The following is a 128,623-nucleotide window of genomic DNA, read 5'->3' as shown; positions in this document are numbered from 1 at the left end:
GCGTAGTGAGAGTCAGAAGTGTCACAAATCACTGTTTTATAAAATGCGGGAGAGATTGCTCCTTGTTTTGCATTTGAAGAATACCCCCTCCCCCGAAAGTATCATATACTAGTAATATATTGAATTTCTTCATTTTGTACCTCAAGGATACCACAAATTGTGTTAAAGAACAAGGGTACCAATGATTTTAGTAAGGGTAAAACGAGGTATCTGGACTTGCAGCCTCCCATTTAAAATTTATATAGCATAGTCTTCCAGGGTGTCTCCTTTCGTAATGCTTTTTGGGGGTGTGGTATTAACTCTTGCCCCAAAGATATATCCTCTACCAGCAACAGCAAGAGTTAATACTACACTTCACAAATTCATTACCAAAGGAGACACTCTGGGAAGCTACCCTATATAAATCTATAGAAGGCTACTGGTTCATTTTATTTCCTACTGATTTCATTATACGGAGTATTCAATATGATACGGTGGGCTGGAGGAGAAAGGGGAGGAAAGAGAGCGGGGAACGGGGGGAAGATAAGAGCGTAATGGAGACGGAAAAGGAAAAAGGATCCTGTGAGTGGGAGTAGTGGAACACCAGAACACCACACACCCCAAATCTATGTACAACCTTCAATACGACAAAGAAAATTCATTTAGAATATTTCTCAAAGAAATACCACAACTCGAACTGCGTTTAGGCTGATGATGTTATTGAGGTATTCCAATAAGTGACAGAATTCTAGACGCCTGAGAGAAAAAACAACAACCGCAAATAATGATAATGAAACAGGATTCATCGCATAAGCATGCAGATTAACTTGTGTAATGATGTTTAGTCATGGTTCTTATAATGGCAACATATCGTGCTAGTTTCATTTTTGTAAAGAAAATGAGCCTGAGGCAGGATTAGTTCATTACGGAAGCCCTGCATGGACATCTTACGTATTATACATTTCGTTTTTATCATTTTCTTATTAATTATTGCATATTTGATATCCATTATTTGGAACTAATCAATTTCCATATCGGAAAGTTGTCCATCGAATGGGTAATTGAGAGAAGCAGGGGTATTGCAAATGTGATCAGTTTATGTTTACAGTATTGTATGCTCCGTGGCCGAGTGGTTAGAGCATCGCGCTCAAAATCACACGGCCTCTTACCTCTGTCGGCGCGGGTTCGAATCCTGCTCGCGCCGGTAAGAGAGAAAGTTTCCCAGTTTACTTTCGGATGGTCGGTGATCTCTTCCCAGGTGCATATAACTGAAAAATTGGTGAGTGTGGCGGAAAACATCAAAAATCATTCAATCAGTATTGTATGGTTTTGAACATATTGACTTTGTCAGGAACATTTCATGTTGCACACACGGGTAGTTTTATTAGAACAAGATAGTTGTAAAACCGATTGAAGTGGCTCAAGACCACCCCAAATGGGTAATACTGGTTCTTAATATCAGATCAGATTCCATGTCTTGCTCTGTTTACACTGATTTTGACTGTGGATAACTCCGTTTACCTGATCAGGATATGGGGCTCACGGCGGTTGTGAGCGGTCGACAGGGGATGCTTACTACTTCAAGGCACCTGATCCCACCTCTGGTATGTCCAACTCTTTATTTTGTATTCCGTGTGGGAGTTATGAGATTGATTACTGTTCATTATCTTCGCCTTTCATAACAGTCTTCTCCCCAACAGCAAATAGGAAATATAAATGAAAGTGAACTAATCAAATGATAAAATACTTTGGTTTGTTAAACGGGAGATGAAGGTCGCAAACATTGCAGAACAAATAACCAACGTTATGCTGATTCTTCTACAATGTTTGCGACCTTCATATTCGTTCAACAAACCAAAGAAAGACAATTTATCATTTACATTTTCTGCATTCTTTTAGATATAAATATAAATACTTTCAGGTACGTAAAATATAATTCTTGACCATTACGTTATTCAAACCTAGCGGCTAAAAATCTCCTGAAGTTGACCTGTCTCCATATTTGGAAATAATTTGCATAATAAGAAAAGCAAAGGGTCCAAGAAAAACAAACTCTACCAGCATAAAATAAGCCATCATAACAACATACATCGTCGGTTGATTTTTAACAAAAATAATTAACTATGATCAGCATTTAATCGCTGGATAAAATTAAAAATTTAAACAGTGGTTCATAATTCAGGTGTTCAGTGTCCCAGTCTAAAGAATCAGAAAATCTATCTGTGGTCATGGAACCAGATGTTAATCACGTTAGCAGGTTAAACGCAGAACTACTACAACCTACTATTGGGATAATCTGCTTGTTTCACGTGAGGACGATCACAGACTGTTGGAAGACCGTTCACCAAAGACCACGAAGATATGTCAATCAGGAAATCTAGCATATTTTTTTTTTCAACTTCAGAGTGCTTGTGCGTGGAATCAAAGTGGTGTTTAACAAAGTAAGTTTTTGAATGACTGATCACTAGATATGTATATTTGCGTTTTCCATATTTGTTAAGGAAGCAAATGTCTATGATGTCAAAAAGTCTAGTCTTTAATTCATCATCAGTAATGGTTGTGTAAAGTGTTAAAAAGTCATAGGTTTTGATGTTGATTTAAGAAATGTTTTGCGATTTCAAATTTAATAAAAGTGTTTTAGAACTTTTTAGATCCACATTTGATTTACATCACTGGCATATGTAGTCGCACAGTAAGTTTTGAGTTTCCTTCACAGCTGTTGATATTTTCGTAAGGAGCAAAGATAGGGGCTTGGTAGAGCACTTTCTGGATCCAGCAATGTATCCTTGTTTGTAAGGGTTTTTATGTAAATTATGAATCCAGTATAGGTACGGTAACTCATATTCATTCGACCCTTAGTCTAAATCTGAAGGATGGTTTTGAAGAATTTCATCTTTTGAAAGGGCAGTTGGAGAAAATGTACGATTACTAAAAGTGAAATTAATGTCAAGTTCGTTTAAAATGCAGTTGTAATAATGAGCCTTACAAAAAAAGACAATGTTGCTACAAGCTTTGTCAGCTGGATCCAAAACATATTTCTCATGTAACCTATCTAATTCTTTTAGGAGTTATGAGATTGATCGCTGTTCGTTATCTTCACCTTTCATCACTTCTGGTTTACTAACCACAGAAGGATAGATGGTACGTTCTTTTGTTTTAATATGTCTAAAGCGGGATTTTAATATTCCACTAATACTTTTGATCTATTCTGACAATGTATCAAGTTATCGAATCATGATCGTTTTGTAATGGTTGTATGAGGACTAAAATAAGTTCGATTTCTCTTCCTGTCGATATCGACAATATCGTGTCGATATTGAATCACCATGTTTTAAACGTAGTATTAGAACTGAATTAAAATTTATTTCTCTTTCTGTCGATATCATCGATATCAACGATATCATATCGACAATATTGACAGAAAGAGAAATCAAACCTAATTTAGTCTTCACACAACCATTACAAAAACGATCACGATTTGATATCGATCGTTTTGCTTAACGTAGTGTTTACATTATGCTGTGTAGATGAAGACTATTAATTCAAGCACATTTAAAATAGAAAGTGTCGATATCGACACGATATCATTATAAGAATGTTGATATAGAAATCGTAGGCAGACATTATGCTGTGTATACTAAGACTATTAATTCCAACGCATTTAAAATAGGAATTGTCCATACCTATACGATATCGTTGTGTGAATGTCGATATCGACAATGTAATCAGGCACGACGATATCGACTGGATATCAATTTGATATTGGACATGTATGGAATGCTGAATCGGTAGCAATATCGGAATCGTTTAAATATTTCATCAATTAATTCATGGGATTGAGCTGCAGGCTTGGTCTATCAGGCATCGAACGGGACACATAAAACAGTGCATAACATTTGTAATTAATTTGAAATCTCTATAAATAAATAATTATAAAGCTGAATAATATTTCCACATCTATAAAAGCTTAACTATAGTACTGATGGTACCGGTTATATACATTCTTAAAAAACATATATTATATATTTGATGATCATTATAATCTTTTGGCGAGTGCAAATAAAAAAAAAGATCAGTGGCTACATATGTATCAATGAGAAAAATTGAAAATAACACACGGTGATCAATCTCATAATTCCTATAAAGAACACAAAATTCAGAGTACGACAAACACAGACCCCTAGACACACCAGAGCTGGGATCAGGTGCCTAAAAGAGTAAACATCCCTGGTACCCTCCATCTTCATCAAGTAAACGGAGTAATCCGTAGTAAGAACTTTGGAACCTGGAGAAATGATGCTTTCCTTCACATAAGGATACATGGAGTCTAAAAAACTTATGCTTACCTTTACAAAAGATCCCTGGAAATAAAAAAATAAAAACTTATGCTTACCTTTATAAAAGATCCCTGGAAATAAAAAAAATTATGTTTACCTTTATAAAAGATCCCTGGAAATAAAAAAAAAAATGATGTTTACCTATACAGAATGATCCATGGGACCTGGGTAAACGATACTTACCTTTATAGTGCGAGTCCTGAGGCCTTGGTAAATTAGGCTTACCTTCACACTGTTCTATCTGGCCTGAAGAAATGTTTACTTTTACAGAGTGATTTCTGGGGCCTGGAAAATTGATGCTTATCACTGGACCAGGAGAAAGTAGGCTTACCTTCACAACGTGATCCATGGGACTGAAGAAATGCGGCTTACCTTAAAATCTTGGTCACCATTGTAGGAAGGGATCGTATTTCACAGCTAGCCCAGTGACTTGATCCATTATTTTTTATAGTGTAACACGATATGATGAAGAAACAGAGTCAGAAATTGTATCCACCTGAATATTTTACGTCGAAACTTCGAAGTGAAATAAAGATTTCTAAAAACTGCATAAATGTATTTTTAAATGGTCTGCATCCCATGCTTTGTAGGCGAATCCTACTGTCTCATAGGAATTTCTACTTTTTTTTTTTTTTTTTAGAACATCCTACTTTCTCGTAACAGATTTAACTATCTCGTGGGAATTCCTACTTTCTCAAAGGACAACTTCTTCCTCATAGGAATTCCAACTTTCGCATAGAAAATCCTATTTTCTTATAGGACATTCTATTTTCTATTTGCGTTTGAATTCCCCTACCCAGAATTTAACCTGACCATAAGATGGTGCAGAAGACCCATCAACATCCGCCAACTCGCCGTGTATTTATTTGCCTGTTCTACCTTTTAAATACAAGTACCGAATTATAGCACGGTACTCAACTTTTGATGAAAAGCATGCCTTTGCATCACTAGCCATGTTTGACATTCAATATCTTATTAAAGAATGACTCGATACGCGTGCAATTTTGTACCCAGGTATAAAACATGTATTGAAACAAGGCATGAAAATTGTGACTGTCTCGGTCAATCGGAAATGGGATAGACTGGTTACTTATTGACTCGCCGTCGTACAAAATCTGCACTGATAGTATAAGGGTTCGGAGAGAATACAAACCGAACTTGCATCCAGAAATATTGCCTCAGGTTCTACAACCTTGCACGTCTGTTCACAGTTCTTGTATTTTGAAACCCAGTCAATTGGACTCACCCACTGTTCATTTCCTAAGTATTTTGTCTGGTAGTTCTGGGGAAATACTTTAACATCATAGGTCATTATCATAGTTTACCCTACTATATATATATATATATGTCTGCCACTGTCATTCTGTTTAACAGTTCAAAATACAGCACATGTTCATGAACGACCATGCACAATTGAACACAGTAAGGCATTTACTTTATGAAGTACATGTAGTATACCATTGCCTTTCTTTTTTTTTCCTTTTTAGCTTGATATCGGGATGCACTTTCTTGCAGGTAAAGTATATAAACTTCCTTGTTTATAAGGAATAGATTGGGAAATTTTCAGTCTATTATTCAAAGTTTTCAAAACTTGACATGGACGGATGTCGCTTGAAATTTGATCGTGTTTATGGGTCGATGTAATTTTTATTTTAATTCATAAAACCTTATTCACACCCAGAGATCTTGTACATAAACTGTAAAAGTTCTCTAACCAAACATTCCTCTGTGACAGGGTTTGACGTCCTTCACAAGGTCAAAGTTGCTTAATATTGAATGTGCATATACATATATTTACAAATGTTCTTCCCACTAGACAAATAGCCAGTATACATATACATTATGTAATAGAGAAATGCGTTAAATAGTCCATTCTGTGGAGGAGGAGAAGCTATGGCCGTTAAATAGTTCCTCCGCTCACAAAATGGACAATTTGAGAAGTTTCTCGTACATAGAACTATTGTCTCCTTTGTTAACATAAACATGTCCTACAGGGTCAGTTGAAGTTCTTTTTTCATTGATATCGTTATTTTATATAAAGAAAGTATAGTTCCGGGTAATTGTATTTAGATAACAACCTCAAGTAAAGAGTTGAACAGATCATATTACCAAAGCTCTTAAAGAGTAAACAGTTTTTCTGCACATACGTATACATTTGAGTATTGAATAACAAGACGAATCTATAAAAAATACAGTAATTTAATACTGAAAAGCTTTCTTCCCTAACAACACCTCTTTCTTCTGAATTATATGATCGAGTTAATCCTACATATATGCGAAACTTTTGTGGTCCTGAATCTTACAAAACGTTAGTCGATCTAATTGGCCAGGTCTGGCCATCATTTACAAGATATTTGTCCATTAATCCTAGCCTGTCCTATCACACTACATTTCTTAAAAACGCCATGGTGTTTATAAAGAATTCATAAAATCATGAAAGTGCATGGTTCCTTTACTTAGGACGTTGATTCTTGTGAACAGATGTATGTGTTCATACAATAGATGCATGTGTTCATACATTCATGATTACGGAAACCTCGTACAGAGGAATTGTTCACGGTCCTACTCTCCACAGGGAGAGAAGGAATAAGTCAACAGTCATGATGAGTGGTTTAAAGTTAATTCTGGGTAATACTAGTCATTGCATACTTAAAAAATGGATGTAAACTTTACATGTATATACTAAGATAGATATTTATAATTTTAAATATATAGAAGTATTTCATACGCTGGTTATGTAAATCAGATTGATAACACAGAATATTAGTGAAGATAATTTCTTTGATATTTTTTTCTCTCCATTTCTGTAAACCATAACATTCCATCACGACGTCCGCGGGAACCTGCCTTTCAGTGTCACACTGTCCTTTATCTATTTGGATTTTATCGCTGCGAGCATTCAGAGAGTCATCGTATAATATGTTTAAAAAAAGATTTAATATTCCTCAAAATGTTATTGTAAGTTATGATTTAAAACTTGCTCGTCTCGTGTTAATTACATGTACAGTAATTACTGTTTATGTTAACATTTCTATACAGAAAAAAATAATTGGATGTTTTCGATAATTTTGATCACAGTTACCAAATCGAATCGAGCGATCATAAGTATATAGAACGAAATGCAGATTTTGAAAAATGCCGAAAAATAACGGATATAATTCAGACCAAAGGACAAGGGATGGCGCCCAGTGGAATACAATTAGATTACCATAGTAGCATTGAAATTTCGTACAAAAGAAATTTTGATAGTAATTTTCACACACGTCCCCTTTGAGTACTTCAACATGTACATCCAGATAGATAAAGAACAGAATACTTTATATTCATGTTAATTTGTTCTGAGTACCCTTAAATGGGTTCAAAATTGAAAATGAATGATATTCTATTCTATAGCCATGACTACCAGGGGGAGGGGGGGGGGGTATGTCATTATTAGAGACTATGTGTAAGGCTAATCTTCAGATGAGACGCAAAGTTTGGAAATAAGGAGAGGGTTGCATGTAGGGGTCTTGAGGACCCCCCCCCCCCCTTCCCAGAAAATTTGCAATTCTTTAACAGCATTCCATCACGACGTCCGCGGGCACCTGGCTTTCGGTGTCACGTGCACTGTCCTTTATCTATCTGGATTTTATCACTGTGTGCAGTTGGGAAAAATATATATGATTATGCATTCAGACAGGTGACATGGCATTCCGGTTAAAATTTCACCCAGTTTAAAGTGAAAATAAACAGGTAGTGAAAAATCGATCATGGGACATTTGGTGTGAAGACTATGTAAAATTTTACATTTCTAACATTGAATTGTTAAAATGTTATCTACAATACTTTGAAGAAAATAGCTGGTGTATACATTTATATATATGCATTTTATTCAGACTGTGTCAGGGCCGTAAATTAACCTTCAATTTGGAGGAGGCAGGAAATTAGGCGGGGGCCTGGGCGCCAGGCCCCCAGACGCTGAGCACATTTTGTGCACACTGAACACGTTTCATGCAAAATCCTTGATTCTAGGGCCTTCTAAGATGTTACTTGACTAACTCATTCTAAAAGAAAGATTTGGAATGCTTTTTAAGGGAGGTATCATGTTCTTAGTTATTGGAAACAACATAAATTCTAATGAACTTTAAATTTTAATTTTTTTTGGCTCAAAAGTTGGAGGAGGCAGCTGCCTCCTCCGCCTCCATGTAATTTACGGCCCTGTGTGTATTTAGGCTACAATATCTATACCTCTATCTTCGAATAAACGCCATTATAAAAACATAAGACAATTCTAAAAATGACCAATGCTTCGTGAAATTTGAAAGGGGTAGAAAAAATATTCTTCGTTTTATTAATAGGCGGTAGAAATATCAAAGGTATGATCAATAAACTAAAAGATATATACCAAATAGGGCCATATATAAGGCCTAATATTTGTACATTTTTATCACTACCACAATTTACAGTTTAAAAAGCTCATCTAGTTTCATTTTTCGATGCTGTTGGCATTTACTGTGTTTCCTCCAAATAAACAAGAAAATGTATAATTTTCATCTTCTTTTCTATTGAATAATAATGTTTACAACATTGTCTAAATAATTTAGACTTTAGATAAAACAGATGAAATGGTTGAGACAGAATTATCTTTCTTAAAATCCAGCAGTTATCTCCCGTAACGCGTTGTTTACACTCACCAGGGTGCGCGTTGAAGAAGAGCGATGGTCTGCTACTTCAGTCTCTGAAATGGATTTTAATGATCGGCGTGGTTTTCACACTCCCACCAGAGAATGAGGTAATATTTTGCAGGTCGAGGACCAGCATTCTTCTTGTACATGAGGATTTTCTGGTTTGTATCGTGTTGTCTGGGAACGATTCAGGCTAATATTGTGTTGCATTCAATTGTTTCATTCATGAAATAAAAAATGTATCGGGTTTTATTTCTCGAAGAAAGGCCATTGATTCCAAATGACTTCATCATCATAGGAAACTGATTATAATTTTCTACATTTATGTGTAATTTTACGCCTGGGTCTTCGCTATTGTGGCAACCAGCTTCTTGCATCTATGAAATTGATGACCAAACTTGCTCGTCTTTGTCAAAGGGTCATGTCAACATCTCCAAAGATTGTGCGATCGCTGACACTAATGTCGTTCTGGTGATATACATGTATTGTAGGCCTACCCAAATACAAGATAAATCTCTCTAGGACTGCAGGAAATACTAAAATAGCAGGGAGCAATGTTATACATGTGAAATGAAGTGATGATCTTCGACAAGAAAAAAAATAATTAGTGTACAATATACACACATTGATCTCAGACAGGAAAGGATACATAGTAGAATGGATTTTGTGATGCCATGAAAACATGTTACATCCATTCAGAATTTGAAGTTCATGTGATGCAACTGTGAATGAAGTCGGAATTCAGAAGTTTAAGCAATTGCATGTTCTCAGATACAGTATGAAGCATCACGCATCAAGATGTTATTATTGCATAAATCATGAATGACTTGATGCCCTGACAAAGTGTCAGATTGTGGCATACTGAATGATTCTGACATTATCATTCTGTACTTGGCTTTTTATTGAGCAGGCTGCAAGACTGTCATGTCAAAGAAAAACTGAACTTTTAAAAATTGTATCTGTACAAGCAAGGCTCTTGATTTTGACTTCAACAGGGCTGTAGACTCTATTCCACCCATCCCCCTGGCCCCACCCCTTAAAAGAATAATTTAGTGGTTTTGTTTCTTGATAAAGATTTATAAGTAAACACTTGATTAATCTCGTTGCATGTAAAACTTTCTTTTTAGAATTTAACTATCATGCATAAATATCATGTATATATTGTTGTAACTCTTGGTTTAACGAGTAAATTTAATTCCCATTTTTCACAAAATGTCACCCAAATTTTAGGGCCTTTATTCACAAAAGATCTTATGACTAAGATGAAAAAAATTAACTCTGTCTGATAATCAAATACCGATCACAAGGTCATAAGTATGTATAAAAGTTTTATAAACCATGGATGCACTTTGCATATTAATTAAGAAAGTCTACAAGAGATGAAAAATAAGGAAATTACAGTGTTTGTAAATTTTTATCTTAGTCGTAAGATAGTTTGTGAATAGGTGCCCTTGCCCCAGTTACATAAGATTGTGCTAGATAATGTAGACTTTTAAAAAATACCAAATACATACATGTGTAAGTGATAATACTGTAAATGATTGGTGCAAATAAGTTACATGTATTATTTTTTTTTTTATATCATGTATTTAACAATTATATTTATGTAATGTGTTAAAAAATCTCAAAAGCATGTTGTTGATCATAGGTGTAGTTAAAGTATTGTCTTCTTAAAATGTCACTTTAGGGAGGAATGGTTACTATACATGTAGCTGTGCAGATCAATAGCCTTAGAAAAGTTGAAATATCTAGATACATTCCATGTGCATTATACTCTTGGTGTGAACTGAAGTGAAATAAAGAAATTGGGAAATAATTAGATGCTTGAAAGATTGTAAACTAGCACAGAGATTTTTGGAATACAAAGCTTTATTTTTCCACCCTAACTATTATTAGCTGATAGTATATTTATGCCAAGTCTTTTGATCTTTAGTGTGGCCATGTTTACATTTAAATTACCTTAAGCAGAAGAAGAAACAATTCACAAGTCGAGGGGTAAAAATTTAAAGCATTTACCCGGTAATATTATTCCCAGTCATTCTAGACATTCTTGCAACTAACAGGCAAGTAATTTAAAATAAATGAGTGAAAGCTAATGTACAGGATGTTGTTATATATATTATAATTAGTTTATATATTGTCCATGGTGTTGTGGATGTTTACCTTTTGTTAAAAAGATTCATCTGTCATTTATTTAGGTGAAAAATCACCCCTGGCTTTACACATGGTTTGACTTTTACATAGCCTAAACTTAGTCATGCTTTAAAAAAAACACCTTAAACTGAGAACTTTTATCAAATCTTGAATATTCATGTCCAAACATTATTCATAAAACATTCTTTTGATTGTGTATTGTTTAAAAAACAATATTTTATTCAAAAAGTAATTGAAAAAAATATGATTAGACATGTCATTGTGTATGTGTGTATACTAAGAGAGATTATTACATTTATGGGCAAGATGAAAAGTTCAATGTCTTTAAGACAAAAAACTAAATTCAGATACTCTTCACCAAGACCCCCCACCCTATGATAATTAATGAATGATGATCCAAATTGACCATCAAGTTCAAGTATTAACCATACTCTATACCATTTCTACTGTGCTGTTTATTCACAAAGAAAGTGGGCATTTAGTTTTTAAATGTTATTTTAAAACATTTAGTTGATGTCCGACAACAGAAACTTATGGAAGCTTTGACTCCCTCTCCCACCAACTATTTTTACATGCTGTGAAACATTCATCAGAATGAGCTAGTACATGCATGTATACTGAGAGAGGATATTGTATTTTAGAGATTTAATCTTGTCAGCTGACTATGTCATTTTTCCTTGTTACTACTGCTTGCTAATTATTTGTAGTGTAGTTTTGTCGTGAGATGTGTGTTTATGGTTTGTTGATAACAATTCCTAAATCGTGAAATGTTTCTGTATCTCTATAGTAGGCTGATGTTCTGAGAGTACAATAGTGGCCACAATGCCAGGATGTCCAAGGCTAAAGACAGGACCCATCGACCCCAGTACTACAACATGACCTATAGCAGTAGTTGTAAGTCCATTTATAGAGTTCAATTTATTATGAAAACCTTATCAGAATTTGACCTTAACTCAAATCTTTTTCCTCATAAATTGGTTTTAGTTTTCTCATATTTCTTGTCACTGAGAATCTTTTTAAGGTAGCCCTTGAAAATAACAAAAGCCATATTTGTTAAAATCATGTCTTAGCACGCAATATAGAATTGAAACTGCAGGGCATTCTTAGCAAAAGTTCTGAATAAATATGTTTTTTTAAATTGAAAGATAATACCTTTGTTGGTTGAAGTAGACCTTTGTCACCAAGCATTTAAAATCATAAATGAAGAAATCAACTAAATTCAGACAAATATGTGTAGTGATGAAAATCTGTAAGGATAATTCCACATGTAGCACAAATATATTGTAAAGCATTGCAGATCTAGGTAATCAGGGCAAGTAAGTTTTTTATTTATTTATTTTTTAATTTTAGGGTCTACAAACCCACTTTTTAGGCATTATAGGTACCATCTCTAGGTCACAGCCCCCTCCCCTCCTCCTCCTCCTCCTTTTAAAATTAGGTGGATCTGCCTAGTGTGCTCTGAAAGTTCAGCATTGGATTGGGTGGGTGAGATCTGAAGTAGCCACAGATCTGTAGTAATTAGGGCTATACGGACTGTGGATATCAGCTTCAATAGCTTGAAGTGTTAGAATACATGACTAGTACTGCAGGGGTCCCTGGTTCGATTCCCAGTCCAGCCTAAGATTTTCTCCTCTCCCCTATATACTACATTTTGGTTTTGTCCACATCACAATTATTACAACAGCTAGATCAAAGATTATGAGTGTAACTGAGGATTAATTGTCATTGCACATAATTTTGAGGGTGATGTAAACTGATGTCCCTTCAATGGTCATTGTATGACTACTTTTCCTGCCTTGACAGTTTAAGTGGTCATGATAGTCAGGTGAACTTTGTGGTCAGCATGATCTGACTCACAGATCAGGTATTTAGACACAGCCAGGAGGGCTTATCTGTAGGTGTGTTTATGTTCAAACATATCCTTAGTACTAATCAGCTGATCCATGTTTTTGATAATTATTGAATAATGAAAATGTACTGTTTATCAGCATTGCATGGTAAGACTGAGTAAAAAGGATACCGAGTTTCAAAACCATTGCACAGCTTTGGAGAAAATCTGTTGAATGATTCATACTGGTGTATTGATCCATATGGGGGTATATAATGAAGCATTTCTGTAACCCTTTCCTCACTGTGTATTGTATAAGTGTTATAAGACACAGGACACGTAATGTATTTCTCAGCAGTTGGATGAAGTGTGCGTGAACAAAGTCCAGAGCCAACAGTATAACCTATCATTGACAGTGATATTTATTTGAAGTAAAAGGCAATTTTATGTGATATATGCATCATATGAAGAGGTTGGCTGATGGGCATGAGCAGCTATTGAGATAAAGTGTATTCATCTCCCCTTCCCTGATATGATTAGGTTACTTGGCATGATGAATGAGAACTGGCATATTTAGCTCAGTGCTTTAAACTACAACAGAAAATTGAAGAACCTGCAGGGAAATATGTTGTTTAAGAAATGTATGTGTTTGTAATTAAGATGCAGTCATCCACAGTGTTCATCATTTCTGTTTCAGGTCAATGAAAAAGCAATTAATTGCCATATCAAGAAAAAATTCTCACAAAAAGTACAGAATTGAATTTTTTTAAGAGAGATTTCGATTTATGCTTACCCGACCTTGATGATAAAAAAAATGCACAGGTGCTTCACAAATGAATATACTCAATGCAAGTTATCTTGTGTGAAGTGGTGAGTTATCAACCCTTTATCAATTCAAATTTAAAATTCTTTAAACACCACACACTAAGTACCTTTCCAAATTTAAAATGGAGGGTAAAGCTCAGGAAATGACAAGGGAATCACTAGTTGTAACACCGAGGCTGGTTATTCAACATGTAACTACACAACATTGCTCCTAATATAGAGTCTGAAATAAAAGGAAGTAAATTAGAAGGGAAGTAGAATGATTTGTGATGCCATACAGAGGGAGGGTCTATTGTGCTGGTTTATCGTTAGTCCTCGTTATCACGATCTGCTATAGTCCTTACCTGAGTCAACCCACCGTTATTGAAACGTTTAAAAAATAAGGCAGAGAAAGTGTGACGGTCAACAATAACCTGAGGTGTAAGTGTTTGTATGTTCAACCAGTCGTATCCATAAGGCGGAAGTTGTCATATGAATCAGTGTGGACAGGATTAGTTTTTGCACTATCACTGCAGATCAACAAGTGTCGGATTAAACTCATCAGACAGGTGTTAAGCTGTGTATTGGATTGTGGATTATATGTGGAGTTAAGAATGATAGTACCATACATCTATAATGGATTAAAAATCATACTTTTGTAGGGAAAAGTGTCAGCAGATCTTTGTCATGGAGTGTTGATTTGTGAAACAGTTGTCTCCATCTTTTCAGATAGTGGAGGAATTCAAGGAATTCTGCTTCTCTTTCTAGTGACTATAACATCAGGGGCAACTTTGCAACATGGTGTCAATTCATGAAAAGTAATGAACAGTGAATGATCAATCAATCTCTGCACAAAAACATTCCTAAACTATATAACAGACTGTGTTGTACAGCTTTATCTGTGTTAGAGATTGTTATTTTTTCTTGCCCGTGCACTCAGTTGACAATAGAGAATCCATGTGTTAGAAAAAGGCAGTCCCCAGTTATTGCTATATTTGGTGTTGTGTCAGGGTTGTGGTCAGACATAGGGAGATGATGTACCGATTGGTGGTTGAGGGGGAGGATGAGGGGGAAGACAAGAGACATGATTATATAACTGTACTTGCAGATGGAGGTGAAAGCAAGCCGCTGCCCACATGGAAAACTTATTGTAAGTATAATTCATGAAATAAACCTACTGCAAGTATGCAATGCATTGTGTGTGCAAGAGTTTTTCTGTCATGAATCATGTCTTTTTATTTATGTCTAGTACGTGTGTGTGTGTGTGTGTGTGTGTGTGTATAAACAGGGACTGGACATAAATATGTTTGTTCAGTGTCTATTCAAATATTTTTTTGACCTGATATTGTTTGTTTGGTTGGGGTTTTTTTCTTCTGAACAAGTGATTCATTATGTTTTTTTATCTGTAATTTTGTATATAACAATGTTGCCCATCCTTTTATTAATGGCAATTTAATATCTTAGACCCGTCATACACAGTTACACTTGTGTCAGTGTAGTTTGATATTAAAAGATCCAATTTGTGTTCATTCCATAATAAGAATAGATTTGATACATGATGATTTGTTTACATTGTATAACCTTGGGGGAAAATGAGGTAGATGACTGTTCTGGAAATATTCTGCTTATATGTTACAACAGAGAGAGAGAGAGAGAGAGAGAGAGAGAGAGATGTTTGTGAGACACCAGGATCTTCAAGATGGGAAGCCTTCTTTAACAATAAAGTTAGTGGTACTGGCTTTTAAAATGCAGCCCACATGATCACTGACAGTGCATAAAATGAAGTGTAAAAATTTGGTCATAAAGTTCTGTGTGATCTTTTATTTAGCAAGGTAGCTGACTCATCACGAGAGGAGTGAAATAGTTGAAGGTTTTAGAGAAAATCCACATCAACAAAATGACTAATAGCTCACAACAGAAGCAGATGTTTTCTTTAAGTATTCCTGGTAGACATCCATAAAGTGTAGACAGACTGACATTTACCATGGCCAGAAGACAAATAAATTCACATGTACCGTTTTTTGCAAGCTGTATGATTTTTAGTAAGACATTTTTTCACATCTTAGCATATGCCTGATGGATGCTAACAAAGCATGACAGAATTTTCCTCTTCTGTTTCGATCACGGAAAACAAAATAGACAGGAAATCAGCAAGACTATAGTCTTCCTTCCCATACTGATATTGGGCCAGTTGATTTCTAGCTCATAAGAGGGAATTATCACCCAGATCATTAAAAAAAACTATTTCATCCTGTTTTAGATTTGCCCAAAGCTGTAGTTGGGTTTTTTTTTTTTCATTTGATACTGTTTCAGAACAATGAATAAATGCAAATTCACCCAGCTTTGAATTTTGCCTGCTTAGTATGAATGTGAATTTGACGAAAATGATGTTATAGTAGAGTGTCTCATACCTATTTTAAGTGTAAAAATAACCATTGGCATATTGCAAAAGCTGATAAGTTTAGATAAGACATGTGTCACCAAATTTTTTGGCAGTTTGAATTTTTGTGGTGTTTAAAAATAGTAGCTTGACAAGAGATATCTTCTTTTTGCCTGCCTAAGTCGTGTATCAATGTAAGCCTAATAATATCATGTGTGTGTGTGTGTGTGTGTCTTAATACATTTGTACATTGTAAATTAATTCCTCACTAAATTCAACTGTGCAGCATTTACTTTTGCCCCCTATCATTATTACTGTTTCCCCCATACTTATGTTTGTCAAGCAGATTTCAATCAGGGTTAATATTAGATTGGAATGTACAATGTCTCCAAAGTGGCAAAATGATAGAGTTGAATGAAAGGAAGCAAAATCAGTTTTCAATGCACTTAGGTGAAAATAACAATTGAAGTGAAAATTTCCCAGAATGCAGCAAATAATTTGGACAATCCTGTTAAGTTGTTTTTGTTGTGTCTGTCTTGTCTAATAGTTTGTGTACATTATTTTCAGAGGTGACTCAGTATAGTACTCTGTCATTATATAAACAAACACACAATGAAGAAGTCACAACTAAAATACTCTGCTGTCACAATGATACCATGATGTGTGTATGATCTGAATAATCATCCGCTGACCATATGATAAAACTAACATGTAGATCAAATTCTTATTATTATCATTTAAGAGGTTGAATCACTTGGATTTGGAAGTGTATGAATTGTGTAGATTAGGTACTCTAAGGAAGTATGCTACACCGGAGAAATTTGATCTGGATGAAAAGTGGAGAATATGTACAACACTAATTTGAAATTGAAAACTTTCAAATTTACTTTATTTAGTCAAAAAAAAATGCAGTTTTAGTAGAAACCAATCTGAAAAAAATTTAAAACCCCTGCTGGACTCAAACCCGCAATCTACAGTTTAGCAGTCGATCAACATATGCTAACCTAATGAGCTACTTGGCTACTATAGGTGCTGATTTTTTAAATGAATAGACAAATATTGCTGATATCTATATTTTTATCCATGTTTTAAAAGGAAGTCAGCCATTATGACGAGGTAGAGTACCTCCTTAATGTGTTGTCCAGAAACTATACAGTTTGAGAATTGCCATCCACATAATAGGTCTGTGTACTGTATTGTCAGGACTTAATCACATGGCTAGTGGTTAACATGCTGTCTTGATGATAAAATGCAGTAATGTGTAGCCACATAATTAATTGTCCACTGTGCATTCACCATACAACTTATATAAACACATTAGTGCAGACAAGCTATGTTTTGGAGCATCTGACCAAAATACAAGTTTATGCTGAAAGAAAATCATTAGATTTTACACTATAAATGGAAAATACATGTAAATGTGCAACATATCATCTGAATTATAAATGAAGATTTGGCAACTATTTAATGATAACTTCCTCCTTTCTTTAAAGTATACACCCTGCAACTCCAGGCACCGAAACCAAAGAAGATTGTTTGTCAACGAGAGGCAAGTTTACATTATCTCATTTTATAATATCCTGTAAGAATAAAGCTGAGTTAACCATTGAACAATGCAGTCAGATGTGCATGACGACAAATTTTTTTTAAAACAGTTTACTAAACATGTAATAAAGATAGTTCTTAAGAGGTAGGCAAATTTTGTGAGTGTATCATAAATCTTTCAGGTATTGCATAACAAAATCTAAAAGTATACATGCATATTGAAGAATAAAGCACTGTCATAAAAAGAAACCCATCTTGACATGTGTTTTATGATGAAATTCTATTTTCAGATTCCAGGCAAGCCTTCATTTTATGGAAAGGAGTAAGTTGATAATCACACAAGATAAAGACTGCTATAGAATAATGGATGTTCTAAAATATCACGCTGGCATAGAGTGGTGGGGTGCATGTTATTACGTAAAGTTATAATTATTTAGTATTGGAAGTAAGATGAAGAATTAATATATATATGTATGTTCACAATAGGAAGCTGTAAACTGCATTTTGTTGTAACACCCAATTAAATTGATTCATTAACATTCATCAAACCAATTCAATATCGTGATATTTTAGTGTGCAACTATAGCAATATATTGCCCTGCTTCACATTAGATTAAAGGGTTTTTGTTGTTGTTGTTATAAATGACATAAATTAGATTAAATATACAAGATACAATTTTTTTGTATACTTCCCCAAACCAATTTATTGCATATAAAATTGTTTAAAAAGTAATTTCACCCTTAAATGATTATTTGTCAATTCCTTAATTAGATTCCATGGCAACGTCACCCGAGAAGAGGCAGACATACTGCTGTCCTTGGAGGGGGACGGAAGTTACTTGGTGAGGAAGAGTGAGAGAGCAGCAGATGCCTACACTTTAGCAATCAGGTAAAGAAGTCTTTTTTTAAGAAATTAGTGTTTTATTATATCAAAGAAATCTGCCTACTCTTTAGCAATCAGGTAAAGAAGTCTTTTTAGGAATATACAGTGTCTTATTTTATCAAAGAAAGTGATAAGACACTTAGATTTATTATAGTTACAGAACAGTAGCTCTCTGAGAAAATATTAGGAAATATCTCTGATCTGTCCCAATATTTTCTCAGAGAGCTACAGTTCTACTGCTAGACTTATTATGTAGTAAAAATTTATGATTATAATGTTTAGGTTTTATCTTATAACAATATATCCTAGTTATACTTAATTTGAAGAAACCACAAAGTTCACACAAAATTGAATGATTTCTCAGGAGAGACTTTTGTGTTCTACATTCAGTGTATTCCCATTTGATTTTGTTAAAACTGTAGAAAAACATTGATTTGATGGTTGATCACTGAGTGGTTAACAAGCCCCCTAGTGTAGTAGAGATTATTCTAAACTGTCAGTAGTTTTGATTTGATGGTTGATCACTGAGTGGTTAACTAGCCCCCTAGTGTAGTAGAGATTATTCTAAACTGTCAGTGTGTCAGTAGTTTTGATTTGACAGTTAATCACTGAGTGGTTAACAAGCCCCCTAGTGTAGTAGAGATTATTCTAAACTGTCAGTGTGTCAGTAGTTTTGATTTGTCCTGGTGTAGAAATGTTTATAGAAAATACAGATAGTAGTGACATAGAGAAGTATGGATGATATGTAGACAGAATTTAGTTTAGTGTAACATTAGATCTGATTAAGCTTAGTCCACTGAGTTATGTAATTGTCATAGAAACAGAGGTAAACAAGTGCTACATGCTAAAGATATGATTTGGAATTTGACTTGGTAAATTCTTCTAAAATCACAGTGCTGTTTATATCGCTTGGGCTCAGGTCACCATGTGTTTCCCTAGTCTTCTGCATAAAAATCTCCATATTCTGCATCTCCCTGTAGCTTTGTGCAAGTATAATTAAATAGTAACACCCACTGTTAGACATTACAGTCCATTACCTGCTGTCTGGACTTTTATCACAGTGTATCACACACTTTTTTTTATAGATTCCTGTCAGAATTCAGACAAATTAAAAGATATGAACCAAATGTGTGTAGATTTTCTTCAATTTGTAAAATATTGGATTCGTGGATGGAGTCGCAATTTTCTGTCTTGCCATTATTGTAATGTCTAACATTAAAGTCTAGTTCAGGGAATTTGAATCATAAGGGACTATATTTTCAGTAGAATCAGTGACTTTGTAAAGTGTCATATTATTCCCGCTGTTGAAAAAAAAGAACATAAAAGTAATGGCTTTTGTTTCCGTTAAGAGCATCTCTGAAACTATAGGAATACGTTTTAATTCGAAAAAAAATAACGGAATATATAAAATTCACTCAATTGATGATGTATTTAATTGATGGCCTTTGTGTGCCATCTTGAATGGTACCATTATCCTTTATGGAAGGGAAAACAATTTGAAAATCATGTTATTCTTAAGTGGTCTTCCATATTGTATTTTATTGTACTACATTATATCAGTGTTATTGTACAAAATGTCAGAGTACTTGAGGTAATCCAAGTATGAAAAAATTACATTTAATGTGCAAAATGTTAAAAATCGGTCTATCTCATAATGTAAGAATTTATTATGTCATTGAATTTGCCAGAGTTTGTTGATTCTGCTTTAGTAAATAGATAGAAATATATTCATAGTCATATTGTTTATGCTGAAAATTGGGACAAAACCAGTTTAATAACCAAATAACCACTAGCAGATACAACTAATATCTGTGGCACCAGAATTTACCTCTGGCATGACAAAATATCAACCATGACACAAAAACAAGAATTGCAATGCTTAATAGTATGTAATGTATTGATTGTATATGTTCTGAAATTTATGCAAAATATCACATCTGATCAAAATGTATTTAGTGAATATGAGAAAATCCCATCCTTTATGTGTCATCCCTGTTAAAGTAGAATGTTTTATTTGAGTCAGATGCAGTTTGTTGTTAAATTGTACTGTGAAAAAAACAACTTTATATAGTTTTGCTGAAACATTTTAAAGTAGTATTTTAACATTTTGAGGAAAATAGACCCTGATTTTGATTAGTTGATATATAGTTAGGATAAATGTTTTTAAAGCTCAAATCACCCCAATCCAAAAATGCAATAATCCATCTTTTCATTAAATCTCACAAAAGAAGTTTGGAGACTTATTTGTTTTGCTCAGTTGTTATTATTTCTTCTTAGAAATGTCCGACACCGTTCTCTGTAAATGAAAGTATTAGATACGCAAGGATATGATAGGCTAATGTATCTAGTTGTGCAGAAGTGTTTTTGTTTTCAGATTGAAGGAGGTAGGGTACATTTTTGAGGGGATCAAATGCGGGTAGGATCTAACATAGAACTTTGTGGAGGAAATTAATTTCAAAATTCAACAGATATAACTTGACAAATATGATGAAGTCCTAAGGTCCTCAGAAATGAGAATAGAATGACAGAGTCTACAAACTAGTATCAAGGTCAAGGGACTCCAGTGACCTTGACCTCTAATCATGAAAACTGGTTTCACTTTAGAACAGGGACTGATATTGACATGAGATCTTCAGAAATGATAAGAGGATGCTGGACTCCAGTGACCTTGACCACTGACCTTGAACATAAAACTGGTTTTACTTTAGAACCAGGCCTGATAGAAGCATGAGATCTCCAGAAATGATGAAAGGATAATGGGACCTACAAATTAGTATATCATGGTGAAGTGACTGTAGTGACCTTAACCTCTGACCTTGTTTATATAATTTTAGAACCGGGATTGATAGAGACATGGAATCTTCAGAAATGATAAGAGGATACAAACTAGTATCAAGGTCAAATGGCCTTGACCTTGATCATAAAACTCATATTACTTTAGATCCAGGACCAATATGGACATAGAATCCTCAGATGCGACAGGGAATGCTAACTCCTCCTATGCACCTGATCCCACCTCTTGTATATTGAGGGTTCTGTGTTTGCCCAATTCTCTATATTGTTTTCCTTATAGGAGTTATAAGATTGATTACTGTTTGTTATCTTCGCCTTAAAATCTTTTCATGTGATAAAAGGATGTTGTGACCTACAAATTAGTATCAAGGTCAAGTGATTTCAGTGACCTTGACCTCATATTCTCATTAAGATAAAAATGTAAATAAACATATTATTCTTCAACGATAGACAGGGTTGATCAAAACTTTATTTTAATGTCTCGTTGGAATGTTATTTTAATGTCTCTAGTTGGAATGTTATTTTAATGTCTCTTGTTAGAGTGGATTTTGCACAAGGGAGTTGTACTCAGAAAAAGCCCACTTTTATACAGCCAATGCTTTGTTTTGGGGGACTTTAAAATCGGCAGATTATAATCATATCTCGTTTTACGTGGAATTTTCCTCAAATTGAGTCAACATTCATCAAGATGAGCTAGCCTGTGTGGTATCGTTGTTGACATTATATATGGATGCATTTATATCCGGTTTAAGATTCACAGAGATGTTAATGATATGTCGGGCATATCTGTTCATCTGTTCCAAATTAGTTATTGAGCAGTTTTCCTTATACTGCCAGTATAGGGTGCAATCTGTTTCTCTTTGTCATTGAGAAGTTCTAGCTGAATGTGTCAATGCATTAGTATCTGTAGCATCAATCACCAATCCATGCTTGCCTGTATAGTACATCGCTGAATGCACTTGACATACACACATAGTAGAGCACTTTATTAGTATTTCTGCACAAAGAGCCCTGAATTTTAGAAGAATATCCTGTTAAAAGGAATTCATAATGTACTAATGATAGGAAGTCTGTACTATTTTACAAATGAAGTATACACACTTACAACATCCTCCGTACCAGGGAGGGATAAAATTCGGCTTCAGATGAAGGTCCAATCGCTTATCCTTGAATAATTCATTATAAGGGTATAATTTTCCTTATTAGGCCACATTTAAAAATATGTTTGTTTCCCCTCTCCCGACCCTAAATTTCAGAGGAAGGTCGGTAGGTAGGTAAAAAGTTTTTTTTTTTTTAGCTAGCAGAATTTTATTTATTATGAAATTCCCATAACCATTAACAATGCCCGATACCAAACGTCGTGAAGCACATCATCCATGTTTCCTCATCAAACTCGTATAGTCAGTTCTCGCGTAAATTCTGCTTTGATTGCCACGTTTTGCAATTAGGGAAGGTGTCGATATTTCGGACAGTACTTCATGTATTTTGGAAATGCTCATTATCTAACCACTAAACTTAGGCATTGGACTACATGTATACATATTGGTTGATTCGACGAACATTGGGTTTCATCAGAATTTTCTCTGCTATTTATGCCACATACTAACACTTAAATAAAGTTAGGGAGAATGTTGCAACTATGGACAATGGTGTTAGTTTTGGACACATGGTGTTATAAAATTGGTAAACTCGGTTGCTGTCTTTTATTTATGGTTCACTGACATTTTATGCTTTTGTTTTTTGCACATTATCTTAATTTGTATATGATAGTGATTTTGATTATATTTTTAAATGATATCGGTAGATCTAGTTTACCAGAAAACGTTTCAACGGGACTTGATTTTGCCGATCAAACAAAATGGATGCTGACATCAACCAATCAGAGCTGAGTTACACATGTGCATATAATTAGGTGTTTTCCAGTTTGTAAATATAGCATTAGTTCAGAAATAAGTTAAATTGAGAATGCTTCTGATTGACTGTCAAAAATATCGCATCCGTCCGAAATATCAACACTTTCCCCTACTGAAGAACACAACTTGCACACTGGATGCCCCGAATTCTCTTGTTTCCTCGCTCCTCGTATAGACAACATTTCTCCATCTCGATCTTGCAGATCACTAGTCCGAATTGCGAGCCGAATTCAATGTTAAACTCACTTGTAACTAATCAATAAAACAATCATGATTCTTGTACTTATTAATATCGATTAAAAGAAAATATCAATCCAAAATTCGATATTAAACAGAAACCAACAGTTGTAGTCAACCAAATTTTCACTGCCATTTGAGCAAACGAGTCTCGTGATTCAAAACAAAGCTCGACAGTTTGATAAAATGTTTTCAAGAGACTGTTTATGTGATGGAAGAACCCATAAAATCGATATTAGTAAGTACAAGAAGAATCGTTTTATTGATTAGTTATGAGCTTAAAATTGAATTCGGCTTGTAAGTATTTGAAATCAGCCAGAGAATGCCGCCTCCAGCTGGAGGCAGCGAAATTTCTAGATTTCGGACCAGAACACCTCCTGTATTCGTATTATTATTTTTTAATTTTGGATCGAAACCAAAGAAGATATAGAAAATTTTTGTCATTATAAAATACTGATCTGCACCAGAAACGACCTTGAAATTTTCTTAAAATTAAAAAAAAAAACTTCACCAGAATGGCGTAATAAAAACTTATGGGTCGGTGTGAATTTTCAGACTCGGTCGGGCGAGGGGAAACAAACAATATTTTTATTTTGGCCTTAGGAATGTATAATTTGAGAATGATTATTAATCCAAGTTGTTTTACTATCTGTTGAGTACATGACCCTGTGAAGGCTGTGATTCAATGTGAAAACTTAGACAGGGACAAAGGCAAATGTTGTGTATATTGTTGGGGTTTTCCCATTAATATTGATGGGTTAGTATTTTACTATACAGATTAATAGCATAAATTTATTAAATTATAAAACAGTTATAAATTTCCTTAAGTTATAAAACAAACTTCATTGATAGGTTTATATTCACAAATCCAGATGATGATTTTATGGTGTATTTATAATCCGAAAAGGAATTGTTTTGTAATTTTGCAATTTATGAAAGATGTGCCTAGCAGTTTCAGGGAGTATTTCCAGTTTATTTCCCAAAATTGAGATGACTATCTGAGGTGGAGTGGAATTGATTTTATCTACTTCTGTAACATTTATTTATTACTGAGCAATGAAGGACAAAGTCTAATTATTACAAATACCAATTATTTGTATTTTTCATTTTAATTGGGAGTATTATAAATTCTGTACTGACATAAATTAATTCCTTGTCAGGCCAGCATATTGTTTCCTGGTATTCACTTGTACTATAACACATCTGGAACAAGTTGTTGCCGTCTGAGATTTGTTGTTCCCAATAAATTAATCTTTAGATTTATTGTGCTCGGTAAGACTGTGTCTGATTTAGAGTGAGCATAAATCACACAAGTTACAGCTATCACAACATATCAACTACGTCATGCAACAACGCATACTGAAAGTCAGGGATATTCTGACAATGTCAAATATTTTTTTAAGGCATCTCTAATGCATGGTCAAATTCTACTATAATGTTGCATACATTGCCAAATTTCTACCATCCAAAGTGAAACTTTGTTTCTTTGATGGTTTCTTTTTTATATGTCAAAATTTTTGCACAGCGAAAAGTTTTCTTTTACCAAACTTTTGATGAATGAAAGTATTTCTGACCTCAAACTACCATCTCAGTCTGGCAGACCTATCAATGTCAACCATTATCTGCAGTATTACCTGTCAAATTCTATCTCCTTGAAATCCAATGCATTAATTGGGACTAACAGGCCTGAAAATTTAACTCAATAATTAATTGCCGATTGTGTCATAATGAGTTCTACAATTAACTTGAATGCACTCTATGCACACAGGAAATAAGGGTCTACAAGCCTCTGTTAAGACAAGGCTGAATTTCATTCCAATAAATCTTGAATCCACCTCTGGATTTCTTCTAAAATTTAATCACCTGTTATCAGTGGTGATCAAAACTATCTTTCATGAAAATTCACATTAATCTAATAACTATTTAAAACTCCTAACAAACAGACCTAAAATAAACTGTGAACAAATCTCTGGCTTTGTAAAACGGGATTATTTGGAGAAAACCATGATTATGTCATTTGATTTACTAAATTGTTGTACCTGCTGTTATATGTATATGTATACATGTAATAAATCATGGTTGTTTGCCCAAACTGGTATTTTGTTTTATTGACCAACAAGTCAAGGCCTACAATATTAAGAGAGTGGAATTAATGTAATATTAAATGTAATTTAATTGTTATTAATTTACGACCGTGGCCATCTTGTATTTGCTTGGGCACCATTATCCATTTTGTTTATTATGTTTTTTGACCAATGAAAACAAAGCCTCGCTTTTTGACCTTTTAATCAAGACCCTCTAAGCCCTGGTAGGGACCCCCTAGGGGCAATTGAGGGCGCCCCCTATTTACGTAATTTACAACCAATCAAATTAGTTGTCCTATTAAGAGCGCCATCTATATACGTAAGTAATAACCTATCAGTTTCTATCTTTGCCAAATTTCAAAAAATAACAAATAATTGACCAATCACAAGCCTGGCATCATTATTCTTTACCTAAGCTATCTCAAGTTAGCGTCACTTTCAAAATAATTTTTGAACCATCAGGCCACGTCAGTTGTAACTTTATTTATTTATTTATTTATTTTTTTTTTTATATATAGTGAGTGTGTGTGTGTAACTGAATATGTGTGTTGTTTAATGTAGTTCAGTTTGTACATCCTCACTTTGAGGATACCAACCACGTTCTGTTTCTTCAGCTATCTTGTCTAGTTTAACAATCTATATTGCACCATGGAGAAAACCATGATTATGTCATTTGATTTACTAAATTGTTGTACCTGCTGTTATATGTATATGTATACATGTAATAAATCATGGTTGTTTGCCCAAACTGGTATTTTGTTTTATTGACCAACAAGTCAAGGCCTACAATATTAAGAGAGTGGAATTAATAGCATAGAATTAGGTCAATAACTAAACTGAACAAGAGCTCTGGCTTCGTAAAACAGTATAGAAGTAGGTCAGTAACTAAACTGAACAAGAGCTCTGGCTTAGTAAAACAGCATAGAAGTAGGTCAGTAACTAAACTGAACAAGAGCTCTGGCTTAGTAAAACAGCATAGAATTAGGTCAATAACTACTGTATTCCGGTTCTACAGTAGCAATATTAAAAGTTTAAAACACAGTTGAAATCAATGCATTTTCCTACAAAATACATGTAGATTGTACTAATTTCTATCATTTGATTATGACACCACTAATAAGGAGTGTTAAGAAAGTTAATTAAATGTTTTTATCCAGTTTATATAGTAACCATTCTGACAAAATCAATGAAGTTTGCTGTGAAAGTGTAATGGTTCAAACCCAATAGAAAAATATATATCGCTTCCATACTACAGAGCAGTGTTCAGCAATGTGATATATAATATGTAGACTTGATTTGAGCATTACAATGATTTATTTTATTCTCAACATAATTATGTTCACCTTAATCTATTAAAAGCAAAACTTGTAATAAAATTATTTAATAATTTCTTGTTGCTCTAAATAAAGATTAAGAATATCCTGCTGAATTACAATGTCATGCACAGAAACTATTTACATCATAGTGTGATTACACAATTTCCAGTTATGGTAACTCAGTGGTACAGCATTCGCTTTGTGACTGGGAGGTCGTGAGTTTGAGCCCCATTTGTGCCATGGCTAAATCAAACCCAAGACGTTAACATAGGTAGTGATTGCTCCTTTGCCAAATGCTCAGCATGCAGAAAAGAAAGTCGTGGGCCTTTCGGATATGACCTTAAAAACGGAGGTCCCATTGTTTAAGATCAGGGCTCGAAATTAATATATGTCCGTCAGTCTGTGACTGGTTAAAAGTCTGGCGGACTGACATACATTTGTTTTAGTCAGTCGGATAGGACTGGTTAATCTTCTAAAGCATCATTTTGGAAATATACTTATGGAATCTTATACATGCATTTGGCATTCCTCTGTAGATATCAAACAAAGTCAAACCCAGTTAGTAAATATAGATTTCATAAGTGTTACAATATTGTCTGAGGTATATTGAGTTAGATTCCATTACTCAGTATTTCATTAAATAACATCAACGAAATATGTTTAATTACTTCTGGAAAATTCCGATAGACAGGTAAATTTTTCTGCGGACTGGTTGAAATTATACCCTATCAGTCCAGCTGGACTGGTGACATAAAATGTTAGCTTCGAGCCCTGAAGATTGAACAGATGCTATCAGTACTAATCATGCTTTATTCTCCATTACAGATTTGACAATCAAACCAAAAATTATAAGTTGTACAATGATGGACAGCATTATGTTGGTGATAAGCGATTTGACACTGTCCACGACCTGGTGGCTGATGGCCTCATCCACTTTTACGTGGAACTCAAGGCGTCGGATTACATAGCATCTCTTTCAAATGAATCAAATTACGCAGAATCTCCATACCTAGCATACACGGACAAACGCAAACGTCTGCATCGCTCCAGGAAGTCCGTCAACAGTAAGCGGCTAGACTTTGGTGAACGCTCAGGGGAAGGAAGTAGTGGGAATGCCAATGGGAGTATACAGCAACAGGTAAGGGGTCATCTCAATACTTGATATTGTATAACAACAGGTCAGGGAGCAGTTCCTGAGAAGTAATTCATTGCTGATGTACAAGTACTTTGAAATGGTAGATTTTTTCTCCCCTATTAAAACTAGTGGTAATCAGTGTTTCCTTTGTCTTCAGTATTTAGATGATGATCTTGATAGTGTTGATGATGTGGAGAAATATGAAAAAGCTCACAATTTTAAGGTATGTTTTCGGTTTCTATTGTATTTTATGCCCATATGATGGGCCATATTTATTGTGGTAGGAAAAGGGCATTTATCTATTAATTTTCTATGCTCTTCTTCTAACTTGGACCACATGCAATTGTTTCGCTTGGGTTCGATTTTTCTTTAATAATAAATTCAAACCCAAGCGATATAATTGCCTGTGACTTAACATGGTTAAGTTTATGCATCTTAGGAGGAAGGTGTGCTTCATGACCTCGAACTAGATCTCAGCAACCTCAATTTAGAATGATATGACCAAACGTGTCATTTCATTAAGACACTTTGAGATGGAGTTCATGATGTCTAGAATCATCAAACCATGTCAGCTGATGCATCTAGGGGGAGGGGTCATAGTAATGTCAGTTTAGAATAATATGACAAAATTAGTCCCTCGGACACTTTATCAATGGTGGACACCATCTCTACATTAGGTCACTAGTATCAAAGTAGTTTAACTTAGTCCTTTAGATTTTTGCATGACTTTATTTTAAAACTGTTGAAATTTGAATATGTAACCAATTAAATTACAGACTCAGAACTTTATTGGATTACATTGGTGTGACTTTTGTGCCAACTTTATGTGGGGTCTCATTGCCCAGGGAGTCAAATGTTTAGGTATGTAATTACAGTACATGATGTTCTTCTTAATAACATGGTGTCTTTGAATCAAATCTTCCCAAATGTAAGTTTTTTTAGATACTTGGGCTAAGACAGAATTGAAATTAAGATTCTTTCATTGTAAAACAGTATAAAGCTCAATTCTGGAAGAAGAAAAAAGAATGTTCACCAAAGCAAAAATTCAGTATGGAAATTTGTGAATTTTGATGTATCACATGATAAGACGAGGACCTCCACTTTATTGCAGATTGTGGTTTTGAGGCACACAAAAAGTGCTCAGAAAAAGTACCAAATGACTGCATGCCTGATATCAAGTTTGTGAAGAATCTGTTTGGTGCTGATCTGACAACGGTGGTGAAGGCCAGAAACACACCAATACCAGTGGTGGTGGAAAAATGTATCAAAGAAATCGAACAAAGAGGTGGGTGGATCCAAGTTTATATGTGTACATGTTGTACAGGTAGTGATATAGAAGGAAAAAATGTGTCACGTAGTGAAAAATGAGTGAAGTTGTATACTACATTTAGATTAACTTTCAGTTTTAAAAATAAAACATTTCTCAATGTTCTATTAAATAGATGCAATTACATCAATATTGCATTTGATGTATGAAATAATGTATTTGTTGAGTATCAATGACTAGTTGGTGATACAATGAGATTTATTTCAAATTCATTAGGTTTAGAAGCAGAAGGGTTGTACAGGATTGCGGGGCTTCATGATGAGGTGGAAAGTATCAGAATGGCTTTTGATAAAGGTAAAATTCTGTTTGTGAATCAGAGCTAAAAACGTTTATAGAAAATGCTTCCTTGTTGTCAAATGACACATGTTAAATCCTGAATGATAAATTGTACATGATATAAGAGTTTCTTGCAATGTTTCTTGATATTTTCGTATCAATGATTTAGCAGCTTATAAAAAAATTTCATCATCTGTATATTGACATGGTCAATCTCGTGAAAATAAGGTCTCACAAAAATTATCAAATTCACAGTAGTCTGCATGCAGAGATGAAGTGTGTGGGATTTTGTAGAATGTAGTACTTTTCAGGATGATAATTATGTATGCTTTTGTTGTAGATGGAGAACACACCGCGATTAGTGAGGCTAAATACGATGACATTAACAGCATCACCAGTGTACTCAAGTTGTACTTCAGATTACTCCCCATACCCCTCATCACGTTCGAAGCCTATAAAATCATCATAGACACCATGAGTTAGTAGTACACAAACTTTCACTTACCAATCATGGCTCTGTTCAGATGAAATCATGCAGGAACTATATTTTGTTATTATCCTATTGAGGCATGAATGAGCACTTGATATTTGTTTCTTTCCAGAGCAAGATGAGCCTCGCTCGAGAACCCAAATATTAAAGATAAAGGAGGGCATGAGTAAACTCCCGCCAGCTCATTATCAAACCCTTCGATTCCTTCTGGCTCATCTAAACAGGTTTGTCAGGATTTTCTTAAGCATTGATAATCATTTTAGCTCACCTGAGATGAAAGCTCAAGTAAGCTTTTCTGATCGCTTTTTGTCCGTCGTCTGTCCATCTGTCTGTTAAACTTTTCACATTTTCGACTTCTTCTCCAGAACCACTGGGCCAATTTCAACCAAACATGGCCAAAAGCATCCTTGGGTGAAGGGCTTTCAAGTTTGTTCAAATGAAGGGCCATGTCCCTTTCAAAGGGGAGATAATCACAAAAATGCAAAAATAGGGTGGGGTCATTTTAAAATCTTCTCAAGAACCACTGGGCCAGAAGAGCTGAAATTTACCTGAAAGCTTCCTGACATATTGCAGATTCAAGATTGTTCAAATCATGGCCCCCCAGTGGTAGGATGGGGCCACAAGAGGGGATCAAAGTTTTACATACAAATATATAGGGAAAAACTTTAAAATTCTTCTTCTCAAGAACCACTGAGCCAGAAAAGCTGAGATTTACATGAAAGCTTCCTGACATAATGCAGATTCAAGTTTGTTCAAATCATGGGCCCCGGGGGTTGGATGGGGCCACAATAGGGGATCAAAGTTTTACATACAAATACATAGGAAAAATCTTTAAAAATCTTCTTCTTAAGAACCACTGAGCCAGAAAAGCTGATTTTTACATGAAAACTTTCTGACATAGTGCAGATTCAAGTTTGTTCAAATCATGGCCCCCGGGGGTAGGATGGGGCCACAAAGGGGGATCAAAGTTTTACATACAAATATATAGGGAAAAACTTTAAAATTCTTCTTCTCAAGAACCACTGAGCCAGAAAAGCTGAGATTTACATGAAAGCTTCCTGACATATTGCAGATTCAAGTTTGTTCAAATCATGGGCTCCGGGGGTTGGATGGGGCCACAATAGGGGATCAAAGTTTTACATACAAATATATAGGAAAAATCTTCTTCTCAAGAACCACTGAGCCAGAAAAGCTGATTTTTACATGAAAACTTTCTGACATAGTGCAGATTCAAGTTTGTTCAAATCATGGCCCCCGGGGGTAGGATGGGGCCACAAAGGGGGATCAAAGTTTTACATACAAATATATAGGGAAAAACTTTAAAATTCTTCTTCTCAAGAACCACTGAGCCAGAAAAGCTGAGATTTACATGAAAGCTTCCTGACATATTGCAGATTCAAGTTTGTTCAAATCATGGGCTCCGGGGGTTGGATGGGGCCACAATAGGGGATCAAAGTTTTACGTACAAATATATAGGAAAAATCTTCTTCTCAAGAACCACTGAGCCAGAAAAGCTGATTTTTACATGAAAACTTTCTGACATAGTGCAGATTCAAGTTTGTTCAAATCATGGCCCCCGGGGGTAGGATGGGACCACAAGGGGGATCAAAGTTTTACATACAAATATATAGTTAAAATCTTTTTCTCAATAACCACTGAGAAAAGCTGATATTTACAAGAAAACTTTCTGACATAGTGCAGATTCAAGTTTGTTCAAATCATGGCCCCCGGGGGGTAGGATGGGGCCACAAGTGGGGGGGGGGTCAAAGTTTTACATACAAATATAGGAAAAAACTTTAAAAATCTTCTTCTTAAGAACCATTGGGCCAAAGAAGTTGACATTTACATGAAAGCTTTCTGACGTAGTGTAGATTCAAGTTTGCAAAGGGTAGTTTGGGCCATAATAGGGACTAAGGTTTTACATGCAAATATATATGGAAAGTCTTCAGATATGGGCCAAGGTGACTCAGGTGAGCGATGTGGCCCATGGGCCTCTTGTTATTCATTGCAACTTCATTTGTGATACAAGAAATTCACAGAGACAAAAAATTGCAGATTTTTTCATGGGTTAGTTTTATAACATAAGGATTGTTAGCGTGTTGTCGCCTGACAATTCATTGCTAGAGGGAATAATAGTACTGGATCGTTAGTGTGTAGGTGAATGTGTGTGTTTTAACGCTGAGTTTGTAGACATTCTAGAGGCTGCATTTTTGCTCGTTTTGATTTGATATTTCACTTATGACTTTGTTATCAAGAAAGGAAGGACCCTATTGATTTTTGGGTATAAAGGTCCAAGGCCAAGGTCATTATGGGACTTAATAGTTGCGTTTAGTTTGAAAATATTGTATTAAACTTCAAATGAACAATTGGAATTGGGCATAAGTCAGATATTAGAGTCAGAATGCCCTGTCTGTGTGTTTAACAATAAAATAAAATTGGATTATTATGTCTCCCCTCTTTCAGGGAGAGACATTGTTTTTGTACTTTCTGTCCGTCAGTCTGTCTGTCATAAAATCTTGTGAATGCTTCTCCTCCTCTATAACTTATCTGGGATTTAAAATTTGCACAATGCTTCATTGCCATTTATAGATCTGCATATCGTTTGGACTGGAGGGTCCAGTTATTTTCCTAAAAGTTATAGTGGATCTAAGAGGGGTGATGGATGTTAAAATAGCTTGTAAACACTTCTCCTCCTGTATGGCTTATCCAATAGACTTGAAATTTTGTATGCTTCAATGCCATTTGCAGATGTGGATATTGAAGGGACAGGAAGATTCAATTGTTTTCCTTAAAGTTATAGTGGATATGAGGGGTGGAGGGTGTAAAATAGTTTGTGAACACTTCTCCTACATGGCTTATTGGAGTTCATAATGTCTATGTTCCTGCTCATGCTTTCTCCTCGATACCATGCAGTACATTAAGGGGAGGAGGTTTCATTTGGAGTACTTACAATTTGGGGAGCTGGGGAGACCTTTATTTTTCATAAAAACAATCTCTAGTTAATTTGATGGGTTGGTGTGGTGACATAAAGATGATTAGATTGCTGTCAGGTTGGGTTAGTTTATTCACATATAAAGGATTGTTAGATTGCTGTCAGGTTGGGTTAGTTTATTCACATATAAAGGATTGTTAGATTGCTGGTCAGGTTGGGTTAGTTTATTCACATATAAAGGATTGTAGCAGGATTAGTGACATAAGGATTGTTAAACTTATGGATTAGTTCTATAACATTGGAACTGTTAGCTCGTTGGACAGATAGGTTAGTCTGACAACATAAGGAATGTTAGCTTTTGAGACTGATGGGTTAGTGTGGTGACTTACAGAGCTTTTGAGACTGATGGGTTAGTGTGATGACATACATAGCTTTTGAGACTGATGGGTTAGTGTGATGACACACCTGGTAAGGGTTGTAATTTCTTGGTTAGATAGCTTGCTGAATGATGGATTGGATTAGTTTGATAACAAAGGGATTATCTTCATGCATGACATATGGTTTGAATGATAAAATAAGGGTTGTTTCACTATGCTAAAGCTTTAACAATCATTATGAGACTGATGGGTTAGTGTGATGACATACATAGCTTTTGAGACTGATGGGTTAGTGTGATGACACACCTGGTAAGGGTTGTAATTTCTTGGTTAGATAGCTTGCTGAATGATGGATTGGATTAGTTTGATAACAAAGGGATTATCTTCATGCATGACATATGGTTTGAATGATAAAATAAGGGTTGTTTCACTATGCTAAAGCTTTAACAATCATTATGAATTGGTTCATTTGATAGTCATTTAGAAAAATAAAAAGTTTATTGAACTGTTCACAACCACTGATAAAGAGAACTTTGTGATTTTAGGGTGACAGAGAAAAAACCCTCCAACATGATGGGACCAGACAACCTGGCCATAGTGTTTGCACCGACACTAATGCGATGTCCGGAGCCAGATCCCATGATGAGTCTAATGAATGCTCAGTTTGAACAGAAAGCTTTAGAGACACTGATTGTGAAGTTCCGAGAGTTATTCTCAAGAATGAGTACAACTCAGAGTTTTGAAGCTAGTGCCAAAAGACCTAGTTTTGATGCTCTTCGAATAGCAGATCAACCTCATTTTGATAAAGTCTGAGGCTTTCATGTGATGTAACAGTGTTTGTATGCCCCCCGCCATTAGATGGATGGGACATATAATGTTATCCTTTTCCATCCTTCTGTCATGATTCAGTTTGCATACATTATTTCTGCTACAGATACACACATTTAACTGAAATTTGGTATATAGATGTATCATGAGAATGTCCAGGTCAAGTTCTTCAATGATTTTTGATAGAGTTGTACCCTTTGGGCTTAGAAAATGTAAAGTAATTCATAGTTTTGCTCATTATCTCAGTAATTCTTGGACATTTTGAATTAAAATTCAGAATTTAAATATGTCATGAGAATACATAGGTTATTAAAGATGATCGTTGAGTCCAGGCAAACAAAATTTGGCAGAGTTATGCCTTTTGGACTTAGAAACCAGTTTCTGCTCTTTTATCTCATCTTTCTCTTACATTGACATTTTGAATTGAAATTTGGGATATGGATATATCATGAGAATACAATGGTCAAATTACTTTGGGTTCCAGTCAGATAATTTATTTGCAAAGTTCTGTCCCTTGAATTTAGAAAATTTTAAACAATTCAGATTTCACTCAAATGGATATTATGAATCAAATTTGGAATATAGATATGTCATCAGAATATGCAGGTCATTTACTGATATGGCTCCAGTCCGATATTATTTTGGCAGAATTATGGTCCTTGGGTTGGGGCATTTGTGTCACTCCAACACGTCTATTTTTTTTTTTTTTTTTTTTTTTTTTTTTTACATGATTTTAGACATCAACTTCTTATTGTGCATTTATTTGGATCCTGCAACAGATATGTCGTTGCTTGTTACCTCATCATATGTATACGTATAAGTACATATGTATACGTATAAGTACTTTTGGCAGTATTGAGCTATATATATCAATCATGTTTTTGACAAGTCTTGTTTGGACCAAAAGTTGCAATAACAGTGTAATTATACACATTTACGTGAACTTTAATACTATAAACCCTTTATGTTTTGATGTATGTAGATCATCATTAATGCAAAGTGACATGCAAGTACTGCTTCCTATTAAAAATTCATTACTTTAAAATCATGAGGAAAGACTGAAATTTTATAGATGTACATGTAAGTATTAGCATCCTTTGTTGAATGGTGTACAATGTAAATTGCTGTGCATAATGCATATTAAAATAGATGTCGTTCGAATACCAGTAAAGATTTGTTGTTAACATGTGTGTCCAAATATCACAATTCTTGCACATATATCTTGTTTATTTTTTAAGTTAATACAATAGAAATATTTCCAAGAAATACAACACTAATATATTTAGAATCAGATAAAGCAGTATTCTGTGTTAGTGATATGCTTGGATTACATGTTACTAGTTTGTGTTTTAATGGTATAATATTCATGTGCTGGCCGATAACTTCATGACCACCCTACAGGTTGTAATAGATCTATGTACATCCCGATCATCTCTTTCATCTCAAAATACATTACATCTATAGCAAAAGAACTACCACACTGTAAATCTGTGTCAATACCTGTATAACAGGTCGCTGTAAGAACTCCGAATAACAAAGTTAAAACAATTTTATTTGTTGTGAAATGACGAATTTAAGGATGAAATCAGCTGATAATACTTGTGTGGTGACTTCATACAAGATTTATCTGGGAAGGAATATTATGTAGGTCAGTGGTAGGCTCGGTTTTCACGATACATTTATTGTTTTTATGACCTTCAAGAGCTCGATTGTGTACATGTACCAAGGATATCTTCATGTCAATCAAAATTTGTTAACTAGTGATTTCATTTGCAATTTTAGCTCATAGTGACTTGTAATTCTAATCTTATGATTGCTCATTCAGAGTTTGAAAGAAACAATAGTGTATACCATATGATTTCGAGAATAAGCAGATGTCTACATTTAAAACAAGAGTTCAAATATCATGTTGCATATCATTAAAGTTACGTCTCCAGCACGTTGTTAAAATGAACCCATTCACTTGTGTGACGTTTAGCATCATTTCTTTTTTGTACTATTTTATTAGTTTTGTACAATATTTTTATTCATTAGATATTAAATATGATGAACGTACACAGGGTGAACTAACAGAACATTCTTATTTCTTTATTGTGAGACATGTGCTGTACAATAACAAAAAAGGATGTTATTTTTTATTTGTGTGAATAGTTCATGTTTTCTTCCCATCATGTAAAGAATTAGTTAATATACATGGCTAGAGCTACACAGACAATGGGAATCCATTTACTTTATACTCCTCCATGTATTGAATTTTTTAAATGTACTTTGTAAATGTATTCTAGTGCCCTTGTAATTTTTCTGTATTTGACTGAAACTCAATAAATGTGAATCAAATTTTTAAATCGGTTAGTTTCACTTCCTGCAGCCAAGAGCTGTATTCAGTTCTCTTCCAGCGTATACACCTTTGATCATATAGGACACATGTATATTCAGGTCTCTCAAGGAGGAGATTTAACAAGTGGAAACTTAAATTGGCAAATGATCATAGTTGTCATGGAAACAGTTCCATCCCAACATACTGGTTAGTTTGCTATATAAGTGAATATATCTTGAGTGACCTTTGGGTCAGAATATTGATTTATCCTTCTTGACCAGAGGGGCCTCCGTGGCCGAGCATCGCACTCAAAATCACACGACCTCTCACTTTTGGTCGGCGTGGGTTCGAATCCCACTTGTGCCGGTAAGTGAGAAAGTTTCCCAGTTTACTTTCAGAAGGTCGGTGGTCTCCTCCCAGGTACATTGTATCTGGGTTCTCTCTTCCACCAATGAAAACTGGGTGCCACCACAGAACTGAAAAATGTTTGAGTGTTGCAGAAAACAGCAAAACAATCAATCAATCTTGACCAGATATCAAGCGTACCCCAACACTGCAGCTTGGTGCACATGAGGAATCTCGAGACCAAACACAAGGTACGTAAATACAGACGTCCGCTGATTCAGACCAAGATCGAGCTACAAAGTAAACAAACTTAAATTGCTGGTCATTTGGTCATTTTCTGTAGAACTACAATGAAGCATTCTGATTGACTAGCAAGGCAAGGGCAAATAACCATAACGATGTCTGAAGCTCAATCTGATTGTCTGACGCTCAACGTTTAAAAATAATAAGCAAAATCAAAATGGCTTTTTCATGTGTGTACCGTTACGTTTCGATGTCACCTGTATACATACACGTGTATAGAGTAATATGCATGCTGTAATTTCTGGGGATGTATATTGTATCTGTATACGTATAGAGTAATATGCTGTAATTTCCGAGAATGTATATTGCATCATGTATATAACATAACTGGGGAAATGGGGTTACATGGGGCAGGAATTCATTCCTAATTAATATCGGATAACTTTTCTACCAGAATATATAATGAATTTACCAGAATATAATGAAATAAACTTTGTAATCATAGGATTTTATCTACATTCGTACAATGTTTCAGACAGTGACATATTCCAAGCAGTGTTTGTGGAGAAAAATCGAGTTCCCTATCGACAGTGCAGTCAGAGCATGTGCAATATCCACTTTGCAAGTGTTGTACATGTGTAGTGTTTTCTTCTCACTTATGTAAATACATTCACGAGGCAGCTCGCAGGTAGGTTATTTCTCACTAGTCAAACGTGTGTGTAGCAGGTAACTGATGGATATAAAATACCAGATGGGGAAATCCCCTCTTTAATCATCATACTATTACAACACACTCTGTCAATAATCAGGTCCACTGGTTTCATCAGTCACCTGTGTATTAATTAAAAGTATAAATAGCCCCAATGGCCTATACTGATGAAAGACTTTACATAATAACAATGTATTTAAATAACTATATGACAATTTTTGACCCGCCCTAGAGCTAGAACACTTGTGTTGCGAAATTCACTATTTTGGTAAAAGTCCCTTTCTGCTTTTCCTAAATATACATTTAGTTTTTATACAGTATCAGCAAAATAAGTATTTCAAATGATGAAGACATTTGATCACTATGACCATTTTGGTCCCACCCCAATACCAAAACCCCTACCCCTGGGGTCATGAAATTTACTATTTTGGTAAAGGGCTACCTGCATGCTCCTTCTAAATAATATCCATTTAGTTTCAATTCAGTATCAATAGCATAAAATATGTTAATTGTTTTACACAACACTCTTTGCCAATTTTGACCTTGCCCCGAGTCAGAGCCTCTACCCAGGGGATCATGAAATTCACATTTCTGGTAAAAACCTTCCTGCTGTACATGGCTATATTTAGTTTTTCTTACAGATGTTAGTTGTAGAGAAAACTTTTGAAAATCTGTCAATTTATGCCCCTCTCACCAATGCCCCAGGGGTGCAAGTCCTGAAATTTAAAATTTACTTCCCCCTTGTCCCAAAGATGCTTGATTGGAATGGTAGTTATCAAGAAGTTAAAAATGTGCAACTGTTAATGGACGGATAAGGACACAGATAAATAGCAATACATGTAGGTCACTCGGGCAACTTAGGCGACATAATTTTTTTTTAGACCTTTACTTCCTAAATATCCATTAATTTTCAGTCTTTTGCAATGCCTTGAGGTGTAATCATATATAAAAATGGAAAGCTTGAAATTTTCTGAAGGAGTTATTTCATTGGCTAAGAAAAAGATCACCCCGACATGACCCCCTAATGGGATGTTGTTAGATCCCCATATAGTGAACTGTTTGAATGGATTAAAGAACTAATTATAATTATCAGAACCTAACTTTAACATATCCCCGATCTGGAACTCACTAATACAAAACTACACACCAAAACTATGCTCAGTATCTGCAATTACAGATATAGAACATTATTTTATGTCATAAATTGTTACATTGGAGAGGGCGTTCTAAGTTTTAAGAACTTGTGCCCAATCCTTTTGTTGTAATCATCAAAACAATAAAATATGTTCAAACCACACCAATTATAGTAAAAATAAAGTTTGGTAAAAGAACTGTGATAGAAAGAAAGAATAGATGGAAAGAGGCAATACTATGTGTCGTATCCATTTCATGACAAGGTATAAAACCCATAACACATTATATACATGTGTATAAGCAATTTATTGAAATATTAAGCAGTAACAAAGTATAGTTTTAAAAAATGAATGAAGCATAAATTAGTATAATTTTCAGTCCACAAACTTGGGGTTCAAGACAACCTATTTGTAACCATAGAACCAGCACTTCTATTCCCCTGATTAAAATAACAACCATTTTTCCAGAAAATCTGAGGACATGAATTCATAATTGTGGTATACTTAAATAAACAACCCTTATCAACAACAAATTAACAGTGGTGTGTATAAAAACAAGTCTCGTCCACACTTCCTTTGAGCTATATTTGAAAACACGAAAAAAAAATTTTTTTAACAAAATGATCACAAAATGAGGTGGAATGGTGGAGAAGAAGAAAAAAAACAAGTAACAGAACAAGATAACATGAAACAGCTCGAGGAAGTCACGCCTCACTAGCTAGTAGAAACAGCTCGAGGAAGTCACACCTCACTAGCTAGTAGAAACAGCTCGAGGAAGTCACACCTCACTAGCTAGTAGAAACAGCTCGAAGAAGTCACGCCTCGCTAGCTAGATGGTCAAGTCTGGGATATAGTTTTTCTAAATCCCTTCTAACATGTACTCTTGGTGACAAGCGACAGTTTTAAAATATTCAAAGAAATATTTGATTGCATTTGGTTTCATGTCTTCAAAGAAAACCTCTGAAGTAGTAAGAAGAAAAGGTTATCTCAGAACACCACTAACATCAGTATAAATACAGCGAATGTAAATGCTATGAATGTACAACCTTATATCTATGAAATATATAATATTCATTCAAAAGATCAACAAAAAATCAAGAACAGATATTGATACATCTAAATATTTAACTTACTGTATGAAAAATTTAATTCACAACCAAAAAGAATCACATCTATATTTGAAAAACATCTCTGAAAAATAAAGCTTTCTAAAAATTAAACATCAAAATAAATCAAACTATAGATTAAACAGTTGCTCAAAACAATTTAACTCTTTCTTAAAAATTTGCTAATCTACCCGGCAGTGTTTTCCCTACATCAATATACAAAGCACAAAAAATAAACCAACCACAAGTAAATATAAATATGCCTGTTAATTCTTTCTAAATCAATACATTCTCTGTAAAACGGAATTAATGTTTAATTTTAAAAACTTATGTTCAGATAACTTGAATTAATTCTATGATATATATAGTAACTGGAAAATGTATCAATGAACTGCATGAAAAATCTCTGCTTCACATGTCGTTTTGAAACATACATGAACAAATGAACAATCTAATTGTGTATTTGATAGAATGAAACCCTCTAAATTCTTGTGATATGACATTGCATGCAGTAACTTGTTTCAATGTACAGTGAAAACTTGTCATTGTGCCATTTCAGACTTTCATCCAATAAAATCTGGCAGCTTTTTTCTCTCTCATCTCATCCATTTGATTAAACACCTGAGACAAAATGAATTCATATTTGGGACAATTTAGCAAATCATATTTCATTCAGTTGTACCTTTGCAATTGTACAGTGGATATTTAACTCTTAAAAAGTTATCAAAATTCAAAATTTTGCTTACATATTCTACGTGTACTCCATATTGCCATAAGACACACCCTACACACTTCAATTAGCACCTGGTGTTTACAAAGTGTCTCGATTCAACTGCTTCCTCTTAATTTGTACATAGTATCAAAATATTATGTCCGTTATACAGATTCAAAAAGGATTTTTTCAACAATCACACAGAAGCTGCCTCCTCAACAAATCTTAAAATTTAGAATATAGCAACCCAAGTAAACCACATCCAAAATACTTGTATACTGCAATAGATGCATAAAAGATCTTATCTCCATCTTTTGTATAAAACAGTCCTTGCAATGTGTAACAACTTACGCTTCATCTAGTACATGCATTTTATTTGAGAACAATGCTCCATCATCAAGACTTTAACAGTCTTCATTAGTCATCGTCTTCGCTGAGGTATGGATTGGAGATCATCTTGACAATGGTTTTCATCATAGCAGCTGCAGCAAGCGAGGCATAGGGCTGCCATTCTTTGTTCTTAGATCCGTCGTTATAATCCGCTATTCCCCTAATAAACATGAAGCTGTCCTTTCTATTGCCAACAATGGATTCTATAACTTGGTCATACTCTGAATCAAAGCAGGTAATGCCATAGTTGTGTGCAAATTCTAGTCTAGTGTTGTCGTATCGTGTGATTGGTCGGCCGGACCCTACAACCCCAAACCTGACCGTGGGTGCCTCCTCCCTCTGTTGGGCCTCATCTGGACGCTCTGGGTGCTGCACCTCAATGACATTCTCCTCCCCTATGGACATGTACAGTCTGTCAGACTCCTGGGATGGTCTGTTGAAATTTGCCTCTTGTTTCTCCAACAGATCTAAACCCTCTTTGATGTAACGTTCCCAAGGTGCCTTTTCAGGTTTCCTCAAGCACCTCTCCTCCAGTTTTTCCGCCAAACGCTGCATAGACAGATCCCGGGGAGACCAGGTCCTCATTTTATACTGAATATTGCCGTCCTTGTCCTGCAGAATTTTGTCCACGTGGTAGTAGAAGTAGCCCCTGTCGTTACAGCAGGACACTACAATGTCCCCCAGTCTGACGTGCTTGTAGTAGTTGGTGTAGTGAGGAACACCTCCGGCTATGCCCACCACAAACACATGTTCAATATTCTGGAATGTTCCTGCAAGATATCAGCAACAAATTCAATCTTCTCTTTGAAATTAATGTATAAATCAAGGTCAGTGGTTCTTTACACATTTAAACTACATAGCACATAAATTATTATCCCTGTTCAATGGAGTTGGTGGGGATAAAATAGCACGACTATGTGCACAATGTTTTCGGGTATGTGAATAACACATGTTCTATGAATTTGCCCATCCCTTCAGAAAACATGTACCGCAGAAAAGAAAAACCAAGAGGTAATAGTGAACAAGAGGCCCATGGGCCACATCGCTCACCTGAGTAACCTTGGTCCATATCAGAAGACTTTCTATATATATTTGCATGTAAAACCGTAGTCCCTATTATGGCCCCAAACCTACCCCTGGAGGCCATGGTTTTTGCAAACTTGAATCTACACTATGTCAGAAAGTTTTCATGTAAATGTGAACTTCTTTGGCCCAATGGTTCTTGAGAAGAAGATTTTTAAAGATTTTCCCTATATATTTGTATGTAAAACTTTGATCCCCTATTGTGGCCCCATCCTACCCCAGGGGGGCATGATTTTAACAAACCTGAATCTGCACTATATCAGAAAGCTTTCATATAAATCTCAGCTTTTCTGGCTTAGTGGTTCTGGGAAGAAGATTTTTAAAGATTTTTCCTATATATTTGTATTTCCTATTGTGGCCCCATCCGACCCCCGGGGGCCATGATTTTAACAATTTAGAATCTGCACTACCTAATAAAGCTTATCTATAAATTTCATCTTTTCTGGCCCAGTGATTCTTGAGAAGAAGATTTTTTAATGACCCTACCCTATTTTTACCTTTTCTTGATTATCTCCCCTTGGAAGGTGGCCTGGCCCTTTATTTTAACAATTTATAATTCCCTTTACCTAAGGATGTTTTGTGCCAACTTTGGTTGAAATTGGCCCAGTGGTTGTTGAGAAGAAGTTGAAAATGTGAAAAGTTTACAGACGGACGGACGGACGCCGGAATACGGGTGATCAGAAAAGCTCACTTGAGCTTTCAGCTCAGGTGAGCTAAAAACTATGTCCCCCAAGCATTTAAATGTGACAAAATCCCCAAGCATTTAAATGTGACAAAATCGACCTTGACTTTTCATCATTCACATAGTTTTGACCCTGACCTCTCAGTTCAGTGTGTATGAGGTCTCTGTCTTGTATACTGGGTAGATCAAAATGTTATGACCAAGCCAAAATAAAAAGTGGAAGACAAAGAGACATGGACCAAAAACAGTGTCAATCTTGGATCTTAAGGGCATAAATTTCTAAGGCATACAATACCTGTCAGGAAATGTACAGGTATTTGTAGTACATTTATACTTTAATACAAGCAGCTACTGTGAATCTGTCATTTAAACTTGAAACCCTCCCCAACAATGGATGTTATCATTATCATACAGCTTAAAATAATCCAACATATCATCCCTCCCCAACAATGAATGTTAATATCATTATTATCATACAGCTTTTAAAAATACCCCATATTACAAACAATCTACACCTTTACTCCTTAAATAAAGCAGCATGGATAGGCAGACATAGACTTAAAACCAAAACACAAAATGTACTCATCAAATTCCCAGAGTACAACCATAAAGCTTAAACCTGTCTAAAACTCAATATATGCTTATTTGATCGGCACAAAAATTATCAAAGTATCGAAAATTAAATTTAGTGATAAATAACCATTTCATAGAATGTGTTCAGGAGTCAAAATTATTTGGTATTATTATTGATGAAACTTTGTCCTGGAAAAGTCATATAGAATCACTTATGAACAAGATTTCCAAGAGAATTGGCATTTTAAGAAGAATAAGATATTTTATGTCAAATGATGCACTGCTGGAGATTTTTAATACTATGATTTTTCCACATTTTACATATTGTTGTACTATATGGAGCAATCCAAGAAATGCTGAAAATGTGAATAAGCTTTTTATATTGCAAAAACGAGCTGCAAGGGTAATTCTTAACATCAGAAATTTTGAAACACCATCTAATGTCATGTTTACAGAACTTAACTGGTTGCCTCTATCAGATTACTTTGTCTATAGAAAAGTCATTTTAGTGTATAAAGTTTTACATGGTTCAATGCCAGATTATTTAAATGTTTTTAAATATGTATCAGAAGTCAGTCAGAGGCAAACTAGAAATTCTAATTCAAATATATTGTATATACCCAGGGCAAAAACAGAATATTATAGAAGATCTTTCAGCATTTCAGGGAGCACAGTGTGGAATGCCTTGAGTCAAAATATAAGAAACTCAACAAGTGTTGTGTGTTTTAAGAGAAATTATCTTAGAGATTATCACCATACTTTTTAAGCTTCATTTTGTTCCTATTTATCTTACATTCATAATTATTTCTGAAGTTTATATGTATTCTACTTCTTTTAATCTGTGTTTATTTTACTAATATCTGTCTGTATGTATGTTATCTTCAGGACCATATTCAAAACTAGCGTTATCGCTAAATATGTAATCCTGGATAAACAAGAGGTACTGTGAGCAATGCTCACTAAGAATACCCCCCGCTTACCCCAATCTCCCAAAGGGTGTTGGTAATAGGTATAAACTACCTCTTTTCTGAGTGTAAAAAACAAATGGCATGACAAACCGAACCATATTGCTACTTCGATGTCCAGTGCGCGTGACCTTTGACCTTTTGACCCCCAAATCGATAGGGAACATCTTCATCCCATGGGTAGTCCATATGTATGATATGGTGACTGTAGGTGGAAAGGATAACGCTTTAGAGCCCGGAAACCATATTGCTACTTCAATATCCAGTGCGCTTGACCTTTGACCCCAAAATCGATAGGGAACATCTTCACCCCATGGGTAGTCCATATGTATGATATGGTGACTGTAGGTGGAAAGGATAACGCTTTAGAGCCCGGAAACCATATTGCTACTTCAATGTCCAGTGCGCTTGACCTTTGGACCCCAAAATCGATAGAGAACATCTTCATCCCATGGGTAGTCCATATGTATGATATGGTGACTGTAGGTGGAAAGGATAACACTTTAGAGCCCGGAAACCATACTGCTACTTCGATGTCCAGTGCGCTTGACCTTTGACCTTTTGACCCCAAAATCGATAGGGAACATCATCCCATGGGTAGTCCATATGTATGATATGGTGATGGTAGGTGAAAAAGGATAATGCTTTAGAGCCCGGAAACCATTGCGTCTAAAGACGGACGGACAGACAGACGGACAACCCGATTCCAGTATACCCCCCCCCCCCCCCCCCCACAACTTGTTGCGGGGGGTATAATAAAGGCTTTATTATTATATAAACCGATATTGCTTAGTGTGCGATGTTCATTTACAACTAGAGATTGTTTTTATGAAAAACAAATGTCTCCCCAGCTCCCCAAATTGGAAGTGCTGCAAATGAAACCCTCTTCCCGTTTATGTACTGCATGGTATGGAGAAGAAAGCATGGGCAGGAACATAGACAATATGAACTCCGATAAGCCACATTGGAGAAGTGTTCACAAACTATCTTACACCCACCACCCCTCAGATCCACTATAACTTTAAGGAAAATAATTGGATCCTCCTGTCCCAACAATATGCACATCTACAAATGGCAATGAAGCATTGTACAAAATTTCAAATCTATCCCATAAGCCATATAGGAGAAGTGTTCACAAGCTATTTTACATCCCCCACCCCTCTTAGATTCACTATAACTTTTAGGAAAATAATTGGATCCTCCTGTCCCGACAATATGCATATCTACAAATGGCAATGAAGCATTGTACAAAGTTTCAAATCTATCCAATAAGCCATATAAGAGAAGTGTTCACAAGCTTTTTACATCCCCCACCCCTCTTAGATCCATTATAACTTTTGGGAAAATAATTGGATCCTCCTGTCCCGACAATATGCATATCTACAAATGGCAATGAAGAAATTGTACAATGTTTCAAGTCTATCCGATAAGCCATATAAGAGGAGAAGTGTTCACAGGATTTTGTGACAGACAGATGGCAAGTACAAAAACAATGTGTCTCCCCCTAAAAAAGGGGAGGTATAAATATAAAAGAAGCTCATGTGAATCACTGAATGTATCTTTTCCTATCATATTGTAAAACAAACATATCTCTGTTTACATTAATTAGGACCCCTTTGTTTTTTAAAAATTTTAGCCTTTCAACATAGGATTATATTGTTTGGAGGTCATTTTCTGGGACATACGTTATTTCACACAAAATGAGGATATGAAGAGCTTCACACTGAAGTCCTGTGTAATGTATTCATACACAAAGTACATGATGGCCTAGGGCAGTTGAACATAATTCAACACCCAAAATTAAATTTAATCATTAATTCATTGTAGACCTAACAGAATTTTCTTTATATTCCTTTGTTTAAACTTACCGAGTAATCTAGTGGTGGTGTTTCTGAAGGAGATTTGTTTATGATATGCTCCCTTTGTTTTAACTTACCGAGTAATCTAGTGGTGGTGTTTCCTGAGGAGATCTGCGCTGCTCTGGACTGGCCAATCTGTGGCAGTTTTGTTGATACACATTTATGCTCCCCAATAAATCCCACTGTGTACACATTGGATTCTCCTGAATTTTTAAAAACAAACATTCAGTTATAAAACAGCAGTGAGCTGAAAGACTTGTCATGTTCACGTCATATGGCAAAACGTATCCTATCTTCAGATGAAGTGGAAATAAGAGCTAAATATAAACAGACCAAAACAATGACGTTAGCAACTGTACATTATACATGCAGTGTACATCCTACATTTATATGCTTGCAAATATTACTGATAAATATTTCAAAATTTGATGATCTACATTCCAGTTTTCAGTCTAGTTTGTTTTAAATCATCAAAATCTTGAGCAAAATAATGTAAGGATACATTTGAATGCAAAGTTAGTCGCAATCGACATGCTCTAACTCAGTTATGAACTATATATGTCTACACCACACATTTCTTCGCCCAAAGTTTAACCGAATTACTTGAAGATTAAAAAGGTGGAAACACCATATAAATTTAATTTGATTTACATTGAACCTTGTATTCAAGCCTTCGGAGACTTGTGAGAATATACTTCAGATGTGATTTTCTGCTGCTATTATTTCAATGCAGAGGAAAACCAGACGAATGTTTACATGCTATCATACCATTAGGGCATGTGGTGAATCATGTTCTGATGTTGGCAAAGTGTAGTGTACCAGTCTGTTTTCTGAACATTTAGGGTACAGGATAGTGATGAAACGATTGTCGCCGATGATCGATTGTCGGTCGTTCAGAGACCTACGATGCTACTAATCGATTACAAAATAAAAGTCGCCGACATCGTTGACCAAACAAAATCCGGAAATCACTTCAACTTTGTTCAAATTTTATTTTCTGTATGTCAAACCCGATCAAAAATAAGCAAACAAAATGCCGGGAGATATGAAGGACAGTAACGACATTCAACAGTCAAATAAAGGAGCCTATCTCTGATATCTTTGATACACTGAGATTATAGATAAATTCCATCACTTGATATATTGGAATCCTGATTTATTTATCTGTGAACAAATGAAACAAAAAAGAATTCAAATGTTGTTTCCATACATTTAATGATTCTGTTACATCTAATTTGAGGGGAAAACACTTAGATGCCAATTCCGATTATAAACGACTATTAATCGATTACTTGTGTCCGATTATTGCCGATAATCGATTATGGTTTTTGGTCCGATTGCCCATCACTAGTACAGGAGTTTAAAAATTCCAAATTCTGATTAGTAAAATTACATCAAAATGATAAAAACCTGAAAAGTTCCAGCAATACACTATACAGCCGCGGTTAGATGAAGGTACAGAATTGGCCAAGGTGTGCTGAGTAAAGGCGGTAGTAGCTTGTCGTTTAAAAGTTAATTGATTATAGATTTCTTATGCAAAGAGAGAAAAATGATTAAGATTTGAATAATGACAGTGAGGGACTCTCTTGATAGTCGTGACACACTGGCAGCAGAGACAGGGTGCAGGGGTCAACATTAACGTTTGTCCGCTTGTCCGGCACCAGTGGAAAAACATTTCGGACAAGTGAATATTAATGGGCACTTGTCCGATTGGACAAGTGCTTTTTATGTAAAGAAGTCTCCAAACAATTTTGTGAAAAGTGTATCGGTAGTTCAGAGTCGGAAGTAATGCATGGAAAATGAACTTCGATCCCGATATCAATCGCTATGTAAACTAGCTGAGTCACACTCGATCGGGATCGGTATTCACTTGCGTACTACTTTCAATCATCCATGGATCTTACGAAGTCATTGATTCAAGACAGGAAACCTAGATAAAATTTTGTTTTATGTGTTTGTTGTTTTTATCAAGAGAATAAGATAAAAAATCAACCAAGCAGGTATAAAAATGGACTATATCTTAAGTAAATTAAATACAGTTTTCAAGTTGATAATATTACATATAGATTTTTTTTTTCATTTTTTATTTTTCGGACAAGTAAATATCTTTGTCCCTTGTCCGAATGGACAAGTAGGAAAAGAAGTTAATGTTGAGCCCTGGGGTGATAAAAAGTTGAATACATTGACCAATAAAAGGACTACTGCTTTAATAAACAAGAAACAGGGAAAGCAATTAAGATCAAACTGTTCTTAAATTTGAGTAAAAGATTGACCAAACTTTCTTGTTTCAAATGACTTAAATACTTTTTCAAAATTGCTAGTGTTTTTTAATAATTTGCTGGTAGATATTATTACACAAACCGAAATTTGATTGTGGTAATGAAAATTAATATTGAACTGTCTTCATTATGTTCATCATTTCTAAGGCATATACACTAATTTTCTATACAAACCTTCTGTTTTGTACTTGACAAATGTAGTCTTGTTGTCCATCATAGCATCTACAGCCAACTTTTCACAATAGTTGGCAGTAATGATGGCAATGGTGGGTTGTTGGTTGGCAGCTATGGTTGGCATTTGTTTCACCATTTGTACTTCTGACTCTACAAATAAAAGCGGTAATCTTAATGTCTATAACATATCATTCAAAGCATGTAAAATCTGGTTTATCGGTTCATTCACAGGTACACTTGGAGTATTTTTCTGTTAAGTATTAAACAGAATCTTAACAGCTACATGTAAATTGTACTTGCATTTGAGAAAAAAAAATAATCAAATTTCTCCTACAGGGAGATTCATCAAATTAAATATAGTATTTGTATTAGGTAATTACAAAGTTTATGTCATGAATACAATCTGCAAATGGACCACTGTTTGCTGACAAACCTGTTTTGTCATCCTCCAATACATGTCTGACAATCTTTCCATTCTCCATCTCTCGGACCAGATTTTTGGCCTTCAGTTCATCCAGCTGTTGGTTAATTATAGCCTCATCAGCAGCGGTAATCCTGAAATAATGAAACAAAATACATTAAAACTACGTTGAATCTTGCATATAGTGAATGTTTTAACCAGACAAGCTTGATACCAAAGAAGTAATTCATTTCAACCATTCAGAATATAGGATTCATTCTGAATGATATTTCTAGTTTAGTACTGTTGCTATTATTATATTTCAGGGCTTGAAGTTAATTTTTTATGTCACCAGTCCAGCTAGACTGATGGGGTATAATTTCAACCAGTCCACGGAAAAATTTAACAGTCCAACCGAGTTTTCCAGAAATAATTATAAACATATTTCGTTAATGTTATTAAAATGAAATTTAACTCAATATGCCTGACAATATTGTAACACTTATGTGGGATTTATATTTACGAATCAAGATTTGTCTGACATCTACAGAAGATGCCAAATGTGTGTATAAGATTTCATAAGTATATTTTCCAAAATGATGCTTTACAAAAATGACCAGTCCCATCGGACTGACTAAAACAAATGTCCGTCAGTCCGCCAGACTTTTAACTAGTCACAGACTGACGGACATATGTTAATTTCGAGCCCTGTATTTTAGCATTAGAGTTTCTTGATGGAGTAAGAACACTATTCTGTTCACCCAATATTGTACAACATAAACTCCACTCAAATACAAAATCAAGGAGTACTGTAAATTTGATCAATCAACATTAGTGATCCTTAATATCGGTGACCATTTGATCAATCTGATTCACCTGACAAGATCTTCCACTTCCAAGACATTGGGGTAGGCAGACTCCAAGACTTGGAGGATCTTCTCTCGGACAATCTCTTCTATTGGTCGTTTATCTTCCTTAGCTATCCCTGCAATATCAAGCAACAAAAATTAAATCCTATTCATGTATCCATTCTTTTTAATAAGTCAAATACATCTCTCACAAAATTTCGATGTCTGTTTTCATACATTGAGCATGCTATGATTTTATCCTTATTTCACTATGGAGATATTAGCCCTCTACCTTATACAGCGTATTTCCTCTCAAAGTTTAGCACAAAGGTTTAGGACTAGCTCTTATCTGATCACAGTCCTCCATGCACTGAACTAACTTTCTCGGTTCTCAACCACCAATTCTCAATATATTCTCTTATTCTCCGCATCATTAACTTAATTACACCAATAATTCTGTCTTTTCACCATCACAAAAGCAGCATAATGAAGGAGGTATTCAATTCAGAATTTCATAAAATTTGTTAACATTCGGCAAGCAAATATTTAATCACAAACTCAAACTGTTAGGACTTTATATATCATCCCAAACTAGTGATACTAAATTATGTAATTTCTAACTAAATCTCCTCAACAAATTAAACCATAAGCAGAATTTAAGGTGCAGAATATCAATGATGGTGCACACATTTTACTTTTTAACTATTCTTCTTTATAGATATGGAAAGGTTTTTCTTCGTAAATCTTTACATTGCAGAAACTGCTTGTGGTTCAATTTTTTTCTAGACTGAATTAGGAACAACCAAACTCTGTTACAATTAGGGGTTCTGACAACACAGTCACCACACCATCACTTACCAAAGTAAGCATCCACATTGGACCCTGGCACAGAGAGCAATAAATAGAGGTCAAATCAGTTAATGAGGTCACAAAATGAACATAAATATAGGTCAGATCAATTAATAAGGTCACACACAGAAAGTCATTTAAATTTAGAAAGATCAAAATTTGAATAATAAAAAAAAAATTATTATTTACATTATCAAAATGCTCATGTAAAAAATGTTTTTACCTAATGAAGTAATACAAATATTGTAAATACATAAATTCCACACGTTCAATTTGTTAATAATGACATGCAAGTACATGTGCTGAAATTACATCATCATCATGGTGAAAAACATACAGGAATAAAACAGAATATATTAACCCATTTACAGGACCTGTTTTATTTTAAAAATGTTTTGACTTTTACCTAGTGAAATTCTATATCTGTATTTGCAGCAATACATGCCCCTGACCTACAGTAACTGTAGAGGTGTGACTGACAGGTAACTGTAGAGGTGTGACTGACAGGTAACTGTACAGGTGTGACTGACAGGTAATTGTACAGGTGTGACTGACAGGCAACTGTACAGGTGTGACTGACAGGTAACTGTAGAGGTGTTAATGACAGGTAACTGTAAAGGTGTTACTGACAGGTAACTGTACAGATGTGACTGACTGGTAACTGTAGAGGTGTTAATGACAGGTAACTGTAAAGGTGTTACTGACAGGTAACTGTACAGATGTGACTGACTGGTAACTGTAGAGGTGTTAATGACAGGTAACTGTACAGGTGTGACTGACAGGTGTGACTGACAGGTAACTGTAGAGGTGTTACTGACAGGTAACTGTAGAGATGTGACTGACAGGTAACTGTACAGGTGTTACTGACAGGTAACTGTAGAGATGTAAGCGACAGGTAACTGTATAAGTGTGACTGACAGGCAACTGTAGAGGCGTGTGAGGCTATTTCCACACAAAAACAAGAATTTTTCAATTATATTGAGATTCCAGCTGTAGGTGAAGTACCACAAATTTAGACCTATGCTAAGCTCTCATGGTCATAGTAGTGAGGGTTCTTTATCATGCCAATGCCTGCCACAATACAGGACCTCAGTTTTCAAAGTCATATCCAAAAGAGTGCTTGGCAAAGGAGCAATCTCTACCTATGTTTAACATCTTTGATTTGACATGGCCATGACACGAGTTGGGCTCAAACTCACAACCTCCCAGTTACCAAATAAATCCATTTGGGATTTAAATTTACTTTGAACAGTACTTTATGCCATCTCTACTGATTAATACAGAGGACTTAAACCATCTATTTATAAGCCTAATTACAATCTACGAATTCACCTTAATATACATTCTATGTATATTCCACTATTTACCCAGAAAGAAAAAAATTCAGAAAACTTCAAAATCAATGTCATATCCCCCTGTCCCCCCCCCCCCCCCCCCCCCCCTCTCACTTTTCTTTAACAAAAAAATTGAACAAAAGTCACAGTATAAAACACATTCATAGTTGGTAATTAGCTCTTCAACTTATTTTTAGCTATTTAAAAACTAACAAAATTTGGAATGAAACTGATTGTTTTAGTGTTAAGATGTATAAGAGTTGCTATTGTTTTGAATTTATTAGTGTAGATAAATCAGTATTTACAGGATAACATCTGACACTTAACAGGGAAACAACACAAACACAAACAAGTAAATATAAAACCGACAAAAGAGCGGAATAACCACTGCAATTACATCACTGTACAATGATGACAGACAATTATCAAGGAACTAATCTCAATTCACTCTAATATCTCCATGCTATTATTCTACAACAGACAGCATTGTTTGTTCCAAGGATCAATAAATCAATATTCAGATGCTGCCACAATTTATTATTTCATCCATTTTTATGCAATACAATAGTGCTATGCTAAACTGTTGCAAATAATAACAAAACAATGGCAAAAACATTATCACTCTGAGAGAGTCTTTAAGACTTCATAAACTCATGGGCTCAGTTTCGGGTACTCATAAAACTATAGATATCGGACAGAGGTAGCCCTGTGTTTATGGTCTTACAAATCAATGTCATATCAATGTTTGCTGTGACATTAACATGCAAGAAACCACAGTGAAATCCGCACGGATCAATATTGCACAAATTGTAATTTGTAATGAATTTCAAGCAGGAATCCCTCAACGATTCCCAGATAAGTTAATCTAATACACCAGAGCTTAGGCAGTGTTTTACAGACCAGACTTGTATGTAGATAATCACTGTGGTTGTTGATTTGCTTACCTACCCAACATTAGCATTTCTGGAGAAATGCCCGAACCTTGAAAAGTGACAGTATTCATTTTTATGGTGAAGATGCAAGGTGAAATAATAGTACCAAAAATGTGCTGGTGCACCAGTTAAGACCTTTTCCAGAGAGAAGTGGGGAAAAATATAAACATTAAAAAAAACCAAACACATGCAAGTTATGTGTTTCATCATATCTAATACATTACTACTGATCAGATGTCATGTTACCTTCTGAAAACAAACAGTTTATAAAGACACTGAAATCTTAGAATTTTGTACACTTGATTAACTATTATTCAAGTGAATGATTTTAAATTATTTTTTTTTTTACACTCTTTAGATGTAATAGTTTTCATTCTTGTATGCATTCTAACTTAGTTCCCTACAGATACTCTGTGTTTGTTCTGTTTACCTGGGGTTAGTGGAGCCTCCTGTTCGCTCAGCTGCCGGATCTCTAAGTCAATCTTCTTGGCCAGCTTATATTCAGTCCTCTGCATCTGTTTCATGCACTTTTTTATAAAACCAACATAATCTGAAACAATATGACCAAAGTCTGTTATACACTGCCACTCAACTTGATTAATAAAACAATAATTAAGTCAAAATGTTCCATGGATACACTTTGTGTTTCAGAGTAGATATAACCTTACATTGTTTTATGAACAATTAAATCTTTTGTATATCGATTACAACCCAATTCCTTATTTTTAAACTTAACTCTATATTGAACACCCGATTTATCATATATCATCGATATTTTTCTATATCCTTAAAGGATCAATACACTGATATTGTAAATTAAATCATTTACCTCGGGGAAAGTTGGCTGGCTGCACAAGTTCCTTAAAGAATTCATATGCTGTAGTTACTTGATCGAGGTAATCTGTCTCGTCAACATACCAAAATTTCAGTCTTCGACTTTCCTACAAATGTAATGTTTGATAAATGAAGACCACATCTGGTTTAAACTGTTCTTTTCCTCTTTAAGAAAGGGGAAGGGGGAAATGTAATACTACTTAAGACTGCTTAATTTTCAATTATATATGATTCAGTGTTGCGAAATATTTGTGATGATTGGGGTGAAATATTGACATCCTACCACAATGCGTTTTTCTGTTTTCTGGTCTACAAGGAAGCAGTTGAAGCCAATCTGAAGCTGGGGTCGTCCAAGGTCTGTGTCATCCGAGAGTTGTTTATTGACCACTAAACCTCTGTGTTGCCCACCTGCTACATGGACTGTCTTGTCATCATTCAAGTCCAGTCTCTTGCGTTTCTCTATCCTAATGTGGGTCGTACCTCCCTTCTTTGTGGGAGTCATTACAACTGTAAATATAAAATTGATCATTTCAATGAAAATTTCAACCATGGCATGTCCATCCATCATCAATTTCTTATTCGTGTTGATGAAATTTATTTCTGTTCAAGGTTTTGGTAAAAATCGAATTTACTACAACCATTAGCAGCAATATTATTATCAATGCAAATCAAGAGTTTCTTAGTCTCTATACATTAAACAAAATATTAAGGCTACATAAGTCTGAGTAATTATTTACCTTCTTCATCTGCCATTGTCAGACTTTACCAGTCCCTACAAAGTACAAAATGATTATGAAATTAGAAAATTAATGCTTAAACACTCCATCTTCACACATACTGTTAAATGCATTAAATCTCGCATGGTAGAAACAATCAGAAATGTTTTGTTTTTTTATATAATTTAAATAAGAGTGTATGTAATCAAATTAGTGACTGAAATACCCTGAATACAATTTTCTTCATTAGTATCAGAAAATGATAATAATTCTAGATGTCACTGTTTATAAATATTTATGTTTTTGTCTGATTAACCTGCCAGGCAAGTCGGCGTCTATGGAAGTGACTCACATCGACTGCACCTACCGGCATGGCACCCGATACATTAGACTGTTATTTAGACTGTTATTAAGAGGCTGTATTTATTATGTACAAACAATTACTTCAATATTAGAATGCTTTTACGTTGGAAATGACATACTAGCAAATTAAAACTACGTAAATATAAAACTTTTATCCGAGTAAATAAGCACGAGCATTATCCGATCTGCTTATCTTGTCATAGTTTCGAATTTCCGCTTTACTCGATAATGCTTTCGATGAACTAATATACAATATCATACCTTCTTCTCGCCTGAGTAATAAATTTTGTATGAATGTGTCTCTTTCACTTTAGATAAGACAACCACAGCCCTTCTCACTAAAATCACCCTTCAGCGACTCCTGCTATTCGGCCATATTTGATACAACTACGGCGCATGCACAGTAAATTTTTCAACTTTTCCTTTATAAGGCGGGAATATTCAAGAGAAATTCGGTAACTGTTCCTGTTCGACACATGCACACATTCTTCAAAGATTACCAGCTAATATGGTAACGGTTCTATTACGACAAATACACCTACAAAAGAAATACTTACTTACTTGATTTAAAATTACTTACTTGCAAGTTTACTTACTAAATTTTAAGGTACATTGTATATTTATAGGCCTAATCCTAGGCCTAGTATTCGCCCATGTTTAGCAAGAAGTTGTAGGCATCAATCACTACTTATGGTAGTCTATAGAATAGAATAGAATATTCATTCAACCAATTTGGACCCAAAGAGGAGGAGCATCAGGATGCACAAAGTCTAAAATCACAGACACATAGAAAAAAAAAAGTCTATTCCACTGGTTAACCACGCGTTGACTGAAGAATTTTTGACGGAGTAGGATTCTAGATTTGTCTTTGAACAACTTCATGGTGTTTCCTCTTAACGAATCAGTACTGGCAAATGTAAAGAATTGATATAGTGACTTAATTTAGAAACATGTACACAACATTCTCCTTGTTGGTCAATATCTTGTATATGTTTCTAAATTAAGTCACTAGCTCAAGCTCATCTGTTTTCGCGTGTCTGGAGCTTCAAAATCTTCAACGGTTCTTCATAGCGAATGTTTTTTCAAGCCGCTCACCATTTTGGTCGCTCTTCTCTGTATTCTCTCAAGATGATTAATGTTTTTCCTATAGTAAGGTGGCCATGCATGTACACGTGTATGTAACTCTAAGTGTGGCCAGATGCATGTCTTACAGAGGATCCCAAAAACTTGGTATCTATCAATTTCACTGAACGTTTTCTTAATTGACAGGGGCGGATCCAGGAATTGTGGTTACAGGGGGGGGGGGGGGGTGCCACTTTATGAAGCAGGGAGTCTGGGAGCCGCCTTGAGGCCCCCAGCCCTGGTGGAGACCCAAGGGGCGAAGCCCCCGGAAGCTCCTGGATTTTACAGGTTTTATAGAGCTTGAAATATGTCTCCTATTTAGTCATTTGTACTATTTTTTATCATTTTCTGTAACATGAAATTAATAAAAATAACGCAAATTTTAAGGGTTTTTGGAAAAAATTAAGTTCTCCCAATAAAGTAATTCAAGAAATCAAAATAATTAGTTATTTATTTCTCCGGGAGTGGAAGAAATTATTGTTCTTTTATCGTTTAGTACATTTTTCTAAACAAGATACCACGATTTACCTTAAATTTGAAAATTTGGGGGGGGGGGGGGGGCTCTCTCGACGAGAGGCCCAAGGGCCTTAACGGTCACATGAGTATCATAGCCCATACAGGGAGTCTCCTAATTGCATTTAAGTCCCAATATGGAGTCCTTTGTGCACATGATTTTATACATTTTTATTTTATGGCAATATTGGCCATGTCCAAGGGCCTGAACCCCTGATCAAGGAGCCATGAATTTCACAATTTAGTAGAGAGCTTCATGTACATCATCATAATCTTGCATTTAGTTTTTCTCTCATATATATATATATATACAGTGGAGCCTCGGTAATCTGGACGCCATTAATCCGGACGCTTCACCTTCCGGACGATTTTTCTAGGGAACGGAATTTTTATACATTATATATATAAATGCACTTGAAAGGTTTTGTCATTAAGAATCTACATTCAAAATATCAAAGCCCTACCTTAAATAGTTCCTGAAATGAGATATAAAATTTGATAGGTTAGGTTCTCTTAAAAGTATGTCAAATTCCAAGGTCAAGGTCACCAGGTTAGAAACTTTGGTACCGAGAAGAAAATTATGCTGCCATACAAGTTACCAATCTATATAGTGGCATATTTCTGCCATCTACATAATCTTCGGTCAAGATAACTATCGTGTCAAGATAGATACCCGTTATCGTTCCCGCTACGCTCCACTACATCTGCCAACGTCTAAAATGCAAATCAAAATGTACTAAAACTGACTTAGCATATCAAACTGCAATGAATAATATAATAAAAATAATGACATCAAAGCAAATCAAACACTTGTCTGATTTTTTTAAAAACAGAAGATGGTAAATATGAGACACCTGAACGAATTAAGAGGTTATATGTATACCGGTAGTCCTAAATATTCATTCATTCAATAATAGAATAATCATGAAACCTGTTGTTTTTGTGAAGATACTCTAAGAAAAGTTTAAAATTAAAACTTGTAAAATCATTATTGATGATGCAATAGGTAAAAGTAAATTTTGCCAAGAATCTTGACATTTATGTTGTTCAAGGCGTAGCGTATTTACGCCCTCTGGTGAGAGATTGTCTCGTCAAGTCAAGATAACTTTTGTCGGCAAAAAACAACTTTTACCTCGTCCAGTTAAAACTATTGCGTTTTGTAATCACAATAGAGAATCTGGTTACTTCTTTCATATGATGACAATGGCGCTAATATCAACATTAAAATCGATTTTCTAACACGTATGGTGACATTATCTTGCATATTGACATACATAAGTCGCATGTCAACGTAATTATCTTGCATGTTGACATAAATAAGTCGCATGTCAACGTAATACGCCGGTTTCGAGATACGTCCGAGTTATTTCCCTTTGAGAACTCTCGTGCATAGTAAGGCGCGAAAGAATTTGTTTACACGCGGGAGTGGGACAGATATTCATCACAGTGTAAGTGAATGTACTCAGTAAATTTCTTACACGCTGTTTGATAACTCGAATTCGACTGACACACAAACTAAGTAAGTGATAAGTATTTAGGGAGTAATTAAATACATAGAATTCTTATCCTATCACGTTATTTCGCTGGTCATAAGTACCATATCCAAGATATTTCTTGCAAATATGACATTGTTTGTATGTTTCCACTTCGGTAAAACATTTCTTTCGATAGCATTTTGTATTTCCCACATTTACATATTTAAAGAGAAGCCGCTTTTAATACATTTCATCTTCTTTCTCGTTGGCTGTATATCCACTCTGTCCCACTTAGGCATTCAAAGTTCCACTAAATGCACCTCCTATACAGAAGAGTTCGTATCTCGAAACTGGCGTATAATCTGGCATGTTGACATAAATAAGTCGCATGTCAACGTAATTATGTGGCATGTTGAATAAATTAGTAGCATGTCAACGTAATTATCTTGCATGTTGACATAAATAAGTCGCATGTCAACGTAATTATCTAGCATGTTGAATAAATAAGTCGCATGTCAACGTAATTATCTGGCATGTTGACATAAATAAGTAGCATGTCAACGTAATTATCTTGTATGTTGACATATATAAGTCGCATGTCAACGTAATTATCTTGCATGTTGACATATATAAGTCGCATGTCAACGTAATTATCTTGCATGTTGACATTATTCATCTTGCATGTAGGGGCAGAAATATTCCACCATAGAAATAAATTATGATGCAGATCTACTGAGATCGCAATGAATTCTTGAAGCCATGCATGTGATTTTATAAATACGAAATATTCAGCTGGGAATTCAAACTAAACCGACTAAATACTTTTTTTGCACAACTGTTGACTGTTTGACAAACATTCGTAACAAATATTATGCAATGCTTTTGATACACAGAAAACACCACCTATCCAACATACAGCGCACGCATGTCCCGCTCAAAGTACGCGAGATCTCATGCAGGACACATCATTTCTTTTTTTTAAATCCCCCCCCCAAATTTTTCAAATTTAAGGTAAATCGCGGTATCTTGTTTAGAAAAATGCACTAAACGATAAAAGAAGCAATAATTTTTTCCACTCCCGGAGAAATAAATGACAAAATCCTTTGATTTCTTGAATTACTTTATTGGGAGAACTTAATTTTTTCCAAAAACCCCTTAAAATTGGGGTCATTTTATTAATTTCACCTTATTAAAATGATAGAAAATAGTACAAATGACTTAATACGAGAAATATTTCAAGCCCCATAAAATCTGTAAAATCCAGGGACCCCCACCAGGGCTTCGCCTTGCACCCACTGCCTCATAAAGTGGCGCCCCCCGTAACCACAATTCCTGGATCCGCCCCTGGTAATTTAACTGCAAGATCGTGAAGAAAAAAATGATTGATTCGCATTGAACACGAGAAATGACAATACTTTTCATATACGTGGTGTTCTTACATAATTATGCAGATGATATCGTTTTACATGGAGATCAATATATAGCCCGCGGGATCCCTACATTATTATTCAGGTGCTCTAAACACCGAGTTATCCTGGCCGATATCCACCATCCATGTAGTCCATAGAATACTATACGCGTATTTTACGTCCCATTTGATAATTATCCACTCAGGCAGAGGCGTTACCGGCTCTAAATCAGTGAAGTGCCAAAAATGTTGACCTAAGCAAGACGCTTCAGGCCGCAGCACCCAATGCTCTTTATCATGACAAAGTACCTCCATTTGCGAGGTCATATCCTGAACTTCAATGGCGACTTCGATTTGTACTAGAGTTCAAACTCGGGCTACCCGAATTGCAATCGAACGGAGAATTTCAACTCTTATATGACGTATTGTGACACTCTAGAACCCAACAAACCCTGCCTTCTACGAGGGTTAATAGTGTAGTAGCAGTATAGGTCTTGTAATTGTGGTAGTATCGGTCTATATTATCTCCATTTCATTATTTTCTACTTACTTGTCTACGTAAATTCCTATCTTCGTATTCGAGTTGTTTATTTCATGAAACAGGAAGAGAGTTATCTTTTATTTTCAAACGTATTTTATTACAAAACTTCTCATTGGTTACTTCTAGATTTATTATCAAATCACAATACAGGTAACTTTTACTTTCATTCTTTTGTTAAGAATAGTATTTAAACCCGAGCACAACCGTGCTCGGGGCTTCTGCGGAGCCATTCCTTGCAACAAGGTAAACATCAGGAGTTGCCTCACCCTGTATTTTTGATTATTGTTTCTTTATTTTTCCTATTTAGTTATAATTTTCTCTCAAGCCACATTCATTCCCTGGGATTATTATTTTGGTATTTATCATACAATTGTTGAACTTTATTAAAGGTTTAAAACTTTATTTATTATTTTATTGCTAGCCTCACTCTAGGCGGACTCAAACTTACCTGGAAATATCTAAAGGGTTGAATACTTTATATAACACCTATCATCATTAAAAAAAAAACACACAACGCGAAGTAAAAAGAACATATCAATAGTAGTGGCAGAATGCCCAACTACTACAGTGGTGCCGTTTGAACCAGGATTTGAGTCAAGTTTGAATGTTGATTGAATGTTAAACTTAAAGTGAAGGTCTAATTTGTTTGAAAATGGCAACATTTGGTCCTTCGGGTAAGGGCAAACATGATGAATCAAATCGCGATTTTGATAAGTATGTTGACGACATATTAAAACAATTAAAAGACAAAATCGACAGGAAATCCTCTTTTTACACTGATTACGATTCAGTTAGCGGTGCTAGACCAAAAATTGAAAAGACGCCTTCGAATGCGTCCGAGAATAGAGACCTGTCAAACAGGTTTGTTAGTCAGTCTGATCGGCATCGTTTTGATGATTATAGCCGTTTGGTAGATCCGCCAAGACGCCGTATTATTTCGGATAGAACTCTGCACGAGGAGTGCAATACTCCCAGGCAAACAAGTCGAATATCATTCAATGATAACAATGGTTTGGTAGATCCGCCAAGACGCCGTATTATTTCGGATAGAACTCTGCACGAGGAGTGCAATAATCCCAGGCAAACAAGTCGAATATCATTCAATGATAACAATGGTTTGGTAGATCCGCCACGACGCACTATTGATCGGCACGTGGAGTACAATACTCCTATAGATCACAATAGATTTCTAGATCCGCCACTTTATACAGATACTGGCAGATTATATCGGGACGAGGAGTGTTACACTCCGATGCGAACTTTGCATAGTTATTCACCGGGCTACTCACTTAACAGTGACAAAATTCTTAAAGAAAAAGAACCCGAGAAATTTGATGGTACATCAACCGACTGGCAAGATTATATAATTAGCTTCGAACAAGTAGCAGACTGGAATGGCTGGAATGAACGCGAACGTTCTCAACAGCTCATTATGTCTTTAAAAGGCAACGCGCAAAAACTACTCAGTGAATGTACGCGGTCTGACTTGCAAGATTATGCTAGGCTTAAATCTGTTCTGGGCAGGCGATTTAATCCTGTTGAAAGAGAAGTAGCGTTTAGGTGTGAATTTAAAAACAGAAAACGCGAGAAACAGGAATCTGCAGCAGAATTCGGTTATGCCTTGCGCAGATTAGCATTAAAAGCATATCCCCATGTCGCCTACTCTGCTTTAGAAGCGCAAATTATAGACCATTTCATTCATGGTTTAGGACATTATGAACTCAAAAAACATGTCCAATTTCACCATCCCTTGTCACTAGATCAAGCGATTGCTTACGAAATGGAATATGAGGCCTTTGATGGTTCTCTAGATCATGTAAAAAAAACCGTGTAACGAGTTCGGGACCGAACGCGATCAGGGCATGATACCCATGCACACGCTTCGGAAGAGAGAAACTTCTGTCCATCGAGAGGAAATGGAGAAAATGATTGATCGCAAACTAGAGAAATTCAAAATAGAAATAAAAGATTTACTAAAAAGTACTCAAGCTTCCACACCAGAGTGTAAGACCAGATCTGAAATTATATGCAATTATTGTAAAGGTGTAGGGCACATAGAAAACCGATGTTACAGGAAATTTCCCGATCTTAGACCGGCAGTTACAAAGCCCGGGCAAACCCCAAAAACTTTAAACTAATATCGGCTGACATTGAGGTCGGAATGTCAGCCTTGAAAAGTGACAAACGATCATTTGCAAACGAAAAGTCAACAGACCGTACTAGTGACCCAGTTTCAATTGAGATGAAATCACCTGCGGTTTCAAATACAGCTACTGATCTCAGCGCGTTGAAAGAGTTTTCTAATGAAAACCAAAATCCTGATGTCAAATCTAAGACAAATAGTCAGTTACCAAGTAAAACTGAATCAAAACACGCGATTAAAGACAGTTCACTGAAGTCAGTGAATGTGGAGAAAAATACCACATGTTTATATGTAAAAGCACAAATAGGAGAGCAACATTGCCAGCTACTAATAGATACAAGAGCACCTGTTTTAGTTCAAATAGAGGTGGACAGTCAGGGACTGCAACAGTTCCATGAACTTGAATCCGTAAATAGAGACCATAAGGAACTGTCACAGTTCCCAGAAGAACATGATTCTAGGAAGCAGTGGTGTGCCCTGGGAATGGAGTGCCAGGTTCCGGAATGCCAACCACTGGGGAAATTCTCAAATTTACGGAAGTATATGGCCCATTGGGCAAAAGTCCATCGGAAATACGTTCCACTATATAAATGCACCTTATGTGGCAAACAGTTTGCCATCCACTCCAAAGGAAAAGGTCATCTTAGAACCCATGGAGGACAAAACGGGGTTCTAGAAGTTAAGGACGTCCCTAATCGCTTCTACATAAACCCAGGAACCTGTGCTCCATATAGACTAGGATCGAAAGAGGAACGCATACGACGTTTGGACGAGGAAAAATTGGAAGCACAAAGAAAGAGGAGGGCACAAACCAAGAACATATTCGCGCCATTTCCGTTAGCAGGGGAAAATAGGACCAACTGCAGAGATGAGGTGATAGATATTTTTCCTGGCAAAACCAGTGATAGTACACTCATGATTAAAAGTTTGTTAGATAAGGAGAACAGGAAGATTGCGTGTACAATAATGGACGAAACGTGCACAATACCAGATTTTTGAATTCACTGTCTATAATTATTTTGTGTTATGATTTACATGGACTTTAAAATTTATCTACTGTATATTGTTAGTATCTATTGTCAGAAATTCTATTATATTCAATTATATATTTTTATAAATAAAAATATAGTAATTGTCTAAGGGGGGAAGAATGTGGTAGTATCGGTCTATATTATCTCCATTTCATTATTTTCTACTTACTTGTCTACGTAAATTCCTATCTTCGTATTCGAGTTGTTTATTTCATGAAACAGGAAGAGAGTTATCTTTTATTTTCAAACGTATTTTATTACAAAACTTCTCATTGGTTACTTCTAGATTTATTATCAAATCACAATACAGGTAACTTTTACTTTCATTCTTTTGTTAAGAATAGTATTTAAACCCGAGCACAACCGTGCTCGGGGCTTCTGCGGAGCCATTCGTTGCAACAAGGTAAATATCAGGAGTTGCCTCACCCTGTATTTTTGATTATTGTTTCTTTATTTTTCCTATTTAGTTATATTTTTCTCTCAAGCCACATTCATTCCCCGGGATTATTATTTTGGTATTTATCATACAATTGTTGAACTTTATTAAAGGTTTAAAACTTTATTTATTATTTTATTGCTAGCCTCACTCTAGGCGGACTCAAACTTACCTGGAAATATCTAAAGGGTTGAATACTTTATATAACACCTATCATCATTAAAAAAAAAAACACAACGCGAAGTAAAAAGAACATATCAATAGTAGTGGCAGAATGCCCAACTACTACATAATAATACGAGGGTTAATAGTGTAGTGGCAGTATATAGGTCTTGTAATAATACACGCGCATGTTTTCAAACGATGGATGCGATTGATTAGGTAAAAGAAAATGCATTGGAATATTTACCCCACTCAGGGCCACTAACTCGAATACGAACTGAAGTTGCCCCAAGTGAAATATCCGGGGCGTGGCAATGGAAGTCACTATCAGTTGAACATTAGATGCGGAGATGGGGTCGAACCCGAGCCTCCCGGTTGCAAAAGAGCGCCCGTAAACAGTACCCCTTTCATTGTATGAAGAATGAGACCAATAATCAAGAAATACCTCTTTGTCCATATTTTGATATCATCAAGGCATGTTCATGCAATGGGCGATATACTGCACTTCCGTTTTTAAGGTCCGATTACCTGCTGAGCTGTAGTTCACTGGGTAAATATTGAGATCATTCCTTACAGCACTTTCTTCTTAGCATGCTCGTCCCTGTACTCTTGTATTGCAGCCTAAAAATTTATATACAAAACTACCCACTATGCCAGTGTCATTACATACCGAAAACAGATATGTGCATGACACAAAATCATGTCAACTTTAATTGGTGCAAAGATTGCACCAATATTTTTGCTTTTAGGTCCGAGGTAAAATCGTGATTATTGGTGCATAGATACTTATTAACTAATCTTTAACTGGGCAGATATAATTTAGCTTTTTAATATCAAAATGATTTTTGAATCTCCAGCTTGATCCTGAAACGCCATTGCTTACTCCCAAGGGGCTTATGGACAGATTAAACTGCTTCATACAATATCAGCTTAGATTATCATTCCCATGAGACAATTCCTCTATCTATGTATGTCTTTGCAAATTTTGTAGTACAGTACAACTTCATATTTATGTAGCAATATTCCATTATCACCTGCTCAACTGATTCGATACGCAAGAGCTTGTTCTGCGTATGGTCAGTTTTTAAATCGAGACAAGCTACCGACCAAGTTGATGGTACAGGGGTTTCAACAGTCTTGTTTAAAGTCAGCATTTCGCCAATTCTATGGTCGTTATAACGATCTAGTTTGCAAGTACAACCCATCATTGGGTCAAATGCTGATTGACGTGTTTCATACCGATTGTTAGACCGTTCATGGTACGCTGATTTTAATTACGGATAACTCCGTTTACAGGGCTCACGGCGGGTGTGAACGATCGACAGGGGATGCTTACTCCTCCTGGGCACCTGATCTCGCCTCTGGTGTCCAAGGGTCCGTGTTTGCCCAGCTATCTATTTTGTATCGCGCTTATGGGATTTATGAGATTGATCACTGGTCGCTATCTTCACTTTTCATTTTCTTTATTTTTTACAGAAATTTTGAATAGCTTTGTATAAAAACAGTTCGATGAAATTGTTATGAATACTAATCTTTCGTTTTAACCAGTTTTTGTGAAATTTTTAAAATGCTGTTGGAGGAAAATTGCAATTTTCTGACATTGATATACGATTTTGTATATGTATGTCTCGCATTAGCAAAATGATGACAAATTTTATTTGATAATTTAGTAGTTCCAACTCTAACAAATACACATTTTAAACACTTAACAAATAATAATGTGAAGTTACCTTAAAAAGTTATTATTATAACCATTTTAAGCTTTAATGACCCGATTTTAAGCTACAATTTACAATTCGATACATATGCACAAATTGACAAAGTTTGTTGATTCTAGCACTCATATCTACACGAGCCCAAAAATGGTTATGCCATACCATTTTAATCATAGGTCACAGTGACCTTGACAGAAGGCGCGACACACCTTCATAAGATGCACTTACCGACCAAGTTCGATGATTCTAGACCAAATAATTGTCCAGTTACGAGTCCGACAAAATTTGACATATCACCGTGTCCAACTTTGGGGGAGTCGCAAAAAAGAACGAGGGGGTCGCTTTTAACGCCAGAGGGAGTCGATTTTCTTCGCTTCGAAATTCGCCGAAAGGTAGGTCACGGCTTTTTGTTGCATTTATAACTAGTATTTGCACAAATGCTATATTGCACGGAACAACACGATAAATAAGCTACATGTACATCGGAAGTTTGCAAGACTTAACCATCTGGTACGCTCAAACACTCCGGATCTATTTGCAGAATTCATAACTTTTGCTACATTGATGACAAAAAATATGCATTAATGAATATTTAAGCAGTATGCCTAGATAGTAGGTTATCTAAATGTATTATTATTTGACAATCTTTATTGTTTGGCAATCAGAATTCGGAAAATACTCGTTTAAAGAATGCAAGGAGACGATTTCTTATTTCAATGCAAAGGTAACGGAGGGGGGAGTCGAACTTTGTTAATGATTAAGAAAGGGGGAGTCGCAAAATACTTTGGATTCAAAGGAAAAAAAATATGGTGCACAATATACTTTTACCTGTTTGATTTAAAGATACTTTTTAAATTATGTTCGCATGAATAATTTGATGATATAGATGGAAGAGCATGTTATGATTAGCGAAATGGTGGAAATAATACCACAACAGGCTTTTGAATGCGCAATTTGTAAAAAGACTTAGAAACTGAAAGGTAGTCTGCAGAGGCACCTACAGTCCCATAACGATGGAAATCAATTCCAGTGTCATTGTGGAAAATAATTTTCACAGAACTATTTACTGAAAAGACATCAAAAAACCCATGATGAAGCAAATATGAAGAAACTTATTTGTGAAGTGAGTGGAGCTTCATATACAAGTTCAGGGACCTTGAGTTACCACAAGAAATTCAAACATAAAAATGAGGGATACTTGTGTACCCAATGTGAGAAGAGTTTCAAAGACACATACCAATTAATGAGGCATTTAGCATCTCATTCACAGGAGAGACAAGCTTGTACCAATTGCTGAGGTCACTTCAAATTAATCAAATACGTCTTATATTCGTCCAAAAGTTAAGTATTTTACCCGTTAGTAACTCATTCATAGGAGAGAGAAGGTTGCAACCCATTATTTATCTAGTGATTACTTTCAGCTACAAACCTTTTGATTGGTTTTTGAAGACTTTCTATGGCGGAAGGACTTTCCACATTTTGGGCACGAAATGATTGGAGTAGCCGAATGCTTGTATTTAATATGGTCTTTTAAATATTTCCTTTCAAGGAACTTTTTTCCACAAATCTCACAAGAAACAGATGGCCCCCTCGATTTTCTGCCACGGCGTTTCCTGTGACCATCAAGATCTCGGAAGTTACCTCCGCATTTGGTACAAGCTTGTCTCTCCTGTGAATGAGTTGCTAAATGCCTCCTTAATTGGTATGTGTCTTTGAAACTCTTCTCACATTGGGTACATCAGTATGGGACTGTAGGTGCCTCTGCAGACTACCTTTCAGTTTATAAGTCTTTTTACAAATTGCATTCAAAAGCCTGTTGTGGTATTATTTCCACCATCTCGCTAATCATAACATGCTCTTCCATCTATATCATCAAATAATCCATGCAAACATAAATTGAAAAGTATCTTTAAATCAAATAAACAGGTAAAAGTATATTGTGCACCATATTTTTTTTTCTTTGAATCCAAAGTATTTTGCGACTCCCCCTTTCTTAATCATTAACAAAGTTCGACTCCCCCCTCCGTTACCTTTGCATTGAAATAAGAAATCGTCTCCTTGCATTCTTTAAACGAGTATTTTCCGAATTCTGATTGCCAAACAATAAAGATTGTCAAATAATAATACATTTAGATAACCTACTATCTAGTCATACTGCTTAAATATTCATCAATGCATATTTTTTGTCATCAATGTAGCAAAAGTTATGAATTCTGCAAATAGATCCGAAGTGTTTGAGCATACCAGATGGTTAAGTCTTGCAAACTTCCGATGTAAATGTAGCTTATTTATCGTATTGTTCCGTGCAATATAGCATTTGTGCAAATACTAGTCATAAATGCAACAAAAAGCCGTGGCCTACCTTTCGGCGAATTTCGAAGCGAAGAAAATCGACTCCCTCTGGCGTTAAAAGCGACTCCCTCGTTCCTTTTTGTGACTCCCCCAAAGTAACGGTTGGACACGGTGCATATCGTCTTTAAAATTAAAGGTCACATAACTTTAAGGTGCGAGTTTACTTTACCGGTCCCCATCAATCTAGATCCGTGCGCAAAACCGTTGCTAAGTTCTTCCGTTTACGATGGCCATTTACCGGTCGACGTAGCTCAGTGGTAGAGCGTTCGTTTCATAACCGGGAGATCGTTGTTTCGCGCCCCGCTCGTGTCAAATCTAAGATGTTCAAATAGGTAGTGATTGCTCCTTCGCCATAACGCTTTCGGATATGAACTTATCAACGGAGGTCCCGTGTCTCGGCAGGCGTTGGCACGTTAAAGATCGATTGTATCTTGTATAACGTCCCCCTCGAGAATTTTCCACTCAAATGGAGACGTCAAGACCGTTGAAAGGCCTAAGTTAGGCCCATGCTCGGCATTTACGGCCATCGAGCAGTTAAATTCTTTAACGTGCCACACTTTATAACAACGAAAGTCACGTGTCATAGTAACGTAATCTCCGAGGGCCCATCACATTCACACCCAATGCCGAGCGTTGGAACTAAGTAAATTTTATTTAAAGTCGGCACTATATACATTCAACATGTCAAACCTGTTTTAACGACCAAGTTCTGTCGCGGCCAGGATTCAAACCCAAACCTTCACCATGCAGGGCGAACGCTCTCCCTCTAGACCACAGCGGTGGCGACACGCTGAAGAACCATTACTGCTACAGCCATTTCGATTTCCGAGGTTTGAGGTGGGGTTTTTTTGTTGTTTTTTTTTTTTTTTTTTATAAAATTAAGGATGTATGCTACACCAGGGAAATTTGATGTAGATGAAAGGTGGAGGATATGTACAATATTTTGAAGTTGAAAATTTTCAAATTTACTTTATTTTGTCAAAAAATAGTTTTAGAAGGTAATCTGGAAAAAATTTAAAACCCCTGCTGGACTCGAACCTGCGATCTACAGTTCAGCAGTCGGTATTCTAACCTACTGAGCTAGGTATTGAAATGGAAAAGGAAAAGTCAAATATTGCTGATATCAATTTTTTCATCCATGTTTTTAAAGGAAGTCTGCCATTATGACGATGTAGAGTACTACCTTAAGATAAATTCAAACCAATCAATAATTGTCTTCAAATTTTCCACAAGATGGGAAAATTTCATTTTGTCTGTCAAACGAAAGACGTTACTGCGAATACTCCACACGAGCAGTGAGAACATGCTATATTACACAATATAATATAGTATGCACGTGAAGTTATAGAGTATAAACATCACTACTATTAATATACATTAGCGCCTAACTAGTATTTTGGGGTTCGATAAAGTATAGTCGCTCCGACAGACACGATCGCTATACCATAAACCACGTCTAAAGGCGGGCGTATAAAAACATGTGCCGTGTCACAAATATATCTGCAGTTGTCAGTAGCGTTAACTATGTATAGAAAGATCCGACAATTGTTTTTTCAACCGTCGTTTTCACACACACGAAAATAAGTAGAAAAGATTTCTCCGATTGTAAAAATAAGTCAAATAAATGCATTAGCTTTTTTAATAAGCCGAAACATTCCATATTTGAAGTGCTAAACCATTAAACCGGTTTCAAACTTAATGAAAGCTATTTTCAATCCATCAACCGAAACTCAAACAAGTTTTTGATCAATGAATTTGTCATAGATGCCATCAGCATCGAGAAGATTTGTATCTTAAAAATAACGGAGTTAAGCACATTCAAGTAATTTACGACACACATTTTTTAGCAGCAATTTATTGCATGAGAGACAACAAATCACATCTCCAACAGATATAAAAATAACTATCAGACATGTTGTCACTGAGAAACTACTGAATAGTAATTTTCTAAAGGATCATTGTAAAGCTCCTGCAATATGCAAAAACAGTAGTTCCAATAGTCCCAGACATCGACTATCAGTTTCTAGTCACATCAGGAAACCCCTTCGGAATTGCCACTGGTTTACGCTCCACTTTGGCACCCAACCACTGCATGTAACGCCTGGAAAAGTAAATTTATATAGAATTTACATTCCACATGACCCCACGAGCTTCCAAAAAATACGAGGATCGTTTGTCGACAGAAAGACATTACCTGCTCTGTCGTCTTCACTGCTCGTGACCTTCCTCCATCTGTGTCTCTATACACGGAGGATCTTAGACTGAATGCGTCCCTGGAATTACACCAAAACTAATGCCGTCAATTCATTTCCTTTTCATAATGACACCATAGAACACGAATTAATGCGGTTTTTCAATTAACGACTACTTCAAAATCTTACATCTCCCCCGATCTCCCAATTATTTCCTTCTACCCTCTTACAAATATTCCCTTCCCGTGAGCGAAAATTTAAACTGTAGCCTACCTTCCTTAACTTACTAGGCCTACTGACCTATCACCTATCCTGGAACGTCTGCTTCCTATCATCACTTCCGGTCTATTATCAAAGCTGGAGTAATTTATACAGACACAGAACACTTAAATCTAGAACATTTACGGGTCAGTGCCACAGCTACATCTAGCGGTGATACGATTTAATATTTAGAAGGCATCACAAAACATATCTATACAAAATATGGACATACACATTATAGACGGTTACTGGGATATAGCAATTACAGAAAGTATTAAGCTATCACGTATTATTGATACATTCTTCAATTCTAAAACTACAAATCTCATACCAACACGTGTATTATACATGCAAAACAAATTTTTACCCCTTTGAAACTGCTTCTGCATTCACTTCGTTCCAAAACACTCCCTCTCCGAATCATTAAACCCCGAATCTCAAACAGGTACCATGCGCAACTCTTATATTATCTCCCCTTATAAACCAATTCTGTTATATCACTAGAATTTTTAATAGCTCTCCTGCTTCTATCCCAATACTTCCCACCCAATTCATCACCTTTCTACTGTCCTCCATTGTCACTCACTCCAGTTCACCTCTCTTTTAAATTATATCTGGTATTTACATAGTTTTTCACTTTGAGAAATGGAAAGCCTCGCCTGTACACATTAAATTGTGGCAAGATTTCCCCCCCAGGTCATTTAACCTCAATCGACATACAATATGCAAATTTCGGTTAGGCACTGACCCTTTTACTAGCTTGACTGAGCTATTCAATAATCATGCTTTGTTTTTGACCCTAGGAACCTATCCATAGGGATGATTTTGAATCTGGCCTTAGCCTAGTTTTGTTGATCTTTGTCAAACTGATAACAAGCTTTATAAAGAGCTTTTATTGAATGGCTCATCAGTATTCTGAACTTTGAAGAGAAATGGAACACTAGTAGAAGCAATATATATATAAAATTTCTTATTTATTTTTTTATCTCTCACAAAATCAACTCCATGATAGGACAATAAAATGACAAAATGAAGACAACATATACCAGTCCTTCTGAAGAAATGGCGGTTCACAGATGATTAAAAAATACATAAAATGTGTATCACTGAGGGTACACCCAAAAGAAATTTCCCTCTAACATGTGAGCTCTGTTGATGAAATGTGTCAATAAGCTATGTAAAACTTTTTATTATGTGCTGCCTAATTAATGACAAGTGGATTGGTTGTTTAACAGATTCCACTACTTAGACGAGAAATTCCTTCATGAACTGTTTAAGAGCAGGGTTGTTAACATGTATTCCTTTCATATCCTGGTTGAGAATACTATTCACTATGCTAAGCTATGGGTGTGCAGCTTTTATAACATCTATATAAAATCGTCTGATGGTTGGGGTTTTTCTTCCATTTGCGTTGAGAATTTATATCCTGCATGAGCTAAGCTGCTTTAATCCCAAGTTTATCAAATCACTAAATTAGCTGGAAACACTGGTCTAGGGCAGAATATATTCCTGATGGCTACAATTTTATTCCTGCTTGCTTCCTAATATTTTCCTCTGGACATATCGCACTTATACCCTGCCTATATATAACATGTAAGAAAATAGAGAAATATTAACATATTCTGGACAAATAGTTACATATTCTACACTTACAAGATTCATACAATATATTTCAATAATCGAGATATGACTGAAAAGATCACAATGTATCAATTTCACGGCGCCATTACACTCGTATTGACTGATGATTTTGTTATATATCTATTGCAACGATAATCAGCATGGTGGACATGCCACCACTTATCTTCAATCTCGACATACTTACAATGATACACAATAAGATGATGATGTACATGCTCAACGTCGGTTTCCTCCATAATTTCCGCCACCTCCATATCCACCGCCACCTCCATATCCACCACCACCACCGCCGCCGCCGCCACCTGCAAGTAATCAAGTTCAGAACACATGTGACACGAATCACCCAATCCCAATAGCTGTTAGAATCTTCATCATCCCCAGTGTTCGAAATTAACCATAGACCAAGCCTATGTCAAATGATACCGGTCTATGCCAATTGTAATTGGGATAGACCAAATTGTCTACGCCGATTTTCTAGATTTAAAGCAAAAGAGTTATCCCAAAAGTCAACGTCTGATAAACGTTATGAGGAAAGGAGGACATTGTTATGGAAATGCAAAGAAAATATGCTTTCTAAGTATACATTAGAAGTAAATAATAATGTTTTAAATGTGTTATTTTTTTCAATGTTGCAGCTATGCCAATTCGACGAGGTCTATGTCATCTTTTGGCATAGACCTGTGGTCTATACCAAGTTTTGAACCAATTTCGAACACTGCATCCCACTAATTTGTTTTATGGGTGTATACTGCACCAGGAAAGTGTCAAGTAATCAGACCCCCTACTTCCTTAGTTTTAACATTCTCCATAACAAACAAATCACACATTTATTCCTTACATTTTGTGAGAACCCCCCCCCCCCCCTCCCTCTCGTAGTCAAACGATTTGACATCAAAGTGACATGCTTGTCAAAGTACCTATATCAAAAGCATTGGAAAATATTGTCTCATCAAATTCAAGAATTTCACCATTATATAGTCAACATACTGAACAACATATTTCAATATATGGGTATCAAAATTAAAGTCTAATATTTTCCCCATCAAAATTACAATCATTGAGTATTTTATCTACTTCAAAAATGCAATAGAAGTATATCATAATTTCAGATTCATGATTGTCCTTAAAATGACAACCCCCCCCCCCCCCCCCCCAATAAATTATGTCTTTAAACATAAAACATTAATGTTAAATTTATAATTGTGATACAAAAACAGAACTCCAAAATCCATAACATTTTTTTAAAAAACAAGAAATGACAAAATGGTTTTTTTGTAGCACAACACAATTACGACTGCAAAGTAACAAACTGGCAAAAGGAATGCAACACAGTTGAGTCAAAAGAGCACTGAAAATATGGTATACCTATTAGGGCTGAAATGATTCACCGAAATATTGATACTGTTCAATATAAATGCTTGATTCAATTGCCTTGATCTTCGGTGCGATACGGTTTTTAAAATCAGGTTCGATAAAATACATCTGGCTCGAGGCTGACAAAAACAAGGAACTCTGTTTAAACTAGAGAGCCAACAGGCATCTTGTCTTTTGTTTGGAAAAATTATGCTTTAAAAATTGCGACTAAATCGTTGTATTTAAATTTTAATTGATTGAAAGTTATCATTGATTTCTTCTGCAAAATGTATCGTATCGAAAATATTGAATTGTGGCACAAGTATTGTGAAGGAGGTGTTATCGTTTCAGCCCTAATACCCATCTGGTTTTCTCCTGCAGAAATGTGTAGAAAAGCTGATTGGAAGAGCATGCACTCACCATATATTCCTACATGTACACACTTTTTACTGACAAGCAACACACGACTGAACTAGTTTCACTTTTCTAAAGACCAGTCTTGTGTTGGATGCTGTCTGATATTTTATCTATTTTTGACAACAGATTTACATGTTATAAACTGATGACTACAGCACAGACTACATTCAAACTCAAGGCTGTCAGTTAATCACCTGGACCACAGTACGTTACAGCGTAAAACACCCGAATTTAGATCGCATACATTAATCATTTCCAACCTCATATCACAAGAGAAATTTAATTTTCTTTAATATTGCGTATCTTAAACATTCTTGTGATAGAAGATGGAACAATCAATTCTGTGAAAATTTAACTGAACTTAAAAAGCTCAGAAAATACAAAAAATAAATATATAATAAAAAAAATAATTTCAATACGTCGATTATGCTAGTGCTCTCTCAATTTACATAGGAATTTTTTCTTTTAAGGATATGATAGCAAGATAATGAGAGTATGATGAGAACAGAGGATGGCTAGCATGATCGAGATGTTAGTGTAACGCTGTCAACAGTATGGTACAAGGATGTCACTTGCCTCCTCCATACGGGCCCTGACCTCTCTGTCCGTAACCACCTCCCTTCATCACACCACCTCCAAAGTTGTTCTGATAGCCTGTTCCAAACTGTTGGTTGCCACCCCAGTCACCACCTACAAAACATAACACCCCCACTCATAGTACTATTGGTATCATTCCTTTTCAAACCTTTCTTCTCTTCTACTCAACATTTACCAGAAGATAGTACCATTTGTATGAACATTCATATTAAGGATGAACATTTCTCCTCTTTGTCTGCAATATTAAACAGAACCCCTCTTAACAGGACGTACCTTGTCCACCTCCGTATCCACCACTGTAACCCTCATTGTATCCTCCCTGGTTACCACCCCAGTTACCTCCCTGGTTGTTGCCATAGCCGCCTCCATAGCCACCGGCACCACCACCATAACCACCTTAAAAAAAAATGAAAACAGGATCAATTCTTCAATTCCGACCTTTCTTCTTCCAGCTTTTGGTAATTTTACGTCTACCATGCATTCTTAGAGGCCAGTTATCAATCACATAACCTCATGATATGCCATGACTGCTCCTATTTAAGCAGTGATTACACTTTTTCTGTTTCCACTGCCTGGTAAATTCACACCACCTACAGAACAAGACAAATGTTGTTTACCCTGATAGCCGCCATCACCACCCATATTTCCTCCACCGGGACCCCAGGGACCTGTGGAGAAAGATTTCCTTATTATCTCTACATCTACTTTGTCAAAAAAAATTCTTAACCTTTTTTGAATGCTTGGCACATTACTCTCAATTTCCATATCCGTTTTCTGTAATTAACCACGCTAAGTTAAATACCTGAGAATATGCCACAAGTGATATGCTATTTTAGCTTCTATCCACTTTTAACCCCTTACCTCCTTGATTAAATCCTTGGTTAAATCCTCCTTGATTCCATCCTAAATAAAAAGAAAGAAAAAAAAGACCCTTTATGCCACTTTCTTAAGGAAGCCAATCCAAAATGACAAACTTAGTTTGACCTACTTAAAAAAAAAAATCCTCGTTTGTTTGAAATTGGCGTAGTGGTTCTTGAAAAGAAGATTTTCAAATGATGATACAAAATTTCTAATATTTTTTTGTTATCTCCACTTCTTGAAGGGAGTGGCACTTCGTTTCCACAAACTTGAATCTTCTGCATGCTTTGTGACAAGTTTGGCTGAAATTAGCTGTGGTTCTTTGAAGAAGTCGAAAAAGTTTACGGACGGACAGTGGACAAAAAGTGATCAGAAAAACTAACTTGAACATTTAGCTCATGTAAGCTAATATGTATTACTGAACTTACCACCACCATGTCCACCGCCTCGGCCACCACGACCACCGCCGCCGCCACCACGGCCTGAAAATAGATAAAACGTAATCAGTTTTGTGAAGGAACTGCCAAGAAAGCAAGGTACTATACACCGTTAAAGCAAGGTACTATACATTGTTCAATCCAAAAAATACTTACCTCCTCCTTCATTTTTGTTCTCAGCTTTCTTTACTTCTACATCCTTATCACAGATTTTGAATCTCTTCTTTACTGAAAATTCAATAAAATTCATATCATTCAACTTTGTACTAAACACTACAATCAGCAAGTTTCCCTACAATGATTGAAATGAATCACATACAGACACATTTGTCGACTGGATCGTAGTCGTCGAACGTGACGAAACAGAAGCCTCTTGTTTTGTTGGTGGCTTTGTCCTTGATGAGTTCTATAGATTTAATGTTTCCATATTCCTGGAATGCGGCCCTCACATCATCTTCTGTAGTTGTGTCACGGAGTCCACCGACAAACATTTTCTCATTGGATTTCTGAGATTCTGAACGTCCTGATTCCTGTAAGAAACCAATCGGATGTATTGATGTTTTACACCATTTTGGTAACATTTCAGCCATTTTACGACATAACTAATTGAAATATGCTTGGTTGCGAGTGTTCTGAGTTTCCCCAGATAGCCCCCCAGTGAGCCTACCCTTTCAAAAATCAGGAAAATGGTCTTCTGTTTGCCAAGGGATTGTGATCCTTAACACTGGACATGCTTTAACGCCAAACCCGAAGGACAATCAGATTTTAAAAATGATAACAATCCATGATTTTACAATAGTTCTCTATTCTGATGCTCTATTAACATGTTCTTGCACCTTTCATAAGAAAATTTATTTACCTCTCTGGGCATCGCTCTTTTAGTTTCTACCTCTCGTGAATCGATTTTGTGTGGTCTGTTGGCTTGGCACTCGTCAAGCATAGCTACTTTTTCATATGTGATAAAGCCAAACCCCCTTGACCTGTTTATAGAAAAAAGTTGCAAGTTTATTTTGTAATCATAAAATCTTAGAACATCATTCATATCAGATTTCACATAAAATACACATAAACAAGTATTAATCTTAAAATTTCTTTGACTATTTCATAACAAAAAATAGTAGTTAAATTTACCTTTTAGTCTGAGGGTCTGTCATGACCACACAATCTGTGATTGTTCCCCACTGTTCAAAGTAAGATCTAAGTGTGGTATCATTTGTCTCATAGCTGAGTCCTCCAATGAACAACTTTCTGTACTGTTCTGCTTCAGGATCTTCTGGGTCCCCGCCCTGATTTCTACGACCACGGCCCGACATACCACCACCGCGACCACCACCACCTCCTCTGCCACCGCCAAATCCACCTCCAAACTAAAATCGTACAACATTTTAATATCTGTATGATAACTATCAAATTTATATATGCATACCCCTGTATTCAACATCATATTAGGTGGAACAAAAGATTGAAGTTTTCAATTGAAAGCAAATACCGCTTGCAATTGATACATTTAGTTTTTGCAATTGTTGACAGCTTTGTTCCTTAGCATTCTTTCCTTTTAATGGGAGTTATTGGGTCTATTGATTGTGGTGAAATACTTAACGTAACTCCTACCAGTTTCATTATCTGATAAAGTATATTTATAGTCATTTATTAGTTAAAACTAATAAATCATCAAATAAAATATATCAGTCATCACACTTTTTAAAGATGCAAGACAAACACATACACAACCACAACATCAACATTAGAAAATTAAAATTGTCCTTAAGGTAGATTAATCTTCATATGATGTCAAATTTTTGCAAAAATCTTTATTTATTAAATTGAACTTTGTATATGATAGAAATAATTTTCAGAGTAATTTTTATTCACTCAATAAAATAGAAAAAAAGTTCCAGAAAGTCCAATGGATGGACAGACTTATAAAACGGTGATCAGAAAAGCTCACTTGCTCAGGAGGGCTAAAAATAATAGCATCAAAATCATCCATGTGAAAAAGGGGGTAATCAAAATTAGCTTAAAGCAAGATCATGTTTGCAATAGATCAGATGTTTTTGATGCATCACAGTATTTATTGCAGCTTGTTAAAGTGCTCTATACAAATAGATGGACTAGTGCTTTGAAATAATGTAGTGGTTCAGTAATTCCCTCCGGTATGCAATGCATTAGGAATAGCTTGAGATCACAGGGATTTTTTTTGGATCCAGGGCCTTCAAGTTTGGGAAAAATAGTGATATTAGATTGAAATTGGGAAATTTGTTTCATACAAATGAATAAGAAAAACAAGAAAAGCGTTAAATATTTGATATTTTATTATCAATGTGGCTGGCTTAAACAAGCTTTAATTTCCAGTCTTTGGCAGAGAAAAAACTGTCACAAAATTTGCAATGGAGTGGCACTGAGGTTGTATGGCCCCTCGTGGCATATTCTAAATGATCATCAGGGAATTTTAAGGCATAATTTTGGGAAAAACACCTGCTTTAAAGCATTGCGAATTTTAGCCCACTACAGACCCTTAAAAAATATCTGGAATAGAACCTTTTCCCTGTATGTATAACACTGCCAAATTGACAATCACAATCTTTTTGACTTACTATTCCATTATATCAATTTATTACAATGCATATCTAATATGAAATCGTGGTGTATTTTTTTTGTTCGTACAATTCCATCCCTTTAACCTTAAATATCGGGTCTTCAGTTAGGCCAAAAAAAAAATATATGTGTGTTTCCGGTTTCCCGACCGACCCTATTTTTTTAAAGCTGATTTGCCGACCCTATCATTTTTTTCGGCAAAAATCGGAAATTCCGGAATAAAAACTCGGATCTCATTCCGGAAACCGTTCCTCATTTAATATATCGCCAAACATGGCGGCGCACTTACTTGCCGCATCTGCATCCAATCTTCAAGTTACAGTGGAACCCCGTTATTACGTTCCCCCTTTAATACGTTAGTCCGCATATTACGTTGGAATTTCAAAGCACAAAACCATTTCTTAACAACCCTATATAAAATAGACCTCGTTATTACGTTGTCCTAAGATGCCGGGACTCGGTATTACGTTGTAAAAATTCCGACAAGAACGTAATAAACCCCTAATTATTCAATAATGATTCTCAAAATAATAAGCCATTCACACCTTGACTGCCTGAGGCAGTCACCACGTAAATTTCCTGGTCTGTTTGGGGATTAGAGACGCTTGACTGATCACGCTTCGATAGATCTAGCGACATCACAGGTGAATACCCCGTATCGAAGCCAGTGATAAACAGTTAAATAATGTTTATTTAGACATTGTACTCTATGAAATTTACTTCATTTTTCATATTTTGATAATCGAAGAAATAATTTCTCAACCACCTGAGTGTTCAGCATAGTGTGATTACCTTCGCTATTAAAACTCTATTTACGGACAGCTTTGGTACCAAACATGAAAGATAAAATTTATCGTAGCAATGTTAAAACCGCTTGGGTAACTGCTTGGACATAGGTGACTAAAGGTGTTCAATTAAAAAATTCATGCAGCTTGGGTGTTCGTAAATCTCGTCCATACATACACCAATCAAACTGTCCTGTGTTATCGGCCGATTCGTGCACGGCATTTACCTCAGTGAATATTCTAAAATCCCTTGATGCGCACGTGATTTTAGTGCCATCATTTAGCGTTATAAATGAAATCTTCGTGCATCATTATATATTTTTTTATGTGGATTGCGCTTAAATTGTTCTCCGTGTTTATCGTTGGTGAGAATAGTGTGTAAGTGTTGGGTATCGTGTGCGTTTTGTGTCTATAGTTTTGTTGTTTTTGGGTGGGATTTTTTTTTATTGTGTTGTGTATTGTGTAATTAGAGAACTTAATAAAACGATATTTTTTTAATACGAATGTTGCATACGAACCGGAACGAGTTATTGAGAGAAATTTAAATGAACGCATTGTTTTAAAGTTGAACAAAATGGCGGTCCAAACGAATGCAGAAAAAGCAACATTTATCAAAACATCCTTATGTATCCTACACCAGAAATAAAGAAAAGGGATAAGAACATGAATAATTACGGACATTAAAGATAAGATGTAAATAAAACAAAGTATCATAGTCTTTTAAACAAAGAAACAGTAAAAAGCGCTAACATCTTGCAAACTAAATTGAATTGGTCTGTTTGAATGTGTTTGATTTGTTCAATAATAAGGTGTTGATAGTTATGAACAATGCGTTTTGAAATTATATTTGCCCAACAACTTGTCAGAAGTGCAAATTGTATTTTTGCCATCACTTGGCATAGACCTGTCTTCATGCACCAATTTAATATTGCAATTCTAGAAAAGCAGAGGACATAAACCCTACCGGTGCACCTAGTCAATGCTCTGTTTTGTTGGTTAAGTCCCTGGGTGTAGTCTTTGTACCCTGATATTTGAGAATTGTTTGATGTTCTATTCATAATTTGCCTTTATTTCACTTTAACCACTTGGCAGATGCAACATAGACACACATACAAACGTACATTGGTCGTTCTTTTCTACTCACACTTTAACCCCCCCCCAAAAAAAAACCTACCTACCCTATTTTTTTCAGGCAGGAAACAGGAAACACACATATATTTTTTTTTGGCCTTACAGTCTGATGACATGTAAATAAACTAAAAGGAACAGAATGACACCCCAATAACCACGGTGTTAAGGAATGATTATTAGCAAATAAAATGGCCAAAATGGAAGATACACAAGAAAAGAAATTTTGAGAAAAAAATAGAGAACCAATTACCTACCATAATACAATGATTTTTACAGACCCATTTTAGGTCCGAATATCGGCCCTTTCCGTCCAAACTTTACCAATTTTTTCACACGACAAAGACGCATCAATTTTAGATGATATAGAAAGAAAAATCGAAAATTTTAAGAGTGTAAAGAAAATAAATATGTAAAATAAAAGAAAAACGACATTAATTTGTGTTTGATTTCTTGTTTGATACGATATATTTAGCATGTTTACAATAATGTCTGGGTTTTCCCAAATTTAATCAAAATGTTGTCAATTTTTCCAAATTCAAAAGCATAGGACCCTTTTCAAAAAATCAATGCATAAATGTTTAGTTATGATCGGAATATTTTGTTTTAATTTTCAATCAGGAATGTGAATTTCAAAATTACATTTTTTCTTTGGAATTAGTATTTAACGTTACTTGAGAAAAAAAATTTTAAATAGCTCTTATCTATCAGCTCATACAGAATTACACTGTTTCATTAGAGATATAAATCCGAAAGTAAAATGAGTTCTACTTGATTGCTAACCGACTTATTTGTACTTGACAAAGAAATTGTAGGCGTCCATTCCCGACATGCCGTGCGCCATTCAGTTGTCTACATCACCATTCTTGATAATTTATAGTTTTGCACTAGTTGCTCGAAGAGGAACTTGCGAAGTCATGTTCCAGTCTATTCAAAACATATAATTTGTAAAAGGGAGCCATAAGACATTGCTTAAAGTCGGAAACAAGATGCGTAGCAAACAATTCAAAATGGCTACTGCAATGATGCCGTTTACCAAAATGGCGAGGAAAATTGAAAATTACAACTGTAATCTTTCCACACAAAAATATCTATAACTAATGTTTGCATTCAATAACAAACGTTTACATTACAATATTACACATTAAATGCAGTCCAAGCTGGTCTTGGTTACTGTAAAATGAAGATACTTACACCAGGCATTTTGTGTGTCTTCTTTGTCTGACCACGCCAAACTTAAAGAGGAAGCTTATCTGGTCACGTGACAGATAACGCATGTGGTTTTAGAAGGCGAGAAAAAAAAATAAAAGTCGGATAGAATTGGTATAAGGTACAATGGCATTCAAGATGTCATATATATTATAATCAAAGATGTAAGAATGAAGCAAGATGAAAGCAAATGGGATACTGAAATAATATGTCAAGGAATTCTAAAAAAATGTCATAAGTAAGTAATTTATTTCCAATTTTGAGCCCAGCGAGCATACAAAGTTCATATACATAAATCATAAAACAGTGATTAACCAAAAGATAGATGAAAAATAAAATTTACAAGTTCATGATAAATCAACTTTTCTTAGTAATGAACAGTTATATATGTAATTGGCACATTTTTCAATAATATTGTTACATTCGTTGCTCATAAACCAGGGGGGAAAATTGTCTACAGTGTATTACACAGGTTTATAAAATTCTTCAACAAAATGTTCATGGACTCTTTGAATGTCATATGTAGCAAAATAGAATTCAAAAGTAATTTCTTTCCAAAAGTTCTTTCTTAAAAGTCGAGATAAAAAGCCGTAATTACAAGTAAAAATATCGGTATACAATAACGAGATAAAACATTTGAACAACCAGAATTGTTTTATCTATGACGTGTTGTCTTGAGTTTTATAATCCCTGAGAGCTCGAAATAAAAGACACCACAGAGTCGTCCACTTCTGCTTCATTGAAAGTAGACATTAACGGCAAACCGACAACTCAACTGTATGACAAACATGATGATTTCAGCTTCTCCATTGTCAACTTCCCATATTTATGTAGCAACATTCCATTATCACCTGCATGTGGTGTTTATATCTCTCAACTGATTCGATACGCAAGAGCTTGTTCTGCGTATAGTCAGTTTTTAAATTGATGCAAGCTACTGAAAAACAAGTTGATGGTACAGGGGTTTCAACAGTCCCGATTGAAACAGTCCCGATTGAAGCCAGCATTTCGCAAATTCTATGGTCGTCATAACGATCTAGTTCGTCAATACAACCTATCATTGGGTCAAATGCTGTCTGACATGTTTCATACTGATTGTTGGGCCGTTCTTAGCACACAGATTTTGACTACGGATACTCCGTTTACCTGATCAAGATATAGGGCTCACGATCAATAAATAGGGGTATTCAACATATCTTTTATATTTGAAAACACTGCAGATTTAATGGCCGAAAAGAAAAAAGGACTGGACACCTACCAATCTAATTAAAATCAGATCTTCTCTAACAGTTACACTGGAGAAAGACGGTTAGAGAAGATTTAATTTTAATATTAGATTGGGACACCTACACAAGGAAAATGGGATAGCAAATCATTAAGTGAAGCTCTTCGACACGTAAAATGAGTAAGTTCAAAGCTCTGGATAAAATATACTCGATGCAAAAACTGCTACCAAGAATTATAATCGTCAGCTGCTTAAGTTTGTTTAATTTTTTGGATTTGAATAATTAAAGATTTATGTTTGGTTCTTTTAATGTTAGTTCTGAGTGTGTTTCGAATTATGAGTATATGTTTAATTTATATACAAAATTACAATAGAATATCTAAAGTAAATAGGTTTATGAAAACATGCAATATATTTAGTATCTTTTGTTTCAAATTATAATGGAATTCAGAAGCAAAATAAAATGAGGAAATAAATTCTTAAAGTGTACACAGTATATAATATACTTAATGACAAAATCAAAAACGTTGTGCTTAACTTTTAATGCTGCATGATCATTTACCTCAACATGGGGTAAATGGACACTTTTTCCTTATTCATCTTCAAAGGTCATATATTTTAAAAACCATTTAAAGTAAGATGAAAAATGTTTATATTACAAACGGATAAGAGTGACCTATAAGTTTGTATAACTATGAAAAAAATTATTCTGAATTAAAAGCCCACATAATCTAATTAACCCCTTTATGTATCCACTTACCCCAATTGCCATATTATGAGAAAATGTGTTTAAGTATGGAAGTCACTTTAAAAGAAATGCAACTGACTTAAACATGCCAAACCTGAATTAATTTAGTATATGAATTAATAATTTGATTAGTTTAATTCATTCTTATATTATGATTTTGACATTTTCCCTACAGATTCTGTAGACAATAGCTGGATTTTATTGAACCATAAACGTGCGTCCACTGTTATAGATGATATGTCTGTTAACAATATAATAACGGATTTGAAAATCTAATTCGTCATATTTATAAAAATGCTGACTTTATAAAACTCAATTCTTTAATTAAAAATTGTAAGTGGGCAAATAATTATCATCGGAACAGATACTTTAGATTTGGAAATCAATATTTACATCCGAATTTCTTTCTTAGTTTAAACAATATTTATTCGTAAATAATTTGATAATAATGTTTACAAACAATGTCTTATACATGTAATAGATTGAGAAACAAGCCAAAAGGCTTATATTAATCTCGCTCTAAAATTTCTTTCTTGTGTTCGTCAATGTATACCTGAACAAACTATAACAGTTCGCCCGCGCGATAAACCATGGTTTGATTCTATGATACGGAAGACAATCAGAATATCAGAGATCGACATCGCAATAAAGCATTAAAATCAAAAAATGACTTCGACTGGTCCGCTTATAGAAAAGTTCGGAATTCAGTTAACAATGTAAAAAAACAACACGCAATAACAAATTATTATGACAATATAGAAACCTACTTAGACGATTCTAGTAAAGACAATAATAAGTTTTTTTGGAAGTTCATGAAAGACTCGTTTAATATCAAATCATCGAATGAAATACCTCCAGTACAAATTAGCGATAACAAGTTAGTATATTCTGATTCTGATAAAATAGAAGCATTGAATGCATATTTTTCATCAATTACCAATATTGATGACACCAATGAAACACTACCAAACATGTATAGCTTATGTAATGATTCCTTAAATAGCATTATCATTGAAGAACAAGAAGAAGGAGATATTATTACAATACTCCCACTTAATTGTCAAACCACTTGCTATGTTATTCAACAAATCATTGTCAGAAAATATTTTCCCATCTTTTTGGAAAATTGCTCACGTCATTCCTCTTTTTAAGAAGGAAGACCCGTATCTAATCCTAGACCTTTCTCGCTATTATCATGTGTTAGTAAAATTTTGGAGAGAATTATTTTCAAACATGTATATAATTATTTTCATAGTAATGATCTATTTTATCGATATCAAACTGGATTTTTAACAGGACATTCTACAGTTTATCAATTATTAAAAACTTATCATAGTATTGTTCAAAGTAATGATGAAGGAAAATTATGTATGATATTTTGTGACCTATCAAAAGCATTTGATAGAGTATGGCATAATGGTCTTATATTTAAATTACAAACTTATGGTATATCTGGTCGCCTTCTACATTGGTTCAGAAGCTACCTATGTCACAGATCACAAAAAGGAATGTATAGGGACCTTTTATCGTCAAAACTTGATATATTTGCTGGTGTACCCCAAGGTTCTGTTTTAGGACCTTTACTATTTTGATTTATTTATTGTTAATGATGTTGCTGTAAATACATATATGCTATCAATGTGTAAATCACTTGCTGATGACAACTCACTCCAGCAGTCCTCATATAATATGCTAGAAATTGAATATAAGCTTAATTATGATTTACATATATTAGAAAAATCAGTATATGCACCCAGGAGTGCATGAGCCGAGTTGCATGGGATACATTGTAAAGCCAGGAATGACGTGGTATATTTATAATTGTGAAGAACTAATTTCAGTTTTAAACTTTTCGAGTTACTGTCCAGAAACCATATTTGTCTGAAGTTTTCAATCTATATTCGGTCACTGTGACCTTGACCTTTGTTCTCCAAAATCAATAGGGGCCTTGCTTTGCTGGTATCCAACAATATATCCAAGTTTCATTTGATTCAAATCAAAAAATTTCGAGTTATCCTCCGGAAACCAAAATCCTTTTGGAATTTTAAATCTATTTTCAGCCACTGTGACCTTGACCTTTGACGTATTTTCTCCAAAGTCAATAGGGGTCTTCCTTACCTGGTACATAACAATATCTTCAAGTATCATTTGATTCAGATTTAAACTTTCTGAGTTATCATCCGGAAATCAAATATTTCTGAAATTTTCATTTTATATTCGGTCACTGTGACCTTGACCTTTGACCTTTTTTCTCCAAAATCAATAGGGGTCTTCCTTACCTGGTACCCAACAATATATAAAAGTTTCATTTGATTAGATTGTAAACTTTTCGAGTTATCATCCGGAAACCAATTGTTGACGCCCAACCGCCCGCCCGCCCGCCAACCCGCATCACCAAACCAATAGCCGAGTTCAACTTCGTTGCAATTCAATCTATCCAAGACTAAAGCTGTTTATTTTTCGAAAAAAGATAACTATTTTACCGAAACTATTTTTTCAAGGTGATAGAGAGTGTGTTCTAGTCCATCGTCATCTAGGCTTATTATTGTCACATAACCTCAGTTGGTCTTTATACATTGATTCTATAGTTGATAAATCTTTCTAAAAATTAGGGCTTTTGAAAGAGCTTAAGTTCAAAATTGCTATAAAACATCTGTCAAAATTGTACATAGCATTTATTAGACCTACTCTTGAATATGCTTCAATTCTTTGGGATGGCTGTTCTGTTCACGGTACTAATAAACTTTAAAAGGTACAACGATGTGCAGCTAGAATTGTTACTGGTCTTCCTATTTTTGCATCTAGAGCGAGAATCCCTTTATTCAGAAATAGGCTGGCAAACTTTACAAAGTAGACGTTATATCGCAAAAATGACTACCATGTTTAAGATTTGCAATGGTAGCGCCCCTGATTATTTAAATGAAATTATTCCATATAAACATGAAAATATATCCCTTTATAATACTAGAAACAAAGATAAATTTTATATTCCAAAATGCAGATTAGAGTTATTCAAAAAATCATTTGTACCTGACTCTATAAAACAGTGGAATTCATTAAATGTAGGGTAGAAGCCAGAGAAGCCATCTCAATCAATTCATTCTGCAAAAATATAATAACAGACATTAGAAGACCACTATCATATTACTCTTTTGGAAAACGATATCAACATTATTCATACAAAGCTAAGACACAACTGTATACTCAATTATGATCTTTATAAACGAAATACATGTATTACAAATTCTCCGTTTTGTATATGTGGACATATTTATCAGGGGCGGATCCAGGAATTGCGGTTACGGGTCGCCACTTTATGAGGCAGGGGGTCCAGGACGAAGCCCCCGGAAGCTCCTGGATTTTACAGATTTTATAGGGCTTGAAATATGTCTCCTGTTTAGTTATTTGTACTATTTCCTATCATTTCTAATAAGGTGAAATTAATAAAATGACGCATTTTAAGGGTTTTTGGAAAAAATCAAGTACTCCCAATGAAGTAATTCAAGAAATCAAAAGATTTTGTCCTTTATTTTACCGGGAGTGGAAGAACTCATTGCTTCTTTTATCAATTAGTCCATTTTTCTAAACAAGATACCACGATTTTGGGGGGGTGGGGGTGGGGGGGGGGGGACAGAGCTAGAAATAATCTTTTTAATCGCCTTTTCATGCTTGACTTGGTTAATATCAATACAAAATTGTTATCATGCGGTGATGACAATTTGCCTTTGCAAACTAATATAAATATTTTTTCAGTTGTTCATAAATTTATAGAAGAAATTTTACCTGTTAATTATTACCTTGCATGGCATGTTGTAATATTTTAGGAGAGTGACTTGTAAGTTGTTAGAACTTGTTCCCAATCCTTTTGATTTCATCAATAAAATATGTTCAAAACAATTCGTCTGCGACCAAAAATGTACACAAATGTATGTCTCTAGAATTAAAAGCGTATATAATTTGAAATTATGTAAAAAGAGATGTACATGTATTAGAAACATATACTTCTCCACCCTCCCAATACCTCGGTGGCGTTATTGAAAAGGATCGACCTTAGATTTACTATGTACAATGCTGTGTTTGATCTCCCAAGATACAGAATAGACATTTCCGAGTAACCAGTCACCTTTGACCATGTGGCTTGAAAACCAATTGGGACCATTTACTATTTAGGGGGTAACGATCCCGATATACCAAGTTTTATGTCTGTTGTCGAAGGGTTCAGCGGATGATATTTTCTTCTGTCCAAAATAACTCAATTATTTTTTGTGCAACTGGCCCCAGCTAGGTTTTTTTTTAGGGCTTATTTTGAGTTATTTTGGAAGGGTATGCAAGACATTGTTGACATGCATTAGAGAGTTTTTCAACAATAACAACAAACAAGATTAAATTAACTCATGTAGGTTATTCGGGGGGGGGGGGGGGGGGGCTGAACCCAAGCACCAGTGGAATACGCAAATCGTTTTGAAGTGAGGTCGGAAACCATATACCTAACTCTCTGAAGAACAAAACACAAACTGACTACTCGTAGCTTCAGATGCTGACAGGCGCGTAGCCAGAAAAAGAAGAAGTGCACGCAAAGTATGGCAAGTGGTCTAGGGGCCACCTTGAGGCACCCAGTGGGTACAGGGCAAACCCCCGGGGGGGGGCAAAACCTCTTGGGTTTTTTCCAACGAAATCACATATTTTCGTGCACAGAAACATCTACCCTAGCTGTTTCTATGCACGAAAATATGTGATTTCTTGTCGATTTCCAAAATAAAAAGAATTCACAAAATTATTTTGAGTGTTTTATCATGCAAACCGTGTGTGAAAGTTGTTTTCGACTGGTATGTATGGTAAATGTTACTGATAACAAAGAATATCCTAAATCCGTCTACTACATGTACAAATATATAATGTACATTAAAGTGGTATTCGACATTTAATTTGAAATTAAAAAAGGACATTAAATTTCATTGAATGGACATCATGATGCTGATTAAATCATAAACTGGCACTATAGTATGCAGTTATTTTAGCCACAGATATTCTAACGACAAATCTCTCTCCTTCTCTCTCGTAAATGATGTGTACGCAGTTGCGTACTCCATTTGAGTATGAGAATGATTTTATAAACGTTTTGTAACCTTCACTTTTGAGCATGAGTACGATTTACTGAGTATGAAAACGTGATCACAAAAGTTTTATAACCTGCAGGCCTGTTGTTATCTCTATAGCTCTCCTAAGAACAATTTGTTGATTTGAGTGTACACGTATGTGTTTCTGCAAACTGTAACTTTGTATCCTCTGTAACACCTGTCTTTCTCGACAGATTCAAGTGACACCCCCCCCCCCACCCACCCACGTATCTGTTTAAACTGTACGATTCTTCATATTCGTTTCGTCTTATTGAGATATTATGTTATGACTTGTATTTGACTCGGTGAAATCGCAGCACATCCATCTAACATTCCCGTCGAAAAAAAAAAATGAAGATCTTCTTATTTGTAGAGTAGTGGTATCTGTTGTGGATTCTAGCTTCTGTAGATCTCTGCATGTGTCATATGTGAATAAGTAAGCTGCTGAATCTAGCTAGTCAGGCAAATCATTAATGAGTATATGACTAACTGCAGGATCCGCCTCAGGAAAGACCCTTAATTGCGAAATCTGTCCATTCTGAAAAAAAAAAAATTTCATTGATCCTTCCTCTTTGTTTCTTGTCTTTTAAAGTAATTCCACCCTCCTGTGATGTCATCAGATTTTGCAAAATCAATGATTTATTTAGATTTATGCATGATAGGAACATAAATTTTGTTGGAGTCTTTTCCTATAGTTATTATAAAAAATCTTGTTAAAAATGAAATATTTCAAAAGTTTAAGTTATAGATGAATAATCAATAATACGTTTCAAAATATTGAATCCAAGGGCAATAACTCTGTTTCTATTGATTTCTTTATCAAGTCTATTATGCGGTGATTTCCTTTATTTTTTACATACATTTTGTATATTTTTGTGAAGATACAGTTTCATGAAATTGTTATGAATGCTACTATATCGTCATAACCAGTTTTTATGAGATTTTGATAATGCTGTTTAATGAAAATTGCAATTTTCTGACAGTGATATATGATTCTGATTATGTACGTCTCACATCTTAAAAAGTGTGATGACCTATGTATTTTATTTGATAATTTGTTAGTTTTAACTCTAATGAATGGAAATAAATACACATCTTAAACTTGTATCAGATAAAACTGCGAGTATGGAGTTACCTTAAGAAATTTTCTAACTAGCAGCACATCCTCTCACTTAATCCAATTTCCGAAGCTTAGGTAGAGTCAAATCCATAAATATTGCATCTGTAGGTAATCCGTCTAGAGGAAAGTAAAGTTTATAATATCTTCAAATATACTCATGATAGTTGTAATACTAATGATCTACCATTAAGGAACCCAAACTACTTTCTGCTATATAAATCAAAGTAGCGATACATATATATATAAAATAGTGCTCTGCTATACTTTTCCTAACTAAGTTTTTCCATTGTTCTGCTTATCATACCTGTTACACCATCGTCGAAATCCACGGGGTTTTCCCTCCGTTACACTGCAACCCGTGAGTTCCGGCGATGCGATTAGACCCAGCGTCTGATGCCATATCCACCCAAAGTGACTCGACAGCAAGTTGTTCCGTAATTATCCGAATATAGAAATTAAAATGTTTATACCGTTATTTCTTTTCATTTTCTTTATTTTGATTTGATATTTAATTTTTGTCGTCAGTGCTAAATATAATGTGAAATTATATTTCTTGCTATTGTTATAACTTCAATAAATAATCGTGATAATACTGCTGGAAAAAAATTCATTCCCGCGTTTTCCTGCAAGCCGGATGTGAAAGCAACACATGCGCATTATTGTGACGTTGTGTTCCCGGCATAACTGAGGGTTATTGTCAGCATTGAATGATATTAAGGTAAATTATAAGTCCTTGGAGGAATGTCAGTACTTTTCACGTATGATAGAATTTGTGTAATAAAACGCTCTTATTGCAACACTAACAAGTTGTATTAGAGTGGTTGTTGGAAGCATCTAATATCTCGTGCTTGCTTTTTTCAAAATGGCGCCTGTAATATGACGATGCAGGCAAATGCTGCTGTGATCAATAATTCCTCTTTTCGAAACTCGAACGGTTTCTCGTACTGTTTTTTTTTAAATTCTGACATGCTAATTGTATATGTAGATGTAGGTGTATCAATTTTTTACCCGCAGTGTTGAATATAGGAATAACATGACATGTTTTTGCAACTAACACCTGCCTTGGCAGACTGGCTGGTACTGTAATTGAGCATTTGAAACATCACTGCATTTTTGTTTTGAGTTAACGTACTAGATCCACTAAATTTGCAGCCGAGTTGCAACAAAGTTTAGTTATTTTCATTCGACGGCGAAGTGGACGGGCAATTCTGATTTCCGAATTCGGCATAAATAAAGTATCATGCAATTGCGTGTTGGGTATCTATTCTAAATTTTGGATGTTAAACTTCAAGTATACGGTTACTTTTGTAGATATTGTCTGTTGAATGACAAGTATGGGAGAATCCATTTAGTTGCAACTCGGCTAGTGCAATCTGGTGCTATTGAATTGAATTAGATCTGTAAACTCTTCACTGTCTGTTTTTTATATATAGTTGTGCCCCCAGTTGTCTACACAATGGAAGAAAAGGCAAGTTTGAACAATTTATTTGGTAGCTCAGAGTTGAAAAGCTCATAGGAACATATTTGATCAGAGTTTGTCTGTCGTGTTTTTCTTTAAATTATTCACATCTTCATCTTCATTCCAAAACTACATGACCAATTTCAATCTAGTATGGCACAAATCCTTGGGATTCACATTTGTGCAAATAAAGGTCTGCGCACACTTACAAGAGGATATATCTAAGAAAGTAAAATTAAAGCGATTCAAAAGTCCTTCTCAAGAATGATTGTTGCTTGGTTTTACAGTGATCTTTTAACGTTGTGTGACGACACAATTGAATGAGCCGATTGATCAGTTTGAATGACGTTTGATGTAATACAACAAGAGTTTTCATTGGCTGATTACAGCCCGCCCACTTTCTGGAGTGGATTTAGGTGATCAAATAAGATGGACGGACTAGAAAATTACTTGCTGGAGAACTAGCTCTCTGAAAAAATATTGTGATGGAACAGAGAGCTACAGATCCACCTCTTATAAAAACCTTCTATTTACGGGGCACAAAAAGCTGCGCACGGTTGAGGCCTGATATCGGCGTATTCTTGTGTTGCTGTCTCTTAAATTCAATATAAAAAAATCTTAACATATTTTCCTACTGTATTTGTGTCCAAACACACCTTCAAATATCCATTAAAGCCACACACGACCTGAAAACTCGCAGCTTCAAATGATTTCGTTTGTTGACGTAGCCATGCTAGGTAGCCGGTCAATTCGAACTCTGTTGCTATTGGTATCTATTCATAAAATTGGCTGTAAGTGATGTATTCACTCTTCATTTATTATCAACACGAATAATTAATAGAAATTAAAAAATATAGTTTTTGTAAAGGTAAAATAAGCTCTTCATTAACGAAAATGCTACATAAGCCCACTATGGTCCTTAACACTCGTGTGACAGAGATGGAGACCGGCCCAGACTAGTGAAAGCCGCATTGCCGTGAGTTTAGCTATTTGAATAATTATCATTTAATGGAACTGGGATGAGGGGCGGATACAGGAATTGCGGTTACGGGGGGCGCCACTTTATGAGTCTGGGGGTCCAGGGCAAAGCTGCTATATTTTATAGGGCTTGAAATATGTCTCCTATTTAGTCATTTGTACTATTTTCTATCATTTTTAATAAGGTGAAAATAATAAAATGACGCAAATTGTAAGGTGTTTTGGGGAAAAAATTAAGTAATTCAAGAAATCAAAAGATTGTCATTTATTTCTCCAGGAGTGGAAGAAATGATCATTGCTTCTTTTATCGTTTAATACAATTTCTCTAAACAAGATACCACGATTTACCTTAAATTTGAAAATTTTAAGGGGGGGGGGGGCACACCGGCTGCGCTCCTTTTAAATCTGCCACTGGGGGTGGTATATTATTTAAAATATTTGTGGGGTATTATTTCACATCTAGACACTATTGTGCCAGTATGGAAATGAACCGGGATTTAAATTGACTGGCTACCCAACATGGCTACGTCAACGAACAAAATCATCAAAAGCTGCAAGTTTTTGGGTCGTATGGGGCTTAAATATATATTTGAAGGTATGTTTGGACACAAGTATAGTAGGAAAATATGTTAGGAATTATTTGATATTAAATTTATGAGACAACACAAGATTATAACCTTTTCTTTCTTCCTCAGAAGTTTGTTTCCATTTGGCCGTCATGTTTTCAAATGCAGATTACTCCCGTATAAGGGAATTTGGGCGGACTTAAACATATGGACCAATGAGAGTTTCTGTTGCATTTCGCAATTGTATTACAAACAGATTCAATTGTGTCGTCACACGTTATACTATATCGGCCAAAGCGTTCTAATTCAAAGGTGAATTGCGATAAAGAAAAATGACATCAATATGTGTTTGATTTCTTGTTTGATGATATATTTAGCATGATTACTATAATGTCTAGGTTTTCCTAATTTGATCAAAATGTTTTTCCCAATTCGAAAGTCTCGGGATTCTGTTGAAAAATCACTGTTTTAAGATTTTACATGGAACAAGAAAGTTATTTAAAAATATCAGGAACAGTGTAGGCTTGATATTTATGCGAAATCCTCATGTAGTGTAGATTGAAGTTCATTCTCTGTGATCGATGTGTCCAAGAATGGGATAAGAATGATTTTTAAAAATTCTTTTAAAACATTTTTTTAAGCTTTTGATGTAAACAAACAATGGAGGTATTCGAAGAATTAATGAATTTTAGACTGCATTTCATAAGGCTGAGGCATATTACCGGTTTAGATGATCAATCGGATTTCGTGTTGTGTCTCTTAGACATGGTTTTTCTCCACCTTCCGGACTGGAAAAATCCGTTCTCTTTATAACAATTCCGCTTCCGGAAATTTCTAGGTTGCTCAATAAATTTCAGTTTATGAATCTTATTTTCTGAAATATCCCGTTTTGACTTTGAATTTTACGTAGTGATCACTATTTCCTCATTGTATTCTTGTTGATTGGTTGATTCATTATGATATAGCCCAATCAGCTGATTGAACACTAATTGTAAACACATGGGCCTTACAAAATATATGTAAAAGTTGTACAAAGAGACAACAGTAATGTTTGTGATGCCATTACCAAGGTCCAGCTTTTGAAGAACCTTTCAGTCAAGTGTTGGTAGATTGCATAGGACCTTCGCCTGAGACTAGGTTAGGAAACCAATACTTACTATTACTGGCATTTTTATAAAGCTTGCAAGCTCAAAATTGGTTCACAGAATTCATATTCTGAAAAGCTTCTTGGAGTCAAAATATCCATTTTTGGGCGGGGGCCCTGGATCCTTAGATACCCCTGCTGGGGAGGACCCCAGACCCTCCTTCCACTTTTTCCATCTCTCTAAAGAATCATGTCTGGTCTTTGTGTTAGGGAAACAGTATCAAGTAGTGTGTTCATATTAAGAAGAAATGCTCCCATACCCAACTTCTTTTTTCCATCAAATTGTGACAGGATACTGCAATGTAGACTTGTATAGGCAGGTATTATACATAGGACTTGTCCGACTGTTCAACAAACCTTGGCAAACACTAGAATATGAACTTGTGTGTGTTGGATATGAATGTACATCTTATAGCCTTGGGGGGGGGGGGGGGGGGGGTGTGTCAAAAATGAGAATGAAAATGTTTGTTTTGTATGTCACCGGGCAAACAAATTTGGCATGCATATAATTTTTTTAATGACAATTACTAATTATGTATTCAATCGTGTTTTAACCATGGTAGTTAGACTGATTTTGTTGCTGTATTGTGATGTGAGATTCAGAGGAGCTCAGGTCATATTGAGGATTGTCTATACTGTCCAAATGACGGAAACATTAAAATAAAAAGTCGAGATCGGAATTCAAAGTACAAATACAAATGAAAGTAGCTATAGAAAAATCTTGTTTGCCAGGCAAGTAGTGCATGAAAATTAACTCATAACATGCAGTGAACTTTCACCATTGGCGATCAGCTAGCGCCGACACAGAATGTGCTTTTTCTGACCATATGGACAATTAGTAAGAATTATTGTTAACTCTAGTTAGCGAATAATTGCATTTGGTTGTATGTGATACAGAGTGATTAAAAGTATGCTTTTGCTGGGATATTCAGAATTAACGTCATTGGTCACAATGTGTATAAGAATGAAGGGAATAGAGATAGTTACTAACTTGTGCATACCATTTTTAGCCTGTTCTGATGCTGACTAGAAAAACTGTTACCAGAATGTAGATGTAAAAAGAAATGGTCTGCATTAAACAGCCAAGATGTCCATTATAGCAAACACAAAACTTATTATTCTCATCAACTTGAAAATTTTCTTTTTATAAATCAGTTGATCCAATAGATCACTTGACAGACAAAGCCCTCTGAGATGAAATCGGATCTCCTGCTATTGAAAATGGCCTTTCGCTATGAACATATTGAGAATTAATATCAATAGTATATCTACTAGTAGGCATACTGTTAGCGACAATATGGTCCCTCCTCTGTTTTGGAAATAATCCAGTGCTTTCGTACAAGTGATTGGTTATGGATGAAGTAGAACCTGTTGAATATTTCATTTTTGATTGACATATTTTACACGCTGTAATCATATTTCAGTGACATGATTGATATATTGTTTTATGTCATGTCAAGAAATTTTCACTCATTGAAACGTCATCAGCTGTATTTAAAGTACCACAAATTTAGACATGCTCAGGGCCACAGCAGTGAGGGAACTTTATCGTGCCAACGCTTGCTGCGACATGGGACCTCCGTTTTTAAAGTCATATCTGAAAGACCTGTGATTCTCACTTTTTAATGCTGAATGTTTGGCAAAGGAGCAATCACTACCTATTTTAATGTCTTGGAGACGCGGCCATGGCACAAGCAGGGTTTGAACTCACAATCTCCCGTTTACGAATCGAACACTGTACCTCTGAGCTACAATGACCTGTCAGTGATAGACGTTTGTTAGAAAGTTAAAATGCATTGCATTTTGACACCGTTTTTTAATAAACAAATTCTTCCGTATACAAATTGGACCCGAATCATAATCCTGTATAGTGAAACCAAACTGAACTTTAACCAAATTTTGGGCAACTTTTGCAGTCTGAAATAAAAAGAAAATGTAATAAGAGTCCTTAAAAAATAATAAAGAAATGGTTCAAGATTGAAATCATTTGGAATTCAGCAGGAAGTTAAAGTGACATCACAATGTTAATTTAAGTTTCAAAAGGACATATAGTGTAGTTTTAGGAGATTGAACCCTCTTGTTGCCAAAGGTTAATAGAAAAAAGTATTTGCAAGGAAAGGTTTCACAAGAAAATTATTTTAACTTTACAATCTTTCAGGCAACAATGTCAACAGGCAAACCGAAATCCAAAAAAGAGGAGGAGATTGTACATGAGGGAGGAGGAGATAATGTTGAGGAAGAAGAGGAAGAAGAAGAGGAGTACACTGTAGAGAAGGTGTTAGACTCCAGGATGAAGGGAGGTCGCAAGGAGTACTTTCTGAAATGGAAAGGCTATCCTGAGTAAGAGCATCTGAAGGATGTGATAATGATCACTTTCTTCTTGAAATTAATTTAGCTTGCATTTGGGCCAGTCATTTTCCTATTCATTGGTCCGAAGGGACATTAAAAGTTATCAAATAACCAGTGAATAAAAATAATTATTTCTAGCCCTGGTATGTAAGAATCATGTAAGCGTGGGTTTGTCCTTTGTGTAGAGGTGTCTTGTAGAACTGAGTGAAAATTTTGTCAGTTTGATGTACTCGATGACCAGGGTTTTCTTTTGAAACAATCTACGTGATAGTCTTATGTTCACTATTTTCAGTTCAGAAAATACCTGGGAACCTGAAGCAAATTTAGATTGTCCAGACTTAATAGCAGATTTTGAGGACAAGAAGAAAAAGAAGGAACTGGAAAAGAAAAGGAAACCACAAAATGGAACAGATGATGGTGCAGCTAAAAAGAAGAAAAAAGTGTCGGAGGTTAAAACAACAGTAAGTAAAGTCTTCTTGCCAATTGACAGAGGAATTAACGTAGACATTAACGTTGATCTCTTTCGAGATAGAAGATTCTATACATATTTGTTGCTCAAAGAATCGAGGGGTAGACAAATAGCACTGCTCAATGCCCAAGGCAATCATATTTTAGAGTTGGGCAGGTAAATTACAAGTAGAACTTGTCTGTGGGCAAGTGAATTTTTACAGTAAGATAAGAATATAATATTAAATGTTAAATGTGTTGATAGCATCGATTGTGGATAAGCTGAAAGTATATCACTCATCTGGTGACTTGATAAAAATACATCCACTCCTCTAGTGAGAATAGTACAGATCACTAAAATGCTTTGATGTATGGTAAAGTTAAAATCTATTGCAAAGTGCAGAATTTACTTTGGCGCAATGTCAAGGTATAGGAGCAATGCATAGTTAAGAATTAAAACATGGACATATGGTATTTAGCAGGAAAAGAAAGTAAACCATCAAGAAAATTTTGATATTTGTGGCTTCTATTCTATCTTGTTAATTAAGGAAACGTACAATGCTGGCACATTTGCACCACAAGTTGTAAGGATGACCATGATAAATGAATTTCTTTTTAAATTTTAATGAGCCTGTAACAGGGCAGAGGGTGACTGACTACCTGTTTCAGTCGGCATTAACTGGGAGACAATTTTTTTTGTTGTAGGAATACAGTGTGTTGGAATAAAAAATGTATTCAAATTTTTTTTTTTAATATGAAATTGAGGATGAAAATAAATGTCAGAATATCCAGTGGAACATACTGCACATGTGTCGAATTTCAGGCAGTTTTCACTGTATATGTGTTTCTGAAGTCACTATACTTTGTATAAACCATTGCTCAGCAAGATAAAGTTGAAAATTCTGTCTTTCAGGAAGAAGATAACAAACCTAGAGGTTTTGATCGAGGGTTGTTGCCAGAAAGAATCATTGGTGCCACAGACAGTTCAGGAGAACTCATGTTTTTAATGAAGTGGTAAGTTTATTCTAATGCATTTGAATGCAATATGAAATTCCATAGAAACAAAAAGTAATGCTTGAGTGATTTCTGTGAACAAATGTAAGATTCTTTTGGGAAACTTCATAATTAATCATCACCAATACTGTAATTTTAGTCCATTTTATGTTGGCCCTTGTCAGAACCTGTTATGTGGAGAGTTAGGTCTCCTCTCTTCCAAGGGAAGACATTTTTTTTTTTGGTCACAAAATCTGAATGCTCCTTCTCCTGTATGGCTTATTGGATTGACTTGAAACTTTGTACCATGAACAAATATCTTGAATGAGCTACAGATGGGAATAACAAAAGCAAAAGTACGTTTGTGAAATTATCACCTATATGGTTAAAACTTAATAATGAAATATTACTGAGATAAGAAATTTCTTCATGTAGCATTTGCATGTTCTATTCGCAATTTATTTTGTTACTGGTATTTATTTGAATTTTTAAATGCAGAGAGGTACAATCTCAATTGTATATTCATTTGTTTTTTGATAAGGTTATATGTAGTTGAATGTTCAATTGTTAATGTAAAAGAAAGCCTTACTGACTAATGCCAGATCTTACCGACAAATCGAATCACAGATACTGAGAGACAAGAGAAAACTTGGTTGCAAACCTTAATGATTAAATTTTGCAAACATGTGATAGCTGTAGATCGTGACATTATTATTGCATTTGCAGGAAAGACAGTGATGAGGCAGATTTAGTTCCCGCCAGGCAAGCCAACGTTAAGTGTCCACAAATAGTTATTGCATTTTATGAGGAACGACTCACGTGGCACACCCATAATGACAATGAGGAGGACGAAAGCAAGGAGGATTTATAAAACAACAGACTGTAAAGGGGCAGTTTAAGTAGACCAGTGATGATGTTGGATCTCGGTCAATATCCCATGCCATTATGTTCTGGGATGACCTCTTTTTCTGATGCAAATACACACTTTAATATTGCACATTAGATTCAGATCAGAGCCTCCTGTAGAGAGTGCTGCTGTTGGTTGTATTGCAGCAGTTTCAGCCCCTTGTTGATTTTTTTTATGAACAGAATGTCATTTTGTCGTCATGGTCATCAGCAGACAGACTACAGTAATCATTCACATTGTTTCATGCGTGTTCATTTTCATGGTGCTCATCTGTCATTCGAATGTCACAAAAAAAGTACTCTCGAGTTGTTGCAATCTCTGTACATGTAGTAGTGTTCATTGTTGTTGTGCAAGGATGTTATCTTCCATCCTTTTAATATTTAAAAGTACATATATGTACAACAAGCTTCTCATGTCATTTAAACATGTTTGATATGGGGGGGGGGGGAGGGGATACTTGTGTGTGTGACACAAGTTTCCTTTTTTATATATAGTCGACTGGAGGTTGATGTGAAATGTTTAGTTTTTTTGTTGTTTTTTTTTTATTATTTTGCTGCTGCAATGATTATCTGTAGAATGATGACTTCTGTGAAAAGTGTTTTTTTTTGTAATTAGCCTGCCAGAATTGAATATTTAAGCATTGCTCACTATTAAGATAGGGTCTGCATTAAATAGTTTCACTATGAAGGTAATATACATTTATTTTGGATTATGAGGATTTTACAAAGTAAATCATAGGGGTTTGTTTTTTTCTGTTGACCCTCTGATAAATTGCATTCCCTAGTACTATTTCAATAGCAAGTAATGTTCGTAAATATTTTTTTGTTGTGCAAGTTTGCAATGAAAAGGGTTTCATTATATTTGTATGCATGTCGGTACAAAGTATATCACATCTTTGAAAGTGCAGTTGTTAATAAACAATGTTGTGTTAAACACACCACAAATTGGATACCTTTGGAAATTCATTGGCAGGTACAATTCTGATTCTCGTATAACATTTGGTCATGTTTGTACATGAACTACAAGAGTTCCAAGTACATTAAATTTTGGCATTTCCTATTGTAGAGTTTCCTTGTCAGGTATTTTTACAAAGTTTTAATAAAGAATATCGAATATCAGTAATTTGTTCAAATGTAATTCCATTTGTATTATGATGTACATTGTATCCCTGTGGTCATAACAATGTGAATTTTGCTATTAAAATCATACGGTGTGACCACCCAAATTGAAAACCAAAAACGGTTGATCAGGAGTCAGATGACATCAGTTTCTCCTCCCGTGATGTAGGGACTATAATGATGAAATGATATCCTTTTTAACTCGCTGGGATGATTGGCCATAGAGTTATTGTCATGAACTGGTGTCGGTGTCGCACTTGAAGGATAAAAGCTGAACCTGGGCTATTTCTTTTGAACCAAGGGTGATAGGAATTTGATATTTATGCCTCCTTCAAAGAATGGGGGCATATTGCATTGCACCGGTCGGCCAGACCACATGTCCACTCAATATCTTGAGAACCATTCACTTGATCGTATTAATGATATTTCATATGTGGGTTGGTTATGAGTAGAAGAGAACCCCTATTGTTTTTTAAGTCCAGGGTTCAATCTACTCTGGAGATGCGAAGACATTATCCGCTCAATATCGTGAGAACCCTCTGCTTGACATATCAAAGTTGGTACATCCTAAGGAGTAAATGACCCCTATTGACTTTGAGGTCACATGGTCAAGGGTTAAATTGGGCATAGGAATATACTAACCACTCAATGTCTGGAAAACCCTTTACTTGATAGACGTCAAACTTGGTACTTCAGGAGATTATCCCTATTGATTTTGAAGTCAAATGGTCAAACTTGACAGGAAGATGCTGTCCACTCAATATCGTGAGAACCCTCTGCTTGACATCAAAGTTTGTATATCCTAAGGAGTAAATGACCCCTATTGATTTTGAGGTCCAAGGGTCAAACTGGGCATAGGAATATACTAAACCACTCATGTCTAGAAAACCCTTAGCTTGATAGACATCAAACTTGGTACTTCAGGAGGAGATGATCCCCCTTTGAGGTCAAACTGGACATAGGAATATACTGTCCGCTCAATATCCTGAGAACCCTTTGCTTGACGGACATCAAACTCGGTACACTGGTACATCTTCAGGAGAAGACCCCTATATTATGGTCAAAGGGACCTTTGTTTTGGTACCAAGACTTTTGACTTCATGATCTTGGACTTTAACCTTGACGTTTTCAAAAACAACATTAGCTAAATGTTTTGAACTACCGGAAGGGGATAGGGATTGATATTTATGCCTCTCTTCAAAGAAATGGGGTATATTGGTTTGCACCTGTAGGTCGGTAGACCACATGTCTGCTCGTAATCTTTTAGAACCATTCACTTAATTGTAATGATATTTCTGCACCCCTTCAAAGAAGAGAGGCATATTGGTTTGCACCTGTTGGTTGATGGACCACATGTTTTCCGCTCAATATCTTAAAAACCATTCACTTAATCATGATGATATTTCATATTTGGGTTGGATATGAGTAGAAGAGGACCCCTATTGTTTTTCAGGTCAACAAGTCAAGGGTCAGTCTACTCTGGACATAGGAAGACACTGTCCGCTCAATATCTTGAGAACCCTTTGCTTGACAGACATCAAACTTGGTACATACCAAGGAGTAAATGATCCCTATTGATTTTGAGTTCAAGGGTCAAACTGGACATAGGAATATACTGACCACTCAATGTCTAGAGAACCCTTTGCTTGACAGACATCGAAGTTGGTACTGAATCAGAATTTCCTGGGAATATGCACATCTACACAGTGTCCTTATTAGCTACAAAGTTTCATGAAATTCTGACAAGAACAGGACATGTGGGCTCAACATTCTAAGTTCAAACGGGGCACAACACCCACAAAAAATTATTGAATCAGAATTTTCAGGGAACATTTTTCTGATTGTTTAGAAGGAGTAAGCAGTCCTTTACCATCCCGGGGGGTAACCGTTTTGGTTCCAGGGTGGAGCCCAAAATTATTATTGTGATTATTAAAGTATTCCGTTTCCAACAGAAGACCTAATTGTTAATGTAAGTTTTTTTCTTACAAATTTTGTGTGCGCGATTTCATGAATATGCGTCGACCGATTTTTGTGAAATTTTCAGGGATGGTATATATTTACTTAAACTCGAAAGTCTTCCCCCCCCCCCCCCCCCCCCCCGATTTTGATTGCGTAAGATATTGACTTATTTCAAACTTTTAGAGGGTCACCTTGTCCTCGAGTGTTCTTGAAAACTATGAAAGGTATCAACTTCAAATTTTCAGCGATTGTAGAGGAGGCTTGGTAGATGCGGACTGGACATATTGCGATTTGTCTGTTATAAAAGGCACCGAAGCTGGACTGGACAACAAATATTTTGTGCTACTTTTGATACATTTTCGTTGATATCTTTCAACAAACCGCCGCGGTGGCCTAGAAGTAAGAGCGTTCGCCCCGCAAGCGGAAGGCCGGGGTTCAAATCCCGTCCGCGACAGACCTTAGTCGTTAAAACAGATAGTGACAGTTCCATCGCCAAACTCTCGACATCAGGTGTGAATGTCACGGGTCCTCGGAGATGACCTTAAAAACGGATGTCCCGTGTCACAGTAGGTGTGGCACGCTAAAGAACCCTCGCTGCTCAATGGCCATAAGCGCCGAGTATAGGCCTAAATTTGAAGCCCTTCACTGGTCTTGGTGACGTCTCCATATGAGTGAAAAATTCTCGAGCGAGACGTTGAGCAAGATACAATCAATCAATCTTTCTACAAAAATAATTTGAAAGACATATATTACAGAAGTTGTGGATAAAGACGAGACCCATTTGCCAATACCTAATTTTAGCGGCCAGCTCGTCAGATAAGGGTCGGAAAGTAATTTCTCAACATCTTAAACACAAGATTAATACGCGTGGCCATGTCCTCCACCGTCACGCGCTTTTAATTAGTCTGGTCCCCATCCCAAACCACTGTTACAGAAAAGTCTTGGATCCAAGTGATAGTCTTCTACACGTCAATCCCTTCTGCAAACTATCGTGTGCACTCCCCTTCGCAGTGGTAGTTGCTAAAACGCGGAACGGAAGACAGAACGGAAAATATTGTATGCAATAATGTTATGAGGAGATCATCATTTTGCAAAATAAAAGGCTTATCATGAACAAGAGCTGCAGAAATTTCAGAGAGAGCGGGACGTCATCCACAGAATCAATCTTTACCTTACCATGAAAAATATTAAAGAAGTAAAAAATGATAAAAAAAAAAAAAAATAATCATACTGAAAAAATGTTATATCCAATGAATACCCCCCCCCCCCTCCCCTCCCCCGAAAGCAACACTGTAAAAGATTTTTTTTTTAATCGACAATATTCCCCAAACATATTCTCGGGCCCTCCCTAAATCGAACTTGCTTTTATTCGTAATTTAGTAGATACACCTGGTATAATTTAAAGGTTTGCCTCATTTGGGATGAATTTATGTGATAGTTCGTACATTTACCGATAACCTGCGGATTAGTGTTGAACCCGAAGAGATACAGCGGGAAAGAAAGATTGAAACAGAACCAATGATAACTAAGGTGAAGTTTACGATCCACAGTTTGAGGAATTAACAGATATGAAATAGCTGAAAGACTAAGTAAAGGATATAAGCCAAAAACTTTCCATTCTGTGAGAGAAAGAACTGATCGAAGCCCGTAGGGCCGAGATCCGTTCTTTCTCTCACAGAATGGACAGTTTGAGGCTTATATCCTACTTAAAACATTACATCTTTTGTTCTAAGAATGGACAGTCTCAGGTAAATCCACTGACAATGATAATTATGAATAGAGCTATTTTGAATAGTCTGACAATATAACCAGTCTTGCGTAGAATTATGTTTCTTTTGTTCACTTATTGGACAGTGTCAGGTGAGTAGTCTTCTACTGCAGGTTTTATATTCACTCTTTCTATAGTACTGAGCCATCCTCTGATGGGGAGAGCATTTGCATTGCATAGTCAAAATTTAAGGATTTTAGTGAAAGTATTGCAAATATTCTGGATATGGAGGGTGAAAAAGTTATGAAGCCAAATTTTGATCTGAAAAGAATTGTGTTTTCGAATATTTGGATGATGAAATAATTAACGCCAGCCAAAAGAACCCAATACACCTATCTCATGAAATGAAATTGATGAAAGCGAAAATAATAATTCAGAATTAGGATATGCTAATAAAGAAAACATAAAAAAGTGTTGTGAAGAAGTTTCGAAATGTGCCTCCGAATCCAGCGAAATTCAAATACAGTATGGAAATATGTCTTTCAAATTTAAGTTTTGATGCGATATAACAATGGCCAATGGAATTTAAAAATTGTGAATTTTACGAGTTGAAGCAGAGAATTCTGCTAAAGGGAAATATCATTTTTAAGTGTTTCAGTGATTTTTCCGATATCTGTGTTGATTCTTACTTGTAGGGAATTTAAAATTAAATTTGTATCTCTTTGACAAATGTATTGTCTTTCTTTTATTTCCAGCCTACCTGAAGATCTCTAATAAGTTATTGGGTTTACCTGTAGGTGTCCAATAAGTTGACAATTACTGTCCATTATTTTAAAGAACGGACAGTATATCTGTCCATTCTTAAAAATAATGGACAGCAATGTCAACTTATTGGACACCTACAGGTAACCTTTTCACTACAAGTAGACTTTCTTCTATATCAAAGCCTAAAAAGACAAAGGATTGCGTAACAAACATGTTTTAACAGACAATTTATGCTTGAATGGAAACAGATATATCAAACACAAGATGTTTTAACTTGCTGGCTTAATAAGATCACGAATTGTCGTTGTTATATGCATACCACACTCCCTGTGGAAATGTACACATTCACGGTAATATGTATAAATTTACATGTAAATGTGTGTTAATGACGTTTTGCCATCCCCCCCCCCCCGGGGGGGGGGGATTATAAAGTACGTGTGTTCTTTACCCATAGGGTGTCGATGCTCGCTAACACTTCATTTCACACCGACATTTCAAAATTCTTGTAAAATGCTTCGTAAATTCTTATACAAACGTTTAACTTCGCTTAATCAATTTATGATGCAGAATTTTAAGATAAAATTGTTTTACAGCTTGTAAACAAATTCCCAACATTTTGATTTTAATCATAATGGAGTACACCCCCCCCCCCCCCCCCCCCCCCCCCCCCCCCCCCCCCCCCCCGATTTTTGGCGTTATCTTAGCTTCTTTTAATGTTCCGTTTCCGTTCCACGTTTTAGCAACACCCGCAGTGCTGGATGAACAAGCCTCTCGCTGACGTGTGTGTCGTACTGTTTTTGTTCTAGGTTTTTGATCTGGTGTAGAGCGTTGATGCTAGGTCTGCCAGGCCTCTGCTGTCTAGCATCTAGATCTTTGCTGTCCTCACATAATGGGTTCCCCATCTCTCCAATGACATCTTGAGCAAAGGCTACCTGCATCATGTGCATTGTTTCAATGTTTGCTCATGGTGCTTTAGTTCAGTTTCTCCATTCTATGCTCGATGCAGTGGTTTTGTTATACTTCAGTCTACATGAATCATGCCACTTAGCCTAGTGGCTCCGGAAGATCGACCCTCACTATCGTCCAGGCGGGACAGGTCTAGAGAATTTGGCCCGGGCGGTAGGCAATCTGACTGAAGGTGTGGAGATTGCCTGCAATAGTTTGGTAAACAGACCCTGTGTTTCGCTTGGAATCAGCTGGACAGGAAAGGGTCTTAGCAGTGTTCTCCTGACATAACACACACTTGTTCCAATCTGTCAGATAAGGCAAGTTTGTTGCAGATGTGCCCGGCTGTTAGGGATCTAATGGCCAGATAGCTCAGTTGGTAGAGCACTGGACTAGAGATTCAGGGGGCCTGGGTTCCAATCCCGGTCTTGTCCGTTGCATTTTCCCCCTTCCTGTTTCATTTGGTGCCGTTGACCTCCTCTGGTGACAGGTGAAAATGCCTACCAGGATCTTAATCCATAGTCACTTGTTTTTGTAAATAAGTTATAACCTCTGTATATACTAAGGGACCGGTCAATATTTATTGGGGGTTAGGGGGTTGGGACCGGTGCATTCCATATTTCCATTTTTAAAAAACCCTTTGTCCTATCTTCTAAAAATACAAAAAAAGTTGCTGTCTTTTATCAGATGTGTAATTAAAAAGTATGTGTCCTATCTAATAAATATATACATATGTATGTATGATTAAACACCGTTTTAAAAATCTCTGGAGCTGAGGGATTCAAGCTCCTGGGTCGACCGGTCACACCCTCGGTGAGCCCATCTTGATAAGGTAAACGAAGTCATCCATAGTCAAAATCAGTGTGCCAAGAATGACCTAACACTCGGTATGAAACAATTCAGACAGCATTTGACCCAATGATACATGTAGGTTGTAATGGCAAACTATCAAATTATAAAAGATGTGTTTAAGCTTGAGTTAAATTCTGGTCTGTATCTTTCAAGTTATGACCAACATGATATACCATTTTTATTTTCTATGATTGAAATCCATACTACATGCAAAACTTATATGTAATTTTTGCAATTTTATTCACAGCTGAATACTTCTTTTGTGATTTTTAATTACATGTTTTAATATTTAAAATTTTCAAAGGTCCAGTATTTTATTGCATATTGTCTCTAATATGGACATGAAATAAAGCATGTATATACAATTCAGTATATTACTGTTTGTAAGATAGTTGAATTAAAAGTTTGAAATAATTTATAATATTTTTTGTTCATTAATACATTTGATATATATATATATATATATATATATATATATATATATATATATATATATATATATATATTCAGTGTTGAAAATAAAAAAGTTGGAGTCCTATCAGTATGTAAGTCAAAATAAATGTGTGTCCTATTGCATTTTGCACCGGTTCCAACTCCCCAATAAATATTGACCGGTCCCAAATAATGAGACAATGTTATTATTAGTATACAGAGGTCATAACTTATTTACAGAAACAAGTGACTGTGGATTAAGATCCTGGGTTGACGTCTTCAAGTGTGAAGACATTTAAGGAGGGAGGAATGTAGCGGTCAGCCGGGTTCGATCACCGGTGGAACCTAACTAGAGATTCAGGGGGGGGGGGGGGGGGGGGGCGGGTTCGAACCCCAGTCTGGTCTGTTGCATTTTCTCCCTTCCTGTTACACAGCTAAATATTATTTCATAATTTTGTTTCCATTTTTAAATAAAAATTTTCATATTACAATTTCCGTCTGGTCGATTTGATGCTTTGAATAAAAAAACTGTTGCTTCGAAAATTTAATCGGCTACGAATTGGTCAGGGTACGATTGCACTTCAAACCGCTTCAGCAGACGAAAAAAAGATGGCGGCTTACAGTGTAACAAGTAAGACCGAAGAAGATGAAAACAAATTTTAATAAGTAAAAATTTAAAACGATAATAATTTAACAAATTATATTCATTCAAGATAAAATGGTACTGTGTTTTTTTTCTTCATTTCTCTCCATAGGATGCATGCGTTTCGGATTATTTAACAAACGTCTCCTACATGTCAGCAGGTTTTCAACTTCCATTAAAAGGTGCCTATCTATTTTGTGTGTAGATTTTAAGAAGTGTGGATTCGTATTCATTGTGTTATCATAACTAATATATTTTCTCAAATTTTTCTAATGAACACATTTCTATGCAATTTCGGTTGCAGCCAGATAAGTCCAAAGTCCAACGACATTCAAACACTGCTAATACTTCAGTACTGGCACCTTGTGAGATTACACACTTATGTAAATCAGCTTAATGTCAAAGCATGCATTGCAGTGGAGCTGCTATCATTTGTATATTAACGGGATGGGAACACTTCCCCTATACTCCACGGGTGTTTTTTTTCGGTTGTACGGGATATATTTATTCTCATAAGAGAGGGATAATCACGTTTTAGCGAGAATATCTCGCTATAGGGGAAGTGTTCCCAACCTGATTAATGCTAAAATATTTGATTACGAAAATCACTTGCACATGAATTTCACATTCGGTCTGATTTACCCCAGCAGATGATCATTCAACTCATTAGGCATTACAAGCTTTTGTTCAATGTTTACATTAAAAGGTCTGTTGTAAATGTTAATTGTGCACACTCCACTTGCTGAGCAAAAGACATAGATATAGTGCTTTCTCTATTGCATCTTCATTTGAGAAATTATCAATCACTGGCATTTTGTTTATATTAAAGACATGGAGAAGTGCGTCCAGAGGTCAGCCAGGCCTCCAACATGATGGATATAGGTGCACGTGGCATTTTCTCTGCTGAGCATGATCTCTTCAGACAGAATGTCCGAAGATTCTTCCAAGAAGAAGTTCTTCCTCATCACACCAAGTAAGCAATATGTCCAGATCCATATATTATGTGCATGTAACAGTATTTAGCCCAAGACACACCAATTTCTAGACATCTACTTTCATTCTCTTCTGTCATAGTTGTTGAGTATAAGTGACATCCATATATTGAGTAACAAAATTAATGAGTGATCAGGGTTCAGTGATTTTTCTACATTTCTAACAAGGGTCCTGTGGCTTTCGAATTGGGGAAAATTGTCGATATTTCAGTCAAATGGGAAAAATCAATTTTATCGTAAATAAGTTATAAAATAATATCAAACATTATATTATCTTTATTTTACACATCTAAATTTCTTCAACCTTCTAAAATTTTCAATTATTCTATCCAAATCATCATTCTCATAACTCTTTGTTAAGTCTTATGTATATAATTCACATCGAATGTTTATTTTTTTCAAATACGTTTTTCTTTCATAATTCTATTATTGGGAAAAATGCAAGCTAAATTGGGGGGGGAAAATTGGCAATTTTTAGGAGGGGAAAGGGCCGAAATTCGGACCCAAAATAGGCCAAAAAAATCACTGGGGTTGCAAATAACAGTCAAAACAGGCCTCCAACTTTACAAACATTACTAGCCCACACAAATATTTTGAGGCCCACAGTTGCAAATAACAATTCTATCATAAACTTATCTATAAAAAAGAATAAAACTCTTATGACAATAACATGCTGTTTTATTTCAATACTTTTTCATTTCAGTTTTAAGTTTACTCAAATTCTCATACACTGTCCCTTCATCCTCACTGTCATATTCACTTTCAATTTCACGCCTACACTCTACTTCCTCGCTTTGTGAATTTTCATTCTCTTTTTCAACACTTCCATCTACAACATTCTCTCTTTCCAAACTTTCGTTCTCATTATCCTCTCTCCCAACATCAGCCTTTATGACTCGACCTCTACCATGTCTGTATTTACTAGCCATGCACTGCCCATTTCAAAGAAAAAGTATGTGATCATTTTCTTTTATATTTGGAGAAACAATCTTTGCATTTTGCAGCAGGATTGGAAGAAAAATTATTCAATGAATTTCCACATGTTTCCCAGGATCGTTGACTCGCTTCAAGGTTTATAAAATGTTTTATTGATTATGAAACAATAGAAACGAAAGTGCATTTAAAAGAAGAGTCAAACAATGAGTGGACTCTGGAAAAGTTTCGGTAGACTTTTACTCACCTTGTGGGCAAGAGGAAAATTTGCATAATTTGGTCGCCCACAAATAAAATGACTAACATTTGCGAGTGGTCATTTGCAACTCTGATGATGTGGTGTATACATCTATGATACCTAGTAAAAATTACTAGCATTTGCGAGTGGACATTTACAACAGTGTACAGTGATTGGGAAGACAATGCGCGCTGCTTCATAGTCCCAGACATTCAGGTGAAAATTGGCGCATTAAGTTATCTAATCCATGTGCCAAAGTGCGTATTCATTATCGATTGTAACTTACGTTTTTTTTCTTCTCTAGAATGAATTGGGTACGACTTACTTATTTTTGTACTTTCATATTTAATTCCTATGTATTCTGATACACCGAATCTTATTGGTTGAAGCAATACAATTCAAAATAGATAACCAATAAACTATTTCCTCTTACATCACATCTCATCACGTCTTCTCATGCTTATACTTTAGCGTTTAAGCTTCGGAAGTCCAAGGACAGATATAGAAACGACAGAAAGTGGGGAAAAAAACCAAATAAATAATATTTTTAAAAAACCCAAAAACAACAACAACGAGAGACCGTCTTCAAATACCAATGCCGGTAAAAGCAATGATACTGTTGAGAAGGGGGCATTGAAACAAAGTAGAAATGTTTTCAAGAGCGGTGGAAAAGATTGTGGTCATGGTTCAGAGTTTCAATTAAAACAATAATGTTCCACTGCACATTTGCTATTTATTGAAAATGGTCATTCAAAATATGTTGATAGCCCATTAAATCTGAAAATGGCCCATTGAAAACTTGAACCGAGGGGCCATAGTCCCATAGGCCGTTTTGGCCTTCCCAATCACTGAGTGTAGATGTGGTGTATTTATCTATGATACCTAGTGATCTTCTGTTTTTGTAGATGGGAAAAAGACGGGCAAGTCAGCAGAGAGGTAAATAAACAAAACAAATCCTTCCATTCACACTTATCAGTATCTGAAAACATAATTATATTTAAATCAGTACATAAATTTATTATTCAAAGTAAAAGATTTGCTGTACCCTATAAAACCTGATATATCAGCAATACTTACGCTTGCATTCTAATATTTGCCTTATGTATATGTTCTAAATGATGTTGAAATATTCACACAACCCCATCACATATTATCATCACCATTTTATCATTATTGTTTGTATGTTTCATGCAATGTTTCATTCAATAAATATAGTTTAAACCAAATCCATACTAAAAATGAAAACTTTAAAAGAAAAATTAGTTTTCTTTGTGATATTGATTTCTTATTCTGCAGTATGTTCAAAGAGTGTTGGATTTGACAGGCAAAAAATTCATTCAGTCCTATGATATCATCTGTGAATTTGATATTATATCTTTAATTTGCCTGATATATCAAATTTTTCTCCACATTGTTCCTGGTTTTGTTAGGTTTGGGAGAAAGCAGGTCAAAACGGCTTGTTAGGTGTCAACACAAAAGAGGAACTTGGTGGAATTGGGGGCGATGTCCTGTCTACAGCCATCACTTGGGAGGAACAGTCTGTATCTCGCGTTTGTTGTAAAATCTCTCATTTGACCATGTGAAATTCAGTGTGTCTACAGTAAATAAGAACAAATGTAAATATAGAACACATTTCCCCATATTAATCGATGGGTTGAAAAAAGAATAACAAGAGAACTTTTTGTACATCATTGAACCTGTTTTGGTGATCTATGCAATTTCAATGCTGTCACATCAGTTTTTATTGGTGGAGAGCATCAGATATTTTGCTTTTACTAAAAAAAAAGGGAGGCATATTGTTGAATGGTCTCAATTGTGTATTGAATAGTTGTCAACTTGTCATTTTTGATAACTTGTCATTTTCAATGGAAGTTTGCTTGCATCTGCATGAAGACAGGGAATTTAAGGGATTTTTGTACCACAAAAACAACAGAATATTCAACCCTCTTGAAAAATTTGACCCCCTTGAAAATTTTCCAGGTTTGAGGAAAAGAAAAGCAAAAACATGTTTTGTGGATCTTCACTATTAATTTGAAGGGTTGCACCTCTTTTTGGTAGTTCTCATAAGAGTATGTCCATATTACAAAATGGAATATTGTAATTTTGATAAATAGATTTTATCTTCATGGTATTAATTCCATTTGTATCAACTTCACAATCCAAATTTTTCTGGTACACTACTATCTCTAAAGCGCTTATCATGCTATTGTTAATGTCGCATAATATTTAAGCCCAAATCAGTGCAGCGATTTTATAGTTGCCTTCTGAAATAGTAAGTGAACTGGGCAAAATCAAATTGAGGGCAAATTTTAAGAAAAGATTATATTTTTAGTATTTTGATTGAATGCTGTTTTATTGATAGGATGAATGTGAACTGTTCTGGGCCTGGGTTTATATTTTTATACCCCCCCCCCCCCCGCAACAAGTTGTGGGGGGGTATACTGGAATCGGGCTGTCCGTCTGTCTGTAGACGCAATGGTTTCCGGGCTCTAAAGCATTATCCTTTCCACCTACCGTCACCATATCATATATATGGACTACCCATGGGATGAAGATGTTCCCTATCGATTTTGGGGTCAAAAAGTCAATGGTCAAGCACACTTGACATCGAAGTAGCAATATGGTTTCCATTTAAATTCTTTAATGGCTTTTTTCATCGCATGGAGATGCTGTGTTCCTAGATACCTTTTGGATCATAATACTGAAGTTTTACCTATTACCAACACAGGGTTTGAAATTAACTCATGTCTGTAAGCCCGAGACTAGTAAAAAACGTGTCGGACTAGTGAACTCTCTAGAGCACTAGTCCGTACGGACTAGTGAAAATCCGGAAATCAATCTTGAATATGGTAAAGATTTTTAGCAAGATTTGTCCGAGTCTCTTAGATGTTTGAACTTATGGTCGATTAATTACCTGCATGGTTAAGTGTTTGCATGACTATGACATCCTGAGCTTCCAAACACATGGAGTGCATTCAAGACCGCTGTTCTTCGAACGTGCACAAATTGTCAAATTCCTGCCGATTCCGAACGCCGAGTACACATCACGAGAACGTATTCTAGGTGCAAGAACTGCAAGTAGTGTGGTCTGAGAACATGCACGTTTGTGCGCACATGTTCTCGTCATTCGCGACTCTAACACAGTAGTTCATAACACTATAGCTCATGACTTGGTCAATCGAGTGAATTTTATTGACTTTATTGATAAAATTTTGAACTCCTGTGGCTCTAAGATCTGAGCACCAAAACAACAGAAATGTCGATCTCAAATGCACTTATGGATGTTTATAAAAGGATTAACTTGGAGGTTAATATTGTATGCTTCTGAAGATCTTGAATGCGAAATAAAATATGTTGGTCTCTTTCTTCTGTACGTGTCAGAAATTAAATTGATTGCAACTGTGATGTGTTTGGTTTCATTAAATACTGTTGAATAAAATGAAGATCATTTAATATGATGTACTGGACGGACTAGTGAAATGTTTTGCAGACTAGTGAACATCAACAGTGACTAGTCCATACGGACTAGTGCTTGAAAAAGTTAATTTCGAACCCTGCCAACACCTTTTGGGAGATTAGGGTAAGCGGGGGGTATTCTTAGTGAGCATTGCTCACAGTACCTCTTGTTAGTATTTTGATTGAATGCTATTTTATTGATAGGATGTATGTGAACTGTTCTGGGCCTGGGTTTATATTTTTAGTATTTTGATTGAATGCTATTTTATTGATAGGATGTATGTGAACTGTTCTGTGCCTGGGTTTATATTTTTAGTATTTTGATTGAATGCTAATTTATTGATAGGATGTATGTGAACTGTTCTGGGCCTGGGTTTAGTCTGCACTCAGATATTATCATGCCATACATCTCCCATTACGGAACAAAGGAGCAGATTGAGAAATTTATTCCGAGAATGACAGCTGGAACCTGCATTGGAGCAATAGGAATGACAGAACCAGGGGCAGGCAGGTGTGACTTATTTTCATCCTCTCAGTGCTTATCTGAATTTAGGAGGGATAATTATGCCATTCATGCATACAATTTATTTAGTTACATGTAGATGTATATTTATCTTCTTTAGCTAAGGGTTTTCAATCCACTCCACTCCGTACAAGGAATGGAGCAGAGTGGACCGAAAACTCTTGGCTAGCGAATATGATGTACGTTTAGCATTCTTGCATTCTCTAATTACGAATCATATATAAAGCAGTGTAACTCTACATTGTCATAATGGCTGACTTCCTTGTTGTACATATCCTCCAATTTTCATCCATATGAAATTTCTCTGGTGTAGCATACCTCCTTAATGTGAAACTTCAGTTGTTTCAGTTTACACTTTGAAACATCTCTTTCAGTGACTTGCAAGGAATTAGAACAAATGCTAAAAAAGATGGTTCTGATTATATTTTGAACGGGTCCAAAGTGTTCATTACAAACGGCTGGATGTCAGACCTGGTCATTGTTGTTGCAATTACTAATCCTGAGGCCAAGTCCAAGGCTCATGGCATCAGTCTCTTCCTAGTGGAGGAGGGTATGAAGGGATTTGTCAAGGGTAGGAAGTTAGAGAAAATTGGATTGAAGGCCCAGGTGAGTGCAATATGTATAGTTACAACTAAAATAAAAGTTGCTATGTTTCTGCTATTGCTAATCCTTAATTCATATCAAAGCATATCTAAGAGTTGCATGAATAGTTGTGTTTGTGTAATAAGGAGTATGATTATATTGAGGTGACACACCACTGGTTCCTGGACTCTTTATGACTGTGTAATAAAGAATATGATTATATCGAGGTGACACATATTACTGGACTCTTTTATGACTGTGTAATGAGGTGTATGATTATATTAAGGTGACACATCACTGGTTCCTGGACTCTTTATGACTGTGTAATGAGGTGTATGATTATATTAAGGTGACACATCACTGGAATCTTTATGATTGGGTAATAAGGAGTATAATTATCTTGAGGTGACACATCACTAGTTCCTGGACTCTTTATGATTCCAATAACAGTCTGTGCGAAAGTTTTTTGGACCACACAGGACATTCAGTCCTGTGTAATCAATGAACACACCGGACCGAACCAAATTTGTCAGACCGAATAACCTAATGTAAAAAAGTGAAACACGTGAAAATGCAAAACCAAGGAAATCTTATTATACTAGTAATACTATACCAGGGATCCCTCCTGTATAATACTTTAGAGGGTCCATGCGGTTTTAATCACAATCATTTACATATTTGGATTAATGTGATATTTTTTACTTATAACAAAGATTTAAATGACTCCGTGTCAAAATAGAAAAACTCAAAACCAGACACTGCGACATCGGACATTCCGGTCTGGTGTAAAAAATGATGCATCAGACCTGAGGCACTGCACATCGGTCAGGTCCGACGGTCCGATGTATTTCGCATAGACTGCAATAAACTTCGACTTTGAAATATTGTCTTTTAACGGTACACTATTTCTTTTGCTTTCCGACTTCCATCTTTCATAGTTGATAAAAAATGTTTAAATATTGAAATCATTTAATAGGACACCGCAGAACTGTTCTTTGAAGATGTCCGTCTCCCTAAAGAGTCCCTGCTTGGAGAAGAAAACAAGGGATTCTATTATCTGATGCAGGAATTGCCGCAGGAGAGACTTATTATTGCTGACATGGCTATTGCCAACAGTGAGTGGATGTTCGAGGAAACTAGAAACTATGTCAGACAGAGGAAAGCATTTGGAAAAACAATTTCTAATCTTCAGGTCTGTACTTGTAGAAGGAGATTTTGATAAGAATGAAAAATTCGAATTTACTTCTTATTATGTCTCCCCTCTTTCAGGGGGAGATATATTGTTTTTGTATTTTCTGTCCGTCCATCCATTCGTCAGTCTGTTTGTCACAAAATCTTGTGAACTCTTCTCCTCCTACATGGCTTGTCAAATAGACTTGAAACTTTGTACAATGCTTCATTGCCATTTGTAGATGTGCATATTGCCAGGACAGGAGGATCCAATTATTTTCCTAAAAGTTATAGTGGATCTAAGAGAGGTGGGAGATGTAAATTAGCTTGTGAATACTTCTCCTATATGGCTTATCTGATAGATTTTGAAATTTGTACAATGCTTCATTGCCATTTGTAGATGTGCATATTGTTGGGATAGGAGGATCCAATTATTTTTCAAAAAGTTGTAGTGGATCTAAGAGGTATGGAATATGTGAAATAGCTTGTGAACACTTCTCCAGGACAGAGGGGTCCAATTATTTTTCCTAAAACTTATAGCGGATCTAAGAGAGGTGGAGGATGTTAAAATAGCTTGTGAATACTTCTCCTATATGACTTATCCGATAGACTTGAAATTTTGTACAATATTTCAATACCATTTGTAGATGTGCATATTGTAAGGATCAATTGTTATCCTTAAAGGTATAGTGGGGGAGGGTTGGAGGGTGTAAAACAGTTAGGGCTGTTCCATTAAAACATATGAGGTACCCAGAGACGGCAATTTTAAAAAAAATCTATGGGTGCTTGTCATTGGTAGAAAATTGCATCTATGGTGGGTACCTACTGCCAGAAAACTGCATCTGTGGGTGGTTGTTTTGATAAAATCTTTATTTTTTTTACCAAAACTGAGAGGAATGCAACAAGAGAAGGGAAGGGTTGAAAGTAGAATGTGAAACAAACGCCGTTTTCTGTTTATTTTATCTCGGTCGATGAGGTTCTGCGATCCGGTTATCGTTTCCGGTTTGACTCTAAAATTATAGCGACCTGAAATTAGGATTATCTCCTTTGTCCAAAATGGAAAACGAAACGTGCTCGTGGTCCATTGAAATGTTTTTTTTTTTTTAATTCTGCCGATTCTACCCAACATGTCAAATCGAAAATAAAAATAAAATGCATTTTCAATTTTACGAATAGAAAATCGTGAAACGCAAACATATTGATTTGTATTTGGTAATCACTATTCGTTTTGTGAAATATCTTTATTCCGTATTTTTAAAAACCATGTATATAAAATAGATATGGCCACGCACGATGACAGTAACGATACCTATATCATTCTTGACGACGAAACAGATGCCAGTGGCGTAGCTTCCATTGAGGCAACCGAGGCAGCTGCCTCGGTAAAAAAAACACCTTTTACGTTGTTAAAATGTTGATAGCTTCTGGGGGGCACAGCCCCCCCCCAGACCCCCTGCCTCGGTAATATTCGAACCCAAGCTACGCCTATGGATGCTGAGATGACATTTTTTCACGAGATAAAGGAATTGATAGAAATAAATATTTCTCATACAATTGACGGTATTCTTGCTGCTAACATAACACAAAATGCAGTGCTATTTGGGTGTTTAAAGATGAGAGGAAGGTACAATTGTTAGCGACTTTACTAGATTGGATGTTCTATCGTTAAAGTGATAATGTCCTACGGACCCGGTTTGAGTGTGGTGAGGACCTGTACCGAGACACATTTAGATTATTCTAACTAGTGACTGTCATAATAAATGTATTTGAATACATGTACGTGCATCTCTGCCATCAAAAATCCTAACAGGGAATAGTTCTAACAGTGTGAAAATTTTTTAAATGCTTTTGATATTATGATGAACGCCTGTAAAAAATATGACCAGATAAAACTCAGAAAGGTATGCATATTTCTCGTAAATTAGTATACCCTGTGTAGTGGTGGAAAGAATTTGAGTATCAAATAAAAATGAAAAACAAGAAACTTTTCTTTCAAAAAGATGGTAGATAATTCCATGGGCATGTCTATGTGGGGAAAATGGGGTTAAAAATTATTTCATAGGGGTATAAACATTCTGAAACTAAAAGTGGAATTACTACATACAATTGTAATTTAGTACTTATATTAATTTTTTTTCTTTATGTTTACAATTTGTTAATGTAAAATCTTTATTGAGCATAATACAGCAAAATTACTGAACAACATTATATAAATACTGGATACATCAAAGAGATATGACCTTACACATTCTCGGCTTATGTTCTACCAAAGTGTAACATAGATACATGTATATAGTTATACACTGAATTTGAAATTGCATTTTTTTTTTTCAAAATTCATATTAATGTACTAGTTACTCTAAAGAATTTTTTATCCAATATTTTTAAAATACATGTTTTGTTTATTTGTACTCATGAAATAATGTTAATGATTTATTGAAAATGAAACGATAGATATTAAAAATGTTTATTTTATTTATTTTTTTTTTTCTCCCGACCGACCCTAAATTTTATTTTTAAAATCCGTAAACCAATAAATTAAAAAACTGTGGCCTAATAGTTGTTTTTGAACATTTACAATACTAGGCTTTTTATGGACAGGTAGACTTATAAAATTGATTTAGCTCATCGTGTTTAAGAAAGACAGTCTTGATAAAATAAATTGATGGTTCTATGATCAAGCTTCATTGATGGCCAGTTATTTGAATGGTGATGAGACCCAAGATACTCTTCTCTTTACTATCATGCTTGGGAACATCTGAAAATAGACCTCTATTCAGGGGTTATAAATAGTCATTCATACATATTGAATGTAAAGAAAAAGTGTATTTCACATTTATTTCACTTCTATGGGTGGTGCCGCACTATCTAAAATTGCTTCTGTGAGTGGTCCCTCATTACATTTTTATGCTTCTATGGGTGGTTACCCAAATTTTAAAGTGCCTTCCCTGGGTACCTCATATGTTTTAATGGAACAGCCCTTAGTGAATACTTCTCCTATATGGATGAACAGATGGACAGAAAGTACGAAAACAATATGTCTCCTCCTGGAAGAGGGGAGACATAATAATTGGATGTGCAAATTGGTGCATATGATTTAGTACATGTTCATTGAAACTTTACTCATGGTAAGAGAATGTATTGTCTATCATTTGTAAATAAGAAATTATCAAAAATCTTTACAATGTCTCTGATTGGGAAATTCAGGTTCAATCAACATATAATTTGCAAAATGGACATCTAACAGCCAGGAAATTGCAGGGTAGAAAACTGCCCCCTTCACATCTCTGCAAGGGAACACTTTGATTTTTTTTAATCCTTCTTTTAAACTAACAAACCTAATCACACATCATTTTCTATGTTAATGTTTAGATTGTAGATAGCAATAAACAAACTGAAATATTGAACTTCATTTATATCTATCTGCATCATAGATATTCATTGTATGTTATGAAATCTAATTGAAAATAATCAAATTGAAACTACTGTATCACGATTTGAATCGAATCGTAAAGGTGCTGTCTTTTTTCACCCCCTACTGAGGATAGGGTATCCATACTGGCTTTAGGTAAAAAATCTTTGCAAATTAGAAGATAAAACCACTAGCTAAGATTGTCTGTCATTAAAATATCGTAGGTTGGTACATGTTTCACCTCTTGACTACCAATGTGTATACCCACTAAGCATTAAAACAGCAAACACTATAAAACTTGAAGCAGCGGTAGATCACTCAAACTGATAAAAACACTTTTAAATTTACATGTGAAGTCCATTGGGATACCTTAACAAGCAGGATCTCATTTGATCTTGTAACCTTGATAATGATCTGTAATCTACTTATCAGATTCTTAATCATTGACCATAACTTTTGAAATGCCTGTGATAGAGTAATTAAATTTTGTTAATAGAATTCTTGTTGAAAGCTCTTTTTTTTAATACTGGTACCAAAATTTATGCTCTTGAACTTTACCATGCTGTTTTACCAACTTTTTAAAAACTTGATTATTGCTTATATATGAGTAATTTTCCTCAGATGAGCATTTCTAGCACTACTCTGAACTGTAAACAATTTGAACACATGCTCTACAGTAATTTTGATTGTAATTGCATGTGATTATTTCTTGTGCTATAGACTGTTCAACACAAACTGGCCGAGATCAAAACTGAGGTAGCTGTCGGACGCGCCTTCTTGGATCAGTGTTTGAAAATTCACAATGAGAGAGGGCTTGATTCAGTAACAGCATCAATGGCAAAATACTGGTAAGATAAATTCACCATGATGCAGGTCAGAAACCTGTCTTAAACCAGAAACACTTGAGACTTTGATGGGCTGCCAAAACCGAGAAGAAAATTGTAATTTTGAAACTGCTCACTTAATAACATTTGGAAACTTTGTCACATTATTTTCGGACCAATATCCACTACAAATCAAGTTTGATGTAAAGGAAGAAATCATGAAAAAAAAAATAAATCAAAAATCCACCTCACCCAATATCTTTTTGGTTTTTTAAGGACCCCATATATTTGCATATTACCCCTATAAGTATTTATCCTGTCGATGATTTTACGTACATGTACATACATTAAGGCATATTGACATTATTCAGTCTTGATGCTTTATTAAAACAATAATAAATGACTGCAACTTATGTATTCTTGAAATACTTTATCAAACATACAACAATGAAAAAATGACTGCAACATTTAAACCAACATCAACGGGACAAAAACAAATTTTTCAACACACTGTAAATTCAAAAATGAATTTATTTATTTTTGTACTTTAAAATGTTCTTACCTATGACGTCATAATATGCGATGAACAATTTTTAGTGACAGAGGATGTGTATTCTCATGATGTCATAGTAGATATGTGGTCAGTAAACCATGTGAAAGGGGCAATATGCCGCATATTGGCAAACATTAGGTTCGTAAAAGGCATGATATCGTTGTACATAGTATTGGTTTCAGCCACTGAAATTTCAAGATTTTTATCAGAGGCAGGATAAAGCATCGTATTGATTGAGAAAATGGTAATAATTATTTTATATGATTGGTCACTCAATGATTGAAAAATTCTAAAGATTGAAACCGGCTTCTGGAACATACGGAACAATACCTAGTTGGCTATTTTTGTGTACAACTAAACTGCAAGACCTAGTTAACGGTGATTTGAGACACGAGATATTGTTTATTCTATGACTAAATGATTTGAAACATCAAAACTAGCAACTATAAAAACATTTAGATCTCACCAAACAAGACCTGATTGTTCATCTTTAGTTCAAGTCTAATGTTACTATAATTCTAAGGCTGTTACTGCAGTTTGTGATAGAAGTCACCCTTTCTTTACAATTACATGTAATGTAAGATCGTCGAAAGTAAGATAAGCTTTCATTGAATGACCAAAATATTATATATTTTATCAATTTGGAAATTCCCAATTTATTTTTGGCCAGATGTTGGCGAAATCGAATGTTATATTCACATTGAAAATACATGCAGGTTAACATAATGTTCAGTTTTCCTTAATTGTTGGATCTCGGTGAATGGAAAGCACACAATTATTTGATCATATAGTAATTATACCCCCCGAACGAAGTTCTGGGGGGTATATAGGAATCACTCTGTCTGTCTGTCTGTCTGTCCGTCCGTCTGTCTGTGCAGATTCGTGTCCGGGCCATAACTTCTTTGTTCTTTGACTTAGGCATACCATATTTGGCACACAGGTAGATCACCATGAGACGATGTGTCAAGTACCTTCATGACCTCTATATGACCTTGACCCTTGACCTCAAGGTCAAAATTAAAGGTTTTTTACAATGGATTCGTGTCCGGGCCATAACTTCTTTGTTCTTTGACATAGGCATACCATATTTGACACATGAGTGTATCACCATGAGACGATGTGTCATGTACCTTCATGACCTCCATATGACCTTGACCTCAAGGTCAAAAGTAAAGGTTTTTACAATGGATTCGTGTCCGGGCCATAACTTCTTTGTTCTTTGACATAGGCATACCATATTTGACACATGAGTGTATCACCATGAGACGATGTGTCATGTACCTTCATGACCTATATGACCTTGATCCTTGACCTCAAGGTCAAAATTAAAGGTTTTTTACAATGGATTTGTGTCCGGGCCATAACTTCTTTGTTCTTTGACATAGGCATACCATATTTGACACATGAGTGTATCACCATGAGACGATGTGTCATGTACATTCATGACCTCTTTATGACCTTGACCTTTGATCTCAAGGTCAAAATTATAGGTTTATGCCATGGATTTGTGTTCGGACTATATCTTCCATTTTCTTCTACAAATGCATACCATATTTTTACACTCAGGAAAGAGGTAATTTATACCTATTAACAACACCCTTTGGGAGATTGGGGTAAGCGGGGGGTATTCTTAGTGAGCATTGCTCACAGTACATCTTGTTTAGTATTGTTATACTGTAAAACATTAAGCTAAAGTTAATATCATTTCATTTTATTGAGATAATATTACAGCATAGAATCCTATGGCAAATACATGTATAAGATATAAAAATTATTACAATGAAATTGACTGGAGTGAAATTATACATATAATGCATGTGGTATATTTTTAATTCAATATAGAAATTGAAATGATATGTATGTAAATAGTAAAAGTATTATGCAGTGAAGCCGAAATAAAAATCTTAATGGTAATTTGGGTATTTTGAACTGTATGACAATGAAAAATTCTTTTGTAATAAACTCTCATGAACAGAATATGCACTCCAATGGATTATTTTGCTATTTTTCTTTAATCCAAAAGTTTTGTGAAGATCGCCCCCATATTTCCCTTGTTTACAGTAAATTTGAAAAGTAGTTTTCCTAATCAATATACATGACTTTGCATGGCTCAGTTTTAGATAAAAGTATTGATTCATTTAATAGGTGTTGTTTCATTCTTATCAGACATCAAAATGTGTAGCTTTCCACTCCCCCAATACTCAATGATTTAACCAGTTAAAATGTAGAATGAATATCAACTGTATTTGAACAAATATTTTGATGCTAAATGTACAATACCACATTTCAACAAAAATTGCACATGTACGTTTACTTTTAATTGTAGTTTTTAGTGATTTGCTCATTAAAGCACTTGAATTTGCTTAATTTTAATTTTGTGATATTTTTCATTGGCAGGGCTACAGACCTACAGAATTCAATTGCAACCCGCTGTCTACAGCTTCACGGGGGCTGGGGCTATATGTGGGAATATCCAATTGCCCGGGCTTTTGTGGACTCCCGAGTTCAGCCCATCTACGGGGGCAGTAATGAAATCATGAAGGAGCTCATTGCCAGGACGATTGTTTCTGACAAGTAGTAAATGAAACAGTGCCATCAAAGCCTTATACCCTCGGGTCAATGACTGTTCACTAAGAATGTCAATAGACAAGACAGACAAATAATTTCTGACAATCTGTAATCTTTCATTTCTTTATCATATAATGTACTTTTTGTCAGCATAATAATGATTTGTTCTGTGAACATTTTTCACATCTGCTGTGTAAATCCCAATAATGGTGATGATTCCAACGACACATCTGAATTCCTTACTGAATCTGTCAATGGAGAACATTTATTCCATGTTTCAAAACTCAAATATTATCTGCAAAAAGTTTTTAGCTAATGACTGTGATACAAGTTTGATTTTCATTTTATGCATATATAGAAGATTTACATGTATAAATTATGTTAATTTTGATAGAACTTTATACAGGATGTGTTGTTTATATACCTCCCCCCTTCAAATTACAGTTTCATGTAGGTATTAGAAAACAATGAGATGCATATCTTATTACTGACTTGCTAGGCAAGGTCAATAGACTGATTCAAGTAATAAAAATAAACAACTAGTAATTGTAATTATTCACAAGAAAGTAGAGGTCTTTCAAGGGAAAGGGTATTTCAGATTGGGAAAAAGATTTTCTTGAAAGCATGCTGTGTCATTAAAAGGAAATATGACCTTGACCTAAGTCCTTTAATTCCAGGTCAAAAGTTGAAGTGTATGAAAAACCATAATTATTTGACCTAAAATTCAAAGGCCAAAGTACTGTTAGTTGAAAACAAATGATGATCTTTTATAGTATTGAAGGCATTATAACACATCTAAAGGGACATAACTGGTATCAAAAAGGTACTGATGTTCCATTTAGGGTCCACATTATTCATTATGATTTGAATGTCTGATAAATGCTTGCAATATGTACAAAATCTTATTTTATGGTCTATACCTTCCAAGATCAAATGTCGCTGGGTTGAATGAAAATGGTTTCACTTATGTAAAAGTTGGTAGCAATTACCAAAATTTTGAAAGAGCTTATCAAAAAGCATATCAGGACAGTTGGGGCAGCTATTCAGATGGCAAACTACGTACTTGCGTCAAAATTAAGGATCACAATTTTTGAAATGGAATGATTGTTACAAGGTGGGTGTGTACCTTTACATATCAATCATTCGATAGATTGTTTGTTTTACGTCCTGTCGAGAATAATTTTAAACTCGTATTGAAACGTCACTAGCTGTAGATGAAGTACAACAAATTTAGACCTATGATTAGCGCTCAGGGACATAGCAGTGAGGGTTCATGAACATACCAACACCTGTCGACACATGACCTCCGTTTTCCTTAAGTTTAATTAAGGTTATAAATACTGAGCGTTCGGTGAAGGAGCGATAACTACCTATGTATGTTTGACGCAGTCATGACACAAGCGGGGCTCAAACTCACGACCTGATTTCAACTTCTCCATCGTCAACTTCCCATATTTATCTAGCAATATTCCATTATCACCTGCATATGGTGTTTATATCTCTCAATTGATTCGATACGCAAGAGCTTGTTCTGGGTATGACCAGTTTTTAAATCGATCTTTCATATGCTATATAAATTTCTTATGGCAAAACCTTTCATTTCATATCATGTCCTTTGACCTTGTGACTTTGAACTCTGAGTTTGACCTACTTTTTAGAAAACAACCTATTAAGTGTATCCGAAACTATTTAGGTAGGGCTTTCATATTTTGTGTATAGATTATTCGACAAGACCTTGTGACACAATGGTGTTTGATCTTTTGACTTTGGAGTTTGACCTACCGGTACTATTGAAAAAAAACACCCTGATCTATTGAATATCTCCTGAACTATTTGAGGTAGGGCTTTTATATTTAGTATGTAGACCTTGTTATACTTTGTTGTTTTACCTAATGACCTTGAACAATGGCAGGGCTAAGATGGCTTAGGTGAGCGATGCGTCCCATTGGCCTTTTGTTTGACAGTGTACATTTCCTATTATTTTTTTACATTCAAAAACTATCTTTACAATCCAACGTAAAATATATTGGGTTATACCCCCTTTTTTCAAAGTACTATCGAGTGTTAAGGATGTAAGCTTGAACGAGTGATATGAAGGTAACGTGCGTTGACGGTCACATCCCGCGGTAAGCCCAAATCTTGATCAGGTGATCGGAGCAATCCGTAGTCAAAGGTAGTATGTGAAGAACATCCTCACAATTGGTATGTACTGTAACTCGTCAGACAACATTTGACCCAATGAATTGAACCCGTGTAGAGGAGGACGAACACTTGCTAGCCCTATTCCCTACTCCGACCCTTTACGATTTAAGATAGTGAAGCTTGATTTTTGTTTTGTTTTTGGCTTGTCAGGAATTATAGACAACTGTGAAGTCAACTTCTCATAAGACTGTCCTCTCCCTTACTTTGAAAAACAGGACTACGAGCCTGTAATGCCAATCCACCAATGAATGAAACAACCATTCCTGAAGATATAGCAGGCAGTTATCTGTCTGGCACTGAAAAATATCACTAAATGTACCTCATTTTGATTCATGTCTTCATTTAATTCTTTTATAAATATAAATACGGGCTGACCAAGCTAACAGCGGCTTGGATTTATTTCTGTTGTTTTAAAATATCACGAAAAAAATATTCAAATATTACCGGTAAGATATATATAAACCTACAAACATCTACAAATTGATAATGCTTTGATGATTTATTTTACAAGATATGCATTTTTACAAACACTTACGAAGTTGAAGTGTGTTTTATTTCATCTTGGAAATTTCTAGATTAAGAAAACATTTTGTTTATTTGTTCAAGTACATATAATTGTATCATTGCTACTGCTTGTTTTCAAACTAATCTTAGATTCCGGGATTAAGAGAAGGTCTTACAACTCCTCTGTAAGATATATCATATTAACGATTTAGCTATCTCATTATAAGGAGATAGCTAATTCATCATAACGAGATGCTAACTCGTTATAACGAGATAATTAATTCGTTTTAAAGAGATAACTCTAACTCGTTATAACCAAATAGTTAACTCGTAATAGCGAGATATTTTAACTCGTTATAACGAGATACTAACTCGTTATAACGAAATAACTAACTTATTATAACGATATAATGAACTCGTTATATTAACGAGATACTAACTCGTTATTTATCTCGTTTCACTTTTCAAAAATGAGCCTATCCGGCTTTCGTACCTTACGGTAGCAATCGACTTTAAAATCACTTGACATTGTTATGTAAAGTGATTACCGAATATGAATATTTCAAAATAGAGAAAAATCAGATAAGTAATAGAAAATAAGGGACTCAGTCCAGTGCCTGTGCGCTAAGCATGATTTCACTATCGAAAGAGTAACAGAAACTCTCGTTTATTTCATACGAGCTTTTTGTAGTTTTTATTTTTAGAGATAATAAAACCGTTGTTTTGTTTGATAAAATAAGATATTTTAAAATCCAAACGTCGCTTTGATATTATGCATGCTATAAATATCTAATAAAACATGAGAAGAAGACTCGTGTAAATCTTATGATTTTTTAAATTAAAAATTATAAACGGTTTTTTTTTTCTGGTTAATATTGTTTAAATCTACGACTACAATCTTCAAGAAGCATGACAATTGGGGAAAAAAGATATGTTAAACAAATATATTTGAAATGAAATGACCAAATTTCATAAATATCGCAATTTTTTTTTTATTTTATTTATTTATTTTTTTTAGATTTAACCAAACCAGAGAAAAAAGTACCGATCCCCACCAAAATTGAAAGAAATTTCTAAAATAATCATCATATTGTTGCTAATTCTATGTATTTTTCATCAAGAAATTAGTTTCCTTTATTTATAGATTCATCGGGCTCAGTTCAAATTTGAAAAATCGCGATATTTCTGAATTTTGGCTATTTCATTTCAATTTCTTTCATTTTCCCGATGTATCGTTTTTCTAATTGACTTGTTTTATGAAGATCCTAGCCGTAGATTTAAAGATATTTTAAGAAATACAACTTTTTAAATTTTCATAAATATTTTTTTTTTTTCATTTACAACATTAGAACGTCCATCTAAGTATTTTAGGCATGTTTTATCAGATATTCTTATCGTGGATCAAATCACAGCAAAATGTACCCTAAAATCTCTTATTTGCAAATAAAACATCTTTTTTATAATTCCGGAAAAAATCACATAAATTTATGTAAAATGATTGAGAGCTTGTATAACTATTTCGATGGTGAAATCATACTTCATAAGAGGTGTTTTAATGAGCCATCTTCCAACTTGAAACTTGGGCTTTGTTTTGAAAATTGAAGTGACGTTGATTGAAATATTTTGTTATATTTCAACGAAGTTGGACGAGATGACCCTAGAACAAATGACTGCAAAATTCAAGTGGAAACACTCTACACTTCTCTGCAATGGTAAGTTCATAACCGCTACTATCTACAATCGCGGTGGTTTTCGTTTTGTTTCTGGGTTATTTTCCAGGGGGTGGGGGAGAGGAGGGGCTCAAATAGGTGGTTGTAAATGGCCGGCAAAAGTGACACTGATCTGAGAGTAACACGGGCATCGTCAAATGAAGATTAAAAAATAACAAAAAATCCACATTGTGCATTTTGCACTTTTATAGGACGTAAACACCTTTTAAATCCCGAACCGTGATTAGAATTATGGAATGCGTGAAAAAAGAAAAGAAAATCCAAAAAGGGAAAAAAGTGACCTCCAATCAAATTTTATGAAAACTATATGACAATTTCCCTGCAATGGATTATCTACTTCCATACAATTAATAATATATGACGATTTCCTGCAATGGATTATTTACTTCCATACAATTAATAATGATTTGGCCATTAATTGTTTCTGTATAAACGAAAATGTATGAATTTTGATTTGTCAGTGGTAAATGTTATACTGTATATAAAGCTGTTTTTAGTCAATTTGGTAACAATCGTAAATGCAAGTATACTTGGGATCAGAGGAGATCATCGGGCACGAACAAGCAGGCTTTAGACAATTAATACAAAAGCACGGAAGACCATACAACACATACTATGAATAAAGTTGGCGGCAGCACTTCTCCTTGTGCGATTCCTTGATTTAGTAGGACTCTCCTTCCCCACCGTCCATCTATCCAGATTCTGGCTTTCCTGTTGTACAAGTATTGATCTTCCACAAATGCCAGATCTTAGCAGTTTTATTAGTCGTCCATCTTTCCATACTTTGTCAAAAGGCTTTTTGTAGATCTATGAAAACGGAACGTTATACCTTTTCGGCTTGGAAGGCATCCTCAATGACCTGTGACGTAATATTTTGACAAAAGAATGACATGGAAGCAGATGTTATATCAGCTGAAACAAAGGCAAGAAAGAAACTCAGCACAATGAGGAAACTGGCAGGAATTAAATGAGGAGCGAATGAATAAAAATCTTGAAATCGGTTTACCGAGGAAGTATCCACTCTCATCTCTTGGGTGACTGCAGCAAAAACACACCTACACACCTTAGACAAAGTTCAGAACCAGGCATTACGAAACATCACAGGTGCCATGATATCAACACCAATACAGAGCATGGAGGGCATAACGAATGTACCAAGAGAATGGAGTGCAGAGCAATGATACAAGCCATAACACTCCATTACACTCAAGACCATCCAATGGACACTAGACTGAAGCAACTTTCATCAGGCAGACTTGAACGATCAAGTTTTGCATAAAAGACAAATGCATTACTGAGAGAATACCAAGAAACTTTACCAAAACAAGTCAAGCCCATTGCTTTCTTTGTGAATGACCTGGACCCTTGTGAAGATACACTGAGAAATGTCAGTATCTAGACACCAGCGTCAAATTAACATCACTTCCAAACTCAGGCAGTCTGACATTGAAGAAAACTCTCACTATGGCCATGTTAGAAGAACCGTACCCTAATGAAAAGAAATGTTTCATATACAAATTGATGAGTAAATCCTGTAAGAATTTTTTAAAACAAGGACAGTGAGTCATCAAAAATGAACTTTTGACTAATAGAGATGTGCAAAATACTCATTTAAACAGATCACTAAAATGAATCTGAAAACGGAAACGTAGAATGTTGGGTTAATCTCCAAAAGTCAAAGTATAGTTTATCAAATTCCTCGTTATTTACATGTACATGTCTATTTTTTTGCCAATTTTTATAAACATAGATCTACGTAATTACTATTCTATAGAGAAAACTGAAGACACCCCCCCCCTCTCTCTCTTGTATCTCAGTTCTATAATTTTTTTTATACAATTAAGTAGTTGAAACTTGGAACTAGTTGAAATGTTGTAATCTATTAAATTTGCTCGATATATTTTCCAAACAGAACACAGATTTTTAAAAATGTTTAAATTAATATACTCGTTTTGTATAAAA

General features: G+C 35.3%; 5 protein-coding genes and 2 long non-coding RNA genes across 26 annotated transcripts; 4 read left to right on the top strand and 3 right to left on the bottom strand.

The window, feature by feature from the left end:
- Positions 1-2,251: 2,251 nt before the first annotated feature.
- On the top strand, positions 2,252-4,870 carry LOC125646623 (uncharacterized). The gene is made up of 3 exons (XR_007359767.2): positions 2,252-2,420; positions 3,045-3,120; positions 4,587-4,870. It is a non-coding gene; the product is annotated as an uncharacterized LOC125646623 (long non-coding RNA).
- Positions 4,871-8,961: 4,091 nt separating this feature from the next.
- LOC125683077 (N-chimaerin-like) lies at positions 8,962-36,627 on the top strand. Of its 3 annotated transcripts, none has more exons than XM_048923803.2 (14): positions 8,962-9,087; positions 11,922-12,028; positions 14,875-14,916; positions 17,640-17,695; positions 17,982-18,013; positions 18,464-18,580; positions 27,743-28,055; positions 28,210-28,275; positions 28,829-28,913; positions 29,164-29,337; positions 29,596-29,673; positions 29,996-30,133; positions 30,258-30,369; positions 34,000-36,627. In XM_048923803.2, the coding sequence occupies exons 2-14, from the start codon at positions 11,965-11,967 to the stop codon at positions 34,265-34,267; spliced, it is 1,545 nt and encodes a 514-aa protein (XP_048779760.1). In that variant the 5' UTR covers positions 8,962-9,087; positions 11,922-11,964; the 3' UTR covers positions 34,268-36,627. The 3 variants fall into 3 exon arrangements, with proteins under 3 accessions (XP_048779760.1, XP_055998352.1, XP_048779759.1); XM_056142377.1 differs by having other exon boundaries at positions 9,066-9,141; XM_048923802.2 differs by lacking the exons at positions 8,962-9,087; positions 11,922-12,028 and having other exon boundaries at positions 12,118-14,916.
- LOC130047416 (uncharacterized) lies at positions 9,003-14,010 on the bottom strand. The gene is made up of 2 exons (XR_008796314.1): positions 13,895-14,010; positions 9,003-9,516 (listed from the first exon to the last, which is right to left on the bottom strand). It is a non-coding gene; the product is annotated as an uncharacterized LOC130047416 (long non-coding RNA).
- A 2,690-nt stretch (positions 36,628-39,317) lies between the features above and the next one.
- On the bottom strand, positions 39,318-55,528 carry LOC125683076 (uncharacterized). Of its 4 annotated transcripts, none has more exons than XM_048923798.2 (12): positions 55,390-55,526; positions 54,787-54,821; positions 54,333-54,556; positions 54,045-54,156; positions 53,646-53,765; positions 53,232-53,267; positions 50,959-50,982; positions 50,129-50,237; positions 49,286-49,407; positions 48,853-49,002; positions 46,477-46,602; positions 39,318-42,007 (listed from the first exon to the last, which is right to left on the bottom strand). In XM_048923798.2, exons 2-12 carry the CDS (start codon positions 54,800-54,802, stop codon positions 41,265-41,267), a joined length of 1,782 nt encoding a protein of 593 aa, XP_048779755.2. In that variant the 5' UTR covers positions 54,803-54,821; positions 55,390-55,526; the 3' UTR covers positions 39,318-41,264. The 4 variants fall into 4 exon arrangements, with proteins under 4 accessions (XP_048779755.2, XP_048779756.2, XP_048779757.2 ...); XM_048923799.2 differs by having other exon boundaries at positions 53,232-53,264; positions 55,390-55,520; XM_048923800.2 differs by lacking the exon at positions 53,232-53,267 and having other exon boundaries at positions 55,390-55,528.
- A 14,119-nt stretch (positions 55,529-69,647) lies between these two features.
- LOC125683880 (heterogeneous nuclear ribonucleoprotein A1, A2/B1 homolog) lies at positions 69,648-81,585 on the bottom strand. 11 transcript variants are annotated; one of them, XR_007373164.2, is made up of 12 exons: positions 81,485-81,573; positions 76,914-77,149; positions 76,642-76,762; positions 76,102-76,312; positions 75,939-76,010; positions 75,774-75,827; positions 75,349-75,390; positions 75,105-75,155; positions 74,761-74,883; positions 74,488-74,580; positions 70,221-70,299; positions 69,648-70,127 (listed from the first exon to the last, which is right to left on the bottom strand). XR_007373164.2 is itself a non-coding variant. In XM_056142372.1 (12 exons), exons 1-11 carry the CDS (start codon positions 81,491-81,493, stop codon positions 72,337-72,339), a joined length of 1,119 nt encoding a protein of 372 aa, XP_055998347.1. In that variant the 5' UTR covers positions 81,494-81,574; the 3' UTR covers positions 70,219-70,299; positions 72,305-72,336. The 11 variants fall into 11 exon arrangements, 8 of the variants coding, with proteins under 8 accessions (XP_055998347.1, XP_055998348.1, XP_048781338.1 ...); XM_056142372.1 differs by lacking the exon at positions 69,648-70,127 and adding an exon at positions 72,305-72,422 and having other exon boundaries at positions 70,219-70,299; positions 74,467-74,580; positions 81,485-81,574; XM_056142373.1 differs by lacking the exon at positions 69,648-70,127 and adding an exon at positions 72,305-72,422 and having other exon boundaries at positions 70,219-70,299; positions 81,485-81,574.
- Positions 81,586-90,312: 8,727 nt separating this feature from the next.
- Positions 90,313-99,670, top strand: LOC125646281 (chromobox protein homolog 1-like). 3 transcript variants are annotated; one of them, XM_048872505.2, is made up of 6 exons: positions 90,313-90,427; positions 91,143-91,177; positions 96,015-96,196; positions 96,498-96,666; positions 97,566-97,666; positions 98,372-99,670. In XM_048872505.2, exons 2-6 carry the CDS (start codon positions 91,166-91,168, stop codon positions 98,514-98,516), a joined length of 609 nt encoding a protein of 202 aa, XP_048728462.1. In that variant the 5' UTR covers positions 90,313-90,427; positions 91,143-91,165; the 3' UTR covers positions 98,517-99,670. The 3 variants fall into 3 exon arrangements, with proteins under 3 accessions (XP_048728462.1, XP_048728463.1, XP_055998345.1); XM_056142370.1 differs by lacking the exon at positions 90,313-90,427 and adding an exon at positions 90,565-90,786; XM_048872506.2 differs by lacking the exon at positions 91,143-91,177 and having other exon boundaries at positions 90,353-90,427.
- Positions 99,671-106,913: 7,243 nt separating this feature from the next.
- On the top strand, positions 106,914-122,767 carry LOC125646285 (long-chain specific acyl-CoA dehydrogenase, mitochondrial-like). Of its 3 annotated transcripts, XM_048872517.2 has the most exons (10): positions 106,914-106,962; positions 107,087-107,156; positions 107,804-107,947; positions 110,043-110,073; positions 110,568-110,674; positions 112,940-113,104; positions 113,491-113,722; positions 114,675-114,890; positions 119,001-119,128; positions 122,055-122,767. In XM_048872517.2, the coding sequence occupies exons 1-10, from the start codon at positions 106,941-106,943 to the stop codon at positions 122,233-122,235; spliced, it is 1,296 nt and encodes a 431-aa protein (XP_048728474.1). In that variant the 5' UTR covers positions 106,914-106,940; the 3' UTR covers positions 122,236-122,767. The 3 variants fall into 3 exon arrangements, with proteins under 3 accessions (XP_048728474.1, XP_048728475.2, XP_048728472.1); XM_048872518.2 differs by lacking the exon at positions 107,087-107,156 and having other exon boundaries at positions 106,915-106,997; XM_048872515.2 differs by lacking the exon at positions 106,914-106,962 and having other exon boundaries at positions 107,012-107,156.
- The last annotated feature ends 5,856 nt before the right edge of the window (positions 122,768-128,623 follow it).

The sequence above is a fragment of the Ostrea edulis genome, chromosome 6 (genome assembly GCF_947568905.1).
Source record: "Ostrea edulis chromosome 6, xbOstEdul1.1, whole genome shotgun sequence".
NCBI classification, from domain to species: Eukaryota; Metazoa; Mollusca; class Bivalvia; order Ostreida; family Ostreidae; genus Ostrea; species Ostrea edulis.
This window is presented reverse-complemented; position numbering and strand designations above follow the sequence as displayed.

Excerpts from the sequence above, each read along its gene's own strand:
- LOC125683077 (XM_048923802.2), top strand. The coding sequence starts at position 14,799 with ATGATGTACCGATTGGTGGTTGAGGGGGAGGATGAGGGGGAAGACAAG. Across the intron at positions 17,696-17,981 it reads AGATTGTTTGTCAACGAGAG|ATTCCAGGCAAGCCTTCATT; the intron begins GCAAGTTTACAT and ends TTCTATTTTCAG. Across the intron at positions 18,014-18,463 it reads CCTTCATTTTATGGAAAGGA|ATTCCATGGCAACGTCACCC; the intron begins GTAAGTTGATAA and ends TTCCTTAATTAG.
- LOC125683076 (XM_048923798.2), bottom strand. Across the intron at positions 54,157-54,332 it reads AAACAGAAAAACGCATTGTG|GAAAGTCGAAGACTGAAATT; the intron begins GTAGGATGTCAA and ends TTACATTTGTAG. Across the intron at positions 49,408-50,128 it reads GAAGTGGAAGATCTTGTCAG|GATTACCGCTGCTGATGAGG; the intron begins GTGAATCAGATT and ends TCATTATTTCAG.
- LOC125683880 (XM_048925381.2), bottom strand. Across the intron at positions 74,884-75,104 it reads TGGTGATGGCGGCTATCAGG|GTGGTTATGGTGGTGGTGCC; the intron begins GTAAACAACATT and ends TTTTTTTTTAAG. Across the intron at positions 74,581-74,760 it reads TGGATACGGAGGTGGACAAG|GTGGTGACTGGGGTGGCAAC; the intron begins GTACGTCCTGTT and ends TATGTTTTGTAG.
- LOC125646281 (XM_048872505.2), top strand. Across the intron at positions 96,197-96,497 it reads AAATGGAAAGGCTATCCTGA|TTCAGAAAATACCTGGGAAC; the intron begins GTAAGAGCATCT and ends CACTATTTTCAG. Across the intron at positions 96,667-97,565 it reads TGTCGGAGGTTAAAACAACA|GAAGAAGATAACAAACCTAG; the intron begins GTAAGTAAAGTC and ends TCTGTCTTTCAG.
- LOC125646285 (XM_048872515.2), top strand. The coding sequence starts at position 107,050 with ATGGTACTGTGTTTTTTTTCTTCATTTCTCTCCATAGGATGCATGCGT. Across the intron at positions 107,157-107,803 it reads TTTTCAACTTCCATTAAAAG|ACATGGAGAAGTGCGTCCAG; the intron begins GTGCCTATCTAT and ends TTTATATTAAAG. Across the intron at positions 119,129-122,054 it reads GCATCAATGGCAAAATACTG|GGCTACAGACCTACAGAATT; the intron begins GTAAGATAAATT and ends TTTCATTGGCAG.